At 38.4% G+C, this 144,179-nt stretch overlaps 3 protein-coding genes, 1 long non-coding RNA gene and 1 pseudogene across 4 annotated transcripts in view; 1 reads left to right on the forward strand and 4 right to left on the reverse strand.

Annotated features, from left to right (window-relative positions):
- Nucleotides 1-815: 815 nt before the first annotated feature.
- LOC145772602 (voltage-gated potassium channel regulatory subunit KCNF1-like) lies at nucleotides 816-44,538 on the reverse strand. The gene is made up of 10 exons (XM_082584462.1): nucleotides 44,465-44,538; nucleotides 43,605-43,729; nucleotides 40,994-41,103; nucleotides 36,619-36,753; nucleotides 34,697-34,888; nucleotides 32,931-33,113; nucleotides 28,831-28,965; nucleotides 20,087-20,219; nucleotides 5,961-6,103; nucleotides 816-1,139 (listed from the first exon to the last, which is right to left on the reverse strand). The coding sequence occupies exons 1-10, from the start codon at nucleotides 44,536-44,538 to the stop codon at nucleotides 816-818; spliced, it is 1,554 nt and encodes a 517-aa protein (XP_082440588.1).
- A 16,997-nt stretch (nucleotides 44,539-61,535) lies between these two features.
- On the reverse strand, nucleotides 61,536-65,097 carry LOC145771982 (uncharacterized). The gene is made up of 2 exons (XR_014289266.1): nucleotides 64,553-65,097; nucleotides 61,536-64,361 (listed from the first exon to the last, which is right to left on the reverse strand). It is a non-coding gene; the product is annotated as an uncharacterized LOC145771982 (long non-coding RNA).
- Nucleotides 65,098-88,965: 23,868 nt separating this feature from the next.
- LOC145771935 (heat shock 70 kDa protein 4L-like) overlaps nucleotides 88,966-144,179 on the forward strand; it is a 55,759-nt gene continuing 545 nt past the window's right edge. The window contains exons 1-21 of the mRNA XM_082583705.1: nucleotides 88,966-89,133; nucleotides 93,790-93,847; nucleotides 97,072-97,215; nucleotides 102,826-102,948; nucleotides 104,541-104,640; nucleotides 109,684-109,817; nucleotides 111,176-111,259; nucleotides 112,163-112,323; nucleotides 120,781-120,857; nucleotides 121,185-121,336; nucleotides 125,443-125,546; nucleotides 126,541-126,674; nucleotides 127,608-127,729; nucleotides 130,188-130,280; nucleotides 131,262-131,388; nucleotides 137,290-137,438; nucleotides 139,831-139,956; nucleotides 140,262-140,395; nucleotides 140,574-140,667; nucleotides 140,881-141,042; nucleotides 142,106-144,179. The exon at nucleotides 142,106-144,179 is cut by the window's right edge and continues 545 nt beyond it. Coding sequence (XP_082439831.1) covers nucleotides 89,027-89,133; nucleotides 93,790-93,847; nucleotides 97,072-97,215; nucleotides 102,826-102,948; nucleotides 104,541-104,640; nucleotides 109,684-109,817; nucleotides 111,176-111,259; nucleotides 112,163-112,323; nucleotides 120,781-120,857; nucleotides 121,185-121,336; nucleotides 125,443-125,546; nucleotides 126,541-126,674; nucleotides 127,608-127,729; nucleotides 130,188-130,280; nucleotides 131,262-131,388; nucleotides 137,290-137,438; nucleotides 139,831-139,956; nucleotides 140,262-140,395; nucleotides 140,574-140,667; nucleotides 140,881-141,042; nucleotides 142,106-142,306 — 2,586 coding nt within the window. The 5' untranslated portion in view covers nucleotides 88,966-89,026 and the 3' untranslated portion in view covers nucleotides 142,307-144,179. The remainder of the gene's footprint in view (nucleotides 89,134-93,789; nucleotides 93,848-97,071; nucleotides 97,216-102,825; nucleotides 102,949-104,540; nucleotides 104,641-109,683; nucleotides 109,818-111,175; nucleotides 111,260-112,162; nucleotides 112,324-120,780; nucleotides 120,858-121,184; nucleotides 121,337-125,442; nucleotides 125,547-126,540; nucleotides 126,675-127,607; nucleotides 127,730-130,187; nucleotides 130,281-131,261; nucleotides 131,389-137,289; nucleotides 137,439-139,830; nucleotides 139,957-140,261; nucleotides 140,396-140,573; nucleotides 140,668-140,880; nucleotides 141,043-142,105) is intronic.
- Nucleotides 116,045-117,174, reverse strand: LOC145771936 (zinc finger BED domain-containing protein 5-like; annotated as a pseudogene).
- Nucleotides 117,197-117,783, reverse strand: LOC145771705 (zinc finger BED domain-containing protein 5-like). Its single transcript, XM_082583433.1, has 2 exons — nucleotides 117,257-117,783; nucleotides 117,197-117,200 (listed from the first exon to the last, which is right to left on the reverse strand). The coding sequence occupies exons 1-2, from the start codon at nucleotides 117,781-117,783 to the stop codon at nucleotides 117,197-117,199; spliced, it is 531 nt and encodes a 176-aa protein (XP_082439559.1).

Genomic DNA, 144,179 nt, shown 5'->3' on the forward strand with positions numbered 1-144,179 from the left:
GAATACAAACCAACATGGAAGTTCTACAAACAATTAAATCAAGAAATTTGAAATATTTTGGCCACATGATTCGCAATAATTCTATTTAAAGACAGCTACCAGAAGGAAAAATAAACGGCAAAAGAAATAGGGGCAGACCACCAAAAATTTGGACTAATGATATTGAAGACTGGTCAGGACTTAACTACAAAACTGCAGTAGAAAAATCTCACAACAGAAAAACTTGGCGTCTCATTGCCTCCAACCCTCGACGAGAGGAAGGAACTTAATGATGATGATCATGTTGTATCAAAGCCCATTCATGTAATTATATAATAAGTTATAGATTAAAGCTTTAACCTTAACGCTTTTGACCTTTTAAATCTAACCTTTTAGCGTCTGAGGTGCAAAATTTGGAGGTCTTGAGCCAAGGAGGAATACAGAGAGGAATTCTTGCGTACGTCCCCTCTTTCAGTCAAAACTGTCTCAAAACTTCAAAAAATGTGGCAAATGTTAAAGAGCTTTTGCTTGCGATTTCAGATTTGTTGAAATAGTTTTTCGATTTTAAATCGTGCTGAAAAGCAAAAATTTTGCGCCTTCGGCGCGAAACATGCCGACTTAGACGCTGTATAAGAAACTGAAGCTTTCAGTAATGCGAAGGGGATTTGGAGGGCGACCTCTCAGAAGTACATGTGATGTGATAATTTAATAAGTCCCTTGTCGATGTCAAAACATCGTTCCCGCCCCTGCTTAAATTACCCCCCCCCCCCCTCTCCACTCTCAGGAAGTGTCCGGAGCCCCTGAAAACGTGTTTCCTGGAGCCTCAATATATAGTTTTAGTTTTCGAAGCAAAATACGCAGCTACAATCGGGAAGAGACAAACCATTCTTATTCACAATATCTTGGGGCTTGTTGGTGAAAGAGCATCTGTTTGCACAGACTCGTCTCATGTTTTTGTCATTACAACTTCCCCATCTTCGTTTGCCACGTTCCTTTGTTTCTGTCCCAGGCCAGGAGATTGTCTGCCGTCGTGTTTTAAATTGAATAAAGCTGCACAACAATGTATTTTGAACTTCCTCTTTTTCAACCACATTGTGGCTGGAAATTCTGCTTCGACTTTCGGGAGGATCAACGTGTTCTTCCATCTTTTCCATTAAACCCTGGAACGTCACAAACAAATAACAACAAGTTTTTCATTGGTTTATGCTTAAATGAGTGTAAACTGTGGCTTACTACATGCGAATAGGCCTAGAGCCTAGACAACATACAATGCGATTGTTAAGACTGGGGGCATATGGTGACGCCTAGAGATGTAAAAAAACGTTTTTTTTTGTTTTTAAAAAAAACGAGCTTGTTTTTTTTGTTTTTTATCGTTTTTATTGTTTTTTATTCGTTTTTTTTGTTTTTTTTGTTTGTTTTACCTATTTTGACATTAAATGTCACAATATGCAGCAATTAGGGTAAACTCATTGTAATAGCGTCTCTTTCAACAAACAAACAGTCTCATAACTCCTATAACTTATTTCAAATCAGACTATATGTCTGGTATATTGCTTCATTACAATTTTGTAGATCTCAAGTCGTTTTTCACGTTTTTTATTTGGGTAAAGGAAAGATTGATGAAAAGTTTGGCAAAAGCAGTGTAGTGCTAAAGTCTCAACTTTTAGCCCAAATCACATTTAAATGTAGTGAAAGATGGAAACATTTTGATGTTTTTTATTTTCCCTGAAGAGGTTCAATACTCCTTTGTGATGTCATAGTCATGTTTGTTTTCCCTTAATCACGCCATTGTGCTGTCATAGACATGTTTAAAAGAAGTATATATGGTTGCATTTAATCCATCCAATTTGAACTAGTTTACAGCACTTTGAGACTTTAGCACTTTTTTGTTTTTGCCAAACTTTTCGTCAATCTTTCCTCTACCAAAAAAAATATTTTTAAAGTTACGTTTCATGGTTTTATTGGTGCGTAACGACAAGAGGTCAACTTCTTTTTATCTCAAAAAACAGTAGGCCTAGTTCCCAAATAAAATAAGTTTTCATCTTTGATGTTTGTTTTGTATTTTTAGGCTATCCTGCATTGCGGGAATATGGGTAAAACTTTATACTTGTCAGGAAAAGTATTATGAAGCATTTATTCACTATGTGAACACTGAGCAGTGCTGAAAAACTCCACTTTAACGGGAAAATTTCTTCATTCAGGGCTGGTAGTTACTAGCAATAGTCAACATGGGTGGTGGGCATTTGAAAGGAACATTAACCTAAACCTTTTCGGACAAATGCACTTACTTTTGACAGCTAAAAATATCTGTGATAAGATCTCTTGCATTATGTCACAAATGATCTGCAAGAAGCGTCAATGACAAAGTGTCTAAGACTTCACAAGTTACAACACACGAAAAGAATACTTCTGTTTCAACATTTATAAAGCATATACATCGTTGTTAAGCTATCAGTTAGAAAACATGTTTAAACAAGCTATTGGCAATAGCTTGCATTAGTAAATTACCACAAACAAGGTAATGTATGTTCTGAATACTGCCGTCTTGTTTTTGCCAAAATTTCGTCAACCCATTGAGTGTGTACAAGAATAACCAGTCCCGGTATACTAACATCGTAGGCTAACTTCCATAAAAGGAAAAAGAGATTAACTCATCTACATTATGTCATGTATCAAATTGCATTAATTCAACGTTTGTCAGGTCTACTGCCACAAATATGCCTGAGAATGAAGAAGAAAGTGAAACAACGTAGGCGTAGGACTATGCAAAAAACATATGCTGCTGCCAAGCACAAACACTTAGTAATTTCAGCACAACCATAAACCATTTTTACTAGTTTAATGTTTTTCAAGAGCACTATAATGAAACTAAGCTGCAAATTGTAAAAAATTTGCAACTTTTTCAGAAAAATATGAAAAAAAAAAAAAAAAAAAAAACCTGTGTTTTTTTTGGCCCAAGTTTTTTTTGAAAAAAAACACGTTTTTTTAAAAAAAAAACGGTTCGTTTTTTTTGCATTTACATCTCTAGTGACGCCATAATAAATTACCGTCGTCTTATATGCAATGGCTTTATGGAATTGCAGATGCCTCCATTGTGCTGTGCTTTCATTTGATGGTAGTCGAGAATTTTTTAGTTCAACGGATAGGCTACTGGTACCTGTGTTAGAAGTCAAAAAGTAATTTAGGCCTATCATTTTCCTATGCGGCATAAAGATGAGACAGACAGATACAGTAGTTGAAACAGAAATCGTCTAAATACAGAATGGGTCTGTTCACACGGCATTATAATTATAGATTAATTTCTTGCGTTCTTCCGGTGACTGGCGCTAGACCATCCCAAGATGTTCAAATAATAACTACCGTAGCTTTTTAATTCCGACGATTCGTCAGTCAGCACGATTGACTTTATCAAGGGGACTGAAACAGGTAAAACTATCTGTTAGCAGAAAATGACAGAAAAGTCACAGAAATAGCATGCATTTCAGCCAATCAGAAAGTTACAGGAAAAACAGAGAAAAACGCAAACTTTTGTGATAGAAAGTAAAATCAGTGAACGTTCCGCCGTAGCCAGTGTGGTCTAGTGAGTTAAAGATAAGGAATACAATCGCCGATAACGTGGGTTCGATTCCCACCCCTGTAATAACTTTTTTTTTTGTAATTACCAAACAAAGTTCAAAGTGGGATTGCCTCTCTGGCTGAATGCGAGGTGAGTCAAAATTGGACGGTAGTCAATATACTCGATTGCTAAACTTGTTTAAACAATAAAGTATGCCTGATGTCTTTTGGAATTGTTCAAAAATGCTTCATCGAATTTGATACTAAAATCCACATAAAGGCTTTGTTGATAAAATCCTGCAATCCTCGCTTCAATAAGTAGTTGTTTACCGTAGGTGCTTCTTATTTGCTAAACGTCTTCACTTAATAATAATTATGTGTCATGTGATGTGTTTTTTTTTCCATGCGTAAGTAACCGTCATGTGAAGTGCCTCTCCTTGTGCACGGCTTGATTTCATGCTTTTAAAGGTTATTTTGTTTTCTGATCAGATAATTGGTGATGTGAGATTAGTAAGAAATCAACTTCGTAAAAATGAAAAAGACATTAACAACACGCAAAATTAACATCAATACTCGAAAACGAATTATAAAATGCTACATATGGACTACGTTATTGATGGACACTGTCATCACAAATGGTTAAACGACTTAAGGCATTTGAAATGTGGATTTATAGAAGAATGCTTAAAATTTCATGGAAGGATAAAATCACCAACAATGATGTACTATCCAGAATACAAACCAACATGGAAATTCTACAAACAATTAAATCAAGAAAATTGAAACATTTTGGCCACATGATTTGCAATAATTCTATTCAAAGACAACTACTAGAAGGAAAAATGAACGGCAAACGAAATAGGGGCAGATCACCAAGAATTTGGACTAATAATATTGAAGACTGGTCAGGACTTATTTACAAAACTGCAGTAAAAAAATCTCACAACAGAGAAACTTGGCGTCTCATTGCCCCCAACTCTCGACGAGAGGAAGGAACTTAATGATGATGATGATGCTGAGATTAGTAACGTTTTTCAGATAGCTATTGTATAGCTCCGGAAGTAGAATAGCGCAGAGGACAAGGCGCTCACTTTCCAATCATGCAATCCTGGTTCGACTCCCGGATTCAGCTGGTTGTTGAAATACACCGTTTACATCCAGTCTACCCAGGGTAAAATAAATTGAGGGGGCGAAGTTGCTAAAGAAAAGGCGGCCGACAGAAAAGAACTGGTCACTCTTTATCTCGTTAGTGCCAAAGGCTTAGTAACTTATGAGAACATAATCTCATTTTCCTCCGATGCTTGGATCAAGTATGGGACTCACCTACCACCTATTGTATATGTAGCTCCAAGTATTGTATTCTTAGCTTGTGTTCAAATTTATTGTTGGGTTGTGACTTGTGAGTACTTCGTTATTTGATGTGTTAGCAATTTCGTTTTCATTAGGCCTAACGGGTGATGCTGTAGTTGATGTTCTTTTCGAGGTTCTTTAGTTGATGATGATGATTTTAGTTGATATTCTTTCTTACTAAGGGAGTTTAGTATTTCTGAAGCAGTGTGGGTGTTGCTATTTGATTTGTAGGCCTACTTATGAGGCGAGTTTCGCTGTCTTTTGTCCATCAGGGGATTTATTGCTTCGGTAATCCTCTTTAGATGTGTTTTCCACATCGTTTTGAGGCAATTAATTAAACAATCATGAAAACTTGGATTTATGTTAACACATTTTTGGCCTATGAATACCCCACATGTATGCGCACAAGCCAAGGTGCCCACTTGAATGGGCCCCAGTTGGGCTTTCTGGCTGGGAACCTATCGAACGTGGAAGCCAAAATATTTTGAACTTCGGCGGCTGATTTTACAATACCAAGGTCATATGTAACATTCATTTAATCTTTCTTGCATTCATCTGCTACTTTCAGGCTTGTCTTTGCGGTTTCAAGACCTACATCATGTCTTGTAGGCCTAGGTAGTTTTCCTGTCTACACTATATTTGGCATACATGCAACTGTCTGGCGTGGCAGTGGGTCTTTTGTAAGTTGATTCTTTTGATGTTTCAAGTGCGAAAGTTATCTGTCTTGCAGTAGGCTACAGGCAAAACTACTTTGTAAAACTCTACAGCTTTCAATATCATTTTTCCACGTACCGTACAAAAAGCGATGTAGTTTTGCGCCACGTTTTCAAATGCAGCTGTTGGACATCATTCTACTATCCCAAAAAATTGCAAATACAAATCGTCCGGTTTTCCTCTTGAATGCACTCAATTTTTTAATTCTATGCCCCAAAATACATCTAACAAAGCCATCCTTGTATTTCGTAATGAGTGGCTCGGATAGAGGAATTCAAAACTACTAGAGTTGTCGGTGATAATGTTAGCTCGAGTCTTTTTGAAAGAAAACAATCACTGTTTTGTTTATAATCAATGATCACCTTCAATTGCAGGCTTCTCTTGAACGCTTGGTCCGCATCCCGCTGGTTCCGATAGCAACTGGAAAAGTTTGATATTATTGGATGAATAGGTATCGCTATAGCGAGTATTCCCATCAAAAAAGACATTGACGCCAACATTTTGCCTGAAAAGATTAACAAATTAATTTAGGTCTGTTGTTTCCAGACCGTCAAAAACAAGCTTTCAGCATGGGTTATAGGTAAATTGTTCATAATCAGTTGTTCGTAAAACAATTGTTCCTAAACAGTTGTTGGTGAAATGAAAAATCCGTAAAACAATTCTTCGTAAAGCATGTCTTCGTATAAATCAAATCTCAATTGCATGCACAAAAAATGCTTTGGGAAGAATTGTTTTACAAAGAATTGTTTACGAAGATTTGTTTACAAAGAATTGTTTACGGAGAATTATTTACAAAGAATTGTTTTACGAAGAACTGTTTACGAAGAAAACGTCGGACACCTTCAGCATGATGCAACCCAGATCAATACTTTTAAAAAAAATACACAAAAGTGATTGTTCATATCTAGTACACAATTGTCATACCACATGTACCCAAATCGCACAAGTACTCATTTTTACATCTTTTGAACGGCTGGCAACGCTTAAACGATGTAAACAGGGCACCTTTTGCTTGCTGTTATGTAACGATGATTTTCATTTTTTCTTCGTATGAAGATCTCTCTAACTGTTATCTCTTTCGCCACTTCAAGGGTCGAGGAGCTCTGCCTTTTTCTATCCTTGAGCAGTGGCGGCGACTCGGTCTAGCTCAGTGGTTCTCAACCTTTTTTCTTTCGTGGCCCATTTTCATTGCACAAAAATTCTTATGACCCATTAATTGTTTATGCAAGAAAAAGCTGCAAAATAGATTTAAAAACAAAAAAACAGCAGAAAATGTTCCAAAACAGATTATAAGCTTACAGTGCATCAATGAGATGCGTGCTCTTGAACGTTATTGACCAACTTGTAGCTACAGTGGTTCTCAACATTAATGCCGTATTCCTTCTTTGGAGGACACAACTATTGTCAATTTCTCCCCACAATAATTCACGAAAAAATACTAAAAACAGATCTGCACAAATTCCAGTAGACTACCGCTTTCAGTTAGGCTATGACTTGATGGTAACCACAAAGTTGTCCATTACAGTACATCATAAAGTGTTGTAAAAACTCGACGTTGATCTAAAACTACGTGCTCAGTCATGAATAAATTAACCCTTTCAATAGATTATTTAGATAAATTTACATTTCTTCCCAATTCCATTCAACACGATTATTCCTCCCTATAAGTAAAAAAATTCTCCTTACGGAGCCAAGTGGCTCCCTATAGGAACCACACTGCTGTAGTTGCTTAAAATCAACGTTCGTATATTATGCAACAGTCAGCATTGATTACATCACGCCACCCAAATTATTATTTGAATAATTAGAATGGAAATTCCCATTCTGCAGCAAATTACAGCAGCACCATTCATTGTTGCTACAATCCAAACAACTAAACAAACACACAAGTGTAAAATTAACTATGGTAACACAAATGAAACTAAACTTTTCACTAACTCTGGCAAATGTTTAAATAGGTCTGTGGCCCACCTCAAAATCTTTCCATGCCCCACTAGTGAGCCATGGCCCACCGGTTGAGAACCGCTGGTCTAGCTAGATGTTTGGGCAGATGTCGAGCAGCCACTGATATGATTCGTCGTCCAGTTTACGCAAACCACGCACACCATTTAGCCCATGGTGCGTGGCGCAGTTGCAGATGGCGTGGTCTGCGGTTCGTTTTTCTTTGCCACACTCACAGGTCCGGAATGGAGCCATCCCCCATTTGTGCACATTGGAGTGAAATACTACGACGCCGGTGTGCAAGCGGTTTAGCCGCACCCAGGCCTTCCTTGACAAAAGCATTCCTGTTGGTTGGGGGCCTGTGTCGATGAAACTTTGAAGTCTTGAGAAGTTCTTCTGCTCGGAGCTCCATTGGTGGTCTGCCCAGATAACCGCACTGGTGGATTGGTCTTCAGCGGTTTTTATCAGGAGTTGTTTGGTCTGTACAAATGAGTGCCTTGTTTCCGTTGTCGGGGTTGCTCGCTTGCAGACTCGTAGAGACTTGAGTGGAGTAAGTGGTTGGGGTTCGTAGCTCGATGAGAAAGAGACATGAATCTTTCTCGACTTCACCTTCGTGACGAAGCTCAGCTGGGCTGATGTCTGCAAGGTCATGGTGAAATTAAACCTAACCCTATGATAATTTCCTACGTACGATACAAGAGGTTACTTGTTACATGAGTTTCCACATGCCATGTGTGGCGTATCTGCATTGCATTCTGCATTCATTAAGCTACGATAATTTACCATGCGTTTGTATCTTAGACTGCATGGTCGTCTCCATAGCCGAGTGGTGAGAGCCCTGATTGAAAGGGGGCCGGTTCAACCACGCACAAGAGCACACAGCTAAGCCTATGACAAGGCGCTTAAAGGCACGTCTAAAAGTGGATACAAAAATTCTCTTCCTTGCCTTTCCGTCCTCTCTAAACCTCCAACCACAGGGCGTAGCCTCAGCATGGACAAGATAAAAAATTGCAATGAACACAAAACCAACAAAATTACATTTTTCAAAAAAGTAACATTGGTTAGACTTACTTAGCATTCTTATAGCTATGAGCATTCATGCAATAATAAGTTTACATTGTGTGACTTATCATATACTTAAATTTGCTTTCGACGTAGCGTAAAAGTAAGTTACCACGGATAGTTCAACGTAGCTTTATATACAGAAGAAATTTATAACCCCCTCGATGGAAATTTTCTGCATACTCCACTGTAGGCTACTAGCTTCAAGACAAGTTTTGAAAAAAGTGATATGAAAATCAAGATAAGTAGTTTTATTGGTCTTGAATTACATTAAAAAATAATTATTGCCAACTTAACCACTGGTTTAAAATGATTTTCTTTAGGATGTAGTTCTTAAATCTTGTTCTACTGTTCTAGCTTGACGTGTAAACCAGTAGGCTAAAGGTGCGTCTACACGAGAAAGTGTTCTTGCTTAGAAATTCTTGCTTAAGCTGGTTTTTAAGCTTGTTTCGTCTACACTCACAATCTCAAAAAAAGATTTTGCTTGCTTGAACGCGGTCACGTGAGTATTTCAACCGCAATGACGTCACGTTTCAAAAAGTTCGCGCCAAAGCAAGAAGTAAACCACCTGTTTTTTAACAACTAGTCGGCCACTCGGCAGTCGCAGTGAGCTGGCACTTTGAGTTGTTGCAGTCATTCAATTCAATTCAATTTATTTTTCTTTGTCAGAACGCAAAAAGAAATGATATTGTAAAAAAGAAATACAGTAACAAAACCAACAAAAGGAAAAGGTGGCAAAACCTTAATGGTTTAAGACATGCATAAAAAGATCTAATATTGCGGTATTTGCATCGATAAGTATATAGGGCGTGTCAATTTACTCAAAAATTTTTAATTCAAAATGACGGGTGTTAAAAACTTGTAGTTGGACTAGAAACTTCGCTAAATATATTTTTTTTCAAAAATAAATGACGTCTTGCTTGGTAAATCGTTCCCTAAAAATTCAAATATTTGACAATTTTTCAAATTTTACCGACCTCCAGAAATTTTCATTTACAACTTGTAGGTTCTGTGACGCCATAGTTTGCTACCTTTTGAAGCTTGCTAAGGAGGTGTGAGATATCAAATGAAGTACTATGATATCATAAAGTGCAGAAATGCTAGCAAAAAAACTCTCATTAACCAGCAACTTTTGCCTGCGATGACTGCAATTAAAGTAGGTGGTCACAGCGGTAAACCATAATCTCTTCGTGGGAAAATTGTAACGTAAGATTCCCAAATCCGTTCGTCTGCATGCAATGACCCAAAAATAAACACACTTTCGAAACGTCTATTCAAAAGTGTATTCCAGTAAAATTAGCCCGAGGCTATCGAAATGACTGGTGCAACGCCGTACACCTAAAAACTGTCACTACAATACAAATTACTTGGATAAAAGACGGAACCTTTGTCCAGCTAGCAAGCACTAAGCCAACAGTTAAAAGTGCGGCCAACTTTCAAACAATCATTTTACGAATGACCAGAATAGATAGCAATATCTCAAATTCACGTATGCAGTACTGTGACGCAATAATGAAAGACAATTATGAAGTCATTCCAACAGGTGTTTAAAGCTGATGTAATATTTCCTGTTTAAACAGGCCCAAACAGGTCTGACAGGTTTGACACAATTCTTATGAACGATGGTGCAATTTTGGCACATTTTCTAGCAACTTCCATGACGTAATATTCAGTAGACTTGAACGGTTTTATATGACGTTTGATTTGTACAGAGATTGGCCGTAACATAGCGGCCCCTAGTTATGACAGTCTAACATGGCATAACTAAAAAAGAATTGAAGGACAATCGTGAGCCAATGAATAAAAACACATGATACACAAATTGTTTGAATCACTCACGTTTAAGTTAATACGCAAATACAAAGGGCATGCAAAGAATGAACAGCAATAAGAATAAACACGACGATACATGAAATTGGTACCATAGGTACACGCTAAAATGACGCTATATACAATAGTTGCGATAATAACCGACTGTTCCGGGCTCAGACAAGGGTCGGCCACCGCAGACAAAACCAGGCTCAAACCCTAACACTTAGGTGTTCTTTACGGGGGCGAGGCACGAAATATCCCTCAACACGTAGTCTACTTTTACTTTCCCCGTACTCTCATCATAGTTGCAGACGGCAACTTTGGCTCTACGAACCACAGGCTTCCCTTTCTTAATTTGTGGAACTACCTCATGCACCCTCCCAAGTTGATACTTCCCACGTTTACCAATGTCTTGGAGAGAACCTACCACTACAAGTTGACCAGGCTCCAAATTCTCGGCCATTTTTAGCCATTTTTTCCGGCCCTGAAGACCTGGCAAGTAAAAATCGATCCATTTACTCCAAAACTGCTGAGAAAGTGACAAATTGAACCGATAATCCCTTCTTAATTGGTCACGATCATGTGGTTGCCCAACAGCACAGTATGGGTCTAAGTATGGGGTCAAAAGTGAGGCAGGGGTGATGACAGTAAAATCCCTAGGGTCGTCACTCAAAGGTACCAAAGGGCATTCGTTCACGATCCGAACGGCACTACTGGTGTACGTAAGCAGTTCAATAAAACTGGGCTTACGTATTGAAGAGTCCAAAATGTGAAAGAAGTATTTGGTCATATCGGCCACGAAACCAAATCTACTTAGCCGAAATCTAGCCAAGAGATCTGCCAGAGGGTTTAACAAGTCAGACAATTCAGGACAAGAAGACATTACATCATTAACACAAGTTCCTCGAAATTCAGACTTGCCATCGTAAACAATGCGCTTTTTTAATTGTGACGTCACAAAGTATGGTAAATACCGTTCAAATCCCTTGACATTTCCTGCTTCACCAGCACGCTCAATATAGCCATTAGATTTAAGATCTTTCATGGTGTCAGTAAGGAAATCACGAAGTTCAGGTTGTTTTAAAGCTTTCTTTCTTAAAGCAGCAGCTCTATCTGACGCCAACACAAAATTGTTAGGTAGATCAATATCTTCCTTCAACGGAACAGGTATCTCAAATCGACCATCTTTCAACTCAATATTCGGTTCGACAAGTTCTCTAGCCAAAATATCATTGCGAGACAATTCACAGGTTTCATTTTGCAAAGTCAAATCCTGAATGACTTTATTCAGGTCTGCTATTTCCATATCGCGAGACTCAATTTTACGCTGAAAGCCAGAGATGACATCCGACTCTGAAGACGTCTGCACTCTGCACACTTTAGCAACGCTTTCAACTAAGGGTGACTTACCACCACAAGCCAACCAACCGAGAGGAGTGAGCAAAGCATGCGGTTCACTACGATTGTCACCAACACGCTCTTCTTTTGCACACATCAAATAAGCGTTGTCGTTGCCAATCAGTACATCTACAGTACTACAATCATTCAAATGAAACATATTCACGTCATGAAAATGACGGAAACCACTTAAATCTTGTTTATGGGGTAAAGTTTTAACATCGTCAGCCCAAGCTGGGTTAACCACCGAAGTTATATCACAAAACAGTTCATTCGTCTCTAACGACTGAATGTTGAGTTTAACAAGTTCAGCACAAGTAGGTTTCTGACCAGCCAGAGTATCCATTTTAAACGACGCTTTATCATACGGTTTAAGACCAAGTTCGCACACCAAGTCACTCGAAACAAAGGTCAACTGCGAACCAGGATCATGCTGACAATACACCAACTTCGATTTGCCAGTCATTGGATTCAAAACACGAGCAGCAGTAACGCGGTTAAAGGCTGCTTTAACATTTCCAATCTTAACATTACGCACAGGAACTCTGGCACCAGCATCATCTTTACCGACCGAATCCAGAGAATCACGTGACGTCACATAAAAATCATGCAGAAGAAAATAGTGTTTCCTATCGTTGGTGGGTCCACACTTACGACAGTTGTTTGCATGATTACAGTCCTTAACCATATGCTGGCGCAAACAGTTCAAGCATTTTCCAGCTTTCACAATGACATCTCTCCGACCTTTAGGTGTCAAGCGCAAAAATTCTTTACAATTAGACAAAAAATGATATTCAACTTGACCACGTGATGAACAACAAAAACATGCCGGTATGTCACTACGTCTGGCCACACCGCCGCGCGGTGCGCCAACAGCAGTCGAGTACTGCGAACTCCCTGAAATCACATTATCATGGGGTTTTACCGACGTCTGCCTAACCGGACATGAAGGCAATTTTCCTTTGCCAAACTTTTTAAATTGCTGCGACTCACCAGAATCGCCCATTAGCATAATGCTAAAATCAGTCGACTTGCGCGTTTCCTCTCGTACTACAAATTCAAACAAACTCTGAAAGGTAGGTTCCTCAGTGCTACCATACTGATCACCTAAAAAGTCAAGATAACGCTGCTTAGCGTCAAACGGGAGTCGCTTAGCCAAATCCAAAACAAAACGTCCTTCTAATTTATCACGCTGACCATAAGCTTTCGCGTAAAGCAAACACTGCGACAATTCATCTTTAAACTCTTTCAAATCACTGGAAGAGATAGAAGTCAATTTGCTACCATAGCGATACTTTCTAATTTCTGGTTCTGCGAAAAGACCTCCACGAACTCCAAAACGTTGGGACAAGCGAGCTAATGACATTTCTATCCTGTCTTCCTCTGACAAGCCAGGAGTGTCGGAAACCAAATTAGCAATCGTTTGTGCAGCTGTTCTAACACAAGCTGCTTGCAACAAAGTCAAACGAGTTCCCTTAAAGGGCGAAGCTGCCATCAAGGCCATAACACGATTTTTAAAGAAGACAAATGGCATATTATTACCATCGTAACCAATCAAGGCCGCCTTATCGAAGAACGTCCTACTATTTTGGTATTCAAAAAAGCAATCCTGCTGTTGAGAACTCGATTTAGCGGGAGAAGACAAGCTATATCCCTTAAGGGGCTGAGTGGGCTCAGTCACATGCACAGCCCGATCACGATCCTCAAACACGTTAAAATCAGGAGACGCGATACGCCTCTCACAACCACCCAAATTACGTGTAGCTGGGCGATCAAAAACTAGCGGCGCTGAAAACTGTGAAGGGGGCAAAGCATTACTGCTAATGGCGGCCCCGTGACCTGTACGCTCTGGGGGAGGAGTTCGGTTGTAATTTGCAGACCTTGGCTCTACAGCCTTCGGAAGACCCTTAGCCGTGGCCCCGAGACCTCCTGAAACAGCTGGAAAACATGTGGATTGTACAGGTCCACTTACGGATTGAACAGGCGTGTGGAAAAGGTTAGGTAAATTAAACTGTGATTGATGTTCACTTCTGGAATGCCTAGAAGAGCCCTTCCTAGAGCTACGCCGGGAGCCCAACTCAGAACGATATTCAGCTAAAACTACCTCTTTACGTTGTTCGGCCCTCAACTGAGCGTCTTTGAGTGCGAACTTAGCAGCTCTCGCTTCGGCCTCAGCTCTCGCGATGGCCTCAGCTCGTATGGCCTCAGCTCTCGCGGCGGCCTCAGCAGCTCTTGCTTCGGCCTCAGCTCTCGCGGCGGCCTCAGCAGCTCTCGCTTCGGCCTCAGCTTGGATCTGGAGCTCCTCTCGTCTTAACTGTAGGTTAATTTGTGCAACTATCCGTGACGAGCTCTCAGACATCCTAGTGCTTACATTTGAGGCGCTATCCTCAGGATGTATGTCAGCATCCAACCTATCTAACAACTCACTTTCTTTTTGTTCGAAGTTATTTTTTAACGAGTTAAATTCGGGATCTACCCTATCACGAAGTTCTGCCAAGATTGCAGAGTTAACAATTTTACTCAAAAGAGCATGGAAATGCCGTAATTCCTCTTCTAAAGTAGATAAGTTAGACCGAAAAATTAACAGTTCCTGCTTATCACTCAAAGAACCTAGGGCCACAGAAAGTTTCCCAATTTGAGTCAAAATATCCCGTCTAAGATGCCGGGCCTCTCGAACTGACTTAGCCTCATCGTTAATGGGTCCCTCCCCAGAATGGCCTGCCCGACCGCAAAGAACATCATCAGGCTTAAACTCAGTCGAGTCGACGGCGGTCGAGTCCCTGTCACCACCGAGTGTAGACATATTAAATGTTAGGGCTAAATTTAACAATTAAAAAATTAAGTTACACAAACACACAAAATTACAGTAGTTATAAAAAACTTAACTGCAAAGACCGTAAAAATACAAAAAAGAATTTAAATGCACGATACCGTAGCTGTACGAGTATGTGAAGTCCAAACGTCCACAAAACTTGCTTGGATTCTTCCACTTGAATCTTCAAGCACAGATGGATTGCCTTTAATCTCCTTTCTTGCCAATAAATGTCAAAGTTATTTTTCTTCTGTACCAAACTGAGAAGAAATGTCTTTACTTTTCTTTACTTCTTTAGACTACCAACCAATAAGATCTTCTTTTATTATTTCTTTGCTTCTAAGTGCTTCTTAGCCTACCAACTAACCAACTTCGTCTTTTATTTTTTGCTTCTAAGTGCTTCTTAGCCTACCAACTAACAACTTCGTCTTTTATTTTTTTTTGCTTCTAAGTGCTTCTTGGCCTACCAGCTAACAAAAACGTCTTTTATTTTTTATGGTCACAGCGGTAAACCATAATCTCTTCGTGGGAAAATTGTAACGTAAGATTCCCAAATCCGTTCGTCTGCATGCAATGACCCAAAAATAAACACACTTTCGAAACGTCTATTCAAAAGTGTATTCCAGTAAAATTAGCCCGAGGCTATCGAAATGACTGGTGCAACGCCGTACACCTAAAAACTGTCACTACAATACAAATTACTTGGATAAAAGACGGAACCTTTGTCCAGCTAGCAAGCACTAAGCCAACAGTTAAAAGTGCGGCCAACTTTCAAACAATCATTTTACGAATGACCAGAATAGATAGCAATATCTCAAATTCACGTATGCAGTACTGTGACGCAATAATGAAAGACAATTATGAAGTCATTCCAACAGGTGTTTAAAGCTGATGTAATATTTCCTGTTTAAACAGGCCCAAACAGGTCTGACAGGTTTGACACAATTCTTATGAACGCTGGTGCAATTTTGGCACATTTTCTAGCAACTTCCATGACGTAATATTCAGTAGACTTGAACGGTTTTATATGACGTTTGATTTGTACAGAGATTGGCCGTAACAGTAGGTTAATTCGATTTAATTCAATTACTGTAAGTAAACTAAACTTAGAATCAATTAAACTTAGTACCGTTAGTTGTTGATCAACTAACTTTTGTAACAGTAAATACTATTGCTGTATGACAATTTTTATTTCAACGCATGCCAAACTATCAGTTAACAGTATAGATGTTAATCAGAAAATATATTTCGCACTTGCTAGTGCATCTTCAGATCAGAACTGAAGATGCACTAGCAAGTGCGAAATACATTTTCTGATTAACATCTACTGTTAACTGATCCCTGGTGCCTTAGCAATTGAAGTTTTAGCTTTGAGATATGGACCAGGGATCGTTGCAGAACAAGACTAGGTCAGAAAGTGAGGCAGACTCCGACTCAGCTCAGCAGCAGCCTAGAGCAGTTAACTACATGCCAAACTATATTTTATCATGTTACAGATTAACCATATTATACAGCTAATTATGATATCAAAATCTTTTGTGTAATTTGATTTACCGTAATTTCAAACGGTGATTGATATGGATTTAAAGCGAAAAACCAGGAGTAGTACATTTACACATATGAACAATCTGATTGGAACTGGAAGAGAGCTGCTGCCATCTGAATTGCCTACTCTACGTGATGTGTTGAGATGTGGCATTCTGCTGAGAGAAGAGTGTGGTAAAGATGTTAGAAACTATCCATCAACAAGCCTTACTAAAGATATCTACCCAAAAGTGATTAACAAATGGAAGCTTGCTAACTGTTGTTTCATACCCCCAGTAGTAAACTCTAGGGTAAACATTACACGGAAGATTCAGAAAATTGGGAGCAAGCCAAAAAAATATCTTTAGGGAGAGGAAAACTACATCAGAAAGAAGCATTCGTTAACAAATTGGACAAGCTGTTTGACATTCTTACTTGCAAATGTCGAATTGTGTTATGCTCTGATTATGGGTGCACTGTCAATGGTATTTGCAAAAAAAATTCACATACACTGCAAGTGTAACAAAGATGTGAAAATCCCTGTCAAAGAACTTGCATTTATCAAAAGTCAAAGAGAAAAAAATGGATCTTTGGGACTATATCAAATTGGCTTACCAGATTATCCGGAGCATAGCAGACTAATAAAAAAACTAAAACGACAAGAAGAGGATAAAAATAATCTATTTAAGTTTAGCAAACAGCAAGAAATGAAGATTGAAACCACAATCTCCAGTGATGAAAGTAGCACAGAAGACTTTCAAAGTGATGCATGCGTTGAAAAAGATACAAGCTACGATATTGAAATGCAGGGACCAAGAATGTCTTTATCTGCTGCTCAACAACCACAACGATTACAGTATAATCGACTAAAAATTCCTCACGTTGCTATGCAAAGTATTCGGTACGGAGTTGGCTTGCGCGCAACAGCTGCTATTACTACAGCAGCATATATTGATGCTGGTTTAGTTACTGGGAATGATCACACTTTTGTTGTGGATCATAATAAAGTCAAAAGGGCTCAAGAAAGAGTATCCGATTTCATGAGCCGGACACCTCATGACGCATCGGCAGTTCGTTCAATTGAATGCATTTTTTATGATGGTAGACAAGATATAACAAAGATTATGTTGCATGTCGACAACTCGAATCAACAATTTCCCAGTATGATCAAAGAAGAGCATTATACGGTATGCAGTGAGCCTGGTGAAAACTATGTCTGCCATTTTACCCCAGTAAAAAGTTCTACGAAAAAACATGCCAAAGTTATTGCTGATCATCTGGTTAATTTTTTAAAGGAGACTGGAAGTGACAAAACCCTGCAAGCAGTTGGTGGTGACTCTACAAATGTCAATACTGGTTGGGAGGGGGGTTCAATGCACTGGGTTGAAGTTAAGCTTGGTCGAAAACTAAACTGGTTAGTTTGTGCACTTCACACAAACGAATTGCCACTCCGGCATTTGATAACCTGCTTGGATGAAAAAACTTTATCTAACAACAAATGGGCTGGAAACCTTGGGAAAATGCTGGAGAACGCAACTGACTTGGAAATACATCAATCCTTTTCCAAGACATCTATTGGAGAAGCACTTATTCAACTTGAAGATAGTGTTGTAGATAATCTTTCGACTGACCAAGCATATGGTTACAGGATGACACAGGCAATCAAAACTGGAAATCTTCCCTCGAATTTGGCTCTCTTACACATTGGCCCTGTCAATCATGCTAGATGGTTGACCACAGCAAACAGATTTTGTCGAATATGGGTTTCGAAGCACAATCTAAAAGGAAAAAATCTCAAAAATTTGAAATTGATTGTTGAATATATTGTTGGTGTCTATTACCCTTGTTGGTTTCAAATTAAAGTCAAGCACAATTGGATTGAAGGACCACGGCATATTTTGTTTCAGCTTCGTCTACTTCAACAGCAAAACAAATCTGTCATACAAGCAGTTTTGCCGACAATCAAACGATCAGCGTGGTATGCATTTAGCGAGATGATAATTCAAACTATGTTGTGCTCAGAAGATATGGAAGAGAGTAAAAAAGGTCCGGAAAAAATAACAGCAATAAGAGGCGGTGACAGAGTATCCAGTTTAGGTGATGACTCTGTTCGTCCTAGAAAGACTCCCACAATTAACATTAATGCAACTTCTTTGATTGAATTGATCGATTGGTCAACAGAAGTCTATGAGCCTCCTTTAACTGTTATGCTACCATAGGAAGAAATCAAAAAGTTTGTTGATACGCCAATGAAAGTCCCTGAATGGCCCTGCCACGGCCAAGCTGTAGAAAGATGTGTAAAGATGGTGACAGAAGCTGCAAGCCGAGTTTACACCCACGAAAAGAGAGATAGCTTTGTTAGAGTTCAACAAGCGAGTCGACAAATTATGAGTAAAAATGAATCGAGACAGGATTTAGCTCAAATGACAATGCCTGCAACTTTTTAAAACTATTTTTGTATTTGTGAACAGCATTTCAGACAATTTTGCAAAGTGTAAATTGTTTCCTCTTATGTGCAAAGTTTGAAAAATATATACAATTTTTGGCAAATATAGGTGGTTTAGGCATTTTTTCACTAAATTTTCAAGATTTTTTCTAAACAAACTTGTTTTTCTTACTTGAAAGAACAAAAATTGAACAAATAATTGTTGCTTATGTCAAAAAATATAATACAGAATAAAGTGACGAAGAATATTTTAAACTGGGAAAGAATCAACTTAAAATAAATTGAAAAAAAAATGTTTTTTTGAGAATATTTTAATTTTTTGTTAATTTACCAAGCTAAACAACTAAAATTTATTGAAAAAATTGCATATTCTATCTTACTACAAGCATACACAAGTTTTTAGACCCCAGCATCTAAAAAAAAATACAATAAAAAATTTATTGCTATAATTGACACGCCCTAAGCACGGCCACCAAACCTGATACTGTAAAACAAGTAGCCTAGATGAATTAGTTAAGAATCAGTCGCCTCCTCGTTGCTGAAATGATTTAATAATGGCTTTCAAATGTTAACGTGTGTTATTTTTGTTGTGATGATCATGGTCAGAAATAAAAGCAACTGAACTCAACTTGTGTAAAAAATGCTGCAAAAAGATAAGGTTGCAAACGCGCAATTTACTTCAGAAAGAAGTGTTCCGACACCTTAGTGAAGTTAAAAAGTTAGAAACAGGCGTGGCCAGAGAACACTGGAAGCATCAAATACAAAACAACAACTACAAACTTCCTAGTTGCTTGACTAGCAGCCAGACTACTGAGTGTAGACCTGAGGTTTTGCCGCGAAAAGATTTCTAAGCAAGAGAACTCATTTAAGCGCCCAGTTTTTCGCTCTGGAGAGTATTTTTTCTCGGGCACTCGCTTACTCGCTCAGTTTCTTAAAAGTAAGCGGCACAAAGTGCGATTAACTTAAACAAACAAGAAGTTTTGCTAGCTTAAGCAAGAAAACAGTCGTCGTGTAGACGCACCTTAAAGCTAGATACAGCGAAAGTGTTAGAAGGCTTTGGGATACAAAACCAAAGCCTATTTCAACAAGATGAGCACAAATCTGGTAGCGTACGGTATTTTTCAGAATGGTTGGTTAGCGCGTCACTTCTGGAACGAAGAAGCTTCAAGATCAAGCGGCGCTAGTTCGACTCTCGGGGTGTGCGCTTGAGCAACGCACGTTAAGGACTGCTCTCCATTCAGCGGCATCTAATGGATGGAATAATTCCCCGGCAACAAGACTTCTTCAACAATCGGAAACTTCACTCTGTCAATTTCGGTGACCGGGCCTGCGTCAGTGATTCAAAGCCTCTACAAGTATGCGAAACTGCCAGGATTAAGCTCTTCAAGAAGCTTTCCCAGTCTGAGGATAAAGATTTAATCAATCAGTCAATCACATCACTCGTAAGTTCTTAAGTCACTCTTAATCACTCTTAAGTAGTTCGTAAAACTTACCAAAAAATGTTGTGGGCACCACGTCACCGAATCCGACTGTTGTTATAGTAACCGTGGCAAACCAGAGGGCTTCACCAAGATCGGAAAAGTCCTTCCTATCTTCTACCAAAAAGATGCAGCCGGCCAGTAGAACCTGCAAAAAGGAGGCCTGCTGAACATTTTATGAATTTAGATCTATCCCATCTTTACAGCAATTCCTCAGCTGTTCGGATCAGTTCTTTCACGTGCTGACCTGTCAAAACCAGGGATAATCAAAACTGAATGATAATAAATCCAACTTGACATACTTCGACTATAGCTATAAGACATAGGCTATAGGTAGCCTATGTCTTAGACATAGGTAGCCTATAGCTCCATTATCAGTGAAAGAAATCTTTTCCTCCCATTTTGGTTTAAAAGTTTTTTTTTCATGTTTGCACTTCTCATTTTGCCTGATTACATTTTTCTTGACAACGCTTTTACATAGGCTTTCTTAACCCTATTCGGACTGACGGGTGGACGGGTTCCATCCATACCTTTAGCAAAAAACTTTTACTTAGCAAAAAAACTTTTAGCAAAAATTTACTTTTAGAAAAAAAAACAATAGCAAAAGACTGGTAGAGACTGCCAACTTCATTGGCAAATAGTTATTTCGCAATCTGAATCAACCAATCTCTCAAACAACTTTCGGAAAATCTTACTTTTAGAGTGACTAGAATAATGAGACAGAAAGCTCGTGGGAAAAAATTTCGCGACCGGGTCTGCTCCTGTGATTTAAAGCCTCTACAAGTAGGCTATGCGAAACTGCCAGGATTAAGCTCTGCAAGAAGCTTTCCCAGTCCGAGGATAAAGATTCAATCAATCAATACTGCAGGGCGTAATGCTGGCACAGTTCTAGTCGGCAGGCAATTTAACGTATTCTCCTGCGCGAAAGTAGTAACGCAATCATGCATGACATTTGGCATCACAGTCATGTGACTCAGCATATGATATTCTGTCGGCTGCGTAGCCGAGTATGAGAACGTCTGCGCGACGTTCGAAAGGACGTGGGTTCGACACCGCTCCAAAGCACGCGGCTGTGTCTCGGCAAAGACACTTAATGGCAAGCCAAAATAAAGGAAGCAGCTGACTCGAAGACTATATGTCACTTAATTCGCTACTTCCTGCCGTCTGTTGTATCGCATCTGTGATCGCAGTGTAGGCTACAGTATGTTATCGCAATGGGCGCAAATAAAAGCATTATTATTGTTATTCTGAGCATTCTTCTCGAAATAATCTTAATACAACGTAGATGAAGTGAATGCATCACCACCACCAACAGCGTGGCCAACAGGTTAGGTCTTAGGACAAGGGAATTGTGGGTTCGATTCCTACCCCCGCCATTATTATTTTTTCTTCTGTAACTGAACTGAGTGCAAGAAGGATCTTAATGACTGCAATCAATTGAGTTTATAAGAAAAATGGTCTTACTCGTCTTAACCGATGGGTATCCGGACAACTGGCTCCCGGACAATTTCCCCTCGGACAATTACCCCGTAGGACAATTGCCCCCCGAACAACTGCCCCCGGATAATGAATACCAAAAGAATAATAAAATTTAAGAATGACTCGGTGAAGTTTATTCATAGCTCGAAGACGTTTGGTGGCAACATCGTTACTCGTTACACCAAACTTAGGAAAGGCAGGCGGAAAGATTGCATTATCAGGTAGATGCTGACGTTGCTCTGAAAATTCGTATGCTTCCAGCTATGGCTTTCATTCGACCACATGACGGAGTTAGTGCGTTTAAAACACTTCAGGATACCATGCCAACAGAAGCTGACTCGATCGTAGATTACTTTAAAGATGTCTTCATCATCGGAAGAAGGCTACACATCAACAGACGATCACCCCATTTTTCGATCAGCATGTGGAGCATGCATGATCGTGTAGTGGAAGATCTTCCCCGCACAAACAATTCGTTGGAAGGATGGCATATCCACCTTCAAGCTAACATTACTTTGTCATTCAAACGTTTAGAAGTTTATGGACGCATTAAAGAGCGAGCAGGCTTTAGCAACGGTAACAATTAACCAAATGGTTGCAAGATTTCCTGCACTACCGCCCAAAAAACGCTATCAAGTCAGCTCGCATTGCAACCATTGTAAAAGGCTATGAAAATCGCAATGTACTTGACTTTTTAAGAGGAATCGCTCATAGTTTACATTTCCAGTGGCGATGTTTATATATTTTTCTGTCGCAAATAATAATCAAACCATTAGCGCTAATTAAGAAAAAACTTTACTGCACTTTTGATGGAATTGTCCGGGGCAATTGTCCGGGAGGCAATTGTCCTCGAACCAACCAATGTCATATGTCACGCATAATCGCGTTACTGCTTTGACGCTGTAGGATGATACGTTATAATGCTTACCAGTGCTTCCACTTTGAAGGATTTTATCCCGAAATAGGGATTCTTCAACGCTTTGAAGGATAAAAAAAGGAAATGAAGGTAGGAAGGATTTTTTAAGGATTTTTAACTATTTTACAAGGAAATTTTGTGTTAAAAAGGGAATTGTAAAAATTTTTTTATTAATATTCCCTTTCAAAAGTTCTAAAAACGACTGGAATAAAGATGATCAGCTGGTTCCCGTGGTCACTCGCCATCCGGAACCCCCTCTCACTCTCTTTCCCATTCTCACCTTTCTGTCGCTTGATTTCTATTCTCGCCATTTTGGGAAGTGGACGTGAGTGCAGTGAGTGAGTTAGTTCTCAATTCTTTTAGTTAAAATTAGGTAATCCGTTGATTTACTGTTGAACTTGGGTAGCAATGACAAAGTTCACTGAGCTTCGATTCGACGTAATACAGTTAGGTATGGTAAGTTTAGGCTAGTGGTATCCTTCGGTTTAGAAGAGTTAGTTATATATAGCCTATTATGATGTCATAATAATAAAGCTAGCTAGGCTGTATATGTGTGCATACAACATAGTGTACAGTGTACAGTGTACACAGTCAGACTGAGTCAGTATCAAGAATAGGCTTAGTATCCTGAAGTTTTTCATCAGTCTCAGATGATTGTGAAGACGTTACTGACAAGGAGAAAAAAGAGAAAGCCTAGCGCCCTAGCCTATAGTGTTAAGTTAGCGCATCATGGAAAAACTGAACTAAACATAAAAATAAATTTGTTAATGGACATTTACCACCTGTACACTTTCGGTGTTAGGGATAGGTTAGGAGTCCGGGTAGAAAAGATGAGTGGCAATTGGTAAGTGATGTCCAGGACTCCAGGTGGTAAATGTCCCAGAACCGACTAACTGACAAGCAGTTTTTTGGCTGGACAGTGAACAAAGGAAGTAAACCATGTTGTTGTAAAATATGTGCTGCTTTTGTGTAGCCTACTGTTCTAATAAAACAACGTTGTTTCAAACATACCGGTGCTACTGAAAAAAATCGAGATTAAAATAGCTTTAACTGAAATTATAAGAACGTTAAAGTTGTATTAGCACCTTTTTTTTAACTTAAATAACGTCAAAAATAACCTTGCTATGAAGGAAATTTTGAAGGATTTCCGACTGAGAAAAGAGGGATTTTTCAGGACAAAAAAGAAAACTAAAGAGAATTTATCAATTGTCAGAAGTGGAAGCACTAGTGCCTACCTTTCTAGTCTGATGTTACCAGGGTTTTCAAATGTTTTAATAAATTCCGTCAAAAAAATTAATCGAAGCTTGAATGCAAGGTTAGGAATTGTAAATATGTATTATATTTTAATATGACATATGTAATTATTATAAAATATTCCAAGGAAAAACGCGTATTGTTTTACTTCCTTGCTTGAAATTAGTTAAAAGTTGTTCACTTACATAAACAACTCTTTTTGCTATAAATGAAAGGTTACTTTTAATTTGACACAACTTCCAGCCACATTACATACTGTAGCGAACAATTTTCTCTTTGTTTTGTTGAAACACTGCTCAATTAAATTTCTTGGAACAAACACTTGGAACAAATTACCGGAACAGCTAAGAAAAATTCAAACAATTAGTATGTTTTCTAAAAAATTAAAACTGCACTTAATGTCTGGGTATAAATTAAGTAACTGATATAGTGCCATCAAACTGTTTTTACTTATTCTCACCGTATCTCGCTAATTACTGTATATTCGCTTTTTCCTTACCAGTAGCCTATGCTGTGTTGTATGTATAGCCTATGCCATTTTGTATTTCTGCATCGCTTCTTGTATTCCTGTTTTATGTTGTACTGTTAAATTTCGTGTGTGTATTGTTTTTTATTTTGTAATGTATACAATATATATTTGCGTTCAACTCCGACACCGTTCCATGTCAAATAAGCTATGACACCACACGGGTGTGGCAGACTTGATGACCAGTTCGGTCCTTCTGCCCAGTGCCGGTCTTAGGGTATTGCGGGCCCTGTGCAGAATATGTTTTGCGGGCCCCAAGGATAATGATCCAATTCAGTAACGTATTTAGAAATGGGAATGGGGTGTTGACGGCCGGCGAAGCCTGACGGCGTGCTCGCCGAAGGCGACACCCAACGGCGGGGGGTCTCCCCCAGAAAATTTTGAAAAATTACTTTGAATTTAGTGCATTCTGAGAGCATGTTCAACAAAAATTTGGGTATGAATATTACTGTAAAATGGTGCTGTCCGTGGCATAGCAAAAGGAAAAGATCATGTTTTCTTCAGCATTTTTCAGAAATAAAGCTAAGTCTCTATGTTTTCTTGTTGCTAATTCCTGGCTGAGATATTTGAATGTTTGGTATTGGCAAAACTAGCTCTTTTAATGTAGTTTCGTTTAAAATTAGGCAAACTTTGTTTTAGAGACATAGGTTGATCGCTTTTTTGCCAGATTATTACAATTTTATTATTGATTAATTTTGTCCTTGGTTGATCAAAAAACGATCTTATTCCGGTAAGCCACTAACTTTTATGCTTTAAAGTTAACCCAAAGTTTAGAAAATGTAAATAGACGTCATACATCTCGATGAGTATCAGACAAAAAGCTTTAAGACAGTGAACTTACTTCATTTCTGATATATTCCAGTTTTGTATAATGAACCACTGTAATCAGCTATAAAAGTTCAGTGCAATTTTTCATAGCTGTGGATATTGCAGTGTTTCCATGGACTGTACGAGTTAGCTGCAGATTACTATGGATACTAAACAGTTGTAGAGCATTATAGATCCTATACCATACTAATTTCGTGTTGATTAGAAAGCACAAAACACTGAAAGCATAATTTTTAATATCGTGACATCACACACGTTCCAAGGGGGGGGGTGTAACTCCCAAACCCCCACTTGGCTACGCTACTGATCCAATTGGATTTAAGAACATCGGTTTACTTTTACTTGATTGCATAAATATGCATACAAAGCATGAATGAAGATACATCAAAAACACAATGCTCAACTTTCAAAAAATGTGTGCATATTGTTTTATAAGAATATTTAAGCATGAAATATAACAATGCAAAAGAAACAAACCCAACCAAGTGTACTTTTACTAAAACTGCTGGCTGCCAAACTCAAAGTAACCCTGCAACTGAAGATGGGCAATATTCTCTGTCAGAGTCAGTTTCTATACAGTGGCAGAGCAGCATTTAATTAAATTGTTGCCTCATTCCTGCAAATGCAAGTTAAAACATAAACAAGCAGGCTAGAAATGGATTCGTACATGAAACTAAGCCACAACAGGCAAGGCAACAAGGGGAAATTTTGAAGACGAGTGAAGGTGTTATTATTGAAGACATCATGCATCAAGTATGTAAACCATGCAATCATGCATCTTAATACTTTGCTGTGAAATACCTCATGTTATACAAACATATTGAAAAATAAATACAGCTACTCAATCCAAGAAAAAAAGCACATTGAGATGTATACCTCAATAAGTTAATATGAAGTATAGCCTATAACATAAAAAAAAAATGAAAACCACCGCACTTGCTATTTGCATGCCACATCTAGTAGCTCAGAGTAAAGACATGTTGTAAAACAATTTTAAGATTATGGTATAGGCTAAATAGCGCACACTAAGCATGCCTTGTAGTTCATTAGGGCTATATTATAGTAAATGATGTAAAATACATGATGCAAAAATGCTATGGCCAGGGCCGTTTGAGAAAATATGTATCTGGGATTTCTTATCATCAACACCAAATTTAAATGAATAGACATTTTGTACGCACACTAGCTCTTCGAGCAAAGACTTGGTGTTTAGGTCATTTGGGTAAAAATTAGCCAGCACATCACATTTAGAGGAAATCGAGCATTTCTGCTATTGATCTAACATCTTTGAAAGCAGCTGGAGTTTGAATAAGGCAAAGCTGAGCTCAGAATTTAGTGGAATTAATCTGTTACCACCAGTAGTGACATCATTTAAGATGTTGTCAAAGAAGTAGATTCACTGGTGTCATTACTGCATTTACTGCAACTAGTATATTTTAAAAACTTAGAAATTGAAGAATGCTTTGTATAATTACTCAACAACTCTTTTTTTAAATCCTTTTTTCTTTGCTCCACTTTTACAATGCTTAGGTATAGCTAATGGATAAATCAGTAATGGTACTCTATTATTGAGTTCAACAACCTTTGCTGAGTACAAAAATTACATTGGTATATCATCAATCTTCTTCTTCTTGCTTATGAGGCAGCAATTCAGGTAACATCTCCCAATTGTTGCAACCAGAGCAGTGTCTTCATATATCATCAATCAATCACAGGATTATATTACTATTCAGTGAAAAAAATCCAAGCAATGAATAAGTGTACAATGTAGCCTACTGCACAAACTGTATCTAAATACAATAACAAGTATATTAAGATTTAAAAATTGTTTAGGTTGGGTACTACAGAGTAATCAACTTAAAACAATTTGAAAAGATCCGGGCCCCTTAAATGTTATTTTTCAACCCATGGAATAACAATGACATTTTAGTACTGTACTGGAAGTAACATGTATCTAAACACAGTTGCCACAAGATTGAAAATTTTGGTTTCTGTTGTCACTGAGCAATGTTAAACATTTGGTACATGGCGTTTTGAAAAAACCTGGGCCCCTCAATATTAGATTTTAAAAATTACATGCATAGGGCATAATAATAATAGTTTAATACTGGAAGTAACATGGATTTAAATTTTCACAAGAGTGAAGTTTCCTGAATTCATAGAATATTAAGTGATTTGATACATGGCATTTTAAAAATCCGGGCCCTTTAAATGATTAGTTTTAAAACTACATATCATATATATGGCATAATAACAATGGTTTTGTATAGAAAGTAACATGTATGCTATTTAAATGCAATTGCCACAAAACGAAATTCTGTTGTCACACTGCAATGTTGACCATTTGGCACATAGTGAAATGTCGTGGGGGCCTAAAAGCATGTTAAGGTGGCCCGACGCGACAATCTCAGCACTGGCCTCACCCTAAAGCCGCAACTGACTTTAAGGATACCGGTACTTGCTTGGGAATCAAATTGAATTTTTTCCATTGGACATGACAAAAATTACTGCATTTTCTGAGTAAATTGCGGGCCCCCTAATTTGCGGGCCCTGTGCGATCGCACGGTTCGCACACCCCAATGACCGGCACTGCTTCTGCCACTCCCATCATCGTCAGCAAACATTAAAACAACCTAGTTCACATTGTAATCTTGTATTGTTTTTTCCACATGTGCTGTTGATGCAAATAAAAGAACTTCTCTCTCTCTCACTGCTATTGCGTAGAACCGTTTTCATTTTCTGCGTGCATGTGATTTTCGTTTTTGTATGTGCCAATCTGAATCACTTTCAGGGTGTCGGGCGTCAAGTGCGGTCTTTTAACCGTAAGTTGTGATTTGTGGTCAAACATTTTTTCTTGAATCACTCACTCACGGGAAGGCTTTCTCATCATTGCTACTCCATGAATGATATTTGTGAGAAAAACTTGGCAGCGTTGTTCTATTTCTGAGGATATAAATATGGGACTTGAAATATGAATTATTTGTATAACATGGGTTTCTTGAAGATTCAGACTTTAGGTTTTGTTTGTCTATATGTTTCGTTAAATACAAATTTTGTTGCTCTCGCCACGGTTAAAGTGATCTCAGAATTCTCCATTCCAGGACGCCGTCCAGAAAACACAGTATCTTCTGGACTGATGTAATTCTCGGACCGTTATACTGACTACCGTGGGTGTATCTGCTAGGGAGGTTTCTAGGTTCGAATGTACGTTGTGTCAGTTATGATTAATCGTAACCAATGTTGTACCTGAAATATTGCAACTATTCACTGTGGTACTTGCCTCTTTTGCATAGGTAGCCTACCATTATTTCCTGTTCCGTATTTCCTTATGTGTATTTTACATGCCACCACAGTACGTGTATGGCGGTGAGATGCCGCAGCGGATAAGACTTTGGCTTTCCAATAATGCAAACTTGGTTAAACTCCCACCTTAAGCTGGTTGTCAAAAACACTGCTTACCTATACTGTACCTACGGTGTAATAAATTGGATGGGCATACTGTAATTGCTAGAGGAAAAGCGGTCGTGAAACGAAACTGGCCACCCTACCCTCCTTAGTTGGTGCCGAAGGCTAAGTGCAGTGAAAACCAATCTTCTCATCTTCGACACTTGGAATCAAGAATGGGCCCACCTTTACCTTTTACAGTGCATATATTCCTGTTGAGCGATGAAAGCGTGTAAATAAAGTTTCTTAATTAAAATATCAAATGGCTGTTTGAAACAAAAAAAGAAACAATAAAAATTTGACAGCTCTCACCACTCCGATAAAGAGGTAGAAGGCAAGCATGAGGAGTTCGCTGGAACTTTTTCGAAAAGTGACGAAAAGAAGTTTCAATCCCCCCGAATGCCTTCCTAAGCGGAACACGCGGATCACTCGCATTATACGGAACATCTGGAAATTAAACATGTAACTTATTGTCAGAGTAAATACAGAATGGGTCTGTTCATCAGGCATTATAATTATAGATTAATTTCTTGCGTTCTTCCGATGACTGTAGACTAGACCAGTGCTTCTCAACCGCCGGTCCACGGACCGCTGCCGGTCCGTGTAATTTTTTTTTGCCGGTCTGCAGAAGATCGTACTTTCTGCAAAGCTTATTTTAATGTGGAGTCATTAGCATAATGTAAAATTGTGATCGCACTGTGAAACATGCACACAATGCCGGATTAACCATTAAGCAAAGTAGGCACGTGCCTACAGGCCAGTCAAAAATCCAGGCCACTAAAATCAGTAAAAATTTAGTCATGTTTTCAAAATAATTATTTTCTAAATTAATAAGTATTTATCTTAATAGCTCTGTTTTTCCAGATGAATTAAAGTTTGCAAAATCGTTAAAAAAGACGAATTGAAACATGTTGCCACTTCGTTTTTGATGTTTTTAAAAATTCGCATTTCCGTTGGGTGACTCAACGAAACAAACGTGGCGTTATGTTGTGTTAATGCATATTCCATGGTGTTGCAGAGGCAGTGCCGGTCTTTGGGATGTGCAAACCGTGCGATCGCACAGGGCCCGCAAATTAGGGGGCCCGCAATTTACTCAGAAATGCAGTAATTTTGTCATTTTCAAAGGAAAAATTCGACAAGTGAATTCAGCAAAGGAATTCGCAACAAGAAAACATAGAGACTCAACGAATTCAACCTATTTCGTCGCCTGAATATTTCGTACCCTGAAAAGATCGAGAAAAAAAAACGACATAGCCGAAATCGCTGATCGGAATTGCCGCAAACATTTCAAAATTTCTCGATCTTTTCAGGGGACGAAATAAGTCGAAATTTAATTTTGTTACAAGATTTCAGGGGACAAAATAGGTTGCATCCAGACTCAACATACTGTAGAGACATAGCTTTATTTCCGAAAAATGCCAAAGAAAGCATGATCTTATCCTTTTGCTATGCCACCGGACAGCACCATTTCACAGTAATATTCATACCTAAATTTTTGTTGAACATGCTCTCAGAATGTCCCAAATTCAAAGTAATTTTTCAAAATTTTCTGGGGGAGGCCCCCCAGACCCCCCGCCGCTGGTTGTCGTCTTTGGCGATCACGCCGCCACCGCCGCCCCTTTCAAAGTACCTAGCTACGCCACTGAATTCGATTATTGTCATTGGGGCCCGCAAAAGCATATTTCGCACAGGGCCCGAAAAACCCTAAGACCGGCACTGTGCAGAGGTTTGGGGTTTTGACTGAGTAGCCTACGACTCCATGTCTGTTAAAGACATGGATGTTGCTATTGCTGGTCTGGTTGGTGTGTATTCAAAGGACCTGTCTTCCGACTTCCCATCAGAAAAATAAATTGACTTTGATGGGCGTCGAACCGATGTCCTCACGATTATAAGGCAAAAGATGAAACCACTGAACCAAACGCGCCAACGAAAAATGTTCACATTCACACGGTATAAGTACAAACTCGATGCGAAGTAGCAAAAAGTTCGTGGGAAAAAAAATTCGCGGCTTGGTCACCGAGATTGACAAAGTGAAGTTTCCAATTGTTGAAGTGTTGTTGCAGGGAAATTATTCCATCCATTAGATGCCGTTGAATGGAGAGCAGTCCTTCACGTGCGTTGCCCAAAGCGCACACCCCGAGAGTCGAACCAGCGCTGCTTAATCTTGAAGCTTCTTCGTTCCAAAAGTCATGCGCCAACCAACTGAGCTATCGGGGCCAATTCCTTCAAATTCCCACCTAGAAAGCATTATAAGATTTATGGACTTTGTATGTTTGTTTTTAATAGCCCAGGTGGTGGCTTAATTGCCCGCTTGCAACACCAGCACTACATGTTGATCTCGATTCTGTCAATAACATCAATAGCTTTGGTGGTGTTGACCCATTGTAAGTGCTGCTGCACTTAAAGCTTTTTCAAGGCACACCAGGCATTTGTCAGGAAAACTCATGTATGATGAAGCCTTTGGGATAAAGATATCTTCATATCTCGTTATCTCGGATACAAGTCTTGTAAGAGTACCGTAGCCTTTGAAAAAAGAATCAATTACCAGAAGGTTTTGTGCTGGATCTTTGAGAGGTTGCAATGACTGAGAGGGAATTGATGCTTGTGACCATTTTTTGCATTCTTTCAAAACTGATAAAAAAAAAAATTGTGCCAAAGGTGCAGAAAAATAAGAATAAGGATAATTCTTAAAATGCAATAACGTCCTCAGATGTCTGATTGAGAAAAATTGCTGTAACGTTTTCACAATCAATTTGTGCAGCTCGGGCGGCTGGCTACACTTATGTTCTTGAATATGTGAACTATTTTATTGTGTAATTCTGTTGTGGTGTTTGATCGATAGTAACCTTTAGTTACGCAAGCTGCTTTTGTGAAATTCGCTTCTAAAAATTTTTTGTAGGTGACATTTTGGAAACTTCTTTGACTTGTTGACCAAAAGAATGCGTTTTTTGTAATGTAATATTACCCTTGTCTCTGAAAGCTTCTGGTCCAAGCAACCATGTTATAAATAGCCGCGTGATTTGATTACAGTTATTGGAGCTGTGTTGAAAGTTATGTTTAGAGTTGTGTATTACGGAGATTAGAGGTTGTATTTAAAAGTATATTGAAAACGATTGCAGAATTCTAGCCGATATTGAATAGATTGTAAAAGACGAAGTTATTTCTAATTGTTAGGTAGCTGATGCAAGTGAAAGTGTATATTTATTTTGACATAGACGAAGACGTTTACTGTTCAGAATTTGGTTTCTTTATGTCTATGTTATTTATGTGCTGAAAATAGTGAACCATTCGTCAGTTCAAGAATTTCATCTAACATTTGTCGACTACATAGCCGAATGGTGAGTAGGCCTACCCTGGAACGGCAATCGAAAGAGCGCCGGTTCGACACCGCTCAAATGCATGTGGCTGTGTCTTTGACAGGACACTTAAAGGCATGCCTGAAGGTGGACACGAAGATTGGCTTCCTTGCTTTCCCGTCCACTTAATCTAAATCTTCAACCACCGGGTGTCAGCCTGGACACGACAAACAAAACAAAATCTAACATCTCACAAGTAGAACAATTCGACCATTTATCTGACTGTTTAACGCTTGATATCCCCATAAACTACGACATCAATCTTTTCCAAGTCTCTTTACGTGCAAGAACTTGAAAGAATCGTGACAAGCGTAATTCTTTTGTTCTTTTGATAAGTATTTAAACTGATGAAAGTTTAGTTAATATAGTTATGTTAAGGAAGAATGATACAATCAAATTGCTTAAATTAGTACTTCACTGTCCTTTAGTGGTATAAGCCATAAGGTACTATAAGCCAGAGCCCGAAACTATAATAGACACTTGACACTATAATAGGGGCTATGCCAAATTTTGTTCAAATTGGTTGAGTGACTGCCAAGAAAACATTAAATTTTAACTTAAAAATAGCGTTATCTATTGGCAAAAAAGTTGATTTCTTTACCAAATAGGTCATAAAAGCTGCCCCTTTGGGTGGGGTAAACACTGACCAATTTTTTCAAACATCAAATTTATAACCAATATTCGTGAACGCAAAAACCAAAAAAGTCAACCAAGTTTAAATTAGAATTTCATGGGCGTGTGAAACACTCTGGTCTAAGTCGACGATGCTTGTCGACAATGGAGCAACCGTGGTGTGAAAATAGTCGTTTCTGTGAAATCTTCTGAACCTTTCTGGTCGAGGTTCGGTTTCGACAGTCTTTTTTTTTTTGAGCTATTCACATGGAGACCGCGTGAAGGCGACTGTCTTCAGTTGCGTCACAGATTTCAAAGAGAAACCACGATAATTGTAGCTTGTTGAACTTGTCATTCTTCAGAGAAAAATCGTTGAATATCAAATTTTAAATTTTGTGAATTGTTAAAAATCTATAAAAAGCAAGTAGCGTATTTATGAATCACCTGTGAAATATGTTTCCACCTATTGATGTTGACGGACGCGTAGTCGAGAGGGCAAAGTTGGATTAGAAACGGAATTATGGTAAGAAGGTCTATGATATTAAGAAATTGTCGGATAAAGCGACACTTGTTTTGCGCAACCATGAAACGAATCGTGTATTCGAAAATGAACCAGCCCATGCACACCTGGAAGCAAAGCAATATATAAATAACATGACAAGCTGTGACAACCGCTTCGATCTTCAGTCCGTATCAATGCACAATCAAACAAAGATTTGCATTTTTTCTCCATTTCTAAAAAAATTCTCGCTCACGTTATCACATTATGAACCTACCACAGTATATACCCCCCAACTAGGACGGTTCTTGAAAACTTTTTTTTTTAATTTTGTTGGTACCAGGTGTTTAAAGTGTTCTATTTAGGAAAAAATATCACATGAAAGATAATGTTGCAGGAAGTCAAATGTCGTCAACTTGCATATCTCATGAACCAAAAATGCTAGAAATTCGTTTAAACAATAAAAAATGCACAATGTATGGTTTCTATCCAACTTTAATACACTATATACCTCTAGCTGGTGGTGGAATGACGCAACGGATAAGGTATTGGCTTTCCAATTATGCAAACCTGGTTCGACTCCCGGCTTCAGCTGGTTGTTGAAAATACCGCTCACCTCTACCCAGGGTGTAATAAATTGGGTGGGCATAATTGCTGAACGAAAGGAGGCCCAGAGAAAGGAACTGGCCACCCTTCCCTTGTTAGTACAGATGGAATAGTACAATAAGAACCTTATTTTCTCATCCCCCGATGCATGGATCAATTATGGGACTTACTTTCACCTTTTATACCTCTAGCTGATCTTGATTTCAAGATACGTGAAAAAAATTGCATTTTCCAACAAAGTGAAGTGAAATACTAATATTCACCACACACTTTAGTGATATCACACTGCTTTGGTGATATCAACATAAATCCATTGCACTAAAGTAACTGGCTACTACTTTTATGTAACACACGGATTAAGTTTGTAACATGACAATCAATAAAAGCAATTTCCAATCCATTTGACATTGCAACTAATCGAAATATTATTTGCCACACAGCCACATAGCCAATTTGATAAAAATAACTAGCCATGAAAAATATCTAGCCAGCCCATGAAAGATCTAGGGAAAGCCGTGTATTATGAACCCCTTAACAATAAACGTTCCTAATTTCACAACTTTAATAAAAATATGGACAATATTTACAGAACAGCAAGCTAACATGCATAGCCTACCTATTCCCCATCAATACATTAGTATGTGATATTTTGCAATAAAAAAGTTATTTCAATTTTATTAATTTACCAAAAGAGTTCATATTTACACAACCCTCTGTGTTAAAAGTCAGCAACACGCCAACTGTTAAAAGTCAAACATTTTTATTGCCACGTTTTCTGAAAACAACAGGGGGTTCATAATACACAGCAGTTCACATTACACGGCTTTCCCCCATGTGCATTTGTCAATGAGCAGTGAGCACGTTGCTGCAAAAATAGCTGATTACTAAGATGATATCATCAATCATCATGTTTATTATTGCTCAAATTCATGGCTCCTGGAACAAAACATCATGTCAGATGGATGAGCAGTGATTTATAGCTTGAAAGTTTAGGTTTTTCAAAATCAAATAAAATTTACAACATGAGACAAAAAAAAATTACAGAAGTGGGAATTTTTGGAGAACAAAACTCTAAAAATAAACTCAAAATAAATCGCAAGCTTACAATTTCAATCAACTCCAATGCTGGGAGCTCCACTTCAAATCCATTTTCATCAACAGTGTAGTAACCAGGGACAGTCCCGACTACGAAACTGGCGAGCGACACGAGAATGAAGAGAATAGATGTCACCATCCACAATTTGGCGTGAACAGATGACGATGGATCTTCTACCAAACGCCATGTGCGAGTTTTAAGCTGAAACGGTTTCAATATTTAAAAAAATATAGCACTCTAAAATCTATATAAGCTAACTAAAACAACATCTCAGCAAAATCCATGCAGCATCGTCTACTAGAGCAGTCAACCGTGAGATTAAGCAGCTTTGGGACATGGCCTGCATTACAATTTTGACACCAACCTTACTTTTCCTTTCAAGAGCATGAAGCTGCGTAGTGCAATAAAGCTCGTAGTCCGGCAAATCTCAGCTGAGTTTTTCAAAAATTTGTCATAGGCTACAAACGTATCGGAATGGCTGGACAAATTCTGTACAGCTTGGTTTCAGCAAATGAAAATGTCAAAAGTTCCACCTTAAATCTATCGTTGAAGCCCAACTATTATGAAAACACGTAAGTTTTAGCCATCTACCGAGTACTGGTGATCAAGTTGTAAAACTCACTGACGACAAAAAGATGCTTTCGAACATTAATAGAAACCCGGCCAAGTAGGCTACTAGTTGACCAAACTGCAGCCTACGGTAGGCTACTGTGTGACATCGTAGACTGACTCTCAAGCTTCTTCGTGTAATCTCTAACCGCCACACAGTTTGATTCATTATGAATATTATGGACATTATAGACAGAGTAGTAAACTCTGTTCCCTGAAAAATTGGGTTTACCAATGATCAACAATGCTAGTCGCTAGGATTCAATATCGATATAAACAACCTGGTATCTTGCACCAATCAAAGTAATGAGGTTATGGCGATTATTTCGCCCTACTAGCCACTAATAAAATCTGGTCCGACATGAAGGGAATCTCAGAATGGTCAACTATGTGAAGACTAAAAATCAATAGTACAAAGACCATTGTCAGAATCGTTCATCTCAAGAACACAATGGATCGAAAAACGAAATGCACAAGAATGAAACTGCAAAACAGAGGAGAAAGGCATTCATTCTTGTGCATTTCGTTTTTCAATCGATTGTGTAGATCAGTTATTTTCAATGTAGGCCTAAGTGTTATTGTAAAATCAGTTATTTTCGTTACTTGAGAAGGGCTAACTTGAGTATGGCCGAAAACGTTCGTAGTTTATAGTTTTATGTTCACTCTAATGTGTGATGTTAAATGCCGTGTGGTTGCTTGGTTTTGTCTGTCTATGGTTATTGAAACAACATTGATTTTGATAAGAGGAGCCAAATAAATAAGTAGCCTATGATACAATAATCTAATTATTCTAGTCGATGTTGGGATTAAAACAACTAAATAAAAGAAAACACAAAGTCTATAAATAAATTAATTAGCAACAGTCCCACTTTGGCAGATTTAGATCGTCCTGCCAGACCCATTTTTCGACCCTTTGCGACCGATGCTTGGGTCATAACCCATAGTTTGGAAACCACTGTTCATAACCGTCAGTAACACTTAAGAGTCATCTTTTCTTGATCAGAAAACCATAAGGTCTATTAATCTAAAGTATCAAGCTTTTTATACTCAAAAGTGAAACTGAATCGTTTTAATTTAATTTCAAATGTTTGTTTGTTTTTCATATCTTTATCCTGCATTGCGGGAAAGCGGACTTCAGCGCTATGCATCGGTGTGCGCCTTCCGACGTACACCTGACCCACGCTGCAGCCGACTGCAATGTCTGTTATTCAAACTTAAGACTGAGAGATCAAAAGGTCAAGCCGCATAGAAATTCCTTTACAGCTTTTTTCACCTTTCTCGATGACAAGAACAAGAAACAAGTATGCTTGCTTAATGCTTACTTTTGTGCAGTTCTTTAGTACGTCCGACCAGGATCTCACGTTAAAGCTGAAAGTGACATCATTCTGTTGGAGAACGTGCTGACGTAGCTTCTTGCTCATACAAGCTTTGTGGTCGTTCAAGGTATCCATCTGAGTCTAGATAATTTCCGTAAAAGTTACTTTGTGAAATAGCTGAGCATTAACAAGTAAGCCTCTACGGTACGATTTTTAACTGTTTTGCTGAAACCTCTTTGGCAAAATACAATATTAAAGCATGTTCTCAAATCAAACAAACAGCGCCAGAGCATAGCAAGCAAACAAAATATTTTATATTAGCAAAGACTTTGTTGACACCGGTCAAGACTAATCTGAAACGCTTGGCAGATACAACTTGGAGTGCAGGTGCTGACACCTTGCGCACTGCAACCCTCGCTTTGGTCCATTTCACCGCTGAATACTGCGCCCCTGCCTGGTGCCGCAATGCCCACACCTGCCTCATCGACGGGCCAATCAACGACGCATTGCGTAATGTGGCTGAATACCTGCACCTAATTTCAACAAAGAAAACAGTATTTTATTCTGCTGTACAGACATATTTTTGTAAGAATTGTGGCGAGTACTTTACTTTACTGCAGCTTTTTTAATGTTTATTTGGAAAGATGCAGGAAAGTTTGCAACTAATTAAAATTACATTTGGTAGTAAAAACTAGTAGCCTATTACGAAGTTGTAAAAACAGTAAATGAGCACACGGGCTACTTTGTCAACCAGGGACGCGAGAAGTAGGGGTGCTCAAGGGGCTGCAGCCCCCCCTAGAGCTAGTTCAGCCCCCCTGGAATTTTCGATAATTGCTTCAGCCCCCTCTAGAAAATTCTGACAATTTAAGGTACATAACATATTTTCAGAAAATTATTCAAACAATAATTGCTACGATGATTCGGCCCTCATATTGCAAAACATTTTTCTTGGGTTTTATAATGCGCCCGATTCGAAGTCGGAAACGTTGTTTTCGGGAATTACCGACTAGTTTTCCCGACTGAATTTACCGATTGAACGCCTTCAAGGCTACTGCTTTGACGATGCAACAAATATGTCTGGTTGCTATAACGGAGTGCGGGCCAAACTTAAAGCATTATGCCCTGGATCGCTATACATTCACTGCAGTAATCATGCTCTCGATATGGTTTTGCAAGACGTTGTAAAGGAGGTGAGGCTTATTGCCGATGCCTTAAACTTCGTTCAAAGTGTTGCAGTTGTAATTCGTGAATCGTCTAAGCGTAGGTCTTTATTCATGTCGCGATTGGGTTCCGATGAAGTTGCCTGCAATTTGCTGGGTTTGTGTCCTACTCGTTGGTGTGTTCGTGCTTCTGCCCTCGCTCGTGTTGTTAAGTGATACCCTAGCTTACCCTGTTGCAATGTCTGACAAGCACGCACGATGCGGTTTTACTTTGCGATTACAAGTTTTTCAGCCTGCAGACAGCTTCAAAACCGTCGCAAGACAGCTTCAAAACAAGATCTCTGCTTCTTCAGCTTTGAAATCCATCACCATTCTCCGCGAAAGGATAAAAAATCTCAGAAAAGATGAATCCGTTTCCAAGCTTATGGAAGCAGCGAACGCCTTTGCGTCTGCCAATAACCTAAAGACGCCAAAGGATCCCCGAGTGAGCAAAACTCCAGCAAGATTTCGAAACACAAAGGAATCAGATGCTTTGTCGTCTGCGGGAGAAGGAGCGTGGAAGCGGCAATACATCGAAGCCCTTGATTTGATTCAAGCTGAGCTTGATCGAAGATTCGACCAGGTGGATCTGCTTACTGCAGCCAACAGAGAGAAGGCCCTTCTGAGCTTTGGAGCCGGAGCAAGGAGCCTGAGCCGTGCATTTTCAACGGAGCAACGGAGCTGGAGCCGGAGCTCTATGCGAAATTCAAGTGGAGCTGGAACAGGAGCTGAAGCCAGTTATTTGAACAATAGCTCCGGCTCCGATGTATTCCATGAAATGCTACTACTATTGGCTGAATTCACATACTTTAACAGCAACCCCTCACAAAATTAAGAAATTATTTGCGTAATCATACGTCGAATTAACGAATATGTTTTGAAACGCGGTACTGCATGACATTTTGATGAAAGTACCTTAAATTTCATACAGTTATGCCATTTTTTAGCAACAGTTGACTGCAGGCAATTTTAAGCTTTAGAAATTAAATTGATATGTCGTCATTGTTTTAATGAAAGCACTTTTCGAAGCCTGGAGCTGGAGCCGGAGCAGTGGTATCAATAAGCTCCGGAGCAGGAGCTGGAACTGATTTACGATAAAAGAGAGCTCCGGAACTGGAACTGGAGCAACTTAATGTTTACGCCTGCTCCAAATCCCTGGACTGCAAACGACGTGGAAAGATCTGGTACTGAGATATGCTTACCCGATGCCTTCAGAAAAGATCGCCTAAAAACGGAACTTACCTTACTCAGCGATGTTGTAAGTGGAAAAACCGCAAACTCCGTTCAAAAGGCTGCTGAGATACTATTGCAACTAAACCTTCAAAAACTAGATCTTTTCAAAGAAACGCGAAAATTTGTGGAGTTCTGTCTTTGCCTCCCGGTTTCAGCTGCATCATCAGAAAGTTCTTTTCTGCTCTAAGACGCCTGAAGACGTGGTTGAGAAGCTCAATGACACAAAAAAGACTTACTCATCTTGCATTGGTGCATCTCCACCAAAACATTTTGGACACTGTCGAGTGTCGATGTCAGAGAACTCATGACACAGTTCATAGAGAAAACACCTGATCGAAAAGTAATCTTCGGGAGCTTGTGAGAACTCAATTCCACAAACTGTCGTTTTCATATCACTTCCTAATTTGTTCGTTTTCATTTTAATTTCCTGAACAGCTGCTTTGTTGTTGCCGTTGCTCATTTGTTACAAAGTGTGTGTTTTGGCGTCGTTTTTTCCACAGGGACGAATAATTCTTACTACCAGTCAAAAATGCTTTTCCATACAAGGGATCTGGGGGGCAAAGCCTCCCAGAAGCTGACAACACTACGTCAGCTTCAGCCCCCCTAGAGAAAATAGTTCCCGCGCCACTGGAACTTTATATTTATTCCTTTGCTTCCCAAACAGAGTAATATGGCGTACAGTCTGTACAGGGATATCTGAGTCTGTAGTAGGCTAGCCTGTGTATGCTCGATAAAATGGACAACATTATCATGTTACTTTGGGGGTCGCATTAACGAATCATTCAGATTTAAACAATTTGATATTTCGTGGTTGCTCAACTCAGCATGATTTTTTTGTGTACGAAAAGTGAAAGAAATTGATCTTGGAGCAACTGCATTATGTTGATTAGGGCAGTATTATCCTGGAAAATATTGGAGCCTTACCAAGCAGATATTCTGTAGTAAACAATACCAGGTATTAATACGAAAATTTCCGCTTTCATAACTGCTATCCAGGGGCGCCGGATCGGTTTTTGACTGGGGGGGCAAGATTATGAAAAAAGGGCACTTTTTTGCTGAAAGACCAATTTTGTTAAGTTTTAAGATAAGATATAGCAATAATGCTCATCCATCAGCTCATCATCGAGTGATGATACAAGTGTCCGGTATACAAAGAACAATGGCACGGAAGGGCATCATGCTATGTTATAATGATGTAACCTACTGTGATGCAGAAGTTTGCGTCGTGAATATTATTTTAAGGCAGAAATAAATGATTATAATTAGGCTAAAAGCTAATAGCTGAAATTGTTATATCGTGTTGCAAAATGTGCAGTAGCTTACATAACCTTAAAAGACACCGTTGCCCCCCGCTTCCGGCGCCCCTGCTGCTATCATAGGCTATTACTGATAAAAAGGCACTATATTATGAAATAAGCCGGGAATTGAAAAATACTCGTAACATATATAAACCAAAAGAATTTCCATTTGAAAAGAGACTTTTAAAAGAGAACAGACCAAACGACACTAGAACAAGAAAGTAAAATTCATGATGGAAGAGTGTCGCTTTGCTGACACCCGTCGTAATAAACTAAATTGGTTAGAGTTAGACAGGATAATTATTTCTCAATTTCCCGAATATGAGTTTATAACTTTGATTAACAAAAAACACATTTAACATTAGCCTACATTTAACTTGTTTAATTTTTGCAGGCAATCATACCCCTAGACAGGAAGCCTAAGTTATTCACTTGTGGCTAGAGACTCAGAGTCTCTCAATAAGCAAAAGCCTACATGGTCATTTCAATCAACTGTCGTTTGATCAATTGCTATTTGACCAGCTGTTGGGCCACGAGCTTATACTCTTATGTTTATCGTATTTCATTGTGATTGCACTGGTTGATGTTTATTCAAATAAATTTACACAATTTTTGCGTTCTATTTTCTAAGCTATGCTGCAACAAGTTCACCTCCAGCCTTAGTAAGCAGCTGTAATCCAAGTACGCTTCATCGATTTCCCAGTAAGCCATCTCCTCCCTCATTCTGATCAAACAAATCGAAAAAGGAACATGAACATACCCTGTGATAACAAAAGAGTTGTGAGGCAATAAGTTGAATCAGTGATTGTTTTCATTAATATTGAAAAAAGTTAATAGATTTGCATTTTTTTTTTGTTAGCAACAATTTTAACTACAAGCTACATGTTATATACAGCAATCCCCAGTTTATTGCAGCATAAACAGATGATTTACAACAAAGCAGTAAAATTAAATAACATCATTCTACCAAACAAACAAAAAAGCAGACCAAGTACAAACGCTTACAAGACTCGTGAGAAAAAATAAATATTATTAACTAAGTCTACATCTGCAAAAAGATAGCACGGGAAGTGTAATAACAATTTTGTTCATTTAGTACAATGATTATTATTCATCAGACATCCAACTATAAACTTCTTGCTCTGTAGACTAGGCTTCGACAAGATGTTGAAAATCATAAACAACTTTATTTCCTACTCGCCATTTTGTTGCCAAAAAGATTGAACCGTATGCCTGCGACTTTAAATTAAATTTTGAACTGCGCGTTATCATCGCCTGTGTATAAAGGTCGCCATGTATCGTGTTAAAACACGCTTCTTTGCTGTAAACTTATTACAGGAAAATACTTTTTAGTGACAAAGCAGTTGCTAAGAAATTGGTCTGATGTCAGTGCTGCCAAATGAGATCTAAACTTGGGCTTATACTGTATAGTATGGTTTCAGGCTTAACACTCTTTTTATTGCAGGTGTAGCTCCTGCTGCTCTTATGTTTCCTTGCGTCTTTTTGCCGTTGTGAAACCTGTGTTTCTTTAAGAATTTGTGTCGTTTATTAGGAATTTGAAGCGCTAGCAGTAACTGTGCGTTCTTCTGCATTCGGCAGTTTGATACACATATACGTAGTTTTGGCTCGGGTTCCAAATAGCGACTGTCAGAACAGCGACTGTCAATAGAGCGACTACACGACAGCGATTCATTTAAAACAGCGACTGTCAATAGAGCGACTACACGACAGCGATTCATCAAAAACAGCGACTGCCACAACAGCGACCTCACTTCTTTTATTAAATCCAAGGCTTACGCGCACACGCACTCTTTTACCACCTCCACACATACCTTCCATCCCCCACACCTCTCTACACACGTATGCACGCACAAATAGGCAAACACTGCGTAGTGAAAGATTGAAACCAAAAGGGACTTTAAAACAACATTTTATTTGGACTATCCATAGAAGTCACATGATTTAAAAAGAAATAGGCTAGTCAAGCCAAACAACAGAAAGTCGTCAAGCCTTGCAATAAAATTCAGGGTCTAGAAAAAGATTGAAACCAAAAGGGACTTTAAAACAACCAAAAGTCTTGCAATAAAAATCAAGCCACGTTTATTTCTAAATTGTGAGCAAGGGCTCGAAGGAACTGCCGCAGATCATACTGGCCTCGATTTTGCTGTACAACAGTGATTCGTGTGTTCATTGTCACGTATCTTTTCATTCGCTGAGTCAGGTCTCTGCCTTGTAGTAGCTGGGTTCGGTTTGGTTCGGTTTAAAGTGTTAAGTCGCTATCATAACAGTCGCTGTTTTAATGCAGTCGCCATTATGACAGTCGCTGTTTTGACAGTCGCTCACTTCATTACGTCGCTATTATGAAGTCGCCATTATGACAGTCGCTGTTTTGACAGTCGCTATCCGGCCTGGATGCCGTAGTTTTACGTCTTTTTAGCGTTGTGCATCTACCGCATGCCACATTACTGCATTGCTTGGAGCATTCTAATCACACTGAGTTTCCCTTCAATCAACCGTCCAGCGTTAAACTAAAATCAGTAGGCTATGATGTTTCTCAGTCATTGGGTGTTACTTTCAATCAGTTCACCACGGATTTATTTCTTGGAGTTCAGTTGTGGTGGTAGCTTAATTTTATGTTCTGAATCATGGGTTTGATCCGGTTTACCTTATCCTGTTAGCTGGGCATTATTTGGGTGCGACTTGTTTGAGTTAAAGCGCCCTGATGATTTGAAGATTTGTTTCTTTGTTTTCAATAAACTTATACTTGGGGAAGTCAAGATATCATTCTCAGATCATCTCCACCACCTATGTGCTTGAGATGTTGCTGCTATAATTACAGCTAGGTAATGAGCGGATGCTCTGGACTATTCGACGTCCGCTACACAGAAAATAGTTTAGTCAAATTTTACACCGGATCAAATTAAGCTTACTAACTAGGTGGGCTTTACCGTATAATTAATTAATTGGAACTAATGCGAAGTAAATGTATATGTTTGAATATTGCTGAATAAGTGAACACCCAGTTTCCCATCACAATAAACTCATTCCTACCTCACCAATGATACAGTGATTGCGGTTGACATGAGGTGATATTTTAGATTATAATACCGGTACCTTACTTAAAGCCATTTTTTATTGCAAAAAAATGAACACAAAAACAACTTTAATTTTTTTTGGTATGTAGCCAAGTTTTCATTTGGTTCTAAGTCAGAATTTAATCTCAAAATCAAATTAACAAGTAATCATTATCCTTGTTGCTGACCTCCTGCATACGCCTGGACAACGCAGCTGAAGCATTCCGGGTCCCTATCGAAGTAGAACTCAACAGATGATGACGTCAGGTCGTAGTCATCACACAGTGCAAGAATGTCATCATCCTTCATGAACCTAAGCAGAATAGACAGATAAAACCAAGCAACCACACGGCATTTAACATAATAAATTAAACTGGACATAAACTATAAACTACGAATGTTTTCGGCCAAACACATGTTAGCCCTTTTCAAGTAACGAAAAATAACTGATTTTACATCATCTGCATTGAAAATAAATAACTGAGCTACATATTGAATTGAAAAAAACTAAATGCATAAGAATGAAACGGCAAAGCAGGGAAGAAAGGCACATCACATGGCGGTTAATTCCGCGAGGCAAAAAGCATCATATGGTGAATTAACAAAAGACGTTTAGCAGATAGGAAGCGCAGTTGTTCGCCGCAGGCGCTTCCTATCTGAATGAACGAATAACATAAATCAGTCGATCGTATTGCAGTTAGAACACCACCCCAATTAAAGGATCAAAGTTTGCATAAGGTATTTCGAGTTGTGTTGTTATACACAACGATGATTCTTATGCATTTTTTTTCTATTCATTGTGTAAATCAGTTATTTATTTTCAATGTAGATGTAAAATCAGTTATTTTTCTTTACTTGAAAAGGGCTAACATGTGTATGGCCGAAAACGTTCGTAGCTTATGTTTAGTTTAATGTATTATGTTAAATGCCGTGTGGTTGCTTGGTTTTATCTGTCTATAGTTGAAGAAAGTCACCTCTCTATCAAAATTGTAGGCTACTAAGCAGAATAAACAGCAATTTTTATCAGCTAAACAACAGTTCGACGCACTGTTCATCTTTCTCTTCTTCTTGTAACTTCTTATAACTAGAACATGATGGTAATCTGTAATTTTTTTGGGGCATCTTAATAATATGAAATATTTTTGTTTATGAACTTCAATTAAGATTGTTGTAATCTGATAGGAAAATATCGTTATTAGCCTCCATCGCTCTTGTTTGTATATGTTCTAGTTTGGAAACAACAAAGCGATTTATTGCGCAGGTCATCAAGTTTCATAACTTACTATAAAAATTGTCTATCAACTAATATTAAGAGGAAGGGGTTTTCAAATTTAAAAACACAAAAGTTTTTAAACTCATTACACGAGTCATACTGGAATTCTGTTTTTTTTTAAATGGCACAATCAAGATGTAGTGTGAAACCTCTAAATAAAAGTAAACCCGAAACGAGGGACGCTGATAACAAATCATTATAAAATAAAAGAGAGAACCTGAGGGGATCGAAAGCACGGTACATAAATTCAACATGAATAAACCAAAATACGCAACAGTTTCTGTATTTTCAATATGTTTCTGTGTTGTAGATCAGTTTAAATAAATTCTTATTTCGTTATCCTTCCCAATTCCTCCTAAAATGATCTTTCTTTTAACTTACGTGGCTGTTATGACCACGTTGTTGTGGTCGCTTAAAATCAACGTCGGAATGTGGCTCGGGTTCCAAATAGCGACTGTCAGAACAGCGACTGTCAATAGAGCGACCACACGACAGCGATTCATTTAAAACAGCGACTGTCAATAGAGCGACTACACGACAGCGATTCATCAAAAACAGCGACTGCCACAACAGCGACCTCACTTGTTTTATTAAAACCATATTAAATCCATTCTAATTTTGTTTGGTGATCCAGTTTCACCCGACTTGTAGCCTATCCAAACTTAAGCCCAATGACACTCACCAAATGAAGACTTTTCACATGCTTTATTTAAAATATCAAAACACGTTTATGCTCACAATTTCGTTTTGATAATGTTAGCCTATTCATGAAGTTTGACTCTGTCGAAGCTGGTATACAAGTCTCCGCCTTAGTCAAAACTAACACATTGAAATTGACCAAAAATGTAAAATAAAACTTTGTAAAAAGCAATTAGTACAACATATAAAATACAGACACAGGAGCTAGTATTCAAGTCTATGCACCAGTCAAAATGCCATGACGTCATAGATTGGAATTGACCAACAAATAGAGCCTTCACTACTTTACCTTTGCTTTGCTATTTTCTAACCCTACAAGTTAAGGTTTAAGATGACAAAATAGCAAATGAAAGTTACAGCAGCAAAGGCATAAAACAGCTTTTGCCTGGATGGTATTCACACACTTCACCCTATATTTGGTCGATTCTGACTCATGACGTTTTTGACCAAGAAGCTGAGCATCTGTACTTCCAATACCTTAGCCTACTAATTCTAACTGTAAACTTGTAAACTAAAACTACCCTAGACTAGGCAATCATTGTCACGATGGGGCATTTTTATGGCACTTAAAGTGTTAAGTCGCTATCATAACAGTCGCTGTTTTAATGCAGTCGGCATTTATACAATCGCTGTTTGGAATGTCGCTCACTTCATTACGTCGCTATTATGAAGTCGCCATTATGACAGTCGCTATCCGGCCTGGATGCCCGGAATGTGATGCAATAAAATGCGATGATTGCAACACGCCGCCAAAATTATTATTTCAATAATTAGAATGAAAATTGCCACTCGGTAGCAAATAATAGCAGCATCATTTACTGTTAGTTTGTTACTATGTAATCAAAACTATTAAGCAAACACACATATGTAAAATTAACTATAGTTGCTTTACTGTATGCTTTCCATCGTGTAGCTTTCCCTCTTTACGTTATACTTCCCATCGTATCACTCACTAGCCACATTGTCTGCTTATCAAAGGAACTTATTCGAAGATAGTGACACAGAGAAGGAAACTTTTTGGAGACAGTCCATTTTGGCGGCTGTATTCGATCAACAATGCCTGCTTACCTATACTGTACGTCTTACAACGAACTCTCACATTTTTTACCACACAAAGCTCTATCATCTTCGTTTCAGGCACGTTCATATAGCAGGAAGATATTACCGTTTTTCATATTCAGAGGATTGCCTTTTATGTATGAAGTTTATTTTCTTGTTTCTAGCTTTACCTTGCTACAAAGGATTTGCAAAAAAAAAATTACATTTCGTTGTAATTCGCATGTAGGATACTGTGGGTTTCTTTTACTACTGGTTTCCATTGACAATCATAGTCATTCAAATTTCTCTGGCATTTGACAGTCGTACAAAATACTTTGTATAAGACTTCGTATGGGATAATTATAAGTTTGTTTGATGACTTGTTATGTTGACACTCACTCTGAGCTAGTGGACCGGGAGATTGGCTTCTTGAAAAGTAGATTTTAGTTCAAAAGAGTTTGGGAAATAAAGAGGTTGGGAAATAAAGAGGTTGGGAAATAAAGAGGTTGGGAAATGAAGAGGTTGGGAAACAAAGAGGTTGGGAAATAAAGAGGTTGGGAAATAAAGAGGTTGGGAAACAAAGAGGTTGGGAAATAAAGAGGTTGGGAATAAAGAGGTTGGGAAATGAAGAAGTTGGGAAATGAAGAGGTTGCGCAATAAAGAGGTTGGGAAATAAAGAGGTTGGGAAATAAAGAGGTTGGGAAACAAAGAGGTTGGGAAATAAAGAGGTTGGGAAATAAAGAGGTTGGGAAATAAAGGGGTTGTAAAATAAAGAGGTTGAGAAATAAAGAGGTTGGGAAATAAAGGGGTTGGGAAATAAAGAGGTTGGGAAATGAAGAGGTTGGGAAATGAAGAGGTTGGGAAATAAAGAGGTTGGGAAATAAAAAGGTTGGCAAATAAAGGGGTTGGGAAATAAAGAGGTTGGGAAATAAAGATGTTGGGAAATAAAGAGGTTGGGAAATAAAGAGGTTGGGAAATAAAGAGGTTGGGAAATAAAGAAGTTGGGAAATAAAGAGGTTGGGAAATGAAGAGGTTGGGAAATGAAGAAGTTGGGAAATGAAGAGGTTGGGAAATAAAGAGGTTGGGAAATGAAGAGGTTGGGAAATAAAGAGGTTGGCAAATAAAGAAGTTGGAAAACAAAGAGGTTGGGAAATAAAGAGGTTGGGAAACAAAGAGGTTGGGAAATGAAGAGGTTGGGAAATGAGGAGGTTGGGAAATAAAGAGGTTGGGAAACAAAGAGGTTGGGAAATAAAGAGGTTGTAAAATAAAGAGGTTGGGAAATGAGGAGGTTGGGAAATGAAGAGGTTGAGAAATGAAGAGGTTGGGAAATGAGGAGGTTGGGAAATGAAGAGGTTGGAAAATAAAGGGGTTGTAAAATAAAGAGGTTGGGAAATGAGGAGGTTGGGAAATAAAGAGGTTGGGAAACAAAGAGGTTGGGAAATAAAGGGGTTGGGAAATGAAGAGGTTGGAAAATTAAAGAGGTTGGGAAATAAAGGGGTTGTAAAATAAAGAGGTTGGGAAATAAAGAGGTTGGGAAATGAAGAGGTTGGGAAATGAGGAGGTTGGGAAATGAAGAGGTTGGAAAATAAAGAGGTTGGGAAATAAAGAGGTTGGGAAGTAAAGAGGTTGGGAAATGAAGAGGTTGGGAAATGAAGAGGTTGGGAAATAAAGAGGTTGGGAAATGAAGATGTTGGGAAATGAAGAGGTTGGGAAATAGAGAGGTTGGATATATTTGTGATAGCAGAACCGAAGCAACAATATTGTTGGGCAACACCAAAAATCCCAGCATTTTGATCTACAAGGATGAATGCAAATTAGCAGGAACATGATAAATATAACTATCGCGTTTTCCGATTTGCGTCTTTGAATGACACTCATATAAGCCTACTTCTGATAAAAATGACCTTATAAACATTTATACAAACTTACCTGTGGTGAAGCAACTTGGCAAGCCTTGTATGTGGGAACTGTTTTAGGTGATAAAATTTCAACTGAAACAATTGACCGCCGACGTTCGCAATCAAGATATCACTTGCTTCCATACTCTCTAGGGACTGATTTGCATGTAGCGCAAATGAACCTAACTAAGCAGCCGCTGTCACGATTGTAAACTTGAAAACCTAATCGAAATTTTCAATTGACTTATTGAATGCCATTCATTAAGATGAGTAGCTCGGGTAACAATGTTTATGGATGCAATGAATAATAAAATAAAATCAAACAATAAATACTATCAATACTATGAGAAGTACTCAATGCCAAGCAAAAAGCCAAGCAGAGCAATTACATCAAATATAGTTAGCCTACTATAGACTATCCTCAGAAAGAATAACGTACACCATGGCCACCTAAAGATACGGCCTGATTTGTCACATTTTGCAGAAATTTCCCGGTTTTTTTTAACTTTGGGCGAACGTTTAAATAAATTTTTCTAAAAATTAGATTTTTACGCTTTCTTTATTCTTTTCCCCAGATGACACAATAGGTTTTAACATCCTCACATGTTGAAAAACAAAGAAAATTTGATTTTGAAGATTTTAGTCAGACTGTTAATTTTTCAATAACAGTCTGATTTAGCGTTTTTCAACTTACTTTTTCTCATTTGCTGCTGCTTCCCCAAGGCAACAAAAAAGTTTTGTGTCATTAGGAAACCGCAAAAAGTAAAAACATCTCAAAAAATATCAGTCAAGCACTAGCAGTAACCGTAATCAAAATCTGCAAAATGTGACAAATCAGGCCGGATCCCTAGGTGGCCATGCGTACACCAAATTTATAAAATATTTAGGCTATTGGTGTACCGGTAAAAAAAACACCTAATTTTAAAAAAATAGTTGTGCTGAATTAGGGATGATCTCTGGGCTTGAGACAATAATGATTCATAATAGCCTATATATTTTGGCTGGGAGCAGATTTTCATTGTTACGATCAGTGGCGTAGGCTATACTGAAATTGGCCACGAACAATAGCGGATCTAAAAAAGCAATTGAAAGGAGATCCAGAGATTCAACAATTTGTGGACTTTTAACTTTTTTGTGAATTTTGTGAAGCAAAACAAGCAATGAAAGTATTTAGGTCCAAAAAATAAAAAGAATCTGGTGAGGGGTCCCCTAAAAAAATTGGACAAATATAACCTTTCTGTGGTCGCTTTTGGTACATTTTTAGGCCCAATAATCGTTTTTTGGTCCAAACGTAGGCTACACTTATAGCCTATGTTTGATCAAATTCATCAAATTAAAATTGTTCTTCTGTAGAAGTTTAAGTTAGGCTACAAGTTTTAGTTAAAACATTGAAGGTAGGCTACATTTTAAATGAAATTTGATCAAGATCCAGATGTAAGTCTGATTTAAAAAATGCACTGTACGAGTACGGCCTCGATAAAATCAAAGATAAGACAATAGAGTATTGCTGCTAACTAGTTGTTGCTAATTAGTAGTAAACATGGCCAGAAAGGGAACCGATTGGCACTTGCGGCATTTGGTTCCCTTTCCTCTAAACCAGTGGTTCTCAACCTTTTTGTTGTCACGGACCCCTTTAGACAAATTATTAATTCTGCGGACCCTTAGCTAAATTTTGCCTGAAACTCAATTAACATACTATTGACTATTGCAAAGAAATTTATTTTCACACGAGTCAGTTCAATCACAGTAGCCTACTATTGACTATTGTAATAATTATGCTACTCAACTACTGATACGGTGTCATATTGCATTGCCGCTGTGACTCCTGCAGCAAGTATCAGCACAGTTGCTCAAATAAGAAAATGAATGGATTGTTCAAGAAATGTCAGCAGTATTTGAATATTAAGGTGACCCAAAGTGCCATGCCGAAACTTTTTCAACGTAAGCAAATTTAATGAGATGGTTGTTGTTGCCTTTCCTGAACTAAATGACTGAACTGAGGTTGAGTTTTTGACAATGCAACACGCATGTCATCTTCAACGTCCACTGTCCAGGCGATTTCGATGTTGTTTTTATTATAACAAGAGCTGAGAATCCTGCCTCGCAAAGGTTAAGTGGTTATGAATGGTAACAATACAATAATCGCTTGCTTTGCCAAGAATGGGTAGGTTTGCAGTTGTGAGCACCAATATTCTTCCACAGTTTTTGAATGAAACTCAATGCGTAATAACTCTTTTGATCTCAAATCAATTAGGTCATTTTTACTGAGATCTTCATCGCTAATGTTGTTCAAGTCAAAAAGAAAAGGATTTCAAATCCATGTTTCAACTTCGTTCGGCAGGTGTTCTAAATTAAAATAACGTTGAAATGAGATTTGCAGGGTTTCAAGTGTGCGCAAAATTTTTCTCTCATAGAGATCAAAAGAGTACGTTCTCTTTGAGTTTCATTCATCAAGATAAGATCTTCTAACATTGGAAAGTTAGCATAATTACCTGCTTCCAATCTACGTTTCCAAACCGGCAACTTGACTAAAAACGCTTTCAGTTTTTCAGCTGCATCAATTTATTGTCACACCTGGTCCTTGAATGCCACGATTGACATTGTTAATATGACCGAAAATATCGGCTAAGTAGGCCATGCCGTATAGAAAACTTTTACTCTCAAACAATTTTGAGAGGGGACTTCCTTTTGCTTTCAAAAGAGTTGCTACCGGTACCTCATTTTTTAGCTGCTGCAGTCGTTTTAAAACTTCTCTAGATAACCAACGTACCTCAGAATGATACAAAAATAGCCTACTCCGTAATCTGACCCTACTTCTTGACAGAGTGCTTTAAAAGTAGGCTACGGTGGTTTACAGGAATTTCTTAGAGACTTGCTAGTAAAGTTTTGCTGCTAAGGCGTAGCCTAACTGCAAGAAGCAATGGGTAACAACCACGCGAGGAGCTTCGTTTTTTACTAAAGCAGCAAATCCGGATTGTTCCGGATCATAGCTGGTGCTTCATCCGTGCATAGGCTATAGAACAAAGTTTTTTTTTTCAAAATTCATCAAGGTAATCACGGACCTCCAAATGCTTTCTCACGGACCCCAGGTTGGGAATCACTGCTCTAAACAAATCAAAAACAGATAACTTTTCATCGTTTTTGTAATTTTTTCTTGCTTGCTCAATCACATTTCATTAACTTATTAGTTGCTGGGAACGTGTGTTTCAGCCCGGGTTTCAGCAATGGACTAAAGAGATAGAAATTTTTTATTTGTCCGGAAAACTTTAGGAAAAACTCGATATTTGATGCAATATTTCATAGTAGCCTAAACATATTATTCAATACTCACTAAACTAGTTAACTATAGAATGAAGCCCCCACCCCACCACATCAAATGTAGAAACACTGCAAACGAATTTCCGAAAGAAAGGTATGTTGGGAAAAAAGCTATTTGAAACTTAACTTCAAGCTCAAGCCATACATCGAAGGGTACCTGCAACTTTCACAGGAATCCAGTCTTAATTGGATGAGCTTGGTCAGTGGTCACACACAAAGTGCGCGCCTTGGAAACGTTTCTCTTTTGTAGAAGGTTAGTGCCCCAAAAAACTCTTTTCTAGATTCGCTACTGAGCAGCAAACATGACATAGCAAAGTGACTTGAATAATTATAATTCGAATGTATTTTCTGCAACTAAGACTGGAATAGAGCGATTTCATATAGCTTGTCGTTATTCTGTCTAAGAGTGACTCTTACAACTCTTAAAGAGTTGAATGCACCAACAGTAGATCATTTAATGATGAAGCAGTTTTTCGGATTTTCCAAATTATTTAGCCAACTAATGTATTTTTTCTTATGCTTCAACCTAATCCACTATTTAGAAATGCTGATTACTGATCCATCAATGAACTTCGCTCAAACTAATTCTAATGCTAACCAGACAGTTTGCTTAATTGGCCGCTTAAAAGGTCCACGGTTGGTGTATCCAATCCTAAATCACTCATTTACGTAGAACAGCCTTTCGTGTGAGTGTTGATCAAGTACTCCAAGATTGTGCTTTCAAAAATGTCTAAGAATTAGGCTGCATCAACTGCAATCTCTTGAGAGTTAACTTATTGAGTGATACTTCATCAGCAAAGTTTATTTGTTTTTGTTTCAGATCGTTAAGCGACATACTTGCCACAGATCGTCCAGCTAACTTCCATTCCAAGGGATAGAGTCTGTGAAGAACCAGAACAATTATTTTCATTGATTTTATAGACTTTTTGCCACTAAAGGTAATTGAACAAATTTTGAAGCATTAAGACAGGGGTGTGCAACCTTTATTACAGGAGGGCCAGATATAAATAACTCGGTGAAGCCGCGGGCCACACGTTTATTTAACATGATTTCTAGGCTAATAGTTGCAGGCACAAAAAAGTAGTTTTGTTGTTATTCATGTTATTCTTATGGCGTTATTAGGGGCTATCTCCTTTCAGAAATAATAAGTTAAGACACATAAATTTCTGAAGAAAACTGCTATTCTAATTTATTGTGACACCGTCTTTAGACGAGTTCAGTGAGAAATTTGCAGCTGGCTTCTTTTCCTAACGGCATTTTTCCAAATTTAGTTTAATGGAAGTGCTCGCAATTCGAGTCCATTTTCCAAGTGTTTGTCTGTCAAAACCGATCGATAGGGTGATGTCATGACGCCCATTTTAGAAAAAAAATGTTTGCACAAATAGGCTACGTTGAACCAAAAAGAGACATTTTTGAAGCCATGGATTTTTTCAAATGTAGAAAGTCATCTTAGTTGAGATGTTTCGTGAAAATCGCCAAGATTCATTTCTAAATACTTTGCTTTCAAATCCTTTTTTCTCTTGAAGATCAATAAGTTCAAGTTATATCTGCTGGTGCTTTGTCAATGTCTGTGTTGAATGGCGAAGAGAACATACCAAACAAATGTTCATGAGATTTGAAGTCCTTGAAACGAGCCAAAAATTCATACAATGTTTTCAAGTTGGTCTGCAAATTCAGTTTTCTTCTCAGGATGCATTCCATAGTCTCTCAAAGTTGGAAAGTGAAAAATATTTCCTGTCTGTACGTGAGCTTTTCAAAGTCGTAAATTGTTCATAATGCCTTTTATGTGACCATACATTTTTACTTTCCACAAATAATTAAATGCAATGGATTAGCGGTGGCCGGTAGAAGATTTCTAAAATGGTTAACAGAAGGTGTGAAATCTACAATAATCCGCTCCACAACGAATTGTTCCCACGTACCAGACTAAACTAAATTGTAAACACGTTGCGCGGGCCAGACACAATTCAGAATTGGCACATCTTCGCGGGCCGCAGAATTTTTCTTCGCGGGCCGCACGTTGCACACCCCTGCATTAAGACTTTGCTTTTAGCGTTCAATCCCACTAGTTATAATTAAATAGTATGGTTTTGTGAAAACTATCATGATATTTATGGTCCAATATAAGCTGATGAGCTTATTAGTTGAGCAAGTTAAGTAACAGACAGGTTGTCAAAAAACAGAAATCAAAGTGTTAAAACAATGGACTTTGTTAGTGGAGTTTGTTACGACAATAATCGATTAATTTAAGCGTCTAAAACGTAGCGTGCATATACAAGTAGAACATACAATTAGGGATGTCCATTTATGTTCGCAAGTGATATGCAGCATGACGAAACAATGACATGGTGATCCGCCAATCGTCGAATGAAAGCAGTGATTGATTGGGTAAGTGACATAAGCTTCGTGCGTGTTCAAGCAATTTGTCATGCTTGGATGAGAAGATTCCCGCAAAAGAATAGCCTATAAGAACCAGCAAGCCAGTAGGTTAGATCTGTGTATTTTTATTAGCCTATGTTTTGAAAGTCATTATATTATTATAGGGTCATTTTTATTTTGACCTAAAAATACTTTTTTTGACTTTATTTGTATCAAATTTTGACCTTATTTTGACCTAACGAAATTGCTTATTTGTAGAGGCCACAGTTCTTCCTTGAATTGATACCAGTTTCTCAAACATAATATTTTGTCGATTTCAGACCCAAACGTAATATTTTGTCAAAAAGTCAAGGTGTTTTATTGATTATAAAAAGTGTGAATGTCAGTAGGCTATTCCTAAAATCCAAACTGTTGATCTTCGAAAAGACTACGTTTGTGAAAAGGAACTGTTTAGGAATTATTTAAACACGTAACAATAAATAAACAATGGACAATTTGCGGTAAAAGTTATTGCTGATCCAAGTGGGCTTTGAGACATATTTCCTGCTTTTATGGGGTCGCAGTTCTTGATTTCCAGTGCTTCAACGAGGATTTTGACAAAAATTACTCTCAAGAAACACAAAAAGTTTTTCAAACGCCATAATTTGACAAATTTTAACTTTATTGAAAATTTTGACTTTATTTTGACCTAGCCTATAAACTTCTTAGAAACAGTCTATAGTAAAAAAGAGTTTTTTGGGGTACTAAGTTTCTACAAAAGAAAAGCGTTTCCAAGGCGCACACTTTGTGTGTGACCAAGCTCATCTAATCAAGACTGGATTCCTGTGAAAGTTGCAGGTACCCTTCTAGGTGCTGAAAACAACTTTATTCTCTGATTCGTGGACAGAAGAGGTCCTTAGAATTTTTTGACTTAATTGACTTTTGCAGGCCCTAATTATTAATAAATAGTGTGTTAAAAAAATACTGTACAATGAATGAACATATACCTACTGTCAAGAAAAAATAATAATAATAATAAAATGATAGTAATGGGTAACATGTTACCAAGAGTACTTTTAGAACTAAATTTTCTACGTGTATGTAAGCTACGGTCTTGAAATTATTGGAAAAGAATCTAGCTTGGAGATAGATTAAGATTTTCAATATTTTTCTTAAAGCTTTTTAGAGACATATGCTTTTGTTTCTGATGGAAGGTGGGATTTTATTCCACATGACTGGTCCAATATACTTTATCGATTGTTGGGAAACGCTATGTCTATTGTCTGCAGTAGATTGGGATTAATGACGAGTTGCTTCTCGTTGTTTGTCTGTTTGAATTTTTACGCATGAAGACACGTGAAAACAGGGCTGTTGACAGGATTTCTCGGGCCGGGTACCAATTTATTTTCGGGCCCCTTCATCGACAATGTTATGAATATAAAGGTTGTGTACAAACTTTTATTGATGTCGTTTAAACATGGTCATTTAACAAACCCTGTACAATCTTAAATTTTTTTGAACCGCAAAACTTACTATCTTTGTCTAGCGGTTGCTTTTTCGAATTTTTATTTGTCATATGGCGCTAGAGTATTACTTCCCGATTCCATTGATGTTTCACTGGTTATTCTAGACTCACAAGATGATAATTTACAGCAAAGTTAGTGCAGACAGTCAGAAAGTTTTCAATTTGATTTGGGAAAGGTGTTTGGGCCTATAGGTCAAACATATGCTGATTGCTGCAATCTGAAAAGCGGTTTTGGTTTAATTTTTAGTGCAGAAATAGGGATAGCAATCTTCTTACCTGTGCCACTTCAGTTTTTGAGTTTGAACGAATGTTAGCCTGTTTATTTTGAAATTCGTGTTTCGGGTAATATTCGTGGTTAGGGAAATCACTATACTAGACTAAATTCTTATTTTACTTTTTGGTGGCTGAAGTGGCTATTTCACCACCAGAAAGCTGAAGCTGAAACTCGAAATCGATCACTGGGTAGAGGCAATTATCGTAAAGTTTCTTGCCCAGAGAAACAACAGCAAGTGTTGGTGGCTGGAGTCGAACATGCAGGCTCTCGACTGCGAGCCCAACTCGCTAACCACTCGGCCACTGCTGGCGACTCTTGCGGCAACATTTTTTTGGATAAGTTTGCGCTTGAGGCTACGCCGTAAAGTTTTCGCGTTTTTTTAGCGCATACCGTCAACGCATACTTTTTAATGTATTTTTTTCGCTACAACACGCCAATACCTTCCAGCGCTGCAGTTGAAAAAATGTTTTCAATGGGCAAAGACATACTGGAACCAAAACACAGCAAAATGTCAGATGAACACTTTCAGATGCTTGTGTTTCTTCGTAGAAATTCAAAATAAAACTTGTTTGTTTCGAGTGGTTTATACCGTGTGAATGTTTGGCACCTAACCAACAAAATTAGTTTACGCTAGTGTATGCGCTGACGCCGCCAACTTTTTTTCCACGTTGCGTTAACGCATGTGGCGTATAGTTTTTCGAACGTTTGCGTTTACGCTGACGGCGTCAATATTTTTTGTATGCGCGTACATCACTGCAAGTAGCCTATGCCAAACTTCCAGGAATATCCTATCAAGGTCTTATGTCAGTCCGAGGATAAAGATTCAAAACCAACGATATGGGGGAATAAATGTTCAGAAGGGTTGAAGCCGATCCCGGTCTTGATTCACGTTTGAGTTTTGTCGTTTTAACTTTTTTTGCTATGCTTGGCATGTTTTGTTGTTGTTGTGATTGTCAGAAATAAAAACAAACTGAGGAGTTTGAGCTGGGATGGTTTGGTTTTGAATCTTTATCCTCGGACTGACAAAGCCTTGATAGGTTATTCCTGCTGGTAGTTTCGCATACTGGTTGAGGCTCTTGACACAGGGCCGGTTACCAAGATTGACAGAGTGAAATTTCCGATTGTTGAAGTGTTGTTGCCGAAGAAGTATTTCATTCACTAGGTTCCACTGAATGGAGAGCAGTCCTGAAATGCGTTGCTTAAGCGCACACCCCGAGAGTCGAACCAGCGCCGCATGATCTTGAGCCGGGCGCATAACCACTGAGCTAACAGGGCGGACATCGGATGCAATCAAAATACAGTAGAATTCGCCTATAACGGCTTCGTTTACAACGTTAATTTGCCTATTACGTCACGTTACGTTACGTCATTGGCAAAACTCGCTCTTTTAATGCAGTTTCTTGTAAAATTAGGCAAACTTTGTTTTAGAGACATAGGTTGATTGTTTTTTTTGCGAGATTAATACAGTTTTATTATTTATCAATTCTCTCCTTGGTTGATCCAAAAAGCGATCTTATTCCGGTAAGTCACTAACTTTTATGCTTTAAAGTCAACCCAAAGTTTAGAAAATGAAACGTCATAGAGGTCATACGTCTTGATGAGTGTCAAACAAAAAGTTTTGAGACAATGAAGTTACTTTACTTCTGATAAATTCAAGTTTTGTATAACGAATAGCTGTTTAGACGTTAATCTAGATCGAACAAGCGATCTCAGCAGTTACAGATGGCTTGCATCCTTGCACAGTTTGACGTGAAATTACATCATAGGTTGAAGTGTTTCTTGCAAACAATATATTAACATCCGTAAATTCAATTTGAAAGGTTGAAACCCCCAAACTCCCCTTCCTTGGCTACGCCACTGGTGCAAGACAGTGATATATTATTTAATTTCTCTTGTTTTCTACTGTTATTGTCTATTGCAATATAGCCTACCAAAAGTCCCACATTTTTGACATGTCTGATCTGTTAAAAAAAATAAAATACAAAATAAATCACAGTTGGATTCCATATGGAACTTGCAACTGCCATGGCTAGCGAAATTCTGCGTTGCTTTTTTCCAGATTGAAAAACCATTTTTACAAATGCTTCACTGAAAGTAAAAATAATCAATTAAAACGCCAACCCCAGCCAGCTAAATCTATTGATTTTACATCGATTCAACGTTGTAGGGCGTTGAATCGATGTAAAAGATGCACAAGCTTGCTCGCGGGGACGCAAGTCTTCCAATTTAAAGGCAAAAAAATGAGAAAAGAATTTTACTACAAGTGAAACGTATTTTAACGTCTAATAAACGTAGGAACATGTTGACTTTAGTTGCATTATTTTGTCATACTGCATTTTTTGCATCTTAATACGTATATAATATAATTGTTCGCTCATTGTGTGTTTTAAACTTTATCGCCATTATATTGCGCTTGAAATCTTCGTGGATAGGATAAAGAAACATCAAGAATAAAAAATCATTTAACACCGTGGAGCAAAATTGCAGTTTAATAGAATAAACTACCAAGCTGTTGAAAACTCGACAGGGAAAGCAAAATGTGGCATCCTTATAGCTTCTGAATACTCCAGCCAGAGATAGTCATCAAACCACTGGTTACTTACTGTATTACTTTAGTAGACTTCGTTGAGTTCAATCTACATTATATCCTTGAAACATTGAATGGCCCACTGCTGTATGCACTGCCACCACTCAAGAACCAAGCAAGAGCCAATCTGCTGAACAGCCGGTAACAATTGTTACGTGACAGGCAGCAGGCAAAGTATACGTGAATAGAATCACAAAATCGTAATAATAATAATAACAGCAAGATAAGTAAGTTTAAAATAAAAGAGAAAGCTTTTACCCCCCTCCTCCCCTTGCAACTTGAGTTGACTTCAGGTTGGGATCCAAATAAAAAAAAAAAACAATATGTAAGAACATAAATAAAAATTAAAAAGATGATGCCCAAAACATTGGGGGGCAGCTGCCCCGCCTGCCCCCCTCTGCCGGCGCCACTGCCTCAAAGCAATCCTCGATGTCTTGGGTTAAGAGTGTGACCTGATCTACAGTGGATTTTCCGCGCCGAAACCCAGCTTGCTCTTTTGGAAGGAGCAGGTCGATGATTGGGTTGACGCGTGCGTAGATCAGTCTTTCGAGGATCTTGAAAGAAATACAGAGGAGGGATATCGGACGATAACTCCTTGGGTCCTCTGGTGGCTTGTGAGGCTTAGGGATCGCAACTACTAAAGCTCTTCTCCAGATTTTTTGGATTGTGAGGTGGTGCAGGCAGGAAGAGAGGAACCTACGTAACCAAGACTTTAGGGTATGGCCAGCATGGAGCACAAGTTCAGGGCAGATCTTATCCGGCCCTGGAGACTTGTGTGGTTTCACTAGGCGAAGGGCGGTGGCGAATTCCTCTGGAATGAAACCTCCAGAGATTGCTTCCTCTTGTGGTGTTTCCCCCCCAAATGACAGATACTTTCTTGGCAACAAGGGGGGTGCCTTGCGGTTTCTTTGTCTTGTAGACCCCGTTCTACACTACCTGGGGAGCGATGGCATTAGCAGAAACGGGGCACTGACGAGGAGAGTTTGCTGAGCGCCCAGTGAGGTTATTGATGATGCTCCATGCTTTGCGGCTTGAGTGTGAGAAGTCGATGGTTTGGAGAGCTTCGTTCCATCGCTCAAGCTTCTTTGTGTCCAGCCGCTCAAGTAGTCTGGTGGCGGCTGTGTTAGAAGCAGCACCACTTTGTGGCGCTTAGGTAGGAGCGACAGAGAGCTTAATTCACACTCAGAGTGCCAGCATGGCAGTGACGTTTCGGTGGCTTAAACCGTTGGGAAAGCAACTTGGAAATATGCTGCAGCAAGGTAGTAGGCACGAAGAGCGTAATCGTCGGGCGAAGCCCGAAGTCGTGTTGCCGAAGGCAACACTTCCAATGGGGGTCTGTATGGGGGCCACCCCCAGAAATTTTTGAAAAACACTTCCAATTTGGTGCGCTCTGAGAGCATTTCCAAAACAAATCAAAAATAAAAATCTGTCAAATTGTGCTTCGCCTATGTCGTGATCATACATCTATTTAATGTTTAGAAGTCATGAACAATCTTAATTTTAACGTTGCAGGACCAAAATCCAGTGTTAGACATGGAATAATAGTTGTCTAAATATTTAATTCGTCACGAATGTTCATTCTCAGATATTCAGTTAGGCCTACACTACAAAAACTAACACTCAGGCTATGCTGTTTTCCACCAACTCGAATAAGCTACAATGTGACTAAATTTGGAGCTACCCAGTACTCGCCATCTTTTCGCCTTTATGATGCGGTGCTGTGTACCGTGACGAGAGACCATTCTGTGCGTTTGACGAGATAGTCTAGCGATTGTAGCCTACGCATTGACGTCACTGGGAAAGCAACTCTAACCATAACACATCTGATTGGCTAAGCAGCTGGTGACGTTTTGCAAAATAAGTGAGGATTGGATAAAACGAAGGGGTTTTTTGACGTTTTTGAACGTGGGGAAAGCAACTTTGCAAGTTGATTTCCCTGGAGCGTCAGTGGTTGTTTCTGACAGGAGCGTTTGCGTTAATTGGCATTTATTGCGTATTTTATTTTTTCGTGCCTTCAATCGCACTGTAGTATATAACCTGGTGAAATTTTATTTTGCATGTTATTTGCTCTGAGGATGCGCGTTGTCATTGGTCACAGCGGTAAACCATAATCTCTTCGTGGGAAAATTGTAACATAAGATTCCCGAAGCGGTTCGTCTGTATGTAATGACCGAAAAGAAACACTCTTCAGGAAACGTCTATTCGAGAATTGTATTTCTGTAAAAATAGCTTCAAAGCTGTCGAAAATGGGGTGCAACGCCGTACACCACTAAAACTTGTCACTACAGAACAGATTACTTAGATGAAAGACGGAAAATTTGTCCAGCTAACAAGCACCAAGCAAACAGTTAAATATGCGACTGACTTCCAACAAACAATTTTACGAATGACCAGAATGATTTGCAATATTTCAAAGGCACGTCAGCAGTTTCTGTGACGCAATAATGAAAGACAATTATGAAGTCATTCAAACAGGTGTTCAAAGAGGCTGATGCAATATTTTATCAGTTTGTTTGTTTGTTTGTTTGTTTATCTTTATCCTGCATTGCGGGAAAGCGGACTTGAGCGCTATGCATCGGTGTACGCCTTCCGACATACACCTGACCCACGCTGCAGCCGACGGCAATGTCAGTTTCCGGTTGTCTACTCTACTTATGACTGAGTCTAGGAACAATGAGCCAAGATTGCATCATTTTTTAGGAAAAATTCCATGACGTGATACGATAAGATTCAAAAGACCATATCGGTTTTTATATATGACGTTTGATTTGTTGAACAATTGTCTGGAACATTGCGACCCCTAGTTATGACAGTCTGTCATGGCATAACCAGTGGCGGCTCGTGACCTTTGGTGATGGGGGTGCTGCAAATGTTGATGGTAAGTATGACGTCATAATGTGACACGAACAGTCGAGCGCCGAAGGCGCGAGCTTCCTAGGGGGGTCTGGGGGCATGCCCCCCCAGAAAATTTTGCACTTTTATATGCTCTAAAATGCCATTGCTGGTGTTTTCAGGACAAAAAATAAAAATTTTGAGCAGTTGAAAATGTGGACTTTGAGAACTTTGAAACAAAAAAATTGCTTTTTCTGAAAGGTTGGTACAAAATAGGAAATCTGAAGTAGGCCTAATAGATGGGAACATTTTGCTCATAATATGAATATCAATCAATCATTTTATTTTTTGTCATTAACACGTCCGGGACGAAAAAGATACTCTTAACTACAATAGTCGATATAGACCTACCAGCACGTTAATGAATGGGAAAAGGTGGCAAAACCTTGAAAGGTTTAAAACGTTCCTGAATAGAAAATCATGTAGTAGGCTATGTCTGTAGTTAGCACGGCCACAAAACCCAAAAAGCAAACAGTAAAAAATAAAACAAAAACAAGCACAAATGTAGCAATGAATGACAACCTAATGAAAAGTGTTGTGGATTGAATTTGTCAGTTCCAAGATTGATGTGGATGAGCAATGAGCAGTAATCATAATAATTATAGGATGGAGAAAGAAAACCGAACATAAAAGAAACCCATCCTCACTCCTCAGGCAAAAGCTCGTTTCGATGTGGCCCAGGAGAGCAGGTGTTGAGCTCTTTCTATGATCAGACTGCACATCACACAGTAACCTATGGTGATTAAGGTTTGAGATCCAGTTTAAGTTATTGTTTCTTGTCCTGGTGGGTAAAGATGGAATGGATGAGCTGCTGGTAGATAAGATGATGATGTCCTGATGGTGTTGATGAAGCTCTCATCCCCTTTTGCGACGTGTCGTGTTGATTATGGAGTGTTGCGTTTGCTGTTAATATCTACAAACATAAAAGTACAGCACAAGCAGTCGACATTATTGTTAGGTAGGCCTAATCTTTTGTAAATTATTTCGGATTTCCACTAAAATCTTCACAAGAATGCAAGAAAGTCTTTCTACATTGTCTTTCTATTGTGTATCCGTTTTGTTTGCTTAAATTTTGTTTTAGATTGTGGACAAAAAGTGACTTTGTATCACTCTATCTAATTGAAGAAGGAAATTCGTTCCATGTTTTCGCACCTGTGAATTCTATTGAATGCTGAGTTACAAGCAGGGTTGGAAAAATCATGATTTTTTTAAAAAAATCAAAAAAATCGGATTTTTTTTATTTAAATCGGATTTTTTTGATTTAAATCAGATTTTTTTGTTTTTTTTTTAGATAAAAAAGCGTCGAGTCTACTTGGGGGAAGAGATCATTTTAGTAAGATAGCAGAATCATTTTTAACCCCTTAATTGATTGAAAGGCTTTGCTTTGCAAGTGTTTAATCATTTTTATTATCATATTGTAGGCTAGCCTGTCTATTGCACATATTTTTAAGTAGGTGTGATATGTTGCTTTATACTAAATCACAATTGTGCATATCGAGATTGAGGTGAGTCTTACGTTTGAGCGCAAAACTCCCATCGTGACGTCACATTGCATGACAACATCTGTGTTGAATAAAAAGGAAAAATTCGCGCTAAAGTTTATGGCTCTACAAAATATCAATAGCTGTGGAATGGTAACATGTTTTTGAAAAAAGAAAGAAACACATTTTGCAAAATACTTCTATGATCTAAAAAGTACCAATCTTTTAAAACGGTTTTTAACCTGGACAGGCATTTTAAAAAAGGTCTAATAAAAATTAATCTGTGCCGTGTCTTTTAGCTCAAACTCTCACATTTGAAAACCCTGAGCCTCAATGCAGAATAGTGCAGCTTACCCTCTTTTGTATTAAAATGCTGAAACAATTTTTTGTCTGAGTTGAAATGCACAACTGAAACTCCGTATTATACTTAATTATCAGTATCTTTAATCACAGCTATACTTTGAGCTATTACATTGCTGCAACTTCAGACCAAGGCTCATCCTTTCTCATAAATGACAAGAGCAGTCACCCTGGCCATGTGCAATTATTCCCACCTACTAACGTTATTGTCCTTAATATCACAGATATATTATGATAGTACCATCCTTACTAAGTCACAGATCATTTTTCTGAATCGTTGATTGTATTTTTTTTTTACCTAAAAAGCTCTAGCCTAATATACTATGTTAGAGCTGGTATACAAGTCCCAAGTGTGAACTGCCAAGTAAACTAAGTTGCCTTTCAAAACATGCATAGCCTATAGCCTTATGTATTTAAATATAACTTTTGTATTACAAAGAAGCAGTAAAACGTTTGTTGATGTATTTATTTTTATTTTAGCAAATAAAAAATCATTTGATTTTTTTAATTGATTTTTTTGATTTTTATTGTTTGATTTAAATCATGATTTAAATCAATGATTTAAATCATTTGATTTAAATCAGCCAACCCTGGTTACAAGCGTTTTTGAGAAGTATGGAATGTTTAGAGAATCATTATCATGGTTTCTTGTACACAGGCAGTGAACCTCTTTGACACATTTAAAACGGTTGGAGAAGCAATCTGGTAGTAAATTGTTGTGAAATTTAAACACGAAAACACTAATTTCCAGTTTGAACAATTGCTCAATTGATATCGGATCTTGCTACAACTACCATTGTTGGGACAAAAAATACGATGAATTCAAAGCAGATTTTTTCTCCTAATTTACAAGTAAAAAGGAAGTGTCCAACAGGAGATTGACAATCTAGCCTATATAATATACATTGGTTAAAATTATTTGCAATATCATATATATAATATGCATATAAGCACTGTTTTGTAAATAGTTACCAGTTTTAACAAATTAGATAGGCATAGGCTATTATAGGCCTAACCCAAAACATAAAAAGATTAATTAATCAGTACGATACTTAACTTTAGGATGGCTTCTGAAGATTTGATTATGTGTGTCTGTGAATAAATAAATACAAAACTGTTGCCATTGATTGTTCAGACATTTCTTTTCCCAAATTGGTGTTTTGCATCGTTGACGAGTTGAACACTCCGTTTAGTGAGGGACTCAGTCAAGGCCATGGATGATCCAGCAAAGTTTTTCTTTCGCTGAAATACAAGATTTCTTGTGGTTTGTCTGACAAATTATTTTATGATGGGTTATTTTATTACTATGAATAACAAATAAACAAAAGACACAAAGTTCCTACAGTGCATGCTGCACATGCACTATGCAGGCTATAATTAGGGTGCATACAAAGGTAAACAGTGGGATAAACTACAAAACATAAGTTACTTACAAATAAACTGCTCCATGTCAACTGGAACCAAGCTTATTTATAGACAAAATCCATTCTTCTTGTTTACTTTTGAGCAAAATGATGACTTTGTCGTTAATGTCTGGGTAACGAAGAATTTTTTCTCTGTTGAAATGACGGCAATAGCATTTAATGATTGGAGCCTTTCTTGATTGATGGTACTCAGAAAAGTTTTGATTCTTTTTAATGTCGAAAAGCAGCGTTCAGGCTCTGCTGTGGTCATAGGAATAATTAGGAGGATTTTTAACAGTTTGGAAATTTCACTGAGAGCATCTCTGAATAAATGTCAACAATTCAAATAACACGGAATATTCATACATGTCCATTGTCCAATCTGCTGTAGAATACTGCAAGTTCAGTTTCAAACTTTTCTTTTTCTATGATGGGATATGCTTCCACAGTTACTGCCACCTCATGTATGGGCAGTTTATTCTTAAAGCTATTGAAGCTTCTCTTGTTGAACAATTTTGCATTTACTAATCGTTTGGTGAAGCAATATCTAGCCATTATGTCAACACATATGCAGTCACATACCTCCTTCGCTTCAGCCATAAGTGTTTTTGAAGAATTCTCACAGTACGGTACTTTTGAGTTTCTTATCACGGAAATTGCACTTTTGAAATTGCTTATATATTCATGTACTTTGAACACATCAATATCTCGAGATTGCATTTGGTTGAAAATCACTTCAACATGAGACATTATTTGATAAAAAAGCTGCAACCAAAAGAGGAATTTTTTGTTGGTAAGGTAATGCAAAATACCTGTTGCTTCTGAAATGGTATGATCAGTAGTTGATGTAGACTGTAGTGTATTTCATCAAGGCAGGATTTTAAGGGTTCCAAATGTTCATGAACTTTATTAACTGTTCGTAGGATGAAAGTTCACATTGACAGCACCACGTTGCAGCCTCCCATGTCATAACCTATCCTTCTACCAGTCTACAGCTTGCTGCACAACTAGACTAGCACTTATAAACCATCAACACACAGCCTGAAAATAACAATGCGATGTGGAATTAATGTAAATATGGCAGACCCTGCTCAGCAAAATGCTGATAAAAAAATCTAGCCAATTAAGAAGTTGCGTTGTTCTTACAGTTACACCTCTAGATCTTTGACCTTAACTTATTATCGCAAGTAAACAAAGAACCTAGCTTAAATTTAATTAAGTAAGAACAATAATGACAACCTAGTGACTAGGTCCTAGTCTAAGCTCAATCAAGATAACCTAGGTCCTAGTCTAAGCTTTATCTTTTTGTGCAGAAAGCAAAGCATATTAGTCTAACCATGTAACAGCATCAGTCACAGCCACCTAACATTGTGCTTGAAAACGATGAAGTATACTTGCAACAATAGTTAGCCTGACCAGCAACTGCAAAATTTGCAGTTCGGTAGCGTCGAGTTTTAAAGCAACCTCAGCCAAAAATGACGTCACGATTCCTGTTTGTTCTTCTTTTATAAAATCAGGTAGCCACTTTAACAAGTCGAAATTCTGCCACTGAAATTGACTACAATGCAAGCGCCAACCAATCAGAAAGTGTTATAAGAGGCTACCGTCCAATTGTGACCCTTCTAGCACTCACCCAGAGAGTTAATGCTTGTTTTGAACTTTATTTGGTAATTACAGAAGAAAAAGAGCAATAGCAGTGGTGAGAATCGAACACGCGTCAATGAAATTATTACTTTCTATCCCTAACCCTAACCCCTAAGCCAACCAGCTGACAAAAAATCCATCACTTAATTTGCTTTCTATGATCTTCTTTTCGCCATTTTTTACGTCACTTTAACCGTAGCTTATGATTGGTTGGCGGTTGCATTCTAGTCAATTTCAGTGGCATAATTTCGACTTGTTAAAGTGGCTACCATAAAATCACAACTGCAGAGCTTGCAGTTCAGAGCTTCCAAATATAAAACTTGAAAAATCATAATACTTTTTAAAATCCAGAAATTATGAAACTTCTAGTCGATAGGATCTATAGAGAAAATGAAAAAAAACGTGAAATTAATAAAAAAAATAAAATTCTGAAATGTGCAGGGGGTGCTGCAGTTTTGCAGTTTCTATAGACGAGCCGCCACTGGGCATAACTAAAAAAGAATTGACGACAATTGTGAGCCAATGAATAAAAACACACGATACACAAATTGTTTGAATCACTCACGTTTAAGTTAATACGTAAATACAAAGGGCATGCAAAGAATGAACAACAATACGAATAATACACGACGATACATGAAATTGGTACCATAGGTACATGCTAAAATGACGCTATATACAATGGTTACGATAATAACCGACTGTTCTGGGCTCAGACAAGTGTCGGCCACCGCAGACAAAACCAGGCTCAAACCCTAACACTTAGGTGTTCTTTACGGGGGCGAGGCACGAAATATCCCTCCACACATAGTCTACTTTCACTTCCCCTGTAGCCTACTCTCATCATAGTTGCAGACGGCAACTTTAGCTCTACGAACCACAGGTTCCCTTTCCTAATTTGTGGGACCACCTCATGCACCCTCCCAAGTTGATACTTCCCACGTTTACCAATGTCTTGGAAAGAACCTACCACTACAAGTTGATTAGGCTCCAAATTCTCGGCCATTTGTAGCCATTCTATTTGAATAAGTTTCAGGTAAATGAGTGCCTAGGAAGTTTGTGTTAAAACGACCATAAATCTTTATTCAATAAGTCTACTATTAATTACGGTACTGCAATGGGAGGTAAAGACGATTTGAGAGACATGATGAAGGATTTATTGAAAGACTTGGCTCAAATCAAAGAAGAACAAAAGGTTCTCAAAGGTCAGTATGGTGACATCAACTCTGCAACTAAAGCTGATTCTAATCCCGTCCCTGTTGTTTCAGGTCCTAAAAAAAATGCTGTTGAACGATTAGACAAACGGATAGATGACCTTGCTAAGAAGATTAGTGGAATATCTGCAGCCATACAAAACTTTGAAGAACAGTTGGACAAGCAGGAACAGTATTCTCGGCGTGACTGCTTGATCATTCATGGCTGCTCAGACATGCCTGATAGATCAAGCAGCCATGCCTCATTCGTTAATTATGTTTTAAATATATTTAATAGGAAAATGAGTACTGGTACTGAGGTAACTGCTTGGGACATCAGTATTTGTCATCCACTGTCCCAAAGGTCTAAAAAACAACCTATGATTGTAAAATTTACCAGGCGGTCTATTCGTGACATGATATTTAAGTCAAAAACAAAATTGAAAGGTACAGGAATGGCAATCACTGAATCACTAACTAGAAAAAGACTTTTATTGGTTAACCAGGCAAAAGAGAAACTTGGGAAAAGTAATGTCTACACGATCAATGGAAACATTTTCGCCTATGTTAAGGAAAAAAAGCACCAAGTTCACTCAACAAAGGATATTGAAGAGTTAAGTAAATAAATAAACTTGATTTTAGCTACATCCCTATAATAACCTATCAGTTTAAATTGTAAATAGAAGCATTGCTCTTTCTCTGATAATGACATATTGATAAATAAACTAGTAAAATTAACTTTATATTGGGGTCCATGTATGAATTTGTGACCATTGCTGTAATTGCACCCACTTCAAAATTTGCCAAGAATTTGCTACTGAAAATAATTTGACAGACAAAATGTTGTAACTGTTTAAGTTAACAAATGAAATTCTTAAAGGTCCCTGAAGAAAAACGGTTGCAAAGTAGTACATGGACTACAAGTCTGACAATCAGAGAAATATGTTTTCTGTCAACTGACATTAGTACATTTTATTATTGTCCTTTTGATCAATTTATTCCCAAAATAGCAATAGCACAATAATAGTGCTTCTGGCAGTAAACCAGTAGGCTACATTTTCTGCATTTAGATTGGTTTGTTTTTTCACAGCTATACAGGTAAGTCCTTGTTCCTTATTTGTTATGCTTAAACCCAAATGTAACATATGTAGTAAGGTTGTTCGCAGCAACCAGAAATCCACCTTTTGCAGCATGTGTGGCTTTTCTTATCACTTTAAATGCACTACCAGTAATATAAGAATGCCCACTGGTACATGTAAAAAACTTGATCATTCTTACTTATGCAGAAATTGTCTGCAAAACTCTTTACCCTTTTTAAACTGTGATGATACTAATTTCTCAGAATTGTTCATACACACAGCTCCTCAACCCCTTAACAATGAACCTTCAGTACTTAACAAGCTTTTTTCATTCTCAAATGCAAATGAAATTGCCAGTAATGATGAACCAGATCTACATTTTGAAGTCAATGATGTGTATATGAGTTCAGCTGAAGCAAGCTCATTATTAGCAAATATGCAAATAAACGAATCCCTGATAACTATGCATCTAAACATTAGATCTCTATCCAACCCAAACAATTTCTCTAAACTTCAAGCCCTTGTAACCTCAATGAAAATTAAACCACATATAATATCCATCAATGAAACATGGCTAAAAATAAATCAGATTGGTGAATTTACCTCCCTAGCAGGGTATGTTTTTCTTGCAAACAGCAGATGCAAACAAAAGGGCGGAGGAGTAGCACTGTACATTAAAGATAATCTTATGTTTTCTGTAAGAAATGACTTGACTATTATGAAAGAAAAAAAGTTTGAATCTCTTTTTGTTGATTTATTTGTGAACAAGAAAAAGTTAACTTGCGGTACTATTTATAGATCCCCTCAATCACTTTGTGCTGTCAACTCTGATTTTCTGCAGACACTCCTTCTAACTATAAAAACAATATCAAAATCAAATGCACAATGTTTTATTATGGGAGATTTTAATTACAATCTATTAGACCATAACAACTGTCACACTAGTAACTATGTTGATGCAATGTTTGAATACAGCTTCCACCCATTGATAACTAAACCAACTAGAATTACTTCATCCAGTTCCACAGCTATTGATCACATATGGGCAAATGTCTATAATGCCAAAACAAATGCTGGTATAATAGTCGACTGCATTGCTGACCATCTGCCTGTAATACAATGCTCCCAATTAGGTTTAATTCAAGAATTTTCCCACTTCAAAGAGAGAAGGTGCTTTAGTAACACAAACATCTGTAATTTTGTTGAAAGACTATCAGAGTTTAACACTAAAAATATTATGGAAGAAACTAACGCTGATGCAGCTTATAATAGGTTTTTTAACAATTACTCCGAATTATTTAAAAATAGTTTTCCTGTCAAATCAGTAAAACACATGAAAACCCAATGTTGGTATGATGCTGAACTCTGTGAACTTCATAGAAAAAAACAACTTGCATATAAAAAATATATTAGAAAATCATCTGAAATAAATAAATCCCGGTACAATGCTCTGAGAAACTTTTATGTTAGATCACTGAAACTCAAAAAGCAAAATCATTTCAAAATTACTCTGTTAAAACACAAAAATGATCTTAAAAGCACCTGGAGTGTTTTAAATCAGCTATTAGGGAGAAGCAAGTGCAATAAATGGTCCCGTCTGGTTGCTGGAGATAAAATCTTAGTTCACAACAAAGATAAAGCTGACTACTTTAATGAATATTTTTCTTCAATTGCATCAAAGCTAGTTGATAAAATCCCAAACACAACTTCACAATTTTCAGATTACCTTTCCAATCCTATTAGTAAATCAATTTTTTTACAGCCCACCACCACTCTTGAAATTAAGCAAATTCTCTCTTCCTTTCAATCCAAACTAAGTTGTGGCATTGATGAAATACCAACAAAAATTATAAAAGCTTCCCCAGACAATATACTTACCACACTTGCACATATATTTAACCTATCCTTAACCAATGGCAAATTCATATCATCATTCAAAACATCAAAAGTAATACCTGTATTTAAAAAAGGGAAAGCAGAAGACTGCAGTAATTATCGACCTAATCAGTTTATTACCATCAATTTCAAAAGTACTTGAGAAAATAATGTACAATAGAATATACAATTTTCTAGAAGGCAATAACTTCTATGGTCAGCAGTTTGGTTTCAGACAAAATCACTCAACAAGTCATGCAGCATTACACCTTGTTGATAAAATTTCAAATGCAATTGAAAGAAAAGAAGCAACACTAGGTATATTTTTGGACCTGTCCAAAGCATTTGATACTATCGATCACCACATTCTGCTAAACAAACTTTACTATTTTGGTATTAGGGGAATAGCCCATGACTGGTTCAGAAGTTACTTACAAAACAGATTTCAAGTTGTAGAAGTATCTCACTCAATGTCTGCCAAACGAGAAATATGTTATGGAATACCACAAGGATCGATCCTTGGACCACTATTATTTTTAATCTATGTTAATGATTTTTCGAGATGTTTAGTACACTCTGAATCTATAATGTTTGCTGACGATACCAATTTATTCTTTTGCAGTAAAAATTATGACAAACTTTTCGAAATGGCGAATGAGGAAATGACAGGAGTAACAAATTGGTTAGCAGCAAATAAGCTATCACTAAATGTAAAAAAAACAAAATATATGTTATTCAATAGCACCAATAAACTTTCAAACCTCCCTTACACACTGTCTATATGCAATCAACCCATTGAACGTGTCAACACTATTAGTTTTCTGGGCATACTGTTGAGCGAAGACTTATCATGGAAACCCCACATGCTATCCTTACTGCAAAAACTTCGCAAAAACTTTGGAGTGATCTGCAAGGTTAAGTCCTACTTAAACACCAACAATTTGATTTGCCTTTACCATTCCTTAATTGAAAGCAATCTCCGGTATTGCATAAGTGTATGGAAGCATGGTCATGTAACTGTTTTAAATAAACTTCAAAAGATTTGCAACAAATTTATCAAAATGATTGCAAAGCATGAATCAAATCACTCTAAATCCCATAATTTCTTCACAATTGACGAACTATACACAATAGAAACTGCAAAATTTATGTTCAAACTCAAACACAATCACTTACCCCAGTGCTTTAATTCTCTATTTCAACTTAATAACAATTTGCACTCAATATCAACCAGAAGCAACAATCACTTTTTCCTCCCCTACTTCTCCAAAAGACTGACTCAACAATCCATTCAGTTTAGTGGAGTTAAAGTGTGGAACAATCTCCCGAAAACCATCACCGAAACTGAAACCTTTTCAATATTTTGCAGTAACCTGAAAAAGCACTTGCGTTCTGAAAATCAACCTATGCTGTAACTCTTTAATTCTGACTGTGTTGCTGATTGTTGCACCAAATCCTGGTATAGCATGCCTTGCCAAATGCCACTTTTGTAAATTTATCCTACAATATTACTATATTATACATTAACATATCTTACTATACGTATATCTTATCATATTACACCAGAATGGATGACGATGATGATTACTATCTTTACTCTATACCATGAATAAGCTTCTATACGGTATTGCATAATTTAATATTTGCCAGATAAGAATATATCACTATGTTACTACAAGCTTGCATCTAACTGTAACTACCCCCTAATTATTATAAGCTATTATGTTCGTTCAGAGAATGGATTGACTTTTCGTAAGATTATTGTTTAGGTTGGTTTGGAAAAGATACTTGAAACAACTCAGACACTACTACATCCTTCATCGGCACTACCAAAGAGTCTCCACCTCTCATTAGCGATACCAAAAACACTCCATCCCTCACTGATGCTATAAAAGATGATTCAACTCTTATTGGCAATACCAAAAACACGCTGCTATATATACCATCATGCTTCTTATGCTTTTACATGTGCAAGAAATTAATTTAAAAAACAAAGCTTTTTTAACTATTTTATCTTGATAATGAGCTGCCATATTGTGTATTTGTTCTGCAATCTATAGGCTACTTAATATCGTTGCTGCGAACACTTTATTTCTGTATAAAATCTGTAAATAATCCATGTTTTGATAGTCCATTACCTAATTACAATATGTGTGTGTGTGTGTGTATTAGTTTGTTTTTGTGATGTTGTTAGGTTCAGTCGTGTTCTCGTTGCTTTAAGAATTGGCGCTTCAATTGTTTCAGCAACGAGGAGGCGACTGATTCTTAACTAATTCATCTAGGCCAGGGTTGTCCAAACTTTATGGGACGCGGGACGCATTCGGCAAGGAAATTAGATCGCGGGCCGCAGTTGACATTTTTCCTCTTATACACTGTCTCACCGTACCAGATGTAAAGTAAAACACGTACATGTGTAAATGAATGTTTATATTTATCATAAAAACATATTGGGGAATAGATTAAAAAAGCTAAGATGTGAATACTACGAATAAGAGAGTTTTGGAAATTTTAAGCAACGTCAGTAGACCAGGAAACCTTAAAAATAAGTGACAAGTATGAATAAGAATAAACCATAAATTTATTCGTAAAAAATATTTAAGGAAGTACGTAAAACGGTACAGTTTACTTAAAATTCAGTGAGATGGGTGTGCCTGCATTTTGGAAGCCAGCTCCTTTGTGTCAATGTCAACTGAGGTTAAGGCTAAACGAAGGCAGGCTTCGAGAGATGTTTGTTTAAGTAGATTCCTCTCTTTGGATTTAATCGACTTCATTGCGGAAAATGCTGCTTCACAAAGGTAGGTACTGCCAAACATTGACAGCAAGTGCAATCCAAAACGGCGTAAATTAGGATAATGCTCTTCAGAAAGAAGAGGCCAAAATTGAGTGATTGGCAGTGTAGCTTTGCTTAATAAAAACTGGTCACTTTGCAAGTCACACAATTCAAGCTGCAAATCGTCATCGGCTTCTGATATAGTTATAGTCAGCGGAGCATTGAATACATTGAAGTTTTTTGGATTTAGCCATCAAAAGTGATACATCATAAGAAGCAATGGTTGTAGAAGACGAAGGCTTCACTAATTGAAACATGTTTTCTTGACGCTTAAGCAGGTTTGATTTGAGATCATTGAGTAGGGCTCGCCGCGCCTCACCAGTATATTTATCATAGCCAGTGACATGAAGAGTGCTGTAGTGTCGTTGTACATTGTACTCTTTCATAACAGATATCATTTCATTACAAATTAAACATAAAACTTATATGCGGATTTTTATAAATTTACCATTTTAAGGTTGTTTTTCTAGGGTCGGCTTATATGCGAGGATATACGGTAATTTTTAAAAGTTTTCTAGAAGAGGCGGCGGGCCGCATTGAAGGAGGTCGCGGGCCGCATGCGGCCCGCGGGCCAGGCTTTGGACAACCCTGATCTAGGCTACTTGTTTTACAGTATCAGGTTTGGTGGCCGTGCTTAACTATACTTATCGATGCAAATACCGCAATATTAGATCTTTTTATGCACGTCTTAAACCATTAAGGTTTTGCCACCTTTTCCTTTTGTTGGTTTTGTTACTGTATTTCTTTTTTACAATATCATTTCTTTTTGCGTTCTGACAAAGAAAAATAAATTGAATTGAATTGAATTTTTTCCGGCCCTGAAGCCCTGGCAAGTAAAAATCTATCCATTTGCTCCAAAACTGCTGAGAAAGTGACAAATTGAACCGATAATCCCTTCTTAGTTGGTCACGATCATGTGGTTGCCCAACAGCACAGTATGGGTCTAAGTATGGGGTCAAAAGTGAGGCAGGGGTGATGACAGTAAAATCCCTAGGGTCGTCACTCAAAGGTACCAAAGGGCGTTCGTTCACGATCCGAACAGCACTGCTGGTGTACGTAAGCAGTTCAATGAAATTGGGCTTACGTAGTGAAGAGTCCAAAATGTGAAAAAAGTACTTGGTCATATCGGCCACGAAACCAAATCTACTCAGCCGAAATCTAGCCAAGAGATCTACAAGAGGGTTTAACAAGTCAGGACCCGAAAACATTACATCATTAACACAAGTTCCTCGAGATTCAGACTTGCCATCGTAAACAATAAGCTTTTTTAATTGTGACGTCACAAAGCATGGTAAATACCACTGAAATCCTTTTACATTTTCTGCTTCACCAGCACGCTCAGTATAGCCATTAGATTTAAGATCTTTCATGGTGTCGGTAAGAAAATCACGAAGTTCAGGTTGTTTTAAAGCCTTCTTCCTTAAAGCAGCAGCTCTATCTGACGCCAGCACAAAATTGTTAAGTAAATCAATATCTTCCTTCAACGGTACAGGTATCTCAAATCGACCATCTTTCAACTCAATATTCGGTTCAACAAGTTCTCTAGCCAAAATATCATTGCGAGACAATTCACAGGTTTCATTTTGCAAGGTCAAATCCTGAATGACTTTATTCAGGTCTGCTATTTCCATATCACGAGACTCAATTTTACGCTGAAAGCTAGAGATGACATCCGACTCTGAAGACGTTTGCACTCTGCACACGTTAGCAACGCTTTCATCTAAGGGTGACTTACCACCACAAGTCAACCAACCGAGAGGAGTGAGCAAAGCATGTGGTTCACTACGATTCTCACCAACACGCTCTTCTTTAGCACACATCAAATAAGCGTTGTCGTTTCCAATCAGTACATCTACAGTTCAGTTCAGTTCAGTTGTTTTTTTATTTCTGACCATCATATCAAAACAATACACGTCAACATAGCAAAGGTCGAGAAAAGGGTAGAAGCGACAAAACGCGACCGTTAAAACGTGCTTGTCACCGAAGTAAGCTATTGAGTTGAAAAGAAAATTTGGCACGGTCGCAACACCTTCAGAAAAATTTAAGATATAAAAAGAAAATAAAAAAAGAAAATGTTACAAAACAAAAACAATTAAAATTTAGGCTATAGCTTTATTAGCCCACATAGCTTTAGCTGATATATTTTAAGATTTGTATGGACAGTTGCTATGAAGATCGGCCATGGTGCGTTATCAAGAGTGCTGATGGTCGTAAGGGGAACACGTCTTGATGCGTTTAGCTCATAGCAAAAAAGAGCAAGGCAGGCAAAGAAAACCCCTCAAAGAAATCCTACCACGGGCAAAGCCATTTCAAGCGCAACGCACCAGGCCTTGCACGACTCACAAAATAGAAAGGCTATAACTTGACGACATTGAAAACAATGACAAAAACAAATAAAACAAACTAGCAAGAACAACATCATCATCTTTCGGAAATTCAATTATACCCAGGGAAGTTATGTCTTGAAGATATCAAGCGTGCTTTGATAAAAGTTGCGTTGATAAAGCGATAATTTTAGACCCCAGTCAGCTACACTCGTCACCTCCACACTGATTCAACGTTGGCAAACGTTGAATTAATGCAAAAACGACAGGCATCGCCAGCTGGGATGTAATAGTGGCATGTCACAGTAATATGATACATTTGGGTTACCGTATGTTTTACACGTTAAACCATAACAAAATAGAAAAAAAAATCCAATTCGGCATGTTAGAAAAATAGATAAACCATCAGACAATAGCATGACGATCCAGTCCAAGATATTGATATAAAAACAACTGGTTGGAGCACATGGCCATCGCTTCACCGAAAGATGGCGATTGGTCGGAGTGGATGGAAAACTTCTGAAGACTCTGTAGAACTTCTGTGGACAAAAAACACAAGAACCAGAAGGCCAGTAGGTGTACTAACATTCTAACAACCTTACTATTTTGCTAATGAATCTACACACATTGGCCTATCATTTCTGGGCAAAAAAAAAATATATATATATATATATTAGTATGTTTGGTGCATGTAATACTTAGATAGGATCATTTTAAGGAAGATTTAGCTTGTTCATTTTTGATTTAAAGCCTTTTACAGTTTTGCATTCATTTCTTATAGTAGGGGGAAGCTTGTTCCAAACTGTTGGCCCCATGTACCGTATTGATTGTTTGCAAGTATTAATTCTGCAATATATCGGAATATACGGAGAATTACTTCTTGTTGTTAAACTACTTGCTCGTTTACACATAATTATATCATTGAATGTTGTGGGAAGTAGCTTTTTTGAATATTTAAACATGAAAGTTGCAATCTCTGTAGTTTTCATGTGGTTAATTGATTTTAAATTGTTGAGTTCCATTACACCTTTTATGCTTTCTCTGCGTTCAATGTTAAATACAGTACGAAGAAAGTTATTGCATGTACGTTGTAGCTTTTGCAATGTAGTTTTGTTTTCATGACACCATGTTGAGATACAATATAATATCTGACTCTCAACTAGAGAATGGTAAATGGAGAGAAGTGCTTGTTTGTTTAGGAAAGGCTTAATTTTTTTTGTCACGCAGAGTGTTGATCTTATTTTTTGAAGCAAGATTTCCATATGAGATTTCCATGACAAATGCTCGTTTACAATTATTCCCAGAAACTTTATTGAGGCAACTTGTTCTATGTTGTTTTTTCGAATATTTAAGGGTGGGTTGCATGATAGTGTCTTGCTTCCTTGACTTGAAAATAATATATGTTTGGTTTTGGTGACATTTAGAGACAATCGATTTGTTGATAGCCATTGATCTATGCATACAAGCTCTTGATTTGCCAAGTCATATACAGCAGAAACGGTTTTATTTTTATATATAATGGTGGTGTCATCTGCAAACATAATTGCAGTTCCGTGTTGAAGGCAGTTAGGAAAGTCATTTACATAAATCAGGAATAGAAGAGGGCCTAAGATAGACCCTTGTGGGACACCCAAAGATATGTTGTTAACGTTAGAAGATAGTGTGCCATTGAAAACAACTCTTTGTTTTCTATTACTCAGGTAACTCATGAACCAATCATAGGCCACGCCTCTTATTCCGAAATGATATAATTTAGCTAGCAATATTTTATGGTCGATGGTGTCAAATGCTTTAGATAAATCAAGAAAGATTCCTAATGCAAGATGGTTGTCATTGAGTATACTGGTGATACTTTCTATTAGCATTGAAGCAGCATGGCTTGTGGAATGATTTTTTCTGAAACCAAATTGATTGTTATAGAAAAATGTATGTCTAATTAAAAACGAGTATAATCTGTTGTACATGATTCTTTCTAATATCTTTGAAAAAACAGGTAGTAGGCTGACTGGTCTGTAGTTGTTTGAATCTTTGCAGCTACCCTTTTTAAAGATAGGTATCACCTTCCCCAACTTAAATGAATTTAAGAATTTTCCACTTGTTAAAGATAAATTAAATATATGAGTTAAAGCATGCAGTATATTGTTTGGGGTTGACTTTACAACTATGGATGGTATTTCATCGATGCCACTGCTAGTTTTTGCTGGCATAGCATGAATAATATTGTTAATTTCATTCAAAGTAGTTTGATAAATATAAATTGTCTCAGAGCATGGAGAATCAAGATATGTTAAAAATATTGTATTTGATTTGGGAATTTTTTTTGAAAGGGAATGGGCAGCACAGGAAAAGTGATCATTGAAGTGATTTGCAATAGTTAATCTGTCAATGACTGTACTATCATTTATTTTGATGCCATGGTTAGTCTTAGACTGGGATTTACCTAATAAATTGTTGATTGTTTGCGAAGTAGCTTTCATATTAAACTTTTGCTTTTCAAATTTAGATTTATAAAATTCCTTCTTTTTTTGTTGAACTGTATGGAAGTATAAGTTACTTGCAGAGGTGTAGTTCTTTTTGGAGTGAATAGTTTTATTTGATATGTACTTTTTAAACAAACGCTCTTTTCTTCGTAATAGATGTAGTAGTTCTCTATCAAACCAAGAATTATTCTTTTTTAAGGGTGTTTTTTGTAAAGGAAAATGCTTATTAAATTGACTAGTATATTCTCCTATGAATGACTCATAAGAATGACTCTTACAGTACTACAATCATTCAAATGAAACGTATTCACGTCATGAAAATGACGGAAACCACTTAAGTCCTGCTTATGCGGTAAAGTTTTAACATCGTCAGCCCAAGCTGGGTTAACCACCGAAGTTACATCACAAAACAGTTTATCCGTCTCTGACGACTGGATGTTGAATTTAACAAGGTCAGCACAAGTAGGTTTCTGACCAGCCAGAGTATCCATTTTAAACGACGCTTTGTCATAAGGTTTAACGTTAAGTTCGCAGACCAAATCACTCGAAACAAAAGTCAACTGCGAACCAGGATCATGCTGACAATACACCAACTTCGATTTGCCAGTCATTGGATTCAAAACACGAGCAGCAGTAATGCGGTTAAAGGCTGCTTTAACATTTCCAATCTTAACATTACGCACTGGAACTCTGGCACCAGCATCATCTTTGCCAATCGAATCCAGAGAATCACGTGACGTCACACAAAAATCATGCAGAAGAAAATAGTGTTTCCTATTGTTGTTAGGGCTACACTTACGACAGTTGTTTGCATGAACGCAATCCCTAACCATATGCTGGCGCAAACAATTCAACATTTGCCAGCTTTCACAATGACATCTCTCCGATCTTTAGGTGTCAAGCGCAAAAATTCTTTACAACTAGACAAAAAATGATATTCAACTTGACCACGTGACGAACAATAAAAACATGCCGGTATGTCACTACGTCTGGCCACACCACCGCGCGGTGCGCCAACAGCAGTCGAGTACTGCGAACTCCCTGAAATCACATTATCATGGGGTTTTACCGACGTCTGCCTAACCGGACAAGAAGGCAATTTTCCTTTGCCAAACTTTTTAAAATGCTGCGACTCACCAGAATCGCCCATTAGCATAATGCTAAAATCAGTCGACTTGCGCGTTTCCTCCCGTACTACAAATTCAAACAAACTCTGAAAAGTAGGCTCATCAGTACCACCATACTGATCACCTAAAAAGTCAAGATAACGCTGCTTAGCGTCCAACGGGAGTCGCTTAGCCAAATCCAAAACAAAACGTCCTTCCAATTTGTCACGCTGACCATAAGCTTGCGCGTAAAGCAGACACTGCGACAATTCATCTTTAAACTCTTTCAAATCACTGGAAAAGATCGAAGTCAATTTGCTACCATAGCGGTACTTGCTAATTTCCGGTTCGGCGAAAAGACCTCCACGAACCCCAAAACGCTGGGACAAGCGAGCTAACGACATTTCTATCCTGTCTTCCTCTGACAAGCCAGGAGTGTCAGAAACCAAATTAGCAATCGTTTGCGCAGCTGTTCTAACACAAGCTGCTTGTAACAAAGTCAAACGAGTTCCTTTAAAGGGCGAAGCTGCCATTAAGGCCGTAACACGATTTTTAAAGAAGATAAATGGCATATTATCACCATCGTAACCAATCAAGGCCGCCTTATCGAAAAACGTCCTACTATTTTGGTATTCAAAAAAGCAATCCTGTTGTTGAGAACTAGATTTAGCGGGAGAAGACAAGCTATATCCCTTAAGGGGCTGATGGGGTTCAGTCACATGCCCAGCCCGATCACGATCCTCACAAACGTTAAAATCATTAGACGCGACATGCCTCTTACAACCACCCAGATTACGTGTAGCTGGGCGATCAAAAACTAGCGGCGCAGAAAACTGTGAAGGGGGCAAAGCATTACTGCTAATGGCGGCCCCGTGACCTGCACGCTCTGGGGGAGGAGTTCGGCTATAATTCGCAGGCCTTGGCTCTACAGCCTTCGGAAGACCCTTAGCCGCGGCCCCGAGACCTCCTGAAACAGCTGGAAAACGTGTGGATTGCACTGGTCCACTTACAGATTGAACAGGCGTCTGGAAAAGGTTATGTAAATTAAACTGCGATTGATGTTCATTTCTGGAATGGCTAGAAGAGCCCTTCTTAGAACTACGCCGGGAGCCCAACTCTGATCGATATTCAGCTAAAGCTATACCTCTTTACGTTGTTCAGCCCTCAACTGAGCGTCTTTGAGTGCGAACTCAGCAGCTCTCGCTTCTGCTCTCGCGGCGGCCTCAGCAGCTCTCGCTTCGGCCTCAGCTCTCGCGGCAGCCTCAGCTCGAATGGCTTCAGCTCTCGCGGCGGCCTCAGCAGCTCTCGCTTCGGCCTCAGCTCCCACGGCAGCCTCAGCTCTTATGGCCTCAGCTCTCGCCATGGCCTCAGCAGCTCTTGCTTCGGCCTCAGCTTGAATCTGGAGCTCCTCTCGTCTTAGCTGTAAGTTAAATTGTGCAACTATCCGTGACGAGCTCTCAGACATCCTAGTGCTTACATTTGAGGCGCTATTCTCAGGATGTATGTCAGCATCCAACATATCTGAAAACTCACTTACTTTTTGTTCGAAGTTATTTTTCAACGAGTTATATTCGGGATCTACCCTATCACGAAGTTCTGCCAAGATTGCAGAGTTAAATATTTTAGTCAAAAGAGCATGGAAATGCCGTAAATCCTCTTCCAAAGTAGAAAACTTAGATCTAAAAATCAACAGTTCCTGCTTATCACTCAAAGAACCTAGGGCTACAGAAAGTTCCCCGATTTGAGTCAAAATATCCCTTCTAAGATGCCGGGCCTCTCGAACTGACTTAGCCTCGTCGTTACTGGGTCCCTCCCCAGAATGGCCTGCCCGACCGCAAAGAACATCATCAGGCTTAAACTCAGTCGAGTCTACGGCGGTCGAGTCCTTGTCGCCACCGAGTGTAGACATATTAAATGTTGGGGCTAAATTTACCAATTAAAAAATTAAGTTACACAAACACACAAAATTAAGTTATAAAAAACTTAACTGCAAAGACCGTAAAAATACAAAAAAGAATTTAAATGCACAATACCGTAGATGTAAGGGTATATGAATGAAGTCCAAAAGTTCCACAAAACTTGCTTGGATTCGTTCACTTGAATCTTTAAGCACAGATCGATTGTCTTTAATCTTTTTTCTTCAAATGAATGTCAATGTTGTTTTTTCTTCAGAACCAACAAAGAAACGCCTTTACTTTTTAGCTTAAAGTTCTTCAGTACCAACTGAGAAGAAATGTCTTTAATTTTCTTTGCTTCTGTAGACTACCAACCAACAAGATCTTCTTTTATTATTTTGCTTTAATTTCTTCTTGGCCTACCAACTGACAAGAACTCGTCTTTTATTATTTATGGTCACAGCGGTAAACCATAATCTCTTCGTGGGAAAATTGTAACATAAGATTCCCGAATCCGTTCGTCTGTATGTAATAACCGAAAAAAAAACACTCTTCAGGAAACGTCTATTCGAGAATTGTACGGTAGCCTATTTCTGTAAAAATAGCTTCAAAGCTGTCGAAAATGGGGTGCAACGCCGTACACCACTAAAACTTGTCACTACAGAACAGATTGTAGCGATCCATTATTTCATCATATAAATTCCCTTTCTTTAACTAAAATGAACCATTTCAAACCATGCGTAATTTCCTAAAGAATTGTAATTTTCCATTTAATCTGCTCCCGAAGTCAATAAGAAAAAGGGAACTGATGATTATAAAATGGTTTGTTCGTCCTTTGACGAGAGCTCTATCACATCAAACCAGCTCAATTAGACAAAGAGCTCTATAAAATCGGACGAGCTCTATCACATCAAACCAGCTCAATTAGACAAAGAGCTCTATCAAATCGGACTAGCTCACATCAAACCAGCTCAGTTAGACCAGTTCAGCTCTCAGAAAAACATTAAATTGATTGTTTAATTAAAATGTAATAACTCGTGATAATGTTTCACGATCCTGTAATTTCATTATTCTGTACTGTTTAAATTCAAATTGTGTTATAGACCTACAACATTATACGAACACCTTCTGATAACTTGAAATTATAATTCGAATAACAATTGTGTGGAAATTATTTCATGGAGTCAGATAGCCAAACTAAATAAATTAGATAAATAGAAATTTCATCAGGTAGTTAGACAGCCTTCATCTTAATTCAACTTATAAACAAACCATTCTCATACTTAAACTCATATTTAAATAACCTAAATAAAATATAACCACATTTTTATAAGTTACCTAAAATAAATATAACCACAAGATTACTTAGATAAAAGACGGAAAATTTGTCCAGCTAGCAAGCACCAAGCAAACAGTTAAATATGCGACTGACTTCCAACAAACAATTTTACGAATGACCAGAATGATTTGCAATATTTCAAAGGCACGTCAGCAGTTTCTGTGACGCAATAATGAAAGACAATTATGAAATCATTCAAACAGGTGTTCAAAGAGGCTGATGCAATATTTTATCAGTCTAGGAACAATGAGCTAAGATTGCTTCATTTTTTAGGAAAAATTCCATGACGTGATACGATAAGATTCAATAGACCATATCGGTTTTTATATATGACGTTTGATTTGTTGAACAATTGTCTGGAACAGTCATGGTGCGTGAAACGTCAGTGAAGCAATAAACCATCTTGTTTGTTGTTAATTTTACTTTCAATTTCATCAGATGAACGTAGCAACTAGTGCTAGAAACGATTTATAGGGAAGACATGCGGTTTGGTGAGGACTTAGACTACCACTCACAAGTGTTACGAGTAATTCTAGTCACGAACACAGTAATCTTCAAGTTAAAATAGACGTGATAAAAATAAAGAAGTTAAACCTAGAATTCAGTCATTATATTTTGCATAGTTTTTGCTCAGGTAAACACTGCTTTCCTTGCTTTCCCTCAACGATCGTCACTGCAGCATGGTGTAGGTAGATAGCTGGTTCGATGGCCACGTGGTAATCGTGGTATTGTGGCCTTTGCCGCAGTTATTATGGCATTGCAGAACTCCTGGTAGCCTATGCCTCGTCTGCGTTGCATGTTTCAGGTGATGGTAACTTTGCAGCAGACTCATTGGTCAGGAAGCTGTATTGATTCCAATCGGCTTTTTTGAAGTTTCATCGCTTCACCGGTGAACTCGGGACAGGAGCCACAAGTTTTGGGGCGATGATGAGGGACGGCCAGTGTTAGGACCGCCAGAACTTCTCAAGCACACGTCTGTCTGGAAGAGAGCTGTCGACACTCGCGAAGGCCAAGTCAGGGTTTGTCCCTGTTCCCCAGCGGCCGGAGTGGAAACTGGCTGGTTCTTTTGGGTTGAGTAGGAGGATAGAATACTACTGTAGCCTATGTAGGCTAACGAGCTGTATTGCGCAAATTTCCTGTAGCCTACCTTTCGCTGTAGGTTATTTTTTATAAAACAATTTCTTTGTTTACTGTATTTTCTGCGTGACTTTTGTCAGTTTGGTGGTACACAGTAAACCTGACTGGATTATACACCTCTTTCTTTAATCAAAAGACAGTTTTAGAATAGTTTGCGGTAGTTCGTCTATAACAGGGTTGTCCAAACTTTATGGGACGCGGGACGCATTCGGCAAGGAAATTAGATTGCGGGCCGCAGTTGACATTTTTCCTTTTATACACTGTCTCACCGTACCAGATGTAAAGTAAAACACGTACATGTGTAAATGAATCTTTATATTTATCATAAAAACATATTGGGGAATAGATTAAAGAAGCTAAGATGTGAATACTACGAATAAGAGAGTTTTGGAAATTTTAAGCAACGTCAGTAGACCAGGAAACCTTAAAAATAACTGACAAGTATGAATAAGAATAAACCATAAATTTATTCGTAAAAAATATTTAAGGAAGTACGTAAAACGGTACAGTTTACTTAAAATTCAGTGAGATGGGTGTGCCTGCATTTTGAAAGCCAGCTCCTTTGTGTCAATGTCAACTGAGATTAAGGCTAAACGAAGGCAGGCTTCGAGAGATGTTTGTTTAAGTAGATTCCTCTCTTTGGATTTAATCGACTTCATTGCGGAAAATGCTGCTTCACAAAGGTAGGTACTGCCAAACATTGACAGCAAGTGCAATCCAAAACGGCGTAAATTAGGATAATGCTCTTCAGAAAGAAGAGGCCAAAATTGAGTGATTGGCAGTGTAGCTTTGCTTAATAAAAACTGGTCACTTTGCAAGTCACACAATTCAAGCTGCAAATCGTCATCGGCTTCTGATATAGTTATAGTCAGCGGAGCATTGAATACATTGAAGTTTTTTGGATTTAGCCATCAAAAGTGATACATCATAAGAAGCAATGGTTGTAGAAGACGAAGGCTTCACTAATTGAAACATGTTTTCTTGACGCTTAAGCAGGTTTGATTTGAGATCATTGAGTAGGGCTCGCCGCGCCTCACCAGTGTATTTATCATAGCCAGTGACATGAAGAGTGCTGTAGTGTCGTTGTACATGGTACTCTTTCATAACAGATATCATTTCATTACAAATTAAACATAAAACTTATATGCGGGTTTTTATAAATTTACCATTTTAAGGTTGTTTTTCTAGGGTCGGCTTATATGCGAGGATATACGGTAATTTTTAAAAGTTTTCTAGAAGAGGCGGCGGGCCGCATTGAAGGAGGTCGCGGGCCGCATGCGGCCCGCGGGCCAGGCTTTGGACAACCCTGGTCTATAACGTCAATTCGGCTACATAACGTCAGTTTTTGCAATCCCCGAGAGGTGCCGTTATATGCAAATTCTACTGTAATGATAAAATAAAACACTGCACTAACATACCGGTAAAAGCAAACTGAACATAGTGCACCAAATTAAAAAAAAATCAATTTATTATGCAGGGGTTCTTAAACTTTTTGAGCCGCACCCCCCTTTGACGTACCATCCGAACTTGCGCCCCACCAAACTACAAAATTAGCAAACATTAAAGTGTAATGACTACAGGAATTTATATTTAGCTTTCATCAATGTGAGGGATGTAATTGTTTTTCGGAAACCAAAATTTTAATTCGAGGCTTTGTACTGTAGCTGATAATGCACACTTCAGATCGGCTTCACAATCAATAAGTTTGTTTCGATGCTTCATAATCAAGAATTCCTCTTGCAAACCGTCGGGAAGAATGTCCTCGTTAGCACGAAAGGGATTTCTTGTCATCTTCCATTCTGGAAGGTCGGTGTCACCCAAGTCTGGGAAATAGCGTTCGAATTCTTGTTTCAAAAGCTGAAGGTGAGCCTCCACTTCAGCCTTAAGCTCACCTTCCAGTTCAAGTTGCTTTTTGTCAAGTGCAGTATCTAGGTTGGTAAATGAAGCTGCATTTCCTATTTGTATTCGGCGGTGCCACAACCCCAGCTTTGCCACAAATGCTCGAATGGAATCATAGCTATTAATCCGGTTAGTATTTCTGCCCTGCAAGAGCAGATTTAAGTTATTGAGGGCCTCGAAAATGTCCACGAGGTATGCCAACTCCAGCTGAAACTTCTCTGATGAAAATGGCAGAAGGAGATCTTGCTTCTCATGAGCTTCCAAAAATAGCATCAGATCATCTCTCATTTCATACACGCGGGCTAACTGATTACCGTACCTTTCGATAACCAACCAACAAATGTATGGTAGAGGAGAGTCTCATGGTTCGAATCCATATCCTTGCACAGCTTGGTAAACAGTCTCGTATTGACGGCACTGGCTTTGACGAAGTTGACGGTTCGTATGATTACTGTAAGCTTATCTTTCATTGCAGCTGGTAGAGTCCTAGAGGCCAGAGCCTCACGGTGAATCACGCAGTGAGATCCAATGGCATTGGGACTTTTTTGCTTTATCCTGGCAATAAATCCATTTAGTCACATGCACTTAGTCACATAGTTTGACATCGCTCGCGCCCCCCTTGTGAACCTTTCGCGCCCCCAAGGGGGGCGCGCCCCCCAGTTTAAGAACCGCTGATATAGAGCTTTCAGTTTTTTTTTGATTTATTCTATTTGAATAAGATTATACTGAAAAAGCCACACTTGTGTGGCGAAAGCTCTATATATTATTAAATTGATTTTTTTGATTTGGTGTCATATTGTTTACTTTATATCAAATGTTTTGTCACATTTGCGCATCCTATTGGATCATCAGTAGAATCATAAGAAAGTTTTATGATTGACAATTCATAAAAATTGCAGTTGACAACACTTGCGGTGCGGGGAATCTTCCAGAATTGAAAAAGTACAAAAGAAACATGCTTCTGCTAGAGTGCTAGTGTAAATGTTTCACAGTTTCAGTGATTCAGTCAGCAGTCAGGGTTCTGTTGATTCTGAAATAGGGCTAATTATGACCAGTGTAGATTCAGTAGGAATAATTTTTTATTATTATGGTTGAAATTATCCATCGATCAGACTGCGTTATCTTCTTTCATACAATTTCAAATACATTTTCTTAGCAATTTGTTGGAGCTGACTCAGCTGAAACCAACGCTGAGCCAAATGACATCAGTTGAAACAATTTAACACCTTGAATGGCTGTGATATCACAGTGGATACCGGTAACCTGTCAATCATGAATGATGATTCTGGTTTGCAGTTTGTACTCTGTGCTGTAGCACACTCAGCATGGGGCTAGGGGGGCTTGGGTGCAACCTAGTTCGTACCCTCAGTTCGTACTCTGAAAAAATCGAGAAAAAAAATTAAAAAAAGTCGCTGATCGCAGTTTAATAGCACAAAGCTGGGAGCTGGTATACGAGCTCCCGCCCTGGTTAAAAAGGCGATGATGTCACGGAGGAGGTATCGACCAAAAATATAGTGGAAAAGTGGGGTGAAATCAGTCAACCATGATGATAAAAAGCATGCAAGTGTCCGCCTTTAGTAAATTAGTTGTGATGTACTTGATTCTGCTTCGATTTTAACAATTGAACCAGCCCTGCAAAGCAGATCAGGGTTCGATCTTGGCGGTAGTCCGCTAGCCAATGGCTAGTGAAAATTTGCGCGGACTAGTAGAAATGTTGCAGTGCTAGTCCGATTGGCTAGTGAAAATATTCGCCGGTGAAAAGTTTTGGTTTACAAAATGGCGATTGGCGACGTCACTCTCACTCTGAAATACTGCAGAAATTGGCTTGCCAGAGGCGAAATTACACGAAAAAGGCTGCAAAGTGGTCAACTGAGCACGTGACTACTTTTTTCTTGCATTTTTGACACGTCACGTGGTGGGATAGTAGTGAGCACGCCAGGTCACCAGAGTTGCCAATTTGGCTTTTTTGAAGCCAGATTTTGAGAATCTGGCTGTTTTTCAACTCGCTTGGCTACTTTTTTTTTAAATAAAAAAAGCCAGAAAAATTAGGCTTTTTCTGGCTTTTTTTCATGTTTCATCGATTTTTTGTCAAATTAATAAAAAGCCAACATAATTTTGGCTTTTTTTGGCTGAATTTTATCTTTCGCAATTTTTTTTAGAAAAAAATTTGGTTTGCGTCAATTCGAGCAGTAATTTGTACTTTATATTTGGTTGTAGTGTCCAACCGAATTTCGCTTTGAAGCCAAAACTAGAAAATTTTCTAGTTGTTTGTCTTTTCATTAACTATTGTCAATTGGGTAAGTAAAGGGTAAGTAGGTAAATCGCGACCATGGCCGCGATTAACCTACAAAAACCGACATTTTGTCCGCTGGGTGTCGGCGCATTTGTCCGCCATGAAGTTCCGAGAAAATTTCACGCAAGCGGCTTTGTGAATAAAGTACTTTGCCACTTATAATCACAAAGGATTAGAAAGCAGTCAAAGTATCCGATAAATCAAAATACACCCTGTTCATGCTTGAATTGTTAACATTATTGATTGACCAAGCAGCTGAAGTCTGACATCCGCAGGATGCAAGTGACATCACAATACACTTTATTGATGCGATATATTCTTCAAAATTAGCGTCGGCAATAAAAATGCCGAGGCCACACGAGCGCTTGTAACGTTAGGGTTAGACATTCCTCCCAGTTGTTATGGCACAGCCATAGATTTGTTCCTTAGTCAACACCCTAATGGATCTCTATGAAAAAAAAAGAGGCCTGTGGATTGGTATCAAAGCCCGAAAGCCGCAAAACGTGGACGCTTCATTGCGAACGGCAAAGACGGTATAGATTTACAGCCAAACGATGAGCCTCTTGATGTGTCTGATAACGTTCCAGTGATGCGTGGTGACGTTCCAGTGATGACGCGACAACCTCTTGCTCCGATACAGCATCTGATGATTTCGATTCTGACAGCTAGTTCTTTATCAAACAGACTTTGTGTTGTTTGCAGTATCCCAATTGTGTCGAAATTATGTTAGTGTATATGTAAATCGAGACAATCTTCTCGCAGGGAGCTATTAATTTGTTACCAGTACATGGTTGAGCAATTGATGTTATTTTATGATAATTCAACGTTGCTAGATGTCGAATTAATGTAAAACAAACGTAACTTTCTTATTGGGCATTTGTTGTTACGCAATATAACCGGCCAGGAAAATTGAATCGATTTGTGCTGACTCCAACGTTGAATCAACCCAAACTTAACTTACTTTCCTCCCCCGTGAGTTATTTAACGTGAATTACTGCAACAGCATGCGACGTGCGTATCTTGTAGCTCGCTTTATCGCTACTTTTGGCATTATTACATCACAACAAATCAAACAGTGCGGTCGTTATAGACTACTCTAGTATATTTTTTGCTTCTACCAAAGTAAAAATGTGCTAATTTCGAAGACTGTATGTTGATGCGTGTCGAAGTTCCAATGGCCGCCATGTGCTTGTGATTGGCCGTCGACCAGCTTGCTTCAGTCAGACTTGTTTGGCCGCCGACCAGCTTGCTTCAGTCGGACACGTTTGGCCGCCGGAAAAAATTTGTTTTGAGGCCTGTGACCAGTTATAACAATTATCATGCATATGCTAATTTTGTACCGTAGGTATATACTGTTTAACTTTATTAAGGCTGTAGGTTTCAGCTGACAGTTTTTCCTAAGTGCTTACAATGTCAGTAATTGGTTATGATCTTGGTAATGCATCATGCTACACAGCCATTGCAAGACAAGGAGGGATTGAGACTGTGGCCAATGAATTTAGTGATCGAAATACTCCGTAAGTAAAATTGTTAATTAAAAATTGTATATAAGTTGAGAATTAAAATAAAGTTCTAAAAAGAATATTTATTTCGCTACATAGTAATGAGCATCTTCAGTTCTGCAAACAAACAAACGAATTACTGCAATGAATGCTGCATAAAGGGAAAATTCAACATTTACACATTAAGAAGATTATTTTACAGTTTCAACATTTACACATTTGTGCAGGATTCTCAGCTTATTTCGATGTGATCAAGTCAACCACTTCTTGCTGACGGCGTGCCAGGGTTAGGTCTCGGTGTCTCAGATGACATTCACTTTAAAAATTGTAATTGATAGTTATTTCGTGACTCTGCCGAATAGCCAGTATAATTTTTATACATAATAATAATATGTACTAATAATAATAACATGTTTTATTTTGCGCCCATTGCGACAACATACAGTACAGGGCGATTACATAAACACACAACAGACGACTGGAAGCAGCGAAGAAACTATACAGTTATCGAGTCAGCTGCTCCCAATTATTTCGGCATCCCTTCAAGTGTCTTGCTGAGACACAGCCGCGTGCTCTACAGCGGTGTCGAACCAACGTCTTTTCGAATGTCGCGCAGACGCTGTCACCACTCGGCAACGCAAGCAGGCTATAATAATATAATAAAATGTATCTGAAGACCCTTAACCTCCGTTCTGGCTTCTCGGTGTTTAGAGAATTGCAAATCATAAATTCTTTGTAGGATCCATGTAAAAAATTTCAACCAAACGTATGAAATAAAAAAGCAGTAAAAAAACAACCAGGTTTGGTAACTACAAATGTTTTATTAGTAGAGCTTTTGCCGCCGTAAAGGCGGCTTCATCAGTACTTTAGAAAAGCACCAATAAAAAGCATTAAAAAATAATTGTAAAAAATTATTAAAGTACAGTGTAACCCTTCAAAAGGCAACGTGTGAACCATTAATAAATGATAATCTATATTAAATGTAAACAAAGTCTAGGTTTAAAATAATTCTAAGCTGACTTGAAGCTTTCCGTTAACAATTTAAATGCTGTTGTAATACTAACCTTCCTTCTACTGTAACAGCTGAGCAACGTAAAAAAATAACATAAAAATGCAGTTGAATAATGACGTCATAAATAGCAAATAAAAATTTCATTTAATTAAAAAATCGCAAGGAGGGGCTGGCAACAAAAAGTAAGCAGGAAGTAGGCTACGCTGAATAAAAGTATAATCAATCTTTCTTATTTAAACAAATAGACTCAAAACTTTGTACTCAAGTTTTTTTGGTAATGTTCTTCAAATGGTTAAAAAGATTATTTTGTAAACACTTTTTTACGGGGGTATTTTTATACCACAAGATGGCGTTATTTTGGCTTTTTTGCTAGGGTGCATACTGCATATTTTGATGCATTGTAACTTTCTAATAAATATATGTTACTTATCAAACTTGGTGAAGTTGTTGCCTGCGGTGCACGACAACTGGGCGAGACAAAGTGGGCGATACCCACTTGGGCAAGACCAGGTGGGCGACGAGTCAAGTGGGCGACGAGCCAAGTGGGTGACGAGCCAAGTGGGCGACGAGCCAAGTGGGCGACGAGCCAAGCGGGCGACGAGCCAAGTGGGCGACGGCCAAAGTGGGCGACAGAAGCGAAAGTTTAACCGCTCGGAAAAAAAAATGTGATGTTTAATTTTTACTTTAAAATATATACAATGATTGATTTGTGGAAGGGAGGCAATGAGAGTTCTCTCGCTGAGTTTCACGAAGCATTGGAAGCAACATTTTCATTATTTTTTGTAGTCTAGTAATAGCGCTTGCTGTTTGATGTTAATTTGCATTGTGACATCATCTTGACACATTATTTTGCAATTTGCGGCGTCAGGGTTTATCGTGAAGCTCAAGAGAAACCTCTCAGAAAAGAGACAAACAAATGGCCAAAGAGTGGTTGAAGTCAGTTATGAACTCTCCCTAACCCAGGCCTTAAAACTCGTGTTTTTTTCCGGCAGCCATCGTGGCCTACCGAGAGCTCCTTCTCGGCGGCCAAATCTGCGTGCTTGGAGGCCAAAATACAATAACGATAGCACAAGTAAATAGCATTAAACTTGCAACAATGCTAAAATGATCACTTAGCGTTGTTGAAGTCTGGGCGACGTCCTGCAATAGAATCATTGTACCACGCATTGAATGCTTTATTGGGATTGTAATCCGGTATTGCAGGACCATCTAACGACCCTAAATTGTTTTAACTGCTTGCAGCTCAGTAAATTGTTTCAACTGGATACCGCCTTTCATAAAACCTGACCATTTATTCCGTTATGATGTCACCATTGAGGGTGTGAAGTCACTAACCCACAGCGTTCTCAACTATGAAGACACTTGTTTTACCCATGGATGTCAACTAACCTAGTTCTCCTTTTTAACAAGGATTCAATGTCCGACAACATTGAATCGATATAAAAACGACAATATTGCCAACCAATGTAAATTAGCACTTCGGATTAACACTTGGTTAAAATAAACATCGGGAATTGCAAACAAGACTTACAGCGCTGGTGATCGCAGCTGGATATATTCAATACAACAGTAGTGACTATGATGCGCTGACCTAATTCTGCGTCACTCTTTGATACTACATATTTTCGACATTTAATCCACGATCATTCTATTGCGAAATTAAATAATTGGCTAGAAGAAACCGGTGGCCAAACTTGGCCGACAGAGAAGGTTACACAGGCGATCATTCAAGCACTACTTACTACTTAGCGGCCATGGCCGCCGGCTGCTTTAAGGCTTGCTAACCGTTATCAAAGCTTGTCAGTATAAAATATGACTTTTAATTTTTACTTTAAAATACAATGGTTGGTTTGTGGAAGGGAGGCAATGACAGTTCTCACGCTGAGTTTCACGAAGCCATGGAAGCAACATTTTCATTATTTTTTGTAGTCTAGTAATAGCGCTTGCTGTTTGATGTTAATTTGCATTGTGACATCATCTTGACACATTATTTTGCAACACACTATCCAGTCTCTGAATATTATAAACACTTGCGGTAGGTCACTAGGTCAGCCAGTGCTGAGATCTTAACTACTAAGTAGCTGGTTTGGTAGGTACATGCATTAGACATTGGAATGTTTATAGTGATTTTCAAGTGAAACAGAAGTTTTTGTTAGTTGTTCGAGTGTGTTATTGTTTAAAATACATGTAAAAACTTACATACAAATCATTAACTACGGAGATTAGCATAACTTTGATGCTCTAAAAATAAAGTCATATTTTTCAATTTTTAGGTCATAAACAAAATGGCCCTAGTCATATTTTATACTGACAAACTTTGATAACGGTTAGGGAACGTTCATAACTGACTTAAACCACTCTTTGGCCATTCGTCTGTCTCTTTTCTGAGGGGTTTCTCTTAAGCTTCAGGATAAACTCTGACGCCGCAAATTGCAAAATAATGTGTCAAGATGATGTCACAATGCAAATTAACATCAAACAGCAAGCGCTATTACTAGACTACAAAAAATAATGAAAATGTTGCTTCTAATGCTTCGTGAAACTCAGCGTGAGAACTCTCATTGCCTCCTTTCCACAAATCAACCATTGTATTTTAAAGTAAAAATTGAAAGTCATATTTTATACTGACAAGCTTTGATAACGGTTAGGGAGCGTTCATAACTGACTTAAACCACTCTTTGGCCATTCGTTTGTCTCTTTTCTGAGAGGTTTCTCTTAAGCTTCACGATAAACCCTGATGCCGCAAATTGCAAAATAATGTGTCAAGATGATGTCACAATGCAAATTAACATCAAACAGCAAGCGCTATTACTAGACTACAAAAAATAATGAAAATGCTGCTTCCAATGCTTTGTGAAACTCAGCTCTATTTTTAAAGTAAAAATTAAAAGTCATATTTTTTCCGAACGACTAAACTTTCGCTTCTGTCACCCACTTTGACCGTCGCCCACTTGGCTCGTCGCCCACTTGGTCCGTCGCCCACTTGTCTCGTCGCCCACCTGGTCTCGCCCAAGTGGGTATCGCCCACTTTGTCTCGCCCAGTTGTCGTGTACCGGTTGCCTGGTAGGGAATGAGCATACGTGATAAATATAATAACCATCCTACTTTTCATAAAAAAGTTACATACTTCCAAATATGGCACAAAATTTGTTTTTGGTGAAGAAAAGAGCTACTTTGAGGCTTGATTACTTCATTATGATGCAAATTAATTGTATTTTGACAATGCAATCATGTAATATCTAGCTAAAATTGAATCATTTTACCAAAAATAAACTTTATATAACCTTTGGGGAAAATAATAAGGTTAATTGAAAATGGTCCAAAAAACAAATGCAGAAAAGTTTATGGGGTACCTAATACTTTAAAGAATCATACTGTATTTCCAAAATTGTAATAGATACTGAGCTACTAAAATTTGTAATGCATGGCTAAATTATGCCAAATAACATTTTGACCAAGTTTGAGCAAAATCGAAGAGGGTCAAACTGATAGGTCTAGGACGCTTGGCATGGAATGACCCAGTGGTAAAACTACTGTGTTATTTTTTGGCCCGCTTGATCTAAGTTCGATATTTTAATTTTGTTATCAGTAGCACTAGATCCAATGATGATTTATTATATTAAGTTTGAAATGATATCAAGTGACCTCTTTCATTTCAGATCTATTGTGTCCCTTACAAACAAAGAACGATGCATAGGTTCAGCTGCAAAATCTCAGGTCAGTTTAGATTTTGTTTCTTTGTGCCAACTGTTTTCTCAATTTAGGTTAGTTTGTTATGTCAATCAGTGTTAAGTCATTTTTATACAGGGTGTTTCATAAAATTTGACATCATTGTACACTGTACAGTCTTGTAACTTTGCCAATTATCGTTTATACGATCTCAAATTTTAACAGTACTGTATGTAGCCTACAGATACAACATAAAATTTTATCTTTTAATTTTCAGGCATTTTTCTTTTTAAATGTAGAAATGCCATACAATGGCGTAGAAAAAGTTTTTTGTATACTGGAGTATGCTAGAACACAGTAGAATAAAACTGTGCAGCATGCATTTGCGCAACGATTTGGAAGAAAAGGGCCAGATGGAAAGCAGATTTGGACAATGGACATGGCATGAAAAGTTCGAACAAGAAGGTTGCTTGTGCAGAGTAAAAGAATCTGGGTGGAGTGGAAGTTAACCCCAGTAGAAAAGACTTGCAGAAAACTTGGGAACAGTCCGACAAAGTCCATAAGAAGAGCAAGTTTTGAAGTTCAAATTCCTGCAACAACAGTTTGGCGTGTTCTAAGGAAAGAATTGCACATAAGACTCTACAAGCTGCAACTCGTCCGAGTGTTAAAAGCAGACGACAAGGTAAAACGTTTACAAGCAGTTCTGTATTGCGATGCAACAGAAACTGGAAGAAGACCAGTTTGATGAAAAACTGGTTTTCAGTGATCAATTTCAGGCCACTTTTCAAACAAAGTGGTTAAGTAATCAGGCACAATGTTCGACTTTGGGCTGGGGTGAAGAGAACCCCCATGCCACAGTGGAGCATGTGAGGGATTCTCCAAAAGTGAATGTTTTTTGTGCAATTTCCAAGAAACATGTTCATGGCCCGTTTTTCTTCGAGGTTAATGTGAATGGCGATGATTGTCAGCACATGCTGCATAGTGCATACCTGGCTTATGGATAAACTCAGTGCAAATGAAGGTGAGGACTTCATTTTCTGGCAGGACAGTGCTCCACCTCACTGGAAGCTTTCGATGCGAGCTTACTTGAATGAGAATCTACCAGGAAGATGGATTGGACGTGGCGGTAATGATGACAGTGTGCTGCTAAAATGGCCCTCGTGCTCCTGACATGACCTGACTTTCTGTGATTTCTTTTTTTTGGGATATGTGAAAGGTTTAGTGTACGATTGTAGTACGACTGTACCCCCTCTTACCGCAAACCTAGTAGAACTGAAGCAGAGAATCACTACTGCGTTGGAGACTGTTACAGAAGACATGCTGCAATGAGTTTAGGACAAACTCGATTACTGACTTGTCGTGTTGTTGGCGGAGCACAGGTTGAAATTTGGTGAATATTTTTGAAAACCGATAACACATGTGTTGCGCTATTGATAGCATGGATATGACAATTTGATTTGATAATTTGACATGAAATTTAATATGTTTAAATCAGGGTTCGATCTTAGCGGTAGTCCGCTAGCCAATGGCTAGTGAAAATTTGCGCGGACTAGTAGAAATGTTGCAGTACTAGTCCGATTGGCTAGTGAAAATATTCGCTAGTGAAAAGTGTTGGTTTACAAAATGGCGATTGGCGACGTCACTGAGGTCACTCTCACTCTGAAATACTGCAGAAATTTGCTTGCCAGAGGCGAAATTGCATGAAGAAGGCTGCAAAGTAGGTCAACTGAGCACGTGACTACTTTTTTCTCGCATTTTCGCTAGACACGACACGTGGTAGTAATGAGCACGCCAGGTCGGCGGTCGCCACATTACAACTGATACTTCCTACAACTGTTTACAATTCTGGTTAAACTTTAAAGAGTTTACTAGTTCTGTGTTACATAGCACTATGCTGTATTTTCCAACCAGCAAAACTGGTCCCTTTTACATTGATTTATCATCTGCAGACGTTGAAACAATGTAAAAAAGACCAGCTTTGCTGACTGGGAGAGCATTTACGATCAAAGCATTTTTCTGCAAACTGTGGCAATCGGACTTCTTTTAATCTCACCGATACCTGTGATGTCACAACGCGAACTTTGACGTTGATGTTTTTGATTCAATCGTGCTATTTTTAGCTCCGTACCAGCTGTGTAGTTTTGAGTATGGAACGTGGCCTACGAAAATAGTGGTATGGTAGAAAAACACGGCTCACACTCATTGTTTGTTTTAAAATCGCAAAGTTTTTTTTTCAAGTCTTTTGCGCTGTCTGGTAAAATAATTAATTTGCAATGTTCTTCAACTGAACGAAACTGCACAAATGAAATTATGCACTGCATTTCACAACAGTAGGCTGTTTTTTTTTCAGCAATTAAAAAAAAAATTCTCCAACGTTTTCTGGTTTAAACTTTTGGACATGCTTTCCAACACTTCCCTCTCAAGCCGAAATAATTTGTCCGTGTCCATTTCTTGGAAAGCCAGTCACCCACGGATGACATCAAAAGCATTTAAACTTCTTTATTGGGAAGTGTGATTATTCCTTTTGTGTGCTCTTCTGTTTTAATAAAGCCCAGCTGTGCGAAAATTGTTTTTTTTGTAGTGCGATGTCTATTACCGTAGCTTATGGCCTGGGATTACAGACACTTGTCTTTGTTTTGATCGCATGCGTATGTCTCCCTCTGCTTCATTTCGCCTTTGAACATTGAAGACAATTATGCGAAGCAAAAAAGAGACATTCTCTTTTCGCTAACAGGCACAATTATACGATTAAATGAATGAAGTATGCAAACTAGAAGCAAATCCTGGTGCTTTTATCCGATTCAAATAAACGATTGATATGTTTAAGCAGTATACTATTAACCGATTTCGTCTGTATAATATATCGTGATCAAATGCTGATTCAACGTTACTACAAAGTGTCTAATGCTGAGTGTTAGCTGGGTAGTTATCGCTATTGTTAATACGTCATCAGACAAGTGGAAAGTCAGTGAACTGGTCGGACTAGTGAAAAATCGTGCGGGCTAGTGAAAACGGGAAGCAACTAGTCCGGTGGGCTACTGAAAAAAAAAGTTAAGATCGACCCCTGATAATTTATTGTTTACCCTTGTACTTGTCAAGTTTCATTGGCTTGGAGTACATACTTTTTGAGATATCTATGTCTCAAATTACGTCAAATTTTCTAAAACACCCTGTATATTAACGCAAACGTTTTTGGTGTAGGTACAACATGTAGCTTTCTATTTGATTAAAATCGTTTTTTTTGTTTTAATTTTAATACATAACTTTTGCAGATTGTATCAAATCATATGAACACAATATCAAATTTTAAGCGTCTGATGGGTCGACCTTTTGAAGACATCTTTGTACAAACTCTTATTCCCACTTTGCCATACAAAGTGGTGCAATGTCCATCTACTGGAGGCGTTGGTGTTGAGGTAAAAGTATAGTAGGCTATATACTGTATATTAGGGTGTCCTGTTTTTCGGCAACTTTGCAGAAAAAAATTGCTGGTGTCTTCTTCTGAATGGATTTTCAACGCTGAATTCAAAAATGACAATATTTTTTTATAATAACGTTCATCTTGAGATGGCACCTAGCGATTTTTGCAATTTTAGTGGTATCCCAAGAATGGGTCTGCTACTATTCGGTGAGTCCGATTCGGTGAGTTCCTAACCTCTAACCCTAAAACGGCAATGATAATTAGGCTACGGTAATTTAAAAAAAAATTGAAAAAATCCTCCGTTAAGGGATCGGACTCACCGAATCGGGCCATTCCGCCCAAGAATGGTAGGATATAAAGAGCTCGAACTTCTACCAAACTGACTAGAAGGAATTCTAAGTGTTTGGCATGAAGCACGATTTTCATCGTTGTAAGTCGCTTATTTGGGCCATAAGGCTACTGGTACAAGTATTTTTCATAAGAATTATCATAAACAATAAATATATATTATTATAGTTGAATTGCCTACACTTTTTAAATCTTTGATTTTATCTCTTTTTTTGTGGACCAGATATTATATTATTATATACTGGGGGCACCTTGCTATGCATTGCGCAAGGCTCACTGCTTGCAGTTTGAGCACTTTGGCGGGTTGGCAGTAGTACTATTTTTGGTGCTTACGTGCCACAAATGGGAGAGTGTCACATGGAGGTGGATACCTTCATGGCCATTCCAGTGTAAACACTGCACTGAGGAGATCGGAAGGTCGAAACGGTGTGCACTATCTGCAGTTATTATATATTATTACATTAGCTCTGTCCTTTAAACATTGAGCACTTTTATTTGCAACTGCTGCAATCATTTTCTGGATTATTATATTATTATATACTGTATATAAAACAGTTTTACAAAATGGGCTTGTTGCCAAGCAAAAAAGTTAAGTAGAGGTTTAGAAAGCAATAACTACATTTGATTTAATAATTTTCATAAGTGTGCCCACTGTTAACTTTAACCTATAATTCTTTGCCTATAACGCCCTAACCTATAGTGCCTATCATTGGCGCCGACTCTGGGGGGGGCGGAGGGGCGGCGCCCCCTCGTGAATTTAGCTCGGGGTGGCTGCCCCCCCGCAAATTATTTTTAAAAAAATCCTAAAGAAAATGTTTGTAAGTTCAAATTTGCGTTAGTTTGACCTTCATTGCGGATCGATCTCAAATAAAAGATCTACTTGTTGCAACAAGAGCGCTGCTCCTAAGATAACAAAAGAAACAAAAGTACTGTAGCTGATAAACGCCAGCATGGTGCCGTTGAAGCATAGTAACAATGATTGAAAAACGTTTTTCTTGATTTCTTCCGCTTTGTTTTTTCTTGGGAGTGTTAATAACGAGGTGCAGTTTGCTCAGTTTAGTATCTACGCGTATTAAGAGCTAAAGTTCAAAGTGACTAGCATGTAATTCGAAGTAGCCTACAGGCCTCGAAATTCGTTTTTGTTGACGGCGGACAAACGTGTCTGGTCTGAGCAGCTATCTCGGCGGACAAATCAAGTCTCACGGCGGACACACCAGTTTTAGCCGTCGGTCGTCATGCTTAATCACTTTATCTTAATAATAATTCTTCCCCATTTCAGAACTATAACTACGGTTTTAGAAGGCTTTTTAAAAAATCAGTAAAGTCATTCTAAAAGGCTTTCATCAGACCAACGACTTGCGCTTGAAGAGTCAAAGCGCCGTGTAGCTGGTCAATACGTCACATAACTGATTAATTTCCCCCGAACGAGGTCATATGGCTTATTGCGTTACAATACTCTGGGCAGTAGTCGGAAAATTTCTACACCAACGCTACTATTTTCTGCTGTGCAAAATTTCACAGGCTTTTTTCTTTAAGTTTATTTTTGCGTGTCATGTGCGCGAAAGTGAATTTTCCTTGGGTCTTTTCTTTCTTACTGTAATATCAAAACTTAACAAATTTTGTTGCATCTTGCTGTAATAGCCTACTCGTATAATCTAATTTAGTAACCAACCTTGCCGTATCATTATATTACTCGGAGATCAAAGCCAGACATTGTGACGTAAAACTTGAACTAAATTGAGGTGATTAGTGTAGAAGTACCTGTACTCCTATCGATTCTTAGCGAAGAATTCACCTTTGTTACGCTGATTCAATGTCATCAATCGTTGAAGCAACGTAAAAATCGAAAGTTTTTCTCCTTGAATGGAAGCTAAGGGATACAGTATTCACATTTTCTAGATGCGCGCTAGAATGCGCTGGAAAATATATTATTGCAACAATTGTTCGTGCTATGCAATGACGATTTGTATCGCTAGTTCCTGTGTTATTTCTCGGCGGACAAATATGACCGATCTAGGTAGTACTTCCCGCGGACATCACATGCTGTGACGACGGACATGTCCACCGTGAATTTCGAGGCCTGAACCTACATTATGAAGCTTGGCGATATACAATGGCAGATAGACGCAAACAAACATCAATGCCGACAAACAAACATCAGCATTTTGAATGTAAGCAATCAGTTGGCTAGAAAGTTTGCCCCCCCCGGCAATTTTCAAAACCCGGCGCCTATGGTGCCTATAACCTATATGTATAATGTTTAGATGAGATTGGTGAGTTATTAATGCTGTTAATGAGTATTATCTATCTGTAATGACATTAGAATCAGTTTATTTGTCATATAACACAAACATAAGAATAGTAAGGGATACTGTATGCCATAAACCAGTGTTTCTCAACCTTTTTTGGCCCAACGCCCTCTTCATGAACTGGCAAAATGTTACCGCCCCCTAACAAAAACGATTAATTACGAAAAGCGAATATAAAACAATATATATATAACTACTATTAATACTACAAAAAGAGCTCAATGCCAAGCAAAAAGCCAAGCAGAGCAAATTACATCAAATATAGGCTAGTTACTAGTCTCTAAAACCCCTTTTACAGCCTGTTTTACCTTAAAAGGGGGATTATCAGAAGGTCCTTATTCAAATAGAATTATATTTCTATTAGAATGAGGACCCTTTGATGATCCCCCTTTTAGGGTGAAACAGGCTGTAAGGGTTTTAGAGACTAGTAACTGTATTTGATAAAAAGTAAATATATTATATATTTGCGAGCATGAAATTGAAAACAGTATAGGCCGACTGGTAGTCAGTGTGAATCTTGGGCTTGGTGAGAAAGTGCCAGTTTCTTTGATGAAATCATTACGCTGGGCGGTAGATTGGTTGAATCAGAATGCCCCCTAATAATCAAATGCCTCCCTTAACCTGAGGTAATCACACCGCCTTTGCAAAATTAAAATGCCCCCCCCCCCCCCTTGGGCGGCGGTACCGCCCCCGTTGAGAAGCACTGCCATAAACTGTCATGTGGCATAGGAGGTAGCAAAAGGACCAGTTGCTCATTTAGTCAGCTGCCACCTCATGATAAATGATGAAAATAACATACACATTGAATATGGTTTAAAAACACACAAAAGACGCAAAAAAAGAAAAAAATACACAAAAAAAGAAAGAAAAAAATCACAGTATCAATTCACTAAATTAACAACACGTAAAAATAAGGGTCTGCTACTATTCAGCGAGTCCGATTCGGCTAATCCGATTCAGCAAGTTCCCTACTTGGCGAGTGCCCTATTCGGCAAGTTTTTGAAATTTTATTTTTGAAGGGGAATTATCGGGTACCGTAGCCTAATTATAATTGCCGTTATTACATCGTTAAACGTTGAAATCGTGCAGAAAGGAATAAAAATAAAATGTTTAAACTATTAAATTAAAATTCGTTATGTCAGTTCAGTTGAGTTGTTTTTATTTCTGACCATCATATGAAAAACAATACACGTCAACATAGCAAAGGTAGAAGCGACAAAACGCGAACGTTAAAACGTGCTTGTGACCGAAGAAGTTATTGAGTTGAAAGAAATGTGGCACGGTCGCAACACCTTCAGAAAAATTTAAGAAATCAAGGGAAAATAAAAAAAAAAATAAAATGTTACAAAAAAAAATCATGTTTAATGTCTATAAGTTAGTACTTTTGAATAGTTAAAATGATTAGTTTGGATCAACAAATGTGTGGCCTGCAGCTTGGATTGAAAGGAAATTATCGGGTACCGTAACTAGCCTAGTTATCCCGACCAGCAGAAATTGCCGTTTTTACATCGTTTTAATGTCGCTAAACGTTGAAATCGTGTAGAAAAGAAAACTTTGCTGACTAGGATACGTTGAAACTGGGAAACATTCACAGAAGCCCTTCAATTTGTTCCAAGAACCCATTTAGCCTAACAGTTCATTTGTACATTGATTCAACGTCTGAATACATTATCTTAAAAATTCATCATCTTAAAGGGTCTGCTACTATTCGGTGAGTCCGATTTGGTGAGTTCCTAACCCCAAACCCCTAACCCTTAAACAGCAATGATAATTAGGTTGCGGTACCGTACCCAATAATTAAAAAAAAATTTGAAAAAATCCCCCGTTAAGGGATCGGACTCACCAAATCGGACTCACCGAAACGGGCCATTTCGCATCTTAAAAATGCAACATATCGAAGGGCTTTTGTGAATGTTTCTCAGTTTCAACGCAGGCCTTAAAACTCGTGTTTTTTTCCGGCAGCCATCGTGGCCTACCGAGAGCTACAACTACTACAAGAGATACAACTATTTAGAATCTCCATTGACTTGAATTGAGCACAATAAATAACAAAGTCAGCAGTGGAATAGCAAAGTTGTGACGAAAATCGATGGAAAAGTTATCCCATGGTGTGATACACTGCATGGTATCGTGCTCTTGAAAAAACATTACACTGATGAAACATTGGTGTTTCGAACAACAAAGGCTGAGATGTCATAAGAAGAAACAATATGGAAAAATCATTAGCAGGTTGCGTGTAGCTCAACAGCAACATCAGTCTTTTACAAAAAGTTTGGTAACTTTTTTCCTTAACGGTTGTAGTGCAGCTGTTATTTCCGCAGCATGTGGCAGGCCGGATGAAAGCAGTTTGCGGGCAGGTTCTAGCCCGCGGGCCGTAGTTTGGTGACCCCTGGTTAAGTGCATCACCTAGGTGATTGCTGAGCATGGGATAATATTGGGGGGTCTGCTACTATTCGGTGAGTCCGATTCGGTGAGTCTGATTTGGTGAGTTTCTAACCTCTAACCCAACCCCCTAACCCTAAAACGGCAATGATGATTAGGCTACGGTACCCGATAATTTAAAAAAAAAAAAGAAAAAATCCCCCGTTAAGGGATCGGACTCACCGAATCGGACTCACCGAATCGGAATCACCGAATCGGACTCACCGAATCGGACTCACCGAAACGGACTCACCGAAACGGACTCACCGAAACGGACTCACCGAAACGGGCCATTCCGAATATTGGGTCCCATGTAATAGATCATTTTATTACAGCTGTTTGTAAAACAGCATTGATAAAAGGACGTTATATTTGAAGATCATACACAATTTTAAAGAAGTAAAGCAACTCAGCTTCCACAGTTTAACACTTGAATGTATGTTTTGGTTTAGATCCGTGGTTTCTTTGATGGGGTTTGTCTGTCAAGATCATCCAGATTAGTTGGCTACAATATTTTGTTTCTCTAGGTCATGTACTGTGGAGAAGTCACAGTGTTCAGTGTTGAACAAGTTATGGGGATGCTGTTGACAAAGTTGAAAAATATTGCGGAAGTAAACTTGAAGAAACCTGTGCAAGATTGTGTTGTGTCGGTGAGTAGATGTTACTTTGTATTTCGTTTGCACTTTCTGTTAAGCTCAAGCAGAGCATGACATTTTGGTATTTTTTCATCACCAAACCGTCATCATAATATCAAACAACAATTCTTTAGACTTCACATCAAAATAAGTTCTTCACTGTAATACTTATTTTGATGTGGCCGGCTTCGTCAAGTGTTTTGGTCCAGATATGCCGAGCCACATGGTACACAATTTAATGCCGTTGTCTGAATGACGCAATGATTCCCTAGTGCTTTAGATATTGGGTAAAGGATATGCGACTGGCTAACTGCGAATTAATAAGTGAATTTATTAAGTTTGACTATAGTCCACGTACAGTTGCACATACGCTTTTTATGATTCTCGTTTTTTGTTTTTTTTACTACCACCAGTCCACCACTTGTGCACGCCATGGCGATCTGCTAGGCTCAATGATGTCGTCCACACTCACAGAACAGTTGAGAAATTTGATCAGAAATAAATAACCGGTCTGGTTTATAATAATTAGCTGCAATAGGTCGACAGTCGGAGGTCATTTGCTCAAACAACCGTACTGTTTCAACACTTTGGTTTGGTTTTAAGACACCTAGTTGCAAACGTAACTCTGGACCTCCAAAATTAAAACTCACGGTTTCATATTGTCGTAAGAATTCTCGTCCCAGGATTACATCCCATAACTGAAAAATCAACATAGGAGTATTTGCTGCCTTGTAGCTCCACTGATGCAGCACAGCAGTCTTGAGTTTCTACAGTAGCACCTTTAACAGATGAATCAATATCATTTTAATGTTTATGCTGGATTGCTGGGACTGGCAATGTCGATTTTTGCCTTACGACAAATTTTGCTGTCCATGTAGTTGAGCTTAGCTCCAGTATTGAGGAGACAATTGGCTAACGAATCATTCACGAGAACATACAAATTTACATTTTCTCCACTTTTAACTCACGTAGATAGCTCAAAAATTGATTTTTTTGTCAGAGTCAGACAGACACAGCGGCTTTTATCCGCTGGATTGTTTGTGTGTAGATCGATATTTTCTAGCATAATGCCCCATGCGTCCACATTTGTAACATAATGAATTGCTTTGTCGGGCAGTTAGTTCATTTGTGTAGAGCTCCTCCGCATAAAAAATTCTTAAAATTTGTTTGCTTTTTTTGGAGCGTTATGTGGTTGACCAACGTTACAGGCAACATGTGTATTGTGTAGCCTTTTCTTGCATTACTGCAGTGGCAGTTGGCACAATAAAAAAGTATATATAGATTGATCCAAGATCATGAACTTCTTCACAGCCACACAAACAGCTCACATATACAGTTATACAGTAACACTTTTGGCTCTGGCTCAGAGCCACTATCACCTCTGGTCCGAAGCTGTAATTGAAAAAAATTGCCAGTGTTTGGCCGGAGCTGGGGGTCGTTTCATCATTCTACACTAGGCTATGTGTTATGTGTAGCACTGTAGCTGTGTAACCAGGTTTTTGGTTTCCGGTCCATGGTAAGATTGGCATTTTTTTTTGAAGATGTTATAATTTGATGAAAAATAAACTCCATTTCCTCATGAAGATTGATGGTGATTTAATTTTTAGGTTCCTTCATTTTACACTGATGCTGAGCGTCGCAGCGTTCTATACTCAACCCGGGTTGCCGGGCTCAATTGCTTACGACTTTTCAATGATACCACTGCAGGTAAGCACTAAATTGTAAGCAAACTGTGACCGTGCGTGTCACAGTGTGTCACGCGTGTCACGACTTTGTATATGAAAACTCGTTAACCTCTGCTGGTGGGGTCATGATATATATTTCCAACCGTTATTCTTTTTCTGTTTTAAATCATTGTAAAGTCGATTCCAATTACTGTGAAAACTTATGGATTAGTATCAAAAACTTGACCACTCAATCTAAACTAATAGTTGGTGCACTCTATAGACACCCAGGAACTAATTTATCTTCTTTTGTTCAAGATCTAAATAATTCCCTAACCACTCTGAACGAAAAGAATGAAAAGTACTATCTTCTTGGGGACTTTAATATAAACATCACTAATTGCAATCTCCCTGGTGTGACCGAATATTTAAACATGCTAGAAAGCAATGGAGTGTACCCTCTGATAGTTGAACCAACCAGAGTGACTGATACCTTTTCATCAACTATTGATAACATTTTAACAAATAACACTTCAAACGCTATCCTGCCTGGTATAATTACTAGTGACCTCTCGGACCATTATCCTATATTCTGTATTATTTCTGGTTTAAAGAACTGCTCTCGTTCAAATGCCTACTTTGTCAGAGACAAACGGCACTTTAACCTTGAGCTATATTGTAATGATCTTAGTAATCATATGTCTGAATTACTACCAGTATTGTCTGAATTGACATCTGATAATTTAAACTTGAAGTTTGTTCGCTTTGTGAAAATAATCACTAGCGTTGATAAACATGCTCCACTTAAACAACTCTTTCGTAGACAAACTAAATTAAAAAGTAAACCCTGGCTGACTCGAGGATTGCTTGTTTCCATACGAAACAAACAAAAAATGTACAAAACTCACTTTCTAACAGAAGGCGAAACAGGAAAATACATTTACAAAAAATACTCAAATAAACTAACAGAGATTAAAAGTATAGCAAAAAAGCAGTATTTTCAAAACCAACTAAACATTAATAGTAATAAACCAAAAAAAATCTGGAGTATTATAAATTCTCTTTTGCCCAATAAAAAGAAAACAACCCAAAATGTTGATTGTGTTCGCGTTGATGATAAACTGGAAAGCGATCCAAAAATAATAGCTGAGAGTTTTAATTCCTTTTTTGCAAATTAGCAGTATGCAAATTAGCAGTACCATCTTTTTTGCCAATATCGGAAGCCACCTCGCAGAACGAGTCGAAACTGATAAAACAAATAATTTTAAAGACTTTTTAAGCAACCGTGTTTCCTCTTCTATTTTCCTTGAACCACCAGACGTGTACAAAATTATAGAAGAAATACATCAGCTAAAGTTAAATAAATCAGCAGGGAGTGATGGTATCTCGCCTTATTTCCTTCGAATCTCTTCGACTATCATAGCCTTGCCTCTATCCATCCTTTTCGACCACGCATTTTCGAATGGCATATTTCCAGATGTTCTCAAAATTGCTAAAGTCATTCCAATTTATAAATCTGGAAGCAAACTCGAAACAAATAATTATAGACCAATTTCTCTACTCTCATGCTTTTCAAAGATTCTAGAAAAGTTAATGTTCAAACGTTTGACGTCGTTTATAAATAAGCATTCGATCTTAACGCCTACTCAGTATGGCTTTCGTGCCAACCATTCAACAAGTCATGCTGCTTTAGACATTATTACCTCCTCATACGAGCAAATGCAGAACAATGAATTGACTGGACTTGTTTTACTAGATCTTAAAAAAGCCTTTGACACAGTTCATCATGAAAAACTCTTGCATAAACTTGATCATTATGGAATTCGAGGAGTTGCCAATGCCTTACTTACTTCCTACTTGAAAAATCGTAAACAATTTGTGTCTATTGGTCAATAAAATTCTACATTAAAAGAAATAAAATTTGGTGTCCCTCAAGGGTCCATATTAGGACCGCTTCTCTTTTTACTTTATATAAATGATATATCTAACTGTGTTTCTTCTGTTCCTAGATTATTTGCTGATGACACTTGTCTTGTTATTAAAGCCGATAATTTGTTAAGTCTTCAAAATTTAATTAATCTTGAACTGAAAGGAATCAAACGTTGGATCATAGCCAATTCACTTACGATAAATGCTTCTAAGTTTAACTTTTTAATAATTGCACCCAAGACCAACCAAAAATCAACTAATGTTGAAGTATTTTACGGCAATACCCAACTAAAAAATGTTCACACTGCTAAATACCTTGGTATCTTAATTGACAAAAATCTATCTTTTCTTCCTCATATTGATGCTCTATCTTCCAAACTCTCCAAATCTGTTGGCATACTCTCTAAATTAAAACATTGTTTATCTACCAAAGCTATGCTTCAGCTTTACTATTCTCTTGTGCATCCTTACCTAATATACGGACTGACAATTTGGGGGTCGTCATACAAAACACATATTGGAAAGCTTGGTGTTTTGCAAAATAAGGCAGTCAAAGCTGTTGTGAAAGGCAAATGGGCTGACCATGTCACACCCTTTTATAAACAACTAAATATCCTAAAGTTAAAAGATCTGTATTATACAGCTTTGAAATTGCTAAGTTTATGTATCAGTTTAGTTTTAATTTATTACCCGACACTTTTCAAATCTACTTTAAAAAATGTAACCAAATTCACAACTTTTCAACTCGAAACTCGACCAACCTAGATTACTGTTATTATCGATACACAACCACAAAACTACAACGCTCAATAAAATACTCTGGCGCAAAAATTTGGAATAATATATCAGATGAAATTTGCAAATCCTCATTCACAACTTTTAAAAGAATGTACAAAAAGAAAATTATTGACTCATATTAAACAAATGCTAAATTAACCTACTAATCAGTTTTTTTGATTTCTTATCTTCTTGGACAGCTTCACCGTTATTTATGTATTATTATCTCTTTGTCTCAATTATTCAATTATAATTATCATTGATGAGTTAAGGGTGGCTGCTTGACTTGAAGACCTTGAACGGTCACTTCGCAGCCTCCCGCTGCTGTGATGCTACCATCATTTTTTACTCGTTTTTTTTTTTATTGTAAACTTTTCAACAGTTTTACTGTACATTGTGTTTTGATTTATTGTACATATTTTTTGCAGCGGCCAATAAACAAACAAACAAACTGACCGTGCGTGTCACACCCATGCACACTTGTTATTTGTGCTTGACTATGTTAACAGATTTATTTAATACCACATGGATTGTTGCAAGAAGAGGATTAATAAGATTAATCTGTGCTTGTGCACCTCAAAGTGGTAGAGATAATTTAGAGAAGGATAGTTTTTATGGATGGTTTGGCAGAGAAATGGGGATCTATGGATTCTGCGATGTTCCAACGAGTTGGTGATTAGGTTAGTAGATGTTAAAAGCAAGATGAGAACTGGGAGTTATTGATGATGCAACTTTGTCAAAATACATAAGATGCTGAGGGAATGCCACAAGAGTGGAGATAAAGCATTGTTGTGCTACTGTTCAAGGGAAAGGCGGATGTGAGAAGTTGTAGTGTATATTATGGTGCACCGTATGCCCGGCTATTTTTTTTAAATGATGTTACACACCCTAACGTTTTTGTGGTTGAGCAGAGGTTCCCAACCTGGGGACCATGGCCCCCTAGTGGGCCATGAGCCTTTTTCAAGGGGCCATGGAAAAAATTGAAAAATAATCATTTTTTAATTTATCATTTCTAAGTGCACTCCAACACTATATAACAAAATAAATAAATTAAAATTTAATAAAAATACTAGAACATTTCGCCCAAATCTTCATGAAATGGTCTTTAATTTCCGGCTGTTTCAAAAATAATAATATAAGATTTCTATGTAAAGTTGTAAACAGTTGCGGCTGCTGTGAGACTAATAAACATCATTGAATTTTAGCATAATGAAATTGTCATGCCATTGCTGTTGCCTTTCCCGTCATCATATCGTTGTGAACGTGGGTTTTCAACAATGTTACTTCTCAAGACAAAGCAGCGCAGTGTCTTGGATATTCAATGTGACATGCGGCTTGCTCTTTCCACCACCAAACCAGCAATTAAGACATTGTCAGAGCAAAAACAAGTTCAACCATCACATCCTATGTAATAATTAATTAATGTGCTACCATGTTTATTGGGTGTTGTATTAATATCACTTTATCATTCTAACTACCGGTTACTGTATATATAAACAAGTTTTTTAATTAAAATGACGTTTCTTAATTTTTTTAAAAGGTTGAAAAATATAGGGGGGCCATTGATTTTTCAAAATTTTCAAAAGGGGCCACGGTGTAAAAAAGGTTGGGAACCCCTGTGGTTAAGGTTAGCTTAGAAAATAACTTCTGGAAGTTTATATGTAAATTCAATAAAGTTTAGCCACCTAGTCGTTTTCTAAGTTAGGAGATTGAGCATTTACACAAATTTGCCACTAGATGGAGCTACATTTTAGATATGACAGTATACTTATTTTGAAAAGATGCTCCTCATTCTGCGCAATTGATAAAAAAAATTGTTTAAATTGGGCCAAGGGGAGCCAAGATGAAAGTAATTTTGTGCTCTCCCTAGCGCAATACCTCCTCTAGTGGCCAATACATAACTGACGATATCTCCTGACCAAATGATGTAAAACTGATGTCTATCCCCCCATTTTCAAGGCTGAAGAGTTCACTTTTGTTGTTATTTTTTAGTATTTTGGACATTAGAGGGCAGTAACCGTTATTATATGAAAGGAACGCAATTGTGTAACTATGACAAATAGTACATATATAACAATTCACAAAGTAACACAATTCATGCCCAAGTTTCAATTTGATAATGCTGCTTTCATACCAACACTTGAAACAAGTATGGAACCATCTTTACTTTCTATGCTCAAGAATAACACTTTTGTTAAAGGGTGTTTAAAAATAAGTTTGTTTCTTTGCTGCCTTAGCAGTTTCATTGCAAGTAACCAATACGAGAGAGTGTTTATCATGAAACTATTTCGAGCTCTGATACATTCGAGCTCTGATACATACAATAGCTTCTAGCTAAATATTCGCATGATAATCACTGATGCAAGCAATTTCTGTTCAGTGGCTTTGGCCTATGGAATCTACAAGCAAGACCTTCCACCATCGGAAGAGAAACCGCGAGTTGTGGTCTTTGTGGATATTGGCCATTCCGCCATGCAGGTTGCAGCAGTGGCATTCAATAAAGGAAAGTTGAAGGTAATCTAACTTGGTGCACGACATTCTGGCATGAGACAATTGGCCCGGTTTGACCTGTCGCAGGGCCGTTTCATCGCACCATCTGACTGTTTTGTGTAAACTTTGTTTCATCGATTGATGGTATCTTTCCTTTATGCAGATGGTTTTGCTTAGACCAATCGGTTTTTACTTCCTATCACAGTTTTTTCACCAAACACTTAATTTGACCCAAAAGTTATTCAACATTTGGCAAGGAACGCAACTTACAAACTAGTGTTTCCAATTGAGATCAAATTTGATAACTTGGTTTTTTCGGTTTTGAAAATGCAACGTGACGTGATATCAAACGTATTATTATTTTAAGATTACTGCTATTGTTTCATTTAATCCACACATCTTTACATTTAATTTCGTTTTGATTATGACTCATAATCACATGACAGCATTTTACTTCCACTTGTAGGTTAGTGTTTTGTTTCTTTTGCAGCTTGTGTTTTCTTGCTTCAAATATTCGATAAGTTTTGCTTCGCAGTTAACAAAAAATTGTTAATAGAATGGATCATGTTTTGGTAACCAGTTCCGAATTAGGCGAGTTCTACTGTATTACCATATAATGCACCTTTTTTCATGCAAAACAAGATTACCAGGGATTGTGTGTGTCGGTCGCTTGATGAACACACAATCCATTGACTGCTGTCAGTAGCGTTAACAGGGAAGTCCATGGGATATTGTTAGACCCGGGCCTGGGAACTTGAAGAAACAAGCATGTATTCTGTGGATATAGTGCGTTTTTCTTAAAAGTGTCTCGATTCTTTTATTCGCCCACACATGTCATTTGCATACTGGCTGTTTGGATGCAGCTTTGTATTTAGGTCATTCAGGTGTATAGCTATATCAATCAACAAAACTAATTCATACAACCAGCTTTCGTTTTCCATTTCATGGACTGGTTGCCTTAATTTTCAAAAAATCTTTGACCTCCACCCTCAGATCACAAAATCGTCTGAACACGCGGCTTTTGCTTAGCCAACGCACCTTAGCACAGCGCAGCAGTAAAACGTAGAGTAAAGATTATTCTAAAACAGAATTACGGTTACTACGGAAAAGTTTGACAACTTTATTGGATTAATGTGTTTCATTGCAGAGCTTTTGTGGTTTGCCAGAAACAAGCCTAGGCCATATATTTTCGCTTTGTGGCCGCAGGTTGCACACCCATGTTGCAAGTTAATTGACTATGTATTGTGTGCAAGTTATTGCATAGAAGCAAATATAGCCTACCAGCAAATATATCATAATGACAAGCAGTGTTGCCACTTGATTACAAACAAAGCATAGACATGTGTTAATGACTTCAAGCTAACATTGATTTACTGATGTAGGTGCTAGCCACGTCATTTGATCCCTATCTTGGGGGAAGAGACTTTGATTGTGTGTTAATGGAACATTTTGCTCAAGTGTTTAAGGTAAGTACAAGTAGTTAAAGTGCATTCACACGACTAGCACTAGTACCAAACCCCAACCCTTGGATTTCAATGCAGCCAATTTAAGAGGACAACAAAAGTGCTGTTGAGTTGTAAAAACTCCACAAACTTTAAACAAAGCTGCAACAGAAATGTTAATCAGCTTGTTATGACCATGTAGAATTGTAGATAAAGGCCTAGTTTTTTTCAATACCATTATGATTTTTCAAACGTACGTTTTGAGCTGGAACTTGCGCAATGCTTTTAAATTCTGTAATTTGTGGCACTGGGTATGTTTGCTGACTTTGCTCTTAGAATGGTAACATTCATTTTAATAAATCACTTCACTTCTGTGATACAAAAATAAGCTATTGTAATCTGGTTTTAATTACCGGTATTCACCACTGCAAAACGCTCTCCAGAAAACGATGTTGTGCAAGGTGACATAGTTTCATACCCTTTACTGAGCCTCGCTTGACATATATATACTTTGCACAGTCTGTGATGATTTGTAACAATGCCAGATATGTTTCTTAGTGAGGTGACGTTATCTGGCAAGATCACCGGTGGTAATTTGGCTAGAAAAAGTGCGATGTGTGACAATGCGATGTTTTGATTGCAAGCTTTTAGCTTATCTTATGTGTTATAATTGTGTTCGGTTAAAATGTGGAAAGTATCGTTGAAGTTTGCCATGCAAAGATTACGAACCAGTATTTTACTGTTTTATCTTATGTTTGTTTTAATATCACTTGTCATATGCACAGCGCAGAACACTTCTGTGTACATTACTTGTGCCTGTTTGAGCCATCACCTTACCAAAAACTTGGTCATGATCGATGTTACAATGATTGCCCAGTTCTAGTGTTTGTAAATTGTCTTTTGACTTTTATTTTCTTCATCTTCAAGGAAAGGTACCGCATCGATGTGAAAACAAACAAGCGAGCTGAGTTACGACTCCTTGCAGAGTGCGAGAAGTTGAAAAAGCAGTTGTCTTCCAATGCCGGCAAAATGACGCTTAATATCGAATGCCTGATGAACGACAAGGATGTACAAGGTTCTGTAGACAGGTAAGCTGCCACCTATATAGATTGCTATGGCTGCCACTTGTGCACAAATCTTGAGCGATGTTGTACGATATACTTCATTCAAGCAGGAATATGACCTGATGACAGCACATTTAAACGAAATAGAAACTGCTTGAATCCTTGTCGTGCTTTGCTGCTATGTTAGTGACTGTACGAGTGGAAACAAGGAAGCCTCTTATCTGTTGCTGCAAGGACTTGCCTTTGTGTGGTGAATTTATTTGAAAATAATTATCTGATTTGTTTGTTGTTTTTTTTTAACAATTTCCCACTGTACTTGATTATTTTATTTTATTTTCCATCTATCTTCTAGTTCATACGGCTGCCTTGTTGCCATGGCATTGACATGTGTTCTTGTCAGGGTTGTAGCATGTTTTTTTTTAAGTGAGAAACTTCAACATGGTAATCTTATATTGGCTAATTTCATGTGATAAATTCTAGAGATGTACCGATACCACTATTTTGGCTGATACCGATATCACTTTTTTAGGCTGATACCGATATTTTGGCCGATACTTTAGGGTTACAAAAAGAAGCAATTTTGGTATTTGCAAGTAATTATACCAAATGCTAAGTTTTACCTTATTTGCATAAAACTATTAAAAAAAGCTATGCCAATTCAAAGCTTTTTTTATTAGTTTTATGTAAATAAGGTAAAACTTAAAGCACAAGATCAAATGTAAAACCACAAGATTTTGTGCTAAAACACAAGCCGTGGCACCACCGCGACTGACAGTGACACAGTGACAAATTAGTCTAAAACCAAAAAATCCCCTAAATTCAAAATTAGTTGTGTTCAAGTTTGGCGCTTATAGTAAATAAATTCCAAAATACGCCACAAGACCAACCAACTTTGGCAAATTATAGAGGAGCAAGGGGAACTTCAAATGAGCAACATTATGTGCCCAAGGGGGCATTATTACATCATTATGAGTGACAATGGACGGATTTGGAAGTCCTTGGCACTTGAAGATTCAAGAATCTAATCCCAACTCATTGTTGTGTCATAATAGTAGGTTTTAGTAATGAAAGGCCACCGTGATTGAGGACTGGGGTATAAGGGAAGAAACATTACATCATAATTGGGGTTTCTGAAAAATTAATAAAGGGTTTGCGCAAACTCTCCAAATAGGCTATCGTAATTGATAATAAGATGTAAAATGTAAACCAAGTCATTTGTGTAGTCGTACAAACACTATTCGACAAGTAATGTGCAACCTAAGGGCGGTAGGCACTTTAACATACTGATATCCCATTGAACCACGAACCATCAACCAATCAGAAGCTACGTTGTTCATGATGTCATCAAGGTTGCATTTCTCGGAACAAAGGAAAAATGCAACTTCCCACCACTGCTATTGCTCTTGTTTGTTGTGTAATTACCAAAAACAGTTTAAAGTACCGTAATAAACAACTCTCTGGCTGAATGCTGAAATGGTCACAATTGGACGGACAACCTAACATCTGATGGTTCGGGTTCGTTCAATTGCAGGCCTCGAAATTCGTTTTTGTTGAGGGCGGACAAACGTAGGGATGGGCAATTCAGAATAATTCACTATTCCAGAATTATTCCGGAATACTAAACCGAATCCAGAATCGAATCCAGAATACCAAATCCTATTAACTTCCGGGCTCCAGCAACACAAAAAGTAAAAAATTTCAGACACAAAAGCTACACAACCAAAGTAAATGTTTGTTGCAATGCAACACATTAAGGCATTCTAAATGACTTCCAGCCAAATGGGAGCAGTTTTGCCAGATGATGGAAGCCGCTTGGCAACAAAAAGTAACTAAAATTTCACCAGATATTTAAAACACCCTAAACAGGCCCGTAACCAGCCAGGAGCCAGGGGGGCATCGCCCCCCGCCCCTGAAAAAAATTCGACCCCCTGGCAAAATCCCAACATTCTCGAGCAACAGCTACAATTATAATGATTTTGCCCGAAAAAATTTTTCGGCCCCCCTAAAAAAAAATTGCCCCCCCTTGCTCTGCGGTCTGGCTACGGCCCTGACCCTAAATAAAGCAATTTCGCTTAAATACAAATAGTTTTTAAGACATAAGACACTGCCATCATCCATATGCAAACCTCTTGCAAAACGTTTTCTATACGAGCAGGGATTATAGCCTATTGCTAAAAAGTTTAAAAAAATTGAAAAAACTTTCTTGAAAAAAATTGAGTAGGGAAAATTTCACCAGATTTCACCAAAAAGTTATCTGGTTCCAATGTCAAAAAGCTTGGCAATAAAGACCTCTAAATTTCACCAGAATTTTTTAATTTGATATTCTATTTCCCCATCTGGCAACGCTGAACGGGAGCGCAGCTTAGTTTCCGTCAAGCCGCGGTCGAAAAGAATCGCTCGGAAGATGCTGATGTGGCAGGTATGCTGAGGTGTTTCAGAGCCAACTCCTTTAGCAGGGTGCATCCAGTCAAACTATCGCAGAGTCGCATACGCACGTGGATTGAAAAAAAGCATTGCACGATTGTGCATGTGTACAAAGCGTGAAGAAAATTGCACGCTTAGTTTCTTTGATTGCTCATGCGAGCGAGTGACGTAAAGTTGCATGCGCCGTGCGCGCACAACGCGTGCACAATGTTTTTAAACGTTTGCGTGCGTAAACCACACTTTTTTCAGTTCACTGTCTCCAGCTGACAGCTTGCACAAGACTTATGCATATCTTTAAAACCGAATCTTATTACCCGGTTTTATTGCCGTTTTGGATTCGGATAGTTTAGGATCCGAATCCTTCTGGATTCGGTATTCTGAATTGCCCATCCCTAACAAACGTGTCCGGTCTGAGCAGCTATCTCGGCGGACAAATTAAGTCTCACGGCGGACACACCAGTTTTAGCGTCGATCGTCATGCTTAATCACTTTATCTTGATAATTCTTCGCCATTTGAGAACTATAGTTACGATTTTGAAGGCTTTTAAAAATTTCAGCGAAGTCACTCTGAAGTCTGAAGGGCTTTCATCAGACCAACTGCGTGCGCTTGAAGAGTCAAAGCGCCGTGTAGCTGCTCAATACGTCGCATAACTAATTAACTTCTACCGAACGAGGTCGTGTGGCTTCTTGCGTCACAATGCTCTGGGCACGAGTAGGAAAGCTACACTAACGCTACTATTTTCTGCTGTACAAAGTTTCACAGGCTCTTTTCTTTAAGTTTATTTTTGCGTGTCATGTGAGCGAAAGTGAATTTTTCTTGGGCCTTTTCTTTCTTACTATAATACCAAAACTTAACAAATTTGCTGCATCTTGCTGTAATAGATTACTCGTATATATTGGCTAATCTAATTTTGTAACCAACCTTGCCTTAACAATATTACTCGAAGATCAAAGCGTAAATTGTGATGTAAATCTTGAACAAAGTTGTGCTGATTCGTGCAGAAGTGCCTTTACTCCCATTGTTTCTTAGCGAAGAATTTACCTTTTTTATACTGATTCAATCGTTGAAGCAACGTAAATATCGAAAGTTTTCCTCCTTGAATGGAAGCTAAGGGATACACTACAGCAGTGGTTCCCAAACTTTATCTACTCGCGTACCATTTTTTGGTTCATGCAACGTTCTCGTACCACCTACAATAATTAGTAAACTCCAGAATTCACACATAAAAAATGATAGGCAAAATGTTTAATGAATACCATTGAATCAGGAATGGGATACTTAAAACCCTCAAGTTGAAATTAACAAAATCACAACACAATTTTAGTGAGATGAATGAAGTTGTTTTTTCTCGACCAGTTGGTCGATGCGAGGAATAACTTTGCTGACAGCGCATCAAGACGGTTCCGTTGCTTCGATTTGATAGTCACCATTGCAGAGAACCCCTGCTCGCATTCCCACGTAGACGGAAAAATTAATAACTGGGGAACAGCATGACTGGCTAGCGCAGGGTATGATGACGCCACACTCAGCCAGAAGTTTATAGGACAGCATTCTTTGTGTTTCGCTTTAGCTGTCTCATCAGCTTGAATATCTATTAGCTCCTCTTGTTCCCCGGTTCCCACAGGCACATCGGCTGGATCAACAAAGAACGGATTCGCGGAGTAAGCACAGCATGCAAGGTCCGGGAAGTAATGCATCAATTCAATCTTCAGTTGTGAAAGATGACAGACAATTTCTTTGGAAATATCATCATTAGGTTTGTTCTCGAGAGCATCCATGACTTTGAACATTCCGTAGCATTTGTTCTCAACATTCTTAATCCAGAGGTCCAGCTTCCGAACAAACGCTTCAAGCTTTGAGATGAATTCTGTTACAGTTCGGTTGGGCCCTTGCAACCACAGGTTGAAGTTGTTTAGGACTTCAAAAATGTCTGCTAAGTAGGCCAACCTCAAAATAAATTCTTCACTCTCCAAGTCTGTTTGAAAATCGTGATTCTTCTCCTTGCAAAATTGAAGCAGTTCTTCACGCAGTTCGAACAGACGCCTTGTTGCATTACCTCGAGAGAGCCAGCGCACTTCCGTATAGTAGAGAAGACAAGTGTGGTCGGAACTTAAATCTTCACAGAGCCGCTTGAACAACCGAGTATTCAGGGCTGACGATTTAACAAAATTTACGATCTTGATAACTCGGTGCAAGCATGATAACATATTTGGAGGGAGCACCTTAGCACAAAGGGCAAATCTATGAATGAAGCAATGCACAATGGTGATGTAGGGAGACACAGCTTTCACATGGGCCGTAAACCCCGAATTTCGGCCAAGCATAGACGGAGCCCCGTCTGTTGTGCATCCAACCAACTTTCCCCAGTCCAATTCATTCAGTTTGAAAAAATCGTTAACAACGTTAAAAATATCCTTTCTTCTTGTTGTACCGGGAAGATCCTGGCTCATAAGTAGCTCCGTCTTGACAGAATTATCTTGCGTAAAGCGAACATACACAAGTAACTGACAGCATTTGGTTACGTCAGTTGACTCGTCCAGTTGAATTGAAAACCCAAACTTTGAGGCTTTAACTCCTGCAATTACTTGGTCGGCAATATCGACTGACATCTCCTCTATTCGATTTTTCACGGTGTTGTTAGATAGGGACACACTATCCAGCTTTGCAGCTGCTTCCTCTCCGATCACTTGTCTAACCAGAATCTTCGCCGCTGGCATTATGAGAGACTCTGCAATTGTATGCGCCTTCATGTTTTTAGCCACCAGGAGGGAGACTTCATACGACGCTTTGACAATACCCCTTTTCCTCTGGTAAATAATGCCAGTTTTGTCCAAGCGTTGCCGCTTCACGTTCTCGCCAAGTCGCTGAAAGTAACTGGCATCTCGCTTCTTCTTGTTTGCATGATTTGTCTCCAGATGGCGTTTGAGCAGGCTGGGTTTCATTGCTGCATTAGCAAGAGTCTTCATGCATACTACACACTGCGGCAGAGACTCTCCTCCATGTTCGATAGCTATGAACCCGTACTTTATATAATCCGGGCTATACTTTCGTTTTGACATGTTACTAAACGCTCGTGAATATTAAACAAAAATTAGTCAAACTTTTACCGACCTCGCCACAGTGCTACACAGAACAACTAACTTATTACAAAAACTGACTTCAAGGATTTATTAGGTAGTAACACATGACGTTCTGTTTCGTCACAAAGACACCCTGTTTCACAATCCAATGCATCAATACACTAAGGAAGTAGAATTCAATTCAGTAGGGAATATAGCATGAAATTTCACGCTCTACGTAATTTATGTGAATTAAAATGATGCTTACGACAATCACTAAAAGATCGTTTGCGATCGTTTGGTGTGAACTTGATAAGTTGCTTGCGTACCACCTGGAAGACCTTCGCGTACCACTAGTGGTACGCGTACCATAGTTTGGGAACCACTGCACTACAGTATTCACATTTTGTAGATGCGCGTTAGAATGCGCGGGAAATTACCGTATATTCTCGAAACAATTGTTCGTGCTATGCAATGACGGTTTGTATCGCCAGTTCTTGTGTTATTTCCCGGCGGACAAATATGACCGATCTAGGTGGTACTTCCCGCGGACATCACATGCTGTGACGGCAGACATGTCCGCGGTGTCCGCCGTGAATTTCGAGGCCTGAATTGGATATCAGTATGTCAAAGTTCGTACCCCTAAGGGCGCTTGTCGTTTGGTTGAGAAGCTTTTGCCAGGCCAAGACTACCCAGGTAACAAAAATGTATAATTTTGCATCGTTTTTACGTTGCTAAACGTTTAAAAAACCTATGTAACTTGGTTGTTTTTAGTAAGCTGGTTCTATCAGTTTGTGATTTAATTTCCACCTTTCGTTGTAATAAACTCATCAAGCTTAAACAATGTCAGAGTAGGCTAAGTAGGCTGCGCAACGAACTCCCACAGCCACAGTTATCACCACTTGCTGCTGACAAGTCAAAGAACATCTATGTCTTTTGATGTTGCTTATTTGCGTTACACTTTTTTTTTTTTTATAGTTATACTTGCTCTTCGCTATTTCTGTTTCGTTTAGATGATGTCACGTCATTATGCCGATTTGAGATATATTAATTTAATTCATGATGTTGTGTGGATGAATAACTTTTACAAGTTTTATACTCTGCTGAGAGTAAAAAAGAAACACAAATGATAAATATTGGAAAAATTGAGTCTTCTTACACAACTTAAGAATCGAACAACGCAAAACTGCTGAAACAAACGTTTTGTTTGAGTGAAAGAATCACTGCAAGCAACCAATGTTAAAACGTGCGCGCAAGAAGTCATTGGAGTGTGACTTATCAAAAATTTGAACAGGTTGTTATTTTTTTACATCAATGTGACGTTAGTTACTACTTTAAAAAATTCATATCTTTGCTTCTGTAGAAAATCCGCAGCAAACGCCTTTTTTTACGTGTTTAGTATCGGCCAAATTTTGCCGATACCGATACTCAAAAAATGGCCGATATCACCGATACCGATATATCGGTACATCTCTAATAAATTCCATTTTTACTCACAAACCCACTTTTACCAAAAAAACGTTTTTGCCCATAAAACCTGTGCTGACTGGGTTTTATTTAAAAAACAGGTTTGTAACAAACCTGGTCCTTGCTGGTAGTTAATCTGAAGGCGGAAACAAAGATTAACTGCCTTTCCTTTTCGGCCACTTAATGTAAGTCTTAACTACCTGGTGTTAGCCTGGAATAATCGAAAAAGCAAGATGTTTATCAAAATGGCATTGCATAACTTCTACAAAGAAAACTGAGTAAAACTATTCACATCTCCATAACCCTACAGTCAGTTTTGATGTCTTTCCGGCGAACAGTTGTTAGCAAATTGTATATCTTTGTATTCAGTGGTCAAATGTAACAAGAGTGACGATCAACATTTGTTCCGTCCACATCGGCACATCACCTGAAAGTGACGGTCAACGGCAAGATTTTGTCGTTTTGCCGAGAGCCTGCAGTGCATACTATAGGGTATTGGGGTAACACTCGACTCGATGTGTCTCTCACTCGACCTTCTACAATCACTACGCAAAAACCTGACATCTTGCGACTCCTTTCTGAGACGTTTGGCAGGCACAACCAAGGGTGCAAGTGCTGAGACCTTATACACTGTCAACCTGGCTTTGGTTTACTCCACCGCTGAATACTGCGCCCCTGCCTGGTGCCAAAGTGCCCACACCTGTCTCATTGCCGGCAATCAACTCTGACTGGTCGCCTGCGCTCAAGTCCAACACAGTACTTACCAATCCTTGCAGGCATCCAACCTGCTGAGCTTAGCTGTAAAGGGAGCCATTATACACCTGGCTTGCCAGGCAGAACATCCTAACCACTTGCTCTACGCAAAACTCAATGAACCCACTTCAGGAATCTTTCCGGTGATTAAAATCAAGACACCTCTTTGTACCTGCTGCCCTTGAATTATTCCAACCATTATTCCCTGCATGATCATACTCGCAGCGCAGTACATTACTTATTGGACTTGTGACACAGCATTGTGTGCCACTGACGCCAAACTCCATAGTTTTCTTCCTCACCCAGTGGTGTGACGATCCTGGTATGGGCCTACCCTGACTGGCTTTGGTAAAGCTCAATAGAATTCGAACAGGGTCGACTTCTTCCATTCCAATGTGCACAAGGAGGGTTTGGCTCCCTCATCAATCTGTGAATGCGGCACGTAGAAAGAAACTGCTGACCATGTTGTTCTTGAATGTCCCATTTACAAGGTGCCAAATGGAATGGATGGCATAGCAGCACTGGACGAACAGGGCAGGTGAGTTACACTTACCTGGGTTTCCATCACCTGCCCTGAAGTCTGAACAATCCTGCCTCACACGAAAGAAAAGAGCATCGCACAAAATTTTCAACCAGTGGCACTTCGTGTTTCGAAAACCATCAATCAGTTGTATGCAAGGTTACAAAGTAGAAAGGGGCAATTTTTCACGGCTATCAGGACTAAGCTATGCACACGCTGGTACGTCAAACGTACATCTTACAATGGTATATTTTCAGGAAACAATTTGAGGAAATGGCTTCTTCTTTGATAGCTCGAGTAGAGGTTCCTTTACTGAAGATATTGGCTGATACGAGTGAGTTTTTTTATTGAAACTTGTGTTGACATGATCTGTCTAATGTTGTCTAATGTTGACATGATCTGAGCGTCATAGGTTATACAAACTGGTACTGCAGTGTGGTGCTTGTTGTAGTTCTTTGGGTTGGGTTGCAGTTTCAGAAAGGATCTCCTAAAGTTTAATCCTGTAGAGTTTGCATACTTGCAGAGTTTTTGAATCGCTGATAAATACTACGTCATCATTTAAATTACCAGCAACAGAAGATTCACCCTCAACACTGGCAAGACGTGGTTTTCTATTTTCATTGGAAAACTGTTGGCTAGGATTAAAAAGTCCGTTTTGCAGAATTGAAAAGCGAAGATATTTATTCGATTGAGATTGTTGGTGGTGCGACAAGGATGCCTGTGGTCAAGCAGATTATTCAACAGACCTTCAAAATGGACCCAAGTACGACCTTAAACGCTGATGAAGCCGTAGCACGAGGATGTGCTCTGCAGGTGAGTGGGTAGGAATGGAACATTTTGATGCGGGACGGGTTTGATGCAAAGATGAAACGCACAACGGGTCATGCACCTTATAAAGTCATGCACATAAACTGCATAATTATGTTTGCTTCAGTTATTTTCGTTTGTTTGCATAGTGCAGTTGATTAATATACAGAATGGTCTTATACGATATCGCAGCAATGTTGACCAATTACCACCAATTTCCAGTTGCTGCTTTCTAAATTAACCATCTCCCGAATGCCTTGCATCAAAATGAAACGCTTCGTTTTTGGTAGTTCAATTTTGTTTTTGGGTTTACGTTACGTAGTCTGCGGCAATTCATTCTCGTCACCAACAATTTTATGAAGAAGTGTCCTTGGTTTCTGCGTGGATACCCCCTGTGGAACAAGTTACTCTCTTAGCCAAGATATCAATAACATTGTGCAGTATAAACAATAAATCTGCTACTGTTATAGATTTAGCAACTGCCTACAATAGTGTATAGCTTCACGACAACTTGTAAACCGTTTTACATGATTCCTGATGGACAACATGTAGTTTGCTAGCAACAGAAGACTTACCCTTAACACTGGCAATTCAAGACAAAGCAGTTTGACACTTGGAATTGACTTGACATCGATTCTAAATGACACTTTGGGCGAAGATTTTTACACGTTTATTTCGAAATTAAACACTGAATCTCACTGAAACCAAAAGCGTTGGTAGCAGCTTTTCATTTTCAATGGATAACTGCTCGTCTGCCCCAAGCCACTTTTTAAAAATGTGGACAGTTTTTGTTGGTATCCACTTGTTTTTGCAAAAAAAATGATATCTTTCTGAACTTAGGCTGTGATTGAATGCAGAGACTGACACATTGCGTAGTGCTGACACCAGGAAGATCGCTCTGTTTGAACAGTCCCAGTCCTTGTCCAGTGTCCACCTTTCAGAAGAGTATTACAAGGTCGTCAATAATTAACGTTACAACTTCAAACAACTGTATTTAACATGAAAATTTAGCCGTACAATATGTTTCTCGGCAGCCGATCTGTAGCAAGAATTGACAGCGATAGACACGTGTTCACATAGCCTTACAATGTTAATAAATTGAATATTTCTCGATTTTATATTTTTAGGCCTAAATTTTATAGCCCATGAATGAAAATTTGAATAAAAGAATAGCTATTGTAGAGCTTTTCAAATCGGGCAAGTCAAGGAGTGATATTTGCAAGGACTTAAAAATTAACAGAATGTTGGTCTGGAGAATTCTCAAAGGGCACAAAGAAACTGGAAAGATAAAAAATTGACCTGGCCAAGATCGCTCTCGAAGCGCCAGAACTTCAAAATTGATATAAGCAACCAGAGAAAAGGTGAGAAGAAATCCCAAGAGATCCATTCAAAATGTGGCAAAGGAGGCAAACGTGGCCTATGGAACCATGTTCACTGTTCAGTTGTTCATAGTTCTCAAGAAGGATTTGAAGATGAGCCCATTCAAACGCATGAAGAAACAGTTGCTAAATGCCAATACTATTGAGAAACGTCTCTCCACAGCCAGAATTCTGCTCTCACGCATTGAAGGAGGCATGCTGCCAAACCTGTGTTCAGCGATGAGAAGAATTTTGATGTCTAGCATCATTTTAAGTCAGAATGATCGTGTTTGGTCAAGAGATGGTGACGTGGAACCCCGGGTAGTCACTCGAAGGCAGACAAGGGACGGCATCAGTGATGGTGTGGGCCGCATCAACGAATCAGGAGGGAGTCCATTGATTTTTGAGGACCAAGGAGTGAAATTGAACCAAGAAAACTACCGAAATGATATTCTTGAGGGTTCATTGTTGCCTTGGGTAAAGAAACACTTCAAAAAACGTAATTGGTCATTCCAACAAGATTCTGCCCTTTCACACGCAGCTAAGAAAAAGTGAAACTGGCTTTCAGCCAAATTGCCGTTCTTTATTTCAAAGGAAGAATGGCCTCCTTCATCCCCAGACCTGAACCCCCCAGACTTTGGTATCTGGTCTTACCTAGAGAGCAAGGTTTCGACTAAGCACCACCAAAGTTTGGAAGCGCTGAAGGCTAATCTGAAAAAAGAAAGGACCAAAATACCTTAAAGAGTTATTCATGACTCTTGCAGGTCCTTTTCGTAGAGTCTCTGACTTGTTATCGACGCAAATGGTGGACACATTGAGTAGAACTTGATTTTCCTAAATATTTATTTATTTGACAATAGTATTATATGTTTGTTTCTCGGCAGCCGATTTGTAGCAAGAATTGACAGCGATAGACACGTGTTTCGCCCATAAGGCTGGGCTCATCAGTATCGCACCGTATTCTGCCACAAATTTATTCGACCACCGCTTTACCAGTCAGTTTAACTCTTATTTTTGTGGAAACAAAGAAAGAGCCAACAAAACCAGCAGGCGCCAGGGCAGAGGACATTCTGAAGAAAGGGGCGTTCTTCCCGGCTATCAGCACAAGGCTGAGCACTCACTAGTACAGCGAGCAGCTGCGATTCGCCAACCATAACGATGTAGCTTCCACGCTAGCCATTCAGACCATCCAATCAACAATATGTTTCTCGGCAGCCGATTTGTAGCAAGAATTGACAGCGATAGACACGTGTTTCGCCCATAAGGCTGGGCTCATCAGTATCGCACCGTATTCTGCCACAAATTTATTCGACCACCGCTTTACCAATCAGTTTAACTCTTATCTTTGTGGAAACAAAGAAAGAGCCAACAAAACCAGCAGGCGCCAGGGCAGAGGACATTGTGAAGAAAGGGGCGTTCTTCCCGGCTATCAGCACAAGGCTGAGCACTCACTAGTACAGCGAGCAGCTGCGATTCGCCAACCATAACGGTGTAGCTTCCACGCTAGCCATTCAGACCATCCAATCAACAATATGTTTCTCGGCAGCCGATTTGTAGCAAGAATTGACAGCGATAGACACGTGTTTCGCCCATGAGGCTGGGCTCATCAGTATCGCACCGTATTCTGCCACAAATTTATTCGACCACCGCTTTACCAGTCAGTTTAACTCTTATCTTTGTGGAAACAAAGAAAGAGCCAACAAAACCAGCAGGCGCCAGGGCAGAGGACATTCTGAAGAAAGGGGCGTTCTTCCCGGCTATCAGCACAAGGCTGAGCACTCACTAGTAACCTGGCTAGCGTGGAAGCTACACCGTTATGGTTGGCGAATCGCAGCTGCTCGCTGTACTAGTGAGTGCTCAGCCTTGTGCTGATAGCCGGGAAGAACGCCCCTTTCTTCAGAATGTCCTCTGCCCTGGCGCCTGCTGGTTTTGTTGGCTCTTTCTTTGTTTCCACAAAGATAAGAGTTAAACTGACTGGTAAAGCGGTGGTCGAATAAATTTGTGGCAGAATACGGTGCGATACTGATGAGCCCAGCCTCATTGGCGAAACACGTGTCTATCGCTGTCAATTCTTGCTACAAATCGGCTGCCGAGAAACATATTGTTGATTGGATGGTCTGAATGGCTAGCGTGGAAGCTACACCGTTATGGTTGGCGAATCGCAGCTGCTCGCTGTACTAGTGAGTGCTCAGCCTTGTGCTGATAGCCGGGAAGAACGCCCCTTTCTTCACAGTATTATATGTTTATTACTCAAAAATTGTCTACCATTTGTTAAATACAGTTGTTTGAAGTTAAAATGTTAATTATTGATGACCCTGTATGTAATTGCTTTTTTTAGTTTTGCCGCAATTTTAATAGTTGCTATATCTACAATGCCAACAACACCAATAATAATTCACTGGTGCTTCACACATGGTAACATGTCTGTCTCACGCGCCACTGAAAAATCTTCTTGCTTGCGAATATTCAACTTGGTTAGTTTCTCCGCAAAGAAGACTTTTAACGGCATGTGAAAATTATGGGAGCAGCTGACTCGAAGACTAATATGTCTCTTCGCTGCTTTCTGATTGGTTATTCTTAAAAGACTAAAACTGGTTGTTTTTTTGAGGTCACTATGTACTCTAGAGACTTATCTCGAATCTGGAAGAGAAGGAAAAAGATAAAGGCTCAAACGACAACAAACAATGCCACGATTTGGCTGTTTTATTTGAAACTAAGATTTATTTTAATTCTATTACTTGTTGTACATGACAGTGTGCCATGCTTTCTCCCACCTTCAAAGTCCGTGACTTCACTGTCATAGAATGCTGCCCCTACTCTGTTACGTTGACATGGAAGGCGCCGTTAGAGGAGGAGGGGTGAGTTGACCGAATCATTCTAGTATTGTTTCATTCCTATATCCACTTATCCAGCCGCTTGCGTCACGAATACTTTCTGTTGTTTTGCCTTTTGTTCTTCATTGGAAACGTAGTCACTATTTTTTAAATAAAATTTGTAGGTAAGGAATTCTTTGTGTATGTTTGTCATTATTCTGGTGCAGCGGCCGGTGCGACGTGATGCACTGGTACGCCGTGGAAGGTTGCCAGGTATGCCGCAAGGAAATTGAATTTTAATTTAAAAAAAATTTATATTATTTTTAGTATGAAGGACAGAAAGAATGTTTACTAAATCTGAGGCAACAAATTTAATTTTTCAACTCTTATTTGACGGACATTTACAAAATAACTAATGGATGCAGTGGCGGCTTAAGGACTGCAGGGGAGACAGCATGTTTTTCTAAAGTTGACTCAAAATAGCTAAGTCCCACCAAGCGCAAATCTTACATTAAATTGTCTATTTCATTAGGTAGTTTAATAAAAACACCACTGAAAACTATTTGTAATTAAAATTAAAACTGTGTGCCAGTTCTTATTAATAATTTGCGATTTTCAGACTGCATGGTTTTGGTGTGCTCTCAGTTTCTGTTGGTCTGTTCGGTTCATTAATTTATTAAATGACCACGTGTGATATTTTGTTGAAGTCAAATCCAAATATTTTTAACCAAATGTTGTGCTGTGTGTTTTCATAATTTGAAATTATTGTAATATTAAAGGCTTTATTTTTCTTTTTTTTTTTTCTTTTAGCTTATTTCATTAAGCATACTGTACTTTAAAGTAAATGCAGCTGTGGGGCCTATGTGACAAAAAGTTGCAAGCAATTCAAGAGAAATATCGGTATACCTTAAAAAATTTTGCCTTTGCTTTCTTCACCCGGTGCGCCCAAAAGTAAAAAAAAGTTACGAAACACTGTTCTAGTGTTTACGTTGCCCACGAATACTCGTGGGGTTGCCGTTTTATTAACATTTCCATTCAGGGTCATGGAGATCTTTCCAGTTCATCACCAGACGCCCTTTTCAAAGCTCTTAACCTTTTATCGCAAGGAGGACTTTCTTGTCCAAGCCAAATACACGAATTCCTCTGACATTAGCTATCCTGTCGCAGATATAGGTAAGCATCACCACTGGTAACACAGCGGGAGCGTTTTGATGAACTAGTACCACAATTTACAACCTGGCAGTAATTGGATCTAATCTGCTTTTTTTCTTACATATCCAGCTGCATAGCCGAGTGGCGAGAGCCATGGTTCGACTGTAGGGTTTTGGGTTATCTTAAGCTACCTTAGTGTAGGGTTTTACCTTATCTAAGTCTCCTAGTGTAGGGTTTTGGCTATCTGAAGCTGGCTTTTGGTTTACTGAAAAGATAATTTAGGCTTTCTGTCTTTTGGTTATTGAGTGACTCTAAGTCTCTAATTAAAAAAGGATAATTTAGGCTTTCTGTCTGTCTTGGGTATGATTTCCTATAAAAATTTAACAAATGAAATGGAATATTAAATATATTTTATTATTAATCAAAGTTACAATTTTGCTATTCGGGGAATTGAGAAAAATGCCTAACCAATTTAGTTTGTTGAGACGGGTGTCAGATGCGCGACATTCTCCCGTCGTAAATTCAACCTTCTTGTTCTGGTGTTCAGTCCGTTCGCTTTGCAAGTCTATTTCTGAGTGTAAGCCTTTTTCAATTTCCCGCTTATTTCATAATATAGCGGTAATACCTTTTTATCAGTAATAGCCTATCGTGAGAGTTATGAAAGCAAAACCGGTTACATAGTTGTGTCGCTTTAGAAATACAGATGTGTTTTAACAGCTAAATTCTGTGTGAGTGACATTGGTTAAACAGGAAGCGTGACCTAAGTTTCGTGGGAACAGAACCTAGGTTTTGAATTTGCAGCGTTGAAATGCATTTTGCAATTCTGATAAGTTTCGGTTAAATGTTAAAATATAAATTTGTTGCTTAAAACCATGTTACATGCCTACGGCCCTTTTGAGGGCTATGGCCCACTGAACTGAGCTTTTGCCTTCTTAATATCCCGTTTTTGACTAGGCACATTTCTGATTTCAAACGTAATCCCAACAAAGGAAAGTGACGCGTCAAAGATCAAGGTCAAAGTTCGAATCAACATCAATGGAGTATTCTCTGTGACCTCAGCATCGCTTGTTGAAAAGGTAACCAATTTTGTGATAACTAATCTTTTATGAAAGATTATACTGGTCAACAATTTTGTTAATCAGATTATGAAAATAACTGTTGACAGCTGAAGGTGGGCCGCTCATTTCAATTCTGATGTCAGATTTGCTCTTATCACGTAAAGTTTTCAAGATACCAGCGTGTACTGTAATTGAAGAGTTGATTTTTATTACAAAATTGAAAATTACGAGTGGAAAGTTGCACATAACTTGAAGCTGCAGTTTTTCGTCTGACTCTCTTCAGGAGCTTAAGTCAGAATAAAATAAAACTAAAAGTGGTGAAGTATTTATCGTAGAAGAAACACGAAATGTATATCCCACTAATTAGAAGAATCCAAATTAACGAAAGAAGTTTTTAGGCATAAACGAATTCCTTTCGGCGGCATATGACTGGATCGATAGTTTTATAATGATTGCTTCCAGTGCTGCAAACTGAAAACATTTCTGAATGAAAAAGGAAAACTGAAAACATTTCGAGTCGAATGTTCAAAGCACATTCTTTGTCATTTACAGTTTTGTATGTGTGATGTGGTTGGGTTCTGGTTGTATTGTTTCCTTCTCTAATTATTTTCGGGACATGTTTGATTCGTTCCTGCAGGTGGTGGAACTTGCGGCCTTCGTACATACTCTCGCGGTGGCACTTGGTAAATTACGTTGCTAAATTTGATGGTAGGCCTGAGAGCCCAGCCACGGCAGTTTCATGTAAACGACATTTTTTGTGGGCTGAATTGTGAAGACGAGAATTGGCTGATAGTTTTAGAAATCGCAGTGTTCACAACGTGGTGCGGCCATTTTGCTTCATAATTGATCGAGTTTTATCCAGTTCAGATTTTAGTTTGCATTTGGAACAGGTTAAGTGCTCTGTGTGAGTTGAAATAAAGTTGATTTTACGTTTGTTGGAGGCAAAGGAGTTCCAACGTACGTATTGGCCAGTGAATGTGGGTTTTCGGTAAACAAAAGTGAGAAAACTAGTGGGAGAAGCTTTGACAGGAATATCTAGGAAGAGTGATGTCCTGTTTGTTTCCTTTCCTTGCGTGAATTTTAATGCAAGATGAAGTGAATTCAGCCGATGCAGAAAAAGATTGTAGAATCCTCATTGTCGAAAATGGCAAAGATGTCATCAACATAGCGAAAGTAAATATGAGGATTCGGTTTATTAATGAACAGTCTGCTTTCATGAAAGCCAATTTACATTTCATTTTTCTTCTACTATAAATACTGCAAACAAAACTTTGTTGTTCATCGTTTTGTATCACGTTGAAGTTGGCTTTTTTTTAACGACCCCGGCCCTTAACCACTCCGGACGCACCAAAATCCCCCTCACTCCGCAGCCCTGCAAATAACTGTACATGTAACAAAATCGAAGCAATGTTTAGGTGTTCGATTTACAGTTTGTACGATATTTTGCAGTTTTTTTTTATTTACTCAATTGCAAAAAGCACTCGTTTGTGCCCAGAACAGCTGGCTCTTGCAACGCATGTGGAATTGCGCATGTTGCCTTCAGATAATTGGCTCAAAGCGTTCCGGCTATTTGGGCCTGCCATTTAGGCTAGTTACCAGTGGTTGCTAGAGCAAGTAGAGTTAGTGATGTTTCAAGAAGTTAAGCCTGCGGCAGATTTAGCAATTTCCTCATGTAGCCTGCAAGCAATTGGATTAGAACAATTTCAGTTTAGCGGCCTATTCCTTGCTAAATTTGTTGAATCCAGTCAAAGCAACTAGTTGGTTGAAACAAAAAGTATAGAACCAGAAGTATGGAGAGAAGAAAAACAATTGCCGCACTTGACAACCCTTGTATTGACAACTCAAATAGGCTACAATTTGTAAAACAAAACAGCCTCCCAAGTGGCAATTTACAGCAAACACAATCTGTGAAAAACGACATCACGCTTCATTGAGTTCCGTTGCAAACAACATGTCATGCTCCACTGATCAAAGTCGCTTTGATTGGTCAACTTATTGGTGAAGTTTCACCATAGGTAATTTTTTATGGTACCTTTTGTAAAGCTGCAAGCTTTGGCAAGACCCTTGAAGGAATCTCATTGATTGCGGGGTGGCGCCTTTTCGACAATAGCCCTCGATTTACGATATAGCACGATGCTTACCTCAACTCTAGAAGGATTATCTCGCAAAAAGTCAAAACACATGAACAAAAACGAAAACCATAAAGGCTTTGTTTAGGTGGGAGATTGGCTTGTTTAGGTGGGAGATTGACTTGTTTAGGAAAAATGGATTTGGATTAGGGACCATCGAAATATGGTCCGATTAAGCGTGGTTGACTGTAATAAACAATTATGAGCTCAACAGATTCTTATGTCAGTAACTGCCGTTATAGCAGCTCGTCTTTTAATATTGTCGACAATTTCATGCAATTTTTTAATTTGTTCGTAAATTTTGTTTTGTTCCAACCGCTGTCTTATCCAGTTCCTTGAATTCTCAGGTAGTAGAGTCGGTTACAAACGGTGATGAGCCTATGGAAACTGATGATACCACCAAACCTCAGGTGAACGGCGATGAGAAGGACAGAAGTGAGGTACAACAATGCTTTGGTTTTTGCATGGATGCTAACGATAAGTTTTCAAATGACTAACGAGTCCAATCTTGGCTTTAAAAGTTCGTTTGCCTTTGGGGCATTTAAAATCCCTTGGGAGAGCTGGCTGTAGGTGTAGTTTGGGTTCTTATCTCTGTTTTATTTTGAATTTTGAAATCTGCTTTATTTAGTACCATGTTAAGACCTCAAACATGTATTGCCGGAAAAGGCATTTCTTTGTAGCAAATTGAATAAAAACAAGCAAAACGTGAACTTACAATGTTCACTTTTCTCTTGCAACACTGCCATAGCAATCACGGCTATGGAGCTTTACCTTTATAAACTGTAGGTTTTGCCATGTCTACCTGGGTTTGCTTACTCGACTATTGTCCCAACTACTGAATACTGATATATATTGTCCAGTGTCCACCCGTATAAACGCCAGCCTATGCGGAAGAAAAAAACGGCAAGATCCCTAACGATGGTTAACTTACAGAGTATGCAGTTGGAGCAACGGTCCTCGTAGATAGAATAATTTACAGACAACTGCACCAACAAACTTCATTCTGCTTGTCGTGGTGGCTTGGTCTGCGTCAGTGGTTTAAATCCACAAAAAGCCCGGAAAGATACCAAGATAAAACTTAAAAAAAAAGGATTTCTTAGACCGACTGAAAAGCTAACTACAATTATTTAAAATGCTTAAGCAACCTTCGTCACCAGGCTACTGTACCGAAGAATCATTCCTAAGGACAAGTAAAATATTGAAAAACATGGAAGTTTTGAATCACAGAATATCACAAACTGTTTTTATATGCATTTATACCTGAGGTATTTTATTCAAATAAAATTGTTGATTTTTGTGAGTGGCAAGCAAGCTTGTACATTTCTGTAAAGGGTGTAAAGCCGCCAATCACAGGTGCAGTTAAACTTAAAGTACCCAATGACGTTATTCAAACACTTGATCCCTGATTCTTGTACTTGCAGACTCCCATGGATGTGCAGGGTGAAGCAAAGGAGGATGGAAGCGGATCGGATGATGTCGCCAAGCAACCAACCGATGAAAAACCCCAGGAGAATTCAGCTCCCTCTAGTGACGGCAGCAAAGAAGCAGGTAACCGAAACACGTCGCAGATCATCACACGTCCATGTTTCGGACTCAATGTTGCTCAGTTGTCGCCTTTGTGCCTTCTCTTCTTTTTTCTTGTCTTAATTTCTGTTATTCAAAAGCAAGTTGCAAGACCGGCTCTTTTCATTGGTGCACGGACCCGGTTATCCTCTGAAAGCTCCTATAGTGACAGCAGCACTTTGCTGAAACCAGTCGAAGGAAAATGAGTTTTTGATAAAAAAAAAAAAAATGAAAGCATAGTAGGGCTGGGATCATGTTTCTGAAGAGATCACATCAAGACCAACTTTTTTTATGCAAATAGTGGATTGCGCTGATTAATTTTTAAATATCGTTGTGGCAAAGCGCATAATGTGGCTGGTATTTTTTTTTTTTTACACAAACAAAATCTTTTAAATGAGAGAACGTGACTTGCACAGTACCTGCCAAAAGTTGCGAGAAAATTGTAAAGATGTGAGAAAGAATCTTATCAAAAAAACACATGTAATAAAAGTGGCGTTTAGGTCTTAATGGGATACTAAAGGAAAAACCTGACTTTGCGATTTTCCATGTTCTTTGTGTTTAACATGCTACTATAAAACGATTTTCAATAAAATTTTGCCTCATTGCGGTCTGATCAGCATTCCGCGCGTGTTTTTGTCAGAGCTGTCAAAACGGGAATTTGCGTGAGCAGCGAAGCGTGTGACTGTACAGCCTACGTCATAAAAGACAAGCAATCAGCTCATCGAGCAATATTTCTTACTGCGGGTGATTTAACTGTATGTATTCTCTCATTAACCAGAGTTTCTATGATTACAGTCAGTAGTTTTTATACTTGGAGAATGAAATAATGTTTTGTCTAGTTCAACTACTGCATTCAAAGAAATGGCATACACATGATTTTACACAACCAACCAACTCTGCATAGGCTACTGTGCACATTCACGCTCGTCTGATCACATAGGCTACATTTTTTTGGCCAACAAAATGAGCGATTTTATGTAGATTTAACAGGACATTGAATTGCTTTTCATAGTTTAGTGCATTTTTCACTCGGCGCAGACTTACATATTACTAAGGCCATTTTAATTTAACCTAAAAAAATTCTTCTTTACTTTATTTTTACTGAACGGAATTGCTAACTTGGAAACAAATAAGGCGATAGCAAGTCAAGTCAATTTATATTGTTTCAACAGCGCCATATATTCACAAACAAGCAGAGTAAATGTAATCATGCATGTCCAATTGTCCATCTAGCACAGCATTTCTTAAACTGGGGTAAATTCCCTCGTTTTGGGGGGTAAATGAGCTATCAATCAAAATATCCACATCAGTTGACGGGACAGAAAATTTGTGCCAGCTGTAGGTATTGGTATTGTAGATATCATTTCACCGCTTGACGGAGATAACTGGAGATAATCTCAATCAAAACTTGAAGGATGACATCATCAGTTATCTTCAAAACTTGCAGGAGGAGTTTGAATGATATTTTCCCGAGATAAATACTGGCAGCGTTTTGATGAAAGTAGTGAGAAATCTTTTTGTATGTAAAGTGAAAGATGTTCCTGAGGCAATCCAAGAAGATTTATAGAATTAACAAACGATTCTTTTGCAAAAGATGCGTTTCACTCTTGCAACCTAGAAAAGTTTTGGGTTAAAATATAACATTGCTATCGGAGGATAGGTAATAGGTATTCAAGCTCTGAATGTTCTGGTCACGTTTTCTTCAACTTACCTATGCGAACGCGACTTCTCTGCATTGCTTACTATCAAATCTAAAACACAAAACCAACTTCATGTTGAATCCGATATATGTTGTGCATTAGGCTATATCCTACTTTACCAGACAATGAACGACTCGTTGCCAAAAAGCAAGGGCAGCCGTCACATTGAGTATAACTGATGGAGCTTGTTACTTTCGTTATTTAATAAATGAGTATATATATTATACCATTTTATCTATTGGGGGTAAATCTGATATTCATCTTTGTTAAAAGGGTAAAACATACAAAAAAGATTAAGAACCACTGATTCTAGCATGTCTTTCATCCGTGCTGTATCTATCTCACAGTAGCACAAAGCTTGATGTTGCTCAACCATTGCCACACAGTGACAACATGAACACCTGTTGAGTGTTGATATAAAATTGGTAATAATTAGGGTGATTACTTTTTTACTTGTCAAAAAAAGTCAAAAATTCATCAAAATTGTAGCGTTAAATCAAAAATTGTCAAAATTGTTTACAAACTGCATTGTCGTGGTGTCGTAGAGGTTGCACTGTCAGTGAATTTTTCATTTTACACCTTGTAGCCTACTTTGGCGCAGAGGGATGGTGTAACGGATAAGAATTGGACTCACCGAATAGTAGCAGACCCTCTACATGTACATTGTACAAGTATGCGAAACTACCAAAACCAACCAAACCTGGTTCGACTCCCGGCTTAAGCTGGTTGTTGAAAACACCGCTCACCTCTAGCTGAGGTGCAATAAATTGGGTAGGCATAATTGCTGCAGGAAAGGCGGCTGAGAGAAAGGAACTGGCCACCCTACTTTCTTAGTGCCAAAGGCTTAGTACAATGAGTACCTATCTTCTCATACCCAACACTTGAATCAAGTATGGGATCACATTTGCCTTTTTAGCCTACTTTATACTAGTGTAAATGGGCCATTGTCTACTTATTGTGAATCATAAGCCATTAGGTTAATATGGTGTGGTGCTCATTGCTCAACACACCTCAAAATGTGTACAATTTTTGATAGGTCGTTTTGCGGCAGCTGTGTTGTACAGCATTTTGTACAATGATGCGTAATTTAACTGCTTGAGTTCTTCATACGTCAAAATTTGTCAAAACAAATTTTAATGTCAAAAGTTTCAATTTTTAGGCCAAAAAATAATTGCCCTAGTAATAATTCATTGCATAGGCTACCGGGACGGGAAAATGCAACTTTGCAATATAATTAGTATTAGGCAAGGTAAACTTAAGAGCGTTAAGATTTCATTTTCTTATAATTTCAGTTGCATTTGCAAAGTTGTTTTCAACGTGTAGTAGGTTCAAGGCCTTACAAACCCATAAGGAAATGCAATGCAAAGCTGAGCACTTATCCCGCTACGGTCGGTGATTTAATTATTTTATGTTAAGTAAAGCTAAACAAATGCAGTATATGATGTCAAATATCTAAATTTGCTTACCAATCAGTGTTTTCCACTCGATCCTCCTGCTGAGAAACGTCAGTCACATCAGCAAGGTAAAGCTGATTGATCTCTGCCTCTGTGTACTCAGGCTCAAAACGATAGGGTTCAGGTTCTAGCATACTTTCTTCTTCATCATCACTTACTTCTTCAACCACAGTACTATCTTCCTCTTCGTATTGGAAACCAAGAGTCAGAAATTCTCCAATATGACACAAAAAATTTATGGTAACCTACAGCACCTAAAAATTGACTAAGCTATATAAACCACGCATACAATAATGATGTTATAATTAAAGTAACTTGCGTTCTTCTGGTGACTATAGGCTACCATACTAGGTTGCGTTCTTCTGGTAACCTAGTAGCCTATAGTCACCAGAAGAACGCAAGTTACTTTAATTAATTATCAAATGCCTGGTGAACCGTTTCACTATGTTTTTAACGATGTTATAGGCCTAAAGTGAATTCAATTCATTCAGTTTTATTTTTTGCTGCTGACGCAAACATGTACAAAATGACAAAGTAAACATACGAATTTGACACCAAGCAATTTAAGCAATTTTGTGAAGTTGGTTTTTGTCGCCGAAAAGTGCTTCAAACTGTGGTTTAGATTTTTGATTAAAAAATGTTTTTAATTCATCACAAAGATCAAAAACACGTTTCCAAACTTTGCCTCTGGACAACCATCTCACACTAGTGTGAAATAACAGAACATTACTGGATGTATCCAATTCACTGCAAACTTTTGAAAATAGGCGGCTGTTTAAAGCACTAGCTTTTACAAAATTCACGACACTTACAACGCTTTTCATTGTATCTTGGAATTCTTGTGGCAAAGTTTCTAAACTAAGGAAATTCTAAACTTTTCAGAAGGCCTCAGGTGACCCCAGGCAAATTGTCAGGCGCCCGCAGTTGGGGTCGCGACCCACAGGTTGGGAACCGCTGCACTAGGTTAATGGCCTTGTTGTAAATTAGGCCCACAGGTTGGGAGTACCATACAGGGGTACCTGGGGTACCATACAGGTTATCAAAACCTAATACTGTAATTCTAAATAAATACAATAAACCATAAAATCAACATTACTTCGTTAACTTGGCGTCTTCTGTAAGCTGGTCGCCAGGAAGAAGTCAGATGTGATCTTTCAGCTGTTGCACTAGTTTCTGGTGGAGAAAGAAAGATTGATAGACATGCACCGGGTTTCAAGTCAAGTCTTTTGGCATATCTCATTTGGAATTGAAGAAAATTTTTGAAGTCTGCTTCTTGAAAATGCAGACTACAAATTCTATGGTGTGGTTTTGGTCCACTCCAATGACAAGTTGTGGTGTTGACAAATTTATTCCATTTCCTTTTTTGGGTACTGTCTTTGGGAAACCCAAACATAATAACTTTATGCAATGCTGTCGTGTCACAGCCAAGCACAACACAAAAGTCAGGCATAGTATTTGCTATGATGCAATATTGATTTTATGGACATTTAATTTTTAGCAGTGCTACTACATTTATACTACCGTACGGTACCTCACCTTTCTCGTAACATTGCTACTATTACTCAACGAGATATCCTAGAAACTTAAAAAACGTGTAAAACTATCCTGCAAAACTTCTTGAAACGCAACGCGTCCGAACTTTTAAAGTTTTGATATTGCTGGAACTGGAGCTCTTGTCTTTTGTGACGTATTCTCGAGCAATGTTTCCACTTTTTGGTCATTTTGAAAAAAATAAAAAATAAATGAAACATTGGACTTTGGGCCTTGCCAGCGCCATTGAAAACCTTTTTTTTTTTGGTAATTTTTTTAAAAATGTATTTTTGAGTGTTCAGTTTACGCATTTTAATGCTTAATTCCCGTTTGAAAATTCCCTTTAGTAGGCCTTTAAACAACTTTCCAAGTATTTTTGTTCACCTACTACGTGTACCCATGTGGCCGAATACCACGCAAGGTCCATGTGACCTTCGAAATTGGCAATAATTTGAATACCGGTCAAGGTTCAAAGCTGGTTTTAGGTTTTAATGCTCAGAAGGTCCGTGTTTATTACTGCTGTACAGCATTTGCTTCTAATTGTGGCATATGAAAGGTGTAGTGTACAATTAAAAAGACATGTTAGTACTAAATAACGATTAAAAAAAATCAAAATCGAAACTTTACGTCTTTTTAACATTTCGTTCTTTTGAAAAGCACTTTACTGGATGTAGTGTATGCTGCTCGTGGATTGCCAAACCAGGGCTGTGGAGGCGGAGTTGTTAAAAAGTAGGCCGGCTTGACACCACACGATGAACAATAAGATTTTTGTTTGCAATCTTTTTTTTAAATATTGTTTCTTGTCCTTCGTATTGCCCTCTAAATCTTCACCCGAAAGTAAAAGTGTTGTGTTCTCGTCAGTTTTTGTGAAGTTTCAATTTCGATCACAGCGTAAAAACATTGAATTTTAAAAATTGAAAAAGGACAAAAATATAAAAAATCTGGCAACATTGAAGTCGGAGTCGTGTATTTTTTGCCCGACTCCACAGCCCTGGATCAAACTGCTCAAAAAGAATTGTTGAGTTTTAAATAATTTGTTTTTATCGGTTGTAATATTATGGTCAATTAGTCTTGCTACATTGTCATGGCCAAATGCGTTCATAGAGTTGGTGACGGATTTCATGTCTGCTTCTAAATCCAACGAGTTGCACTCGCACAAGAGTTTTATTCACAGAAAGTAACAGTTTAATTTGCAATTTCAGAACAGGCTAAAGAAGCCGCTAAGAGCAAGCCTTCTGAGAAGGAAGTTAAAAAGAAGAAGAACAAAGTGAAGAGCATTGACCTTCCCATCCATGCTGATGTGCACATGCAACTTGTGGAGAAAGATCTTCAGGATATGTTTGAGCTTGAAGTAAGTGCATGAGCTGGCAACGTTGGTTGGAGGATATTCTGTCGCCGCCGATCAGTCGCAGAGACATCTCACTGCGAGACTATTTGATGCGAATTCAACTTTTTACTTGCATTGAGCAGCTTTGACTCGAACCTTGGACATCTGTTGATCTATTTTAGAAAACAACAGCGGAGTATTCTTCTAACTCCAATACCGGTTGAATGCTTGTGTTGGTAACATTGTACAGTAACAAAATTTATGTTTACCAATCAAAAATATAAGCCGTCGCCGAATGCGAACCTCACAACTGATCAGAAATAAAAACTAGGCACGGTTTACAATCGAGTAAATACGATAGGTCATCAAACGTACCGCACACTAAACTTGATATTAGCTGCTCAGGCTAGTTTTATAAATTAAAGCTTTTCCTTGTAACTCTTCCGACACACAAAAAGTGCGTGATTTAAGTTTCAGTCAACGATTATTCGACTTTTGATTCACACAATGTATATCGACATTTGGTAGCATATCTCTATAATAACCAATGCAGGTGTTTTTTGTTTTTGTTGAGAAACGTACAGTACATACAGCCTGTTAGGCACATCAGATGACGTATTCACAGATAGAATGCCAAAGTGTTCGATTTATTAGTAATTGAAGTGCGAAACGAAAAGTGCCAACAATATTTAGGCAAGCAACAAAATCTGTTGTGCAGTTTTTCATTCTCTTTATTTGTTTTGTGGTGATATTGTTTGATTGACCGACGAAATTAAGTGTGAACGAACGACAGCCACTGCATTGTATTTAACTAAGTCCTACATGTGAGGGTTTTCGAAAACCCTAAGCATGTGAGGGTTTTCGCGTCATCAGGGTGTTCGTCAACGTTATGCAATTACAACGAAACTAAACGGTGAGTAAAATGTTGCACGACACTCTGACATGTGGGTACACAAAATAGTGTATTATAGTCATTGGTTCTCAGATGCGTCGCGGAACTTTTTCGAATTTTTGAAAATGAGCTATTTGTACTACAAATAGGAGTGCAGGCAATTGGCTATATCCATGAGTTTTGGCTATCTGTTTACAAACCCTATTCAATGATCGGTGCAAAAAACATCAAAATAATCTTGCCATTTGCATCTTCATGGCTCTGTGAATGCGGTTTTTCTGCTCTGACAGAAAGCCTTATAATGCTTCTTATCACTATATCTCAGCATATAATCACTATCGATGTCCCACCACCAAAATAAATGACCGAAATATTTAAAACGCATTTATCTCGAAAACAACTTTGTGGAAATTGGGCCCTTCTTGAATTCACGCATTCAATTATGAACAGTACGCTGTTCCAGAGAGAAATGCTAACAACCGTTTTTAGGGCTATAGCCTGCTGAATTGAAACACGAACCTTCTCATGACGCCTTCCCCTCCAACTGACTTCCTCATGGATTTATACATTTCGGCGGTGTCATTTATTTTTTTGTGTTATCGTTTATGGGGTAGAATATGGTTCTCGGTATCGACATGACCGTTTTTTTTCCAATTGTCTTGGTGATAGTTGCCTATATTTGAATAGTTCGTTAGTACACGGTTTTCCCTCCTTTTTCCCCTGTTTGGCGAGGGTCGGAAGTCAGCAAACTTCGATGCGGCTTGGTGGCGGCTTTTCACGTATTCCCATTTTGAACTTTAACCACAACAAGGTCACCGCTTTTGGAGGTCGCTTCGCACGCCATGGTACCACTCCTTTGGCCGTCCACGTAGATTACGCCCTTCCACTTCCAGCGACTGAACTTTATTAGGCCAGGAGTTCTCTTCCATTTGTTCTACCAACGGAGTGTCCTCCACCGCACGACTTCTACTTTGTAGATGTCAAGTCTTCTTAGTTTTTGTACTTGATACTCTATATGCCAGTCGCTTTGAGATATCCATCACACCGTAGCTTTGTTATTACGGCTCAAACGCTTGGTGTTCTCCACAGTGACTGGCCATGTCTCACTGGCATAAAGCATCACGCTTTTGACATACCTGTTGTATTGATCTTCTTCTATCGAGTCTTCTAAAGTTTGTTGATACACCACAGATTGACACATTCTTCCGCAACGGAGTTGTACACTGACAGGTCCCACCTACTGCACCGGGTGGCAAGCCGAGGGCAAACAAGAAGGTGGTCCGCTGTTTGGGGCTCGGTGCCACAGATACATACAGCAGGGCCCGTGTCGTAGCCCCACTCCACCATTGCAGACTTAGTACGTCCAACACCGGTTCGGAGTCGATTTAATGTTTTCCACTTTGCCCAAGGAGCGTTTGCTCCTGGGGGGAGGGACTCTGATAAGAAAAATATATATATTTTTAGTTTTACAACATTGACAAGCTTGCACGTCTAGTGGCGTAAATTAACGACCAAACTTTCCAGGGGAAAATGATTGCCAATGACAGGCATGAATGCGAGAAAGCTGATGCTCGGAACGCGGTGGAAGAATACGTTTATGACATGAGGGGAAAGGTCTATGAGAAATACGAAAAGTTCATAACAGAGGAGGTGGGTAACGATGAATACGTCACTGGGCTGTTGTTATTGCCGTATCAAGGCTAACGGCTGCTGGTTTTAGATTTAGTTGACAGGAAGCCAATCTTCGTGTCCATCTTTATGCCTTAAAGTGTCTTGCCAAAGACGCAGCCGCTTGCTCTTGGACGGTATCAAATCGGCGCATTTTCTAACGTCGTACCAGGGCTCTCACCACTCGGCCATGCAGTTGGGCGTAAGCCTGGGGACAAAAGAATAGTCTGTGCTGCAAGCTTGGTATGCCATTATAGCATCCATCTTATAACTCGTTTTTTCAACAGAACCGGTCCTCATTTGTGAGCACCTTGGAAGAGACGGAGAACTGGCTATACGAAGATGGAGAAGACGAGAAAAAGCAGGTCTATGTCGATCGTTTGGCCGGTCTGAAAAAACTCGGTGATCCAGTCGTACGAAGGCGAGTGGTAATACGAGGTCGCATGTTCCATCTGAAATTCGCTCCTGTAACAAATTTGTCAATTTTTTTGATTTCTAATTGAGTTTTTATGATTAGTGGTGATGCGCGATGAATGCTACTTAACCCCATGAGACTTTCAGCTATACTATTTTGTTTAAAATATATTTAATTTTTGCAGGTACACCGAATTCCACACCCGCCAGCCTGCCTTCAACCAGCTGGGAGCGGCTTTGCAGCACTTTTCCAAGTTCTTGCATCTTTTCTCTGAAAAGGTACAACAATTTAATGCGCCTGGTTGTCTGGGACAGGTTGTAACAGTTGTTGTAATCAATTTCGTCAGCTAACGTGCATGACAACTGGCTGCAATTGGAACATGAAGATCTTGCCATTCGACTGCTAAGTGCAACTTTGTCATGCATTGATTCCAACTAAAACTCGTGGATTCTGCAACAAGTGATTTTAATGTTATGTAATGTTTTGATCAGGATGAGAAATATTCTCATATAGAAGAAAAAGAGACAAAGAAAGTGGAAGAGCTTGTCCGCTCTACTGGAGAATGGTACAATGAGAAGCTACAAAAGCAGTCGGCCCTTCCTACCACCGCTGACCCTGTGGTGACAGTCGCCGATATTAAAATGAAGTACAAGGTGCCTGAATGTTGCTGGATGAGTTACTATTTATTCATTTGACTTCTTGAAAGCACAGAGTCAGTGCGTTCTCTGCCTCTGAACAGGTCCACTGCTCCTTTTCATTCCATAAAGACGAACTCCTTTCTTTACAAAAGCTAACACTTTTATTATTTTTATTGTTTGCTTTCTTCCTTCTATGCAACCTTTCAATTATTTTAGTTCTTTCATCAGAGACCAGTAGTTTTCCAGTTTTACTTTCCCTATCATGCCAGTGTCGTCTATTGCCCAAAGCAAGGCACCTCATTTTTGTTCCTTCTGCATCTTTCCACAATAATTTTCGATTAATTATTGTCACACAAAGGTCAATTATTGACCTTTCAGTGGCTACGTGTAATGTTAATGTTCATAAAAGCTTAAAAAAAATGAAGAATTTTCTCCGCTTTCACGAATTCATCAAGCTTCCACAACTTGAGGCACATATGTTGTACCTAGAAATTAGGGAATTGTTGTATGTAGAAATTAGGGACATTATATTACGGGACTCGCAACTCCGTTGTTCCGCTAACATTAGAAGGGTCAATTGCCAATTTGACGTTTTTTTTACACTTTTCTGCTGGCTTGCTTTCAACTAAAAACCTTAAATTACTTTAAAACCAACTTCAATCCTCTTATATAACCTATAAAAAGTACATTATTTTGTAAATCAGAAAAAATCGTAACCCTTCTAGTGTTGCGGATAAACCAAAAGCGGATGTAGTTTCGTATCCCAATGATCTACAATCCCTAGTAGAAATATACCAAGATAATAGATTACGACATAACACTTTTGAGGGGAACTCCGTTTTTATCTACAAAGGCAAAATTTACATGTAATTATTTGTTGCCATCACTGTTTAACTACTTTGACCAAAATGCAACCAGTTGTGGTAGACTAGAGAATCGAATATTAAAAAGGAACTAAAAACTTGAACTAAAAAGCGTCGTCGAACCCTGGAGCTCGCTCGACAACTTGCTAACTTGTAGCGCTATAAAATCTTGGTCAAATTCAATCGATACGCTGTTATATTTTGTTTTTCTTCAGCTATTGGAATCGACATGTAACCCAATCATGAACACCCCTAAACCAAAACCCAAGGAAGAACAACCCCCTCCTGTTCCTGAAACGAATGAATCTCCTGTTCAAGAATCTGCCGGTGGTCCACCTGATGCACCACCCACAGAAGAACCACCTGCAACTGACAGCACTGGGGCGGCAGATAAAGAAGACATGGATTTGGATTGACGTCACATTCTCAGTAGCTTAGACAATTTTGATCGTTGCCAATTTCTTATTTAACTCGATGGAAATTTCATTGATTTTATGTTTCAACGTCGAACCAACATTCAATGAGGTTTTTGTTTAATGCTGCTGTTCTTTGTCATCATGTGGTAGTTCTCGTAGACAAAATTATCCTGTAAAACTTTATTGTATAAAGTTAAAATTGACTTCCTGTTCCACGACGCTTTTACGTCACACGATGACTAATCATTGCCACTCAACGTGGTTTGCCCAAGAATACACGTGTCATTACTACGCTCAGCCTTATCGGAATATGACGAAAACAGGTGGCGCTTATCTTGGATGATTATTCAGGGTCATCAATAATAATTAATTAACGTTACAACTTCAAACAACTGTATTTAATAAATGGTAGACAATTTTTGAGTAATAAACATATAATACTATTGTCAAATAAATAAATATTTAGGAAAAACAAGTTTTACTCAATGTGTTCGCCATTTGCGTCGATAACAAGTCGGAGACTCTTCGAAAAGGACCTGCAAGAGTCATGAATAACTCTTTGAGGTATTTTGGTCCTTTCTTTTTTCAGATTAGCCTTCAGCGCTTCCAAACTTTGGTGGTGTTTAGTCGAAACCTTGCTCTCCAGGTAAGACCAGATGCCAAAGTCGAGGGGTTCAGGTCTGGGATGAAGGAGGCCATTCTTCCTTGGAAATAAAGAACGGCAATTTGGCTGAAAGCCAATTTTACGTTTTCTTAGCTCCATGTGGAGGGGCAGAATCTTGTTGGAATGACCAATTACGTTTTTTGAAGTGTTTCTTTGCCCAAGGCAACAATGAACCCTCAAGAATATTATTTCGGTAGTTTTCTTGGTTCAATTTCACTCCTTGGTCCTCAAAAATCAATGGACTCCTTCTTGATTCGTTGACTACGGCCCACACCATCACTGATGCCGCCCCTTGTTTTCGAGTGACTACCCGGGGTTCCACGTCACCATCTCTTGACCAAACACGATCATTCTGACTTAAAATGATGCTGGACATCAAATGTCTTCTCATCGCTGACTACAAGATTTGGCAGCATGCCTCTTCTTTCAATACGTGAGAGCAGAATTCTGGCTCTGAAGAGACGTTTCTCAATGGTATTGGCATTTAGCAACTGTTTCTTCATGTGTTTGAATGGGCTCATCTTCAAATCCTTCTTGAACTGTGAACATGGTTCCATAGTTGACTAATAAAACTTTTCTGTTTTTAGTGAACCACCCAGCAAACTGTCCACTTAAAAAAAAAAATGAGAAAATGAAAAATTTAAGAAAAATGAGACATGGTTCCATAGATCACGTTCGCCTCCTTTGCCTGTTTTTGAATGGATCTCTTGGGATTTCTCACCTTTTCTTTGGTTGCTTTAATCAATTTTGAAGTTCTTGCGCTTCGAGAGCGACCTTGGCCAGGTAGATTTTTGAAATTTCCAGTCTCTTTGTGCCATTCGAGAATTCTCCAGACCAACATTCTGTTAATTTTTAAGTCCTTGCAAATATCACTTCTTGACTTGCCCGATTTGAAGAGCTCTACAATAGCTATTCTTTTATTCAAACTTTCATTCATGGCCTATAAAATGTAAAATCAAGAAATATTCAATTTATTAACATTGTGACGCTACATATTCATGTTAATGACAAGTTGCAACGTTGATTATTATTGATGACCCTGTGAAGTGTGTTTAAGAAACAGGCAAGATTATTTTTTTACTACAAGTTGGAACGTGTAAAGATCACCAAACAGCCGGAAATAATTTGTGGCCTCCGTGTTCTACAAAATATCCCTAATTTGTTTGTGCGTTGTGATCACCTTGAAGTGATCTGAAGGATTTACAAAAT

The sequence above is a fragment of the Aplidium turbinatum genome, chromosome 6 (genome assembly GCF_918807975.1).
Source record: "Aplidium turbinatum chromosome 6, kaAplTurb1.1, whole genome shotgun sequence".
In the NCBI taxonomy this organism is placed as follows: Eukaryota; Metazoa; Chordata; class Ascidiacea; order Aplousobranchia; family Polyclinidae; genus Aplidium; species Aplidium turbinatum.

What these genes read in the sequence shown, in the direction of transcription:
- LOC145772602 (XM_082584462.1), bottom strand. Translation starts at nt 44,538, where the DNA reads ATGCCCCAAAAAAATTACAGATTACCATCATGTTCTAGTTATAAGAAG. An exon ending in TACTAAAGAACTGCACAAAA is followed by an intron (nt 34,889 to 36,618) that starts GTAAGCATTAAG and finishes AAACCGTTTCAG; the next exon opens with CTTAAAACTCGCACATGGCG. An exon ending in AGAGAAGCCTGCAATTGAAG is followed by an intron (nt 1,140 to 5,960) that starts GTGATCATTGAT and finishes GTGACGTTCCAG; the next exon opens with GGTTTAATGGAAAAGATGGA.
- LOC145771705 (XM_082583433.1), bottom strand. Translation starts at nt 117,783, where the DNA reads ATGTCAAAACGAAAGTATAGCCCGGATTATATAAAGTACGGGTTCATA.